The following is a 119,106-nucleotide window of genomic DNA, read 5'->3' on the forward strand; positions in this document are numbered from 1 at the left end:
ATACACAGCTGGTGGGAATGCAAATTGGTGCAGCCTCTATGGAAAACGGTATGGAGATTCCTCAAAGAATTAAAAATAGAGATGCCCTATGATCCAGCCATCCCACTACTGGGAATCTATCCAACGAACCTGAAATCAACAATCCAAAGAGACTTATGCACCCCTATGTTCATTGCAGCATTATTCACCATAGCCAAGAAGTGGAAGCAACCTAAGTGTCCCTCGAGTGACAACTGGATTAAGAAAATGTGGTATATATATACAATGGAATACTACTCAGCCATAAAAAAAGACAAAATCGTCCCATTTGCAACAACACGGATGGGGCTGGAGCGTATTATGTTAAGTGAAATAAGCCAGAAAGAGAAAGACAAACACTGTATGATCTCACTCATATGTGGAATATAAACCAACACATGGACAGAGAAAACTGGACTGTGGTTACCAGGGGCAGTGGGGGTGGGGGGGTGGGGGGTGGGCACAGGGGTGAAGGGAGTCATATATATGGTGATGGACAAACAAAAATGTACAACCCCAAATTTCACAATGTTAGAAACCATTAAAACATCAATTAAAACATCAATTAAAAAAAAAAAGTTTACCCATTTAAGGTTGTTTCTCAAAACTCAGGGTAGTAAAGAAGGAAGCAAGATAGAAGATTTTTATTGAAAGTAGCTTAAATACTTTTCATTTTTTATCTTTTCATAATTTTAAAAATTATAACTAAAGATAAGTCAAATGCAAAAATATATAATACATCTATAGGTAAACAACCCTTTCCCAATGAAGGCAAAATTACTGAGAAATGTTTATTTTCCCTCTTGAAATGGCAAATCCAGGTAATAATATGGCTGCAGGCGGTAAATCCACATCACTTCCTTCATTGCTTCTCTCCCTTAAACCCACAAATCTTTCAGAAATACATCAATGAGATGTTGGCCTTTTCTTGGAAACAAAATGATATTCGGGTCTTACAGGTCCAGGGCCCAGTGGACAGACAGGCTCTTGTCCTCCACACTGGCCACCATGTCTTCAATGGCATTCCAGTCAAGCTTGCTGAGGATGCTGCCAGTGCTCTCAGACATGCTGTCCATGCCACCCACCTCAAAAGGAGGCTCTGGCTCTTCTTTGGTTTGTGACAAGTCCTATCAAATTGAGAAAGACAGTAAGTTGTGGTTTCAAGCCTGAGAAAAAATAAATGGAACATGCACTAAGCTTTCCAAAGATTCTAGATTTGCTCATCTACCAAATGGTTAAGGAAATAGCCCAGTTCATCTGGATTGGCAATGGGCTGAACATCATCTGACAACTAGATGCTGGCACCAGATCTGAAGAGTGGACTGAATGGTTTTTTTTTTCTTTGGTGAGGAAGATCAGCCCTGAGCTAACACCCATGCCAATCCTCCTCATTTTGCTGAGGAAGACCGGCCCTGAGCTAACATCTATTGCCAATCCTCTTTTTTTTTTTTTCCCCCTTTTTCTCCCCAAAGCCCCAGTAGATAGTTGTATGTCATAGTTGCACATTCTTCTAGTTGCTGTATGTGGGACACCGCCTCAGCATGGCCGGACCAGTGATGTGTCAGTGCATGCCGAGGATCCGAACCCGGGCCACCAGTAGCGGAGCACATGCACTTAACCGCTAAGCCATGGGGCTGGCCCCCTGAATGCATTTTTATACCTGCAGTACAATTATCTGTACTTACATTTCTGTTATTTTTTTCGTTAAAAAAGAAAATACAAAGTTGAGGAAAATTCTGAAAGATAAATGCTGGAGTACTAAGCCAAAAGTGTAGATGCTTTAAATCACTACTTCAAAATGACCTAACAATTTTTCAGTATCTCTACATCCCACAAAAAAATAAACAAAAAACCCTGAAGAACACAGAGGAATCACTAGGCAAATTGAAATCTGGAACAATGCTTACTTGTAGAAGAGAACTGTGACTCTCATGAAGAATCTTATGGATGTCTGAAGGTAATATCCAGGGACTCACCACAGTCTCCTCTCTCTCATACTCTATACACACCCGCTTGGTTTGAGGTGCAAGCCCAGAACTTCCATGATTTTTTGTATGCTGCAGACTATGACATGGAGCATGAGAGCCTTTAAAGGGAAAAGAACAAAGCATACATTGGGACTGACTCATAAGTTTATTCATTTACTGTGACTTTTATCACCAAATCCAAGGCAGTAACATTTTACCTAATATTTGAATCATAAGGTCTGGATACGGTTCGCTTTAGAGTTCTAAAAATTCCTGTCCTGTCAGTGTGAGAGAAGGAAATTGAATTCGGGCCACCTCTTTTGACTTGAAAAGTAATGGTAACCTCTAGGACAAGAGAGTCCACGGAGGAGAAGCCACAGATATAACAGAACTGTGGAGAAGTTCCAACTTCAAAGTTGGGTGAATTTGAAGAGCTGGGCCTTTCTTGCCTCTTATGGAAAGTCTTGTGGAAGCTTCCTAGGTGTGATGTTTTAGGTATCTTCACTCAAGCTTCATGCCTACAATCTGCCTTTGGGCACAGGCATCAAGGTAAGTACAGTGGCAACACATTATTGCCCTCTTCCTCCTTACTGAGTATCAGCATTTGTTGAAAAGAAACTTTCATCCCAGCTGGTGCCCAGAGGCAGCTTAGCAAATTCATCAACCAACAGTGCTTCTCTGCACAAGGCCCTAGAGGAGCATGCCCCACCTAACACTCTCAATGTTGCAAAACCAATGTTACAGCACGTTCTGCCCCTCACCAAGGTGACCTAAAGAAAGACCCAAGACATGAGGTATGGTGGGAAATAAACACAGGTCCTGACAAGCAGTCACGTGGCTCCCTGAGGAGGGGAAGAAGAGGTAACAGAGTGGTAAAGTTAGGGCACCTGGCCTTTTATAGCTCTACCAACCTCATATGCTTAAAGCTGAGGATACCTCCAAGAAATAAGCCCCCCAAAAACAATAACAGCACACATTTTGGCATTTACAATGGGCTAAGCCCTTTACCTACATTCAGTCCTTTGAACTTACCAGAGTGCCCCAGGGCCTGGTCCTTGGTTCTCTTACACATCTACACTCTCCCTAGCTGACCTCATCTAGTTCGATAGCTATAAATATCATCTACATGCTGACAACTCTCAAACCTGTACCTCTAGCTTCACAGAGCAAACCGTCTTCTTGACATCTTTACTTAAATATGCAGTAAACATCTTAACCTTAACATGTCCAAAACCAAACTGTTAATTTCTACCCCTAAACCCATTCCTCCAATAGTCTTCCCCATCCCAGGAAATGCTCAGGTTAAAATCCAATTTTCCTTTATCGTTCTCTTTCTTACGCATCCTATAACCAATCCATCAGCAAGTCTTAATTTGGTCTATCTTCAAAATATATTCCAAATCTAATGACTTCTCCCCATTTCTATTGTTATAATCCTAGTCCAAGCAATATCTCTGAGCTTGTCTGCCTTCTGTTCTTTTTCTCCTACATGTTCTAAAACATAAATTTTATTATCTCCCTGCTTAATTTCCTCCAATGGAGTCCCACTGGATCCAGAGTAAAATCCAAACTCTTTGCCTTAGCCTATATAGTATCCAGCCTATCTCTACAACCATAACTCTGGCCACTTTTCCATACTGATCTTTTCTGTCATACCAAGTTGGTTTCTGTATCAGGGCTTTGAACTTGCTCTTCTCTCTGCCTGGAACTGTTCTGTCTTATCTTTACATGACAACCCCTTTTTCATCATTCAGGATCTTGACTCCAATGACACTTTCTTAAAGAGACCATATCTTATTTTTGTGCTACTGTCTGTGTTGTTCATGGCTAACAGTGCCTGGTATGTAGTAGTAGATTAATGGATGGTTGCTAAATGAATACTCTTCATGAAAATCCTACAGGGAAAGTGTTGTCATCCCCATTTTGCAAATGAGGAAAGTGAGGCTTAGAGAGGTTATGTAATTTGCCCAAGATGATGAAGATGATCTATGCCCAGCACCTGAGCTAATATATTAACTTTCTCTTTGGGGTGAAGGGAGAATAGTACTCAGAGGCCCCTTTAGGATAATCTTCATATCTGTAAATGAGAAATGGGTCTATTTAACTGGACCCCCAAGGCAGCAGCTTTCCAATAACTTGCTTCCTGGATTAGTGCCAAAGGGATGCCAGAGGGTGGTGGTACAGGGGGCTTAGGGGTTGTTCTTTCGACTAGCCCCAAGGGTCTGAAAAGAAACAAGTCGCCACTTGAGCATCCAACGTGAGAGCTGTGCTCTAGTTGAAACAGGTTTGACTTTTTTTTCTGCTATTTAAAGACATCACTGAGTATTTTGGGATGTGACTGCAAGTTCCATGTTAAAATAATTATTTCAGCAAATATTACTAAGGAACTAATTTTGAAAAACTCTATGAAAAAAAATTATCTATGAATGGACAATAGGAATGCACACATGAACAAACACTAGTAAAAAAGAAAACAGCCGGTAGAACACAGAAAAAGCTGAGATTAAAGGATTAAAAAAAGAGAAACCAACAGGTGGTCAAGCAGTATTATAACCACAAGGGTAAGCTGTCTTTCCAAAGTAAATGGAAACAAACGGAGGCAGGATGCTGAAGTTGTTCCTTCCAGTATTCAGGATATAAGAGATTAGCAAAGGCTGTAACCACCAACGAATTCAACCACCATCTCTGCTACAATTAATTTGACATCTAGACTTTGATACTCTTGTCAAATGAATGTAATTATTGCCATCTAGAAGGTGACAAAATCATCACCAAGTCTGCTGAAATTAAGGTTAACAATCCTGCATTTGGGGATAAGCCTTTACCTATGGGGGATAGCCTTGAGAGGCTATCACTGGCTTTTTCTCACACTGCTTTACCCAGGAATGGCTTTGTAATTTCCTTCTCTTCAGATCAGTGTGCATTTCTCTAAGATTTATTTGGGATAGCAAATCTTGAGAAAAAAATACAATATGAAAAAAATTTTGTCAAATTGAGCATGTGCAAAGCTTTTCAAGGTAGGGTGTGTATTCCTGCCCCAGTGTGGGCAGTGAAAGCTTTCTAAGGAGAAAAGTAAGTGATATATCAAGAAGAAACCCCATAGTGGAAACTAGGGCGGCAAGTGCACCAGCTTCCCTCAAAGAAGCACTCTTTCTCTGTAGGATGGTGAACAATGCCACTCAGTTTCTTTATAACATATTGCCAAACAATGTCTTAAGAGTCCAGTCATGGGCCGGCCCTGTGGCTTGGTGGTTAAGTGCGCGCGCTGCGATGCTGGTGGCCCGGGTTCGGATCCCGGGTGCGCATCGAGGCACCACTTCTCCGTTCATCCTGAGGCCGAGTCCCACATACAACAACTAGAAGGATGTGCAGCTATGACATACAACTATCCACTGGGGCTTTGGGAAAAATAAAATAAATAAAATCTTTAAAAAAAAAAAAAAAAAAAAAAAAAAAAAAGAGTCCAGTCTGAGGAATCTGAAGCTGTAAACAGTAAAACTGAATCCATTCCCTCCGCCACCCACAAAAGAAAACCCTGCTCCTCCTCTTGTCCTACCTACAGTCTAGACAAAGACCTAAGCTAGAAACTTGGAGTCATACTCAATTTCTTCCTTTCAGAGGCAGGGCTACCATTGGACAATGGAAGAAATACTTCTGTTTGCCTTTCTATGGACAAGGCCTCATGCTAGATCATAACTCACTTCAAGAACACAAAACCCTGGATCTCTGGAGCTTTCATACACAATACGATACAAATGTACATATAATTTCAGCTATTTTTAGGGGCAACATTGCATTTTGGGGTATTTTATATGTCAAACTAAACATTGCTAAACATTTGCTTAGAAAAGAATAAAAAGCTATGGGGTACTCTAAACTAGAAAACATTTTACAAAATATCAAAATGAGAGACTTTGAAAGAAAACTAGACTGGGTTTATAAAATTAAAAGCACAGGAAATGATGCTTCCAGGACTCAAATTGATCCTAATAACTAGAGGCTTGGGTTTTAATGCATACAATGGGGAAGAGTATGGAAAAAGAACCAAGTAGAATTTCTAGAAAATACAGCCATAGACATTAAAACCTGACAGATGAGTTAAATAGCAGATTAGACACAGCTGAAGAGAGATATAGTGAACTGAAAGATGAATCTGCAAAGAAAGGAGACAGCAGTGGAGAGAAAGGCATAATGGCAGGATTAGACTAACTCATATTTCTCATAATTTTTGTAGTACATATAAATCAGTGTTTTCACCATTATCCCTACCAAATTTAGCTCTTTTCTGTAAACTGGGATAATGCCACAGACCTCACTGGATTAACATGAGGATTAAGTCAGATCATGCACACAGGTATTAATACAGTGTGGCATCAAGTAAGTTCTCTATAACTGTTAGCTATTATTTTTGTTGTTCTAAGGGGATCCGAGCAGGCCATTTAACTTCTCTAAGCCTCAGTTTCCTCAGCTGTAAGATGGGGATAATAGTTGCCCTGACTATCTACCAGGGTTGTTATAGAGAGCTAATAGGAGAATGAATGTGAAAGTACTTTTTAAATTATGAACAGTAACATGGGATGAGGGATGGGCTATGGGGAGACATTGGGAATTAAGATCATTAGGTGTAATTTCCCTCTCTCTAGTTGATCAGAGCACAGCTAATTTGAGCAAGTATCCAAATATGGGGGCAAAACTGGGCCTAAAATCCCCAAACTTATAGGTCTGTGTATTCCATGACTATGTGATCACAGCAACTTCCTGAGCACTTGTTTTTATGCTCAGCACTGTGCTCAGCCCATTACATACATTCTCACTATTATAATCTATATTTTGCAGGTGAGAAAATTGAGGCTTACACAAATGGGTTAGGAATTGGCCCAAGGCTACAGAGTTAGTGGTGAACTAGGATTCCAAACAAGCTAATTCCACAGTCCCTTCTCTGAACCACTGTACCACACAGCCACACTCTTCATTCTGAAATCTTTATTTGAAATTTCTAAGAGTTATTTATGATTTTTAAAAATTTAGTACTGCAACTAGACTTTTGGTGTGAACACGATGCAGTCTATACAGAAGTCGAAATATAATGAGGTACACCTGAAATTTATATAATGTTATAATCCGACATGACCTCAATAAAAAAAAAAAAAATTAGTACTAAGTCCAAGAACTCTCTATTCTTTATTTACCCCTTACCTTTTCGGAAGGTAACAGGAGACTGCGCAGCCTTTCTTACTGCCATTTTGGCTCCACCAGCTTTTTTCTGTATGGTAAAAGTGGCAGTTCCTATAAAGACAGGCAAACTTCTTTAACCCTCCATATGTATGCATAATTTTTCACATTCTTTGAGGACAGAAATCTTCTGATTAGTAGGGGCCCAATAAATGACAGTTGATTTGAACCAAGAAAGCAAAACAAAGAGTTCAGGTGAAGGAGGGAAAACTCTGCTTAGGGACTTGGTATCCTTATGGCATGACCATGGTCCTTTTTCAAATGGTAAATGTGCCTTGACAACATCTCTGGCAAATGGAAATGCAGGCACATAAGCCTATTAGTAGTACACACCTAGACAAAATGCCAAGTTAAATTTTATCAAGAGAAATGATTAAGCTTTCTTAAATTCCAGGATTAGTAGCAACTATTTACTGTTTCAGTTATGCAAAATGTTTTACTATAATCCTCAACAACTCTATGAGATAGGTTGTAAATAATATATCTGAGTGCACAAAGTAAGCAGCAGAGCTGGGATATGAACACAGGCCTGGATGATCCTAGAAGCTAGACATATTTTTATGCCTATGATGCCTCTCAGTTACAAGTGTATAACCTTTATATTGTTCTTGATAGAGTCCTCTTTTTTGCTTGTTTTGTATTTAGTTCTAAGTATAACAGTTTGCAAGGAGGGCTGAAGAAATTAGAAACTGCATACTGAGGGGCCGGCCCCATGGCTTAGCGGTTAAGTGCGTGCACTCCAGTACTGGCGGCCCGGGTTCGGATCCCGGGCGCGCACCGATGCACCGCTTCTCCGGCCATGCTGAGGCCGCGTCCCACATACAGCAACTAGAAGGATGTGCAACTATGACATACACTATCTACTGGGGCTTTGGGGAGAAAAAGGGGAAAAAAAGGAGGCGGATTGGCAATAGATGTTAGCTCAGAGCCGGTCTTCCTCAGCAAAAAAAAGAGGAGGATTAGCATGGATGTTAGCTCAGGGCTGATCTTCCTCACACACACACAAAAAAAGATATAAGGCAGAATTTCAACTAAGGAATAGGAGCACAAAAGCACAGCATGTGGTTGGAAAACAAGCTGGCATGCAGCACAGATAATACAGATTATACGGGGAAAGGAGCCTAAGGAGGCAGAAGGAGAGGACAAGGCCAGAGAGAGGGTCTGGACCTCATCAAGCATAGTCCACCAAGGGCAAGTGAGGCGACCAAGGGAGGGCGAAGGCCCTGGCCCAGTCAAGTGCAAGGTAACAACACCAGCCTAACACTGAACAGGTCAAAGAGAAAGACATATTTCCACATAATCCAAGACTTTTCCATCTTATATTCAGGTTTAAAATCTTTGCCAATTTTGGATATTTCTTTAATTTTGGCAAATGTATCAGGTGTAAAATAAAATTTAAAAAAGGAAAACATGGGCCGGCCCCGTGGCTTAGCGGTTAAGTGCGCGCGCTCCGCTGTTGGCAGCCCGGGTTCGGATCCCGGGTACGCACTGATGCACCACTTCTCCGGCCATGCTGAGGCTGCATCCCACATACACCAACTAGAAGGATGTGCGACTATCACATACAACTATCTACTGGGGCTTTGGCAGAAAAATTAAAAAAAAAAAAAAACAACTCCATTAAAAAAAATAAAAAAGGAAAACATGGTTACTATTCTGCAATTTTAGTTCAAAAAGAGCAGTATTTTCTTATTGTAATTTGTCAATCAAAAGCAAGAGGTAACCAAACTATGAAGTTTTATCAAAAGGATTAGAATTTATGGAAATTTTAATTTTCTAAATTGAGGCAGCAAACCAAAGTGTAGGTTCTAAGTGTGTAGGCTGTAGACCCAGACTGGGTTTAGATCCTGATTCTACCACTTCCTAGCTGTCTGATCTTAGCAGTTATTCCACCTTTCTCTGCCTTGGTTTTCTCAACTTCAAAATGAGAAGATGATAGTACCTGTCTCACAGGGTCGTAATTAAAGAGCTTACACAGAATCTGGCACATTAATTGTTATACTACATGTTAGCTATGATTATACATTTTTAATTCATAATCATTTTACAAATAAGTACATTTTACTTTAGTAATCAAAACCCAAATATGGCAAAATTAACTAAAGGAAAGCTACCAATAAATAAGATATTATAACTTCAAATGCAGAAAAGGATGTTCAAAGGGTAAAAACATAATATTATTTCAATCTGAGCCTCTTAGTATTCCTCTTCTGTGATGTATTCATCCTGAAATCCATCAGAACTTGATTTGTAAAAATGCCTACACCTTTAGCCAGACACACAAAAGAAACATATTCCAAATAAGTCATATCTAATTTACTGACTGTTCAAATTCTATTACAAAAAGGCAAACAGTTTAAAAAGATTCCAAGGGTCTTCTTATTTCAAAGCAATAGAACAAAATCCCAGGACAGCTAAGTCTTTTATCAATCCCTTGCATTCTGTTGAAATGAGAATTGCTTTTCACTATGATTTACAGCTTTTACTAATGAAAACACAACTTGGGAGACAAGAAGGAATAGGTCCAAATTACACAAGAAAAAAAGCTCTAAGTCTTACCACGTGGCCAAGGTGAGCCTTGAGCTTGCCCCAAAGGTTTCCCTTTTTGGGTATAACTTGGTTTGGATGTATTTCTGACTTTTCCAGGTCGATTTATTGGAAAATTGTGACCATGTCGATTCTCTCTGAAGTAGAAATTACATAATTACATTCCTAGAATCTCATATCAGTGACAAACTATAATATTTCAAAAAGACCAAATTCTAGCTCATATTAATACATTCACTTGACATTTCTTATTCTGTACCTCAGTGATACATTTAGTGCATAATAACTCTCAACAAATAATTCTTCATATCTCATACTTCAAACTTCACTTTTTTCAAAGAAATTGTTTTTGGTTATCTCTCTATCCATTTTAAATTCTCTATGTATTGGCAAGTTATTAATGTATTTAATACCCTGCTTTGGTCTCTAGTATTTTGAGTACACCCCACATTACACACACACGTGATCTGATTACATCTGGGTTTGTGTTGGGTAGCATTTCCTATAGGCTCTTTTTTTTTTTTTTTTTTCTGTAAGGAGGATCAGTCCTGAGCTAACATCCATGCCAATCCTCCTCTTTTTGCTGAGGAAGACCGACCCTGAGCTAACATCTATTGCCAATCCTCCTCCTTTTTTTCCCCTTTTTCTCCCCAAAGCCCCAGTAGATAGTTGTATGTCATAGTTGCACATCCTTCTAGTTGCTGTATGTGGGACACCGCCTCTGCATGGCTTGACAAGCGGTGCGTCGGTGCGCACCCGGGATCCGAACCCAGGCCGCCAGTAGCAGAGCTCGCGCACTTAACCACTAAGCCACAGGGCCGGCCTCCCTACAGGCTCTTAAATTATGTGCTTATGTTTATAATCCTAATCATTCATTTTGTCAAAGGTGGTAATTTTTAACAACATTGTACTGCCAATTCATGTTCAGCTTATGAATCACCAACAAATATAATTTTCTGTTTCTTTGCCACATATAAGAAACTTTACAGTTGGGTACTTTTCTTTAGCATTCTATGTTTAATTAATTTCTGCCTAATGAACTCATATCCAAACATATTGCAGGTCACTGTTTCAAGAAGAAATATATAACAGTATCTACAACTGAGTCAGCAATAACTGGGCAGGGTGGGAAGAGACAGCAGAGGAAGAAGGGGTAAGCTGGTGGGGACTGTCTGTTTCTGCAAGAGTGGAGCCAAGGGGAGAAATGGGAGAGCAGTTAGGAGGCAAATTACAGAAGGAAATATTAACAAAGACTACAGAAAAGAAGCAAACAGGATTGAACGGATATCAGAATTGTATTAGGTATAGTGAAGTGTTTTGTTAAGAGAGAACACCATTTTTGTCTTTTTCCTTGGTGATTCTATAAACTTATAAAGACCTCATAATTATGGGGACATTTTTTTCTTCACTTTATTGTCATAATTCTGAGCAGGGTAGACGCAAATACACTGAACTTGGGTCACAAAAACACTACCTTTCTTCTTATCAAGCCTAATATTATCTTGCCAGATGACATGCCAAATCTTGTCTTACCCTCTTGGAGAAAGGGAGCGTTGCCATCTGGAAATTTCAGCAGTTCTGGGTTTGGTAGGCAATGGTTTCTGTGCAGTTGCTGGTAGTTGTACTGATTCAAATAACAGTTCATTCATCAGACTGTATGCTTGTGAGATTCGACGACTATAGTGGTCAGAGAGTAGCAATCTGTAGACAAAGAATTAAACAAGATTTAATAAAAGAGTCACTTTCAGTTCATATTTCTAGAGGGAACATGGTGTTTGAAGACCACCTAGCATTTGTCCTTTTCAATGCTATTCAAACACAAATAAAAATTTCGGATTCCTGAAGACCATTAGGCAGTAGTGTTAAGATACTTGTAGTTATGGCCTTTGGGGTATTTTCAAAATGCACATACATAACTGAATGGGGATAGGGAGGAGAACAGCAGAAATACAAGTCATAAAAATTGAATGGAATGAATATTATTTGAAAGCAAATTCCTAAAAAGGCTAGTAGAGTCTATTTTCCTTGCAGTTATCTCTCATAATTTTCTGTGTATCGACCAAAACCGGACTACTGTGAAAACTAGAATTCCTAAGGCATTATCTATGTCTGGGATGAGCAAGCCAGAGAAAATATTCAGGGTACACTGTACCCTGAATATACAGCCACCAAACTCACCTGTCTTTTTCGTGCTTCATCTTTTGTCTCAGCCTGATTTCCCTTGAAGTCATATAAAACTGCACAAGAAAAATCCAGTTAGTTCATTATTGTTCAGTTCAAATAATTAAACCATTATGATGCATGGAAAACATGAAATTCCACTAATCAATTTTAACAGGATGTTAAATTTTGCTTTTTAGGAAACAGCACAAAACACTGTCATATTTGATAATGCTTCCTACCCCGGCACAAAACATGAAAATGTTAAATTAAAGCATCATGTAATTAAAATAAAATCCAGTTTAATAAATGGAATGCAAAGTATACTTTAGTAGCTAAATTAATATATTTTCTCAAAAGGAGAGAATATTATCAGCCACATTTAAAACAGAAAATACGAACATTTTAATGATGGAGACACCTATACTTTGTACTGAATCTTGTGATTAATCTCATCAAGAGCTTGGTTCATAGAGCAAAAGTGAGTCAGACATTTAAAACCATCATTTTGACGTTCTAAAATGTTTACCAGAAACCTACTGCAGTGAATTCACTGTGACTCGTAAACTCTTCAAAATTTACAAACCATGAGCCAAACTGGAAAAGGTCGGCTATTTACATCTTATTCCAGAACATTAAGAGTTACTGTTACTACTGAGGTTAAATCCTTTCACACACAATTGTGTACAGAAAAACATGCATGCAGAAGGGGATTCACTTTCTCAAGATCCTATATGGAAGTAGTCACTAACAAATTAAAGGTCTTATTGATTTCTGATAGAAATTCAAATGAAATTTTTAATTACATTAACCCCTCACAAATCCCATACCTCTACCCAAATAGAAGCTAAAAATAAAGAAACAAGTGTCTGCGATCTTGAAGGAGATGTCACAACGTCTATGAACCAAACAATCCCAATGCTCTCAGAGTTAATGTATTCTAAATTTGGACACAATTCTAACCATCTTGGGTATTTGCTTGGCTGACAGGGAGGGTGATATCAGAACCTACCTCTATGGGGTGGAGGAACACACACATATACACATGCACTTTCAGATTCTGGTCATGTACCTCAGTAGCCCTGAAAGTCACTACCATGTCCCCAGAGCTATCGACAAATGTTATATTAACACCAACATGCTCTTTCCAGACACAGGTAAGTAAGTTACACACTTTAAATAATAGTTCACCTACTTTTCCACCATTTGGTGCTTAAATGTGACTGCCTTATCTGGAAAATTCACTTACAGAATGTATTCCCCTAAGGATGCTGAAAAAAATGAAGTGCTATTATATTTTATTTTATTTCAGATTACAAAGCAAAAGATAAACTGTAATCTAAGTGTAATCTAAATGTGATTTTCATGGTAATGTGATAAAGTAACACTGCTTTGTTTCACCTTCTGAAGAAAAATACTTCTGACCTAGCCCTGGTGATGTCCATAAGTCAGGACTCAGTAAACAAATGTTGACAGTTTAAAGGACAGTTGAAACACACACACAGAGGTACCCTTGTTCTGTTGGTACATGACTGGACCATACTTTTAAAAAATTTCTTGTAGATAACTTATGGATACAAAATTGATTTTTAAAATTGCTTTACTACACACAGTCAGTTGTTCAACTGCCACTGACTCTCACAGAAAATTAAGGAAACAACTCCATTTGGTCACTCAATCATTCAACCTCTTCATTTGGTTAAAATGCTAGAGCCATAATCAGCCTGGGAGAGAAAAAAATATTTAAGATAGTTCAATAGAACATGATTTGTAGAATACTTTGCTACATTTTGTTAAGGTGATTTCTTAATTTTTCGTGACTTAAGTAAAATGCTGACTTTTCGGTCAAATACAAAATGCATCCAAATTATGTTAAATCCTTTTCTTGAATATTTGCCAGGAAAAAACTACACATATTCTGTGATAATTCCATTACCCTTGATCGTGCAGACTTACTGGATTGCTCCTGGAGCAGAAAGGATTATGTTCTTGCCCTCTCTTTTCTGCCAGCTGATTTAAGTACTCTGCCATTCTTTCTTTTCGTTTTCTTTTCATCCAGATTTGAATCTCTCTTCTCTCCTTCTCAGTTCTTTGTGGACATCTGCCAGAAGAATGCTGGGTCCTGAGAAATTGAATAGGCAGAGCATCACTTGATTTTAAATTTGTTATGGAGGGCCAGCCCCGTGGCTTGGTGGTTAAGTGAGCGCGCTCCACTGCTGGCGACCCGGGTTCGGATCCCGGGCTCGCACCATCGCGCTGCTTCTCTGGCCATGCTGAGGCCGCGTCCCACATACAGCAACTAGAAGGATGTGCAGCTATGACATACAACTATCTACTGGGGCTTTGGGGGGAAAAAATAAATAAATAAAATCTTTAAATTTGTTATGGAAAGAAGAAATATCACAACTAAATATTACTGCTTATTTGGAAAGATTTTGCCCCATCTTGAAAAGTTGCATACACTTATGACAACTTGCTCCAACCTGTCCCCTGAAATCACTGAAAATGATCTCAGAAAGGTCACCAATGACCTCTTCTGTCTTCACCCTACTGGACTTCTCTATAACACTTGATAAAATTGACTTTTCCTTTCTGCTTTAAACGCTGTCTTACCTGGGCCTTTTTCTACCTCTCAAAACACTATGCAGCCTCCTACATTGGCTCCTTTCTTCTCTGCTCACCACTTCAATATTAATGTCTTTACAGGTTCTGTTTGGCCTGTTCTGTTTCTGGACTATCTGAATCACTTCCAAAACTTGTAACACAGAGATGACTTCTAAACTGCTGCTCTTCTGGATCTAGCCTCACTTGCATGCCCATGCCATACTTCCCGTGGGCTGGCCCAAGCTAATGACTGAGCACGGCAGGGATGCTGTGGCCGGCACATTCCTGCAAGACACAGGATTCCTCTGATGAGTTACTTTGGCTTGGCGTCTCACCATTGACCCAGATGAAACTTTCTTAGAACTACACTGTACTCTGAGATTCTACTTACTCAACTCTCTGCCTTCCCTCTGTCCATCACAGGGAGGGGTGAGACCTGCATTGTGGTCTGATGCCTCTCCTCAATTCTGTTTTTTTCGGCCTTTTCCCCTCACAGGCATTTCTCCCAATAAGTCTCTTGTACATCTAATCCCATCTTGGCTTCTGCTTCTCAGATGACATGAACTAACACAAGCAGTCCTGAGAGTGGTCCAAGAAAACAGGCAGTGTGAGATGGGGATTTGGGGCCGACTCATCACCCAGTCTGCAAAGAGGACACAATCCTAAATGGCAGATGGGTCACGGATACAAACAATGTGGTTTATACTGAACACCTGCTTTCCTCCTGGGAGTCTGGACTCTTGGTGTGTGCCAGGCAGAGGGTGCCTACCTGATCAGCCCCCATAAAAACCCTGGGCACTGAGTTTCCAGAAGCTTCCCTGATAGACAACATTCCACATGTGTTGTCATAATGTGTTGCTGGAGGAATTAAGCATGTCCTGCGTGACTCCCTGGGACAGGATTCTTGGAAACTTGTGCTTGGTTTCCCCTGGAATTTACCCCATATACGTTTTCCCTTTGCTGATTTTGCTTTGCCTTTTGCTATAATAAATTATAGTCGTGAGTATGACTATATGAGTTCTGTGAATCCTCCTGGTGAATCACTGAACCTGGGGTGATCCTGGGGACCCCTAACCCAGGGTCAGAGCCACACCGGCATTGCAGTCTGACAGCTGTCCCCACCTCCTCTGGCTCCTCCTTTCTTTCCCCTCACAGGTGTTTCTCCACATAAATCTCTTACTCATCTAAATCTCATTTTGGCATTTGCTTCTGGGAGGACCTGAAACTAATGTACCAATGAATATTACCAACTGACTGTTCTCCTGGCTACTTACATCTAAAACTATATTCTCTCTCTTGCTAAAGAAATCACCATCAACTCAGTCATCCAAGTAGAAAATCATTCTCACTTCCTCCTGACAACCTTCAGGTATACTCACATTTGTTACCCTACACTCTCCATTCTGAACCACCTCATCTTTAGACTACTGAAGTAAGACCTCTGACTGGCTCCCATTTCTAGTTTAAGAAATGGCTTCCCCACTACTGCTTGCAGAGAAGGTAAACTCAGAGTGCCTCTGGTCCCCAGTCAACAGCCAGCACACCCAGCCAGACCTTCTCTCTCCTTCCAATGCATAAACTCCAGTCACATCTAACTCCCTGCCCTCCACTGACCATTACACCTTTGCATATTATATTCCTGCTGCCTAGAATATCCTTTCTTCCAGTTATAACCCACATGAATCTCTACTCATCCTTTGAAATACAGATCAAATCCTTAACTGATGAAGCTGCATTCTTTCATTGATTCTCTTCCCCTGAGCTCCCTTAGCACACTGATACAATTTGGTTTTATGTCATACTCTGTTTATAGTTCTATCTCCATTCAAGAGTAGAAACCATACTTTATTTTTATTTCAATTCTTAACATTTATTACATTATTGAAATATTCATAATATGATCATTAACTTAAAAAAAAGAACTAAAATCCCTATATCTGTGATTAAAGGTAACTAAATGTGTTTGACGAGAAAGTTAGGGTTACATGTTCTTGATATGAGGTCATAATAGAGCAGATAATTCCACTAATTAAATAGAAATTGAGGGGGTTTTGTACACTATTTTCTGGTAACAGTCTTTTAAGTTCAATTATAATACACTGCATTTCCATTGAGGTAGTTAGTGGAATTGCACTAGGAAATGAAGTATAGTTGCTATTCATAAGGTTGACAATCTTAGATAAACAAGCAAAGAGGTGTATGTATTTCAAGGAAGCATTAGTAGGAGAGCCAGCCTTTATTCTATCAGGAACCAGTTCTAGGCCCAGGAAAGGTTGTAAGGAAAAACATTTTAACCTAATGTTCCGAGGAAAGGCTATTTAAAATGTATTCTAAGGGTTAATATTTAGGATAAAGTACTCTGAACTAAAACGTTAATTACTTCTAAGACAAAATAGGATAAAATTTATGTTGTAATTAAAGTGATGAGACCTTGGGAAAATTCACAGGATACAGATGTGCTGTATTAGTTAAATAAACCAGTCTATACACTGTTGGGGAGGGGTGGAATGACACATGAACATCACAAAATGTATTTATGAAGAAAAACATCTATTCTAAGTTTTGAATTTGTTTCATAAAAATCACATTAAAATATGGCCAATTTTGAATATTCTTGAACCATAAACATTTTATTTTATTTTTATTTATTTTTTTTTGTGAGGAAGATCAGCCCTGAGCTAACATCCATGCCAATCCTCCTCTTTTTGCTGAGGAAGACTGGCCTGGAGCTAACATCCGTGACAATCTTCCTCCACTTTATGTGGGACGCTGCCACAGCATGGCCTGACAAGGGGTGCATCCATGCAAGCCCGGGGTCCAAACCCGGGCTGCGAGCAGCAGAGCGCGTGCTTAACCGCTATGCCATGGGGCTGGCCCCATAAACATTTTAAATAGGCTAAAAATGAATTACTCAATAATTACCTGGAGATATTCCTAGCTTGTTGTTCTGTTAAGCCGAGCTCTTCACTGGAAACTCCATCTTTTGTAATAAGGTCATCAATAACGTCTGCAATATCAGTCAATCCAGTCATCTGGAGTGGACCTACTGAAACACTTCATTTGCAAATGTAATTTGAGATATATGTCAGTATCTATAACTTAATTACATTAAGCAAAAATTAACATGTATAACTATGCCCTCCAAGAGCATAAATGAACATGAAAATGATAAACATATAACTCCTGTCCCTTCTCTTTCTTTAATTCCAGTAATCATCAGTGGAAAAGCCTAATCATCAATAATTGATGACTTTGTATGTGCTCTTAAAAAAGCAAACATAAGGCCCAGGAGACAATCTCTACCTCTTCTGCCTGCTGAAATTTAATACATACGTAGTGAAAGAAAGTGTAGCAAATGTAGTCTATTGTATTCTAATTACCTATGCTAAAACAGTAAGGGATATAATATAATAATCCTCAGTTTCTTACAACACCCCATTCCCAATGGGAATTAATTATATTCCTTTAATCCACAAAAAAAATGTAGTGTAGAAGTTCACGTACATATGAACAACAAAATTTCCAGAACACATAATTTATACCCAACTTTAAGTAAAACTGTGCATTAATTCTTAAGATATTTACCTTTCAAATAACTCATCACTGTTATTCACACCTTAAAAAAAAAGATACATTATTATTAATAAAAATTTCAGGTCAGTTATTTTTTTGACTTTCAATTATTAACCTGATTCAGAAATCATGTAACCAGAAATTGAAATATTTTTAAACCTCCCAATTGGTGTAAAGATATGTAGAGCATATTTATCCTCCTCTTGAATATGCTATTTGGTAGTGAATATTGTCCACATTTTAAGATTATTACTTTTCTATCCAGAGTACTCTGAACAATACAGTTTAAGAGGTATAATCTTTCTTTGCTTAGTACACAGTTGAGAATGCTGGAATGCAATTTACTAAAAAAAACAAAAAAACTTCTGATTATCTACAAGTAATACATTTGGGAAAATATCCAATTTAAATCCAAGAAGCCTTTACTTGGAAGAATAACCCAAAAAATAATTTTTAAAACTTGTCCAATGTTAACTACAGGTCTTTAAAGCAAAACACTTAATTTACTCAATTTTTTATATGTTTAACCCTCAAAGAGAATTGAGTTAATATAGGAAGAAGTGTTCTGACATCTCTTCTCAAAAACATTTCCTTGTTAAGATTTTCTTATACTAAGATAAATCCACTCTGCCCCCAAGACTTATACATCCACATGTTTTTTATATTAAATAATTGTGTCTTCTTAAGCACAGATTGTTTTGTTTAATTTATTAATCCTCAAATCAAGGATTTTATATTATCTTTGTTCTCAGAGTCTGGGCATTTGTGAGTTCTTAATTGTAATTAATCAAATTTAATTCTTTTTTTTTTTTTTTTTTTTAAAGATTTTATTTATTTTATTTTTTCCCCCCAAAGCCCCAGCGGATAGTTGTATGTCGTAGCTGCACATCCCTCTAGCTGCTGCATGTGGGACTCGGCCCCAGGATGAACGGAGAAGTGGTGCCTCGATGCGCACCCGGGATCCGAACCCGGGCCACCAGCATCGCAGCGCGCGCACCCAACCACCAAGCCACAGGGCCGGCCCTCAAATCTAATTCTTAAGAAAAGCCTCAACTACTGAAAGAAAAAATGATAATGGTGTTAAGTATAGGTGAATCATATAAAAGGTCCGGGGCCGGCCCCATGGCTTAGCGGTTAAGTGCTCGCGCTCCACTGCTGGCGGCCCAGGTTCGGATCCTGGGCGCGCCCCGACGCACCACTTCTCTGGCCATGCTCAGGCTGCGTCCCACATACAGCAACTAGAAGGATGTGCAACTATGACATACAACTATCTACTGGGGCTTTGGGGAAAAAAAAAAGGAGGAGGACTGGCAATAGATGTTAGCTCAGAGCCAGTCTTCCTCAGCAAAAAGAGGAGGATTAGCATGGATGTTAGCTGAGGGCTGATCTTCCTCACAAAAAAAAAAAAAAAAAAAGGTCCGACTATTAAATGAAACTGATTCTTTTTATCAAAGGGTAGAAAGTTGCTATATCCAAATAAATACCTTTACAAGTAGTCACATAGGCAGATTCTATCTTGACTTCATTTCAAACCAGTTTTGGAAGTCTTCCTTTGGGAGGCCTTCACAATTTACTAAACACAATAGATCAGCTTCATTCCCTGATAATCACAATTCCTTTTTTCTTAATTCCAAACAGTGACACACAGCCTGATCATCTACTTCGTTTATCAGAAATGCCTCTGAATAACTTATGGCTGTTGCCAAAAATTAAATCTATCCTCAGTGAATAAATTATTTGCTACTATTAAGAGCGCTCAGAAGAATGTGCTAAGAAATGGAAGTCAATTTCAAAAGAGGAAATCCGAGCTATTTCTGAGCACTAGAATTAAAGGAATGACTGTACATCTTTCCAAGACACCAACTATAGAGAAGAAAACACCCATTAGGGCATCTAAATTCTGCACTTTTGAAAAAATGATAACTTGGATTCTTTTTTAAATTTGCAACCAAACATTGAATACTAGAGAAAAACATTTTAATTTATCCATCTTTATAAGTATTATGCCACTTATTGACATTTCCCCCTTTTTTTCTCTTGCATCCTAATTTAAGAAGCTATTACAGCCTTGAATGAATCACCTCCTTAACCTGATACTTTCAATTTCTCTTTTCCCACTCCTTTCTTTTCTTCTGCCTTTAAACATTAAAGAGTTTGTATTTATCCCCATCTTAAAATGATCTTTGACTTCACTTCCCTTATCTCATTTTCTACTTCCTTTTACTCTCAGAATTCTTAAGTAGTCTATATTATAGCTTCTTGAGCCTGTCTTTGCCCCCAACCTGCCTTCTTCTACTCTTGATATTACACTGCAAGTCCCCAAAGTCCTTAAAAAACTCAGCCTTTATTCTTGACTTTCTGGTGGCGTGTGAAACTGTTAGCCATGCGCTTTTTCTTGGAAATCCCTTCACCAGAGTCTGCTCATCCATTTCCCTCACTGAGGAGGCTCCCCTTGCTGTCTAACGGGTGACATTTCACAGGCTGGTCCTTGGCATTTTCCCTTTTTCCATCTTTCTTGCAAAGAACAGATGCACTCTCTAAGTCCTAACTATATAATTAGGTAAAAGGCTCTTACATCTGTTTTTTAAGCCTAAACCTCTCATCAAGCTCCACTTCTTTGTCAAAAACTGGGTCCTAAATATGGCCACTTATATGCCCCAGCATCACCTCAAACTGCTACATTTGGTTGTAAGGTACTCTCGAGTATGACATCAGACCTAGTCATATCCTTGCTCCTACAGTCTCACAACTCTAAATAGCCATTCGTTTTCTCCTTCTCTTTCTCTTTTATTCACGTAGTCAGTGAATATCACCAGTTACCAGCTCCAAGTGAAATGGAATGAAAAGTGGCACTAAACTGTTCCAAGTCTCAATATTCTCAACTGCAAAATGGGGATAATAATGGATCTACCTCACAGGTTAGGCTTACACCAGGGTTGATGCATGTAAAACAGCAATGTCTGGCACATGGCAGAGGCTCAATAAATTATAGCCATTATTTTGTTACCAAATTGAAACTCTAGGTTCTCATAATTGGCAGAGTTTGAATTTCTCAGTTTTTATAAAAATCAAATATCATAGTAATTCCAGTTGCTATATATCTAACATTAATAAGTTACACAAAGATGTGATACATGCTTACAGTATATCTTATGAAGGTGACAAGATGACATAGTTCTTCATGTGAATGACACAATTTTTAATTTCCCTTCCCCTAAAATTTATAAATATTGCAAAATGGCTTCTCAAATCCTTCAGAACTATATTCCCAGTAATTACTCTTCAGTCACAGTATACTGGAAAATAAGAGTATAAATGAAAATGAAAAAAGTGAAGAACAATACCAGGACAAGTTGTATTCTGATCACTGGAAAGGCTGACAGCTGAATCAGCAGAAGGAAACACAGGGGTCTTCTGACTAGAATGAGTTTCCGTTACTGAAAATTCAGCTTCTGAAGTCTCTTCTTTGTCACTTTGATCTTCCTTATTCATATGAGTCAGGAAATGCACTAATTCAGAGTAAATATTACAATTAAAACAAATAACAGAGAAAAAAATCACATGGAAAGGATATAACACTTAGCTGACACTTCCACATAGCAATAGATATATTAGAAGCTTGCAACATATTATTCTGACAGCTTTCTACTGTATGATGAAATAATTTAATACGATATTCAAAGTTTAAACTCTCTGGGGGCTAGCCTCGTGGCATACTGGTTAAGTTCCCCTGCTTCAGCAGCCCAAGTTCGCAGATTCAGATGCCAGACGGTGACCTACACCACTCATCAGCCACGCTGTGGTGGCGACCCATATGTAAAGTAGAGGAAGACTGGCAACAGACATTAGCTCAGGGCTAATCTTCCTCAGAAAAAAGAAAAACTTTAAACACCCCCACAGTAAAAGACTATTAAATTTATCAACATCAGAAAACATGGCGGATTAAACTAAAGTTGACAGGCCCATGTCCTGTTTTAAAAACACACAAGAAATACTAAATTAAAAAAAAAAAGCAGATTAATACAGAACCAAGCCTTGTAAATAAAGAAATCTCCTGGTGCCAGAAAAGAAAACAGAATTCAAAGCTGGGCAATAAGTGGGCAATGACACTGCGACAGTCCACAGAGGAACTGGTTTCTATAGACTGTAGTGAGGGGAACTGAGCTACCTTCATACGGCCTAGAGCACTGAAGGACAGCTCTGTCCATAAAATGGGGATAAGAAAAACCCTGTCCTGGAGAAGCAGCAAAGAAGTTTTCTATCAGCCTGGATAGTGGATGGGAGAAAAATTAAAGTCAGCTCTGAGAAATCAAAACCCTTATCTTGCCACAAGCAGGTGTGGGATCTGAATTTATACTATCTATGTACTACAGTAACTCCAAGCCAAGAAATGTTTATAAAAACTTGTCCCCCAATTTTTTTCTACTTCAGTAACAGCAAGAAGCAAATACAAAACCACTCCATAGACAAACATACACAACCCAGCAGAACTCCCATGAAAGATATGCTCATGATAAAAAGTACAAATCACACAAAGAAACAACCAACCATGAAAGAGAGTCAGTATGCAGATTCAACAATGGAGAATAGGCACACTGAAATAAAATAATCTGAAAGGGCATAAAATATTACTAAAATCTCTAAATAGACAAAAGAAGGCACAGAAACCACAAGAGGAGAACAGGACAGTTCATCCAAAGAGCAGACAGATTTGAAAAAGAAATAAACAGAACTTCTAGACATTAGAATGTAGTCACCAAAGTTAAAACCCTACAGCAAAGAAGACACAGCAGGAAAATCAGTAAACTAAGCTAGATCTGAGGAAATCACCCTCAGTACATCAGTGAGAGATAAAAAGGTGGAAATTAAGAAGCAATTAAGAGACAGGGAAGACAGTGAGGGAAGACAGACAGGGAATACAGACCTCCAACAGGTGTTTTAGAAAAGAGAAGAAGGAGAGGAAAACAGAAAGGAGAGGAAGCAATACTCCAAAATAAAATGGATGAAAAATTCCAAATGTGAAATCCGCAAGTTAAAGAATCATTCCTACTCCCATACAGAATAAATAAAAAGAAATATACACCTAGATGCACTGTAGCAAAAATGCAAAATAAACCAAAAATAAAGAGAATAATTTAAAAGCAATCAGAGATAAAAGAACAGCAATTAGACAGCACATAGGTAGTGTAAACGCGGCAATTAGAGATGTCAGTAGATGATGGAATAATATCCTAAAATGCTGAGGGAAACTAAGCATCAACCTAGAATTCTGTACTTAGCTATAAGCCACCACTCATGAATTGTAGTAAAATTAAAGCTATTTTCAAAGACTGGGAGAATTTACCACTCATAGACTCTAGATGAAGGAACTAATAAAGGAAGAAGAAGGAAACAACCCTCAAGAAATGGATGCAAGAAGCAATGGGGGGGGCCGGCCCCGTGGCTTGGTGGTTAAGTGCGCGCGCTCTGATGCTGGTGGCCCGGGTTCGGATCCCGGGTGCGCACCAAGGCACCACTTCTCTGTCCATCCTGAGGCCGAGTCCCACATACAGCAACTAGAAGGATGTGTAGCTATGACATACAACTATCTACTGGGGCTTTGCGGGGGAAAATAAATAAAATAAAATCTTAAAAAAAATAAAAATAAAAAAATAAATAAATAAAAAAAAAAAGAAGCAATGGGGGGGCAGCAACAGCAGAGAATGGGAAATGCCAGAGTGCATCTCAGGCAGCAAGAATAAGTATATTTCATGAAACTTGTGTTTTGGTTTTATATATTTATTGTTTACATACTTAAATTACAAATTAAAAAAAAAAAGCAATTGAGGGCAAAGAAACTGGCAAACATGCTAATAAATCCAAATAAGTATAGACTTAAAAAAATAAAAGACAAGGGAGACTAAATAGGAGGGCTAAAAATAAAGGCAGAACTAAAATATTAGAAAACAATATCAGAGAAGACGGGAGGGAGTAGATCAGTGTTAAAAGCTCTAAAGTCGTCTTATTGTTTGCAAGGTAACTAAATTCGCCTTAAATTTTAACTCAACTATGAATGTTGAAAATTCAAGAACAATCACTAAGAGATTAAAAATAGAATAACCAATAAAAGGAGAAAGAGAGAATATAGAAAACTCAATCCAATAGAAGGAAAGAAAGAAGGGACAAAAAGTAAAGGAAAAAATACAAAGAAAATAGGAAGCACAAAATAAGATTATAGAAATAAGCACAAATATATCAGTTATCACAATAAATGGAAACTGATTATACTTGATGATTAAAACACAAACTGTATAATTATTTAAAAGAATGGAATCTAGTTATATGCTGGACAAAACTACAACATAACCACTCAGCTTGAAAGTAAAGGGATGTCTAATTTAAAAGGAAGTATAGGGGACAGAGGAACATGTTAAATGACACCATAGAGACTCAATTAGCAAAATCCAGACTCTGAAAAATACTTCAGGACAAACATGCAGGCTTCTTCAACAAATAAATTGCGGGCCGGCCCCGTGGCTTGGTGGTTAAGTGCACGCGCTCTGATGCTGGTGGCCCGGGTTCGGATCCCGGGCGCGCACCGAGGCACCACCTCTCCGTCCATCCTGAGGCCGAGTCCCACATACAGCAACTAGAAGGATGTGCAGCTATGACATACAACTATCTACTGGGGCTTTGGGGGGAAAAAATAAATAAATAAAATCTTTAAAAAAAAAAAAACAAAAAGACAAAAAAAAAAAACAAATAAATTGCAAAGGGAAAAAGAGAGAGGAGGAACCCAGAAGTTAACAGAGACTTACAAGCCACCAACCAACTGCCATATATAGACCTAACCTGGATTCCAACTAGAACAAACACACTATTTTTAAAATGAGACAGCTGGCAACATTTGAACACTGATTAGATATATGACAATATTAAGATTTTTTTAAAAAGGAGTGACAATATTATTATGCCTATGTTTTAAAAAAAAGAGACCTTATCTTTTAGAAATACATATAAAATATTCATGGATAAAATAATGTGCTGTTTGGGATTTGCTTCAAAATAATCCAGGAAATTGTAGGAAGAGTGGGTGGGTGTATACATAAACAGGATTGGCCATGAGTTGATAACTATTAAAGCTGGTTGTTGGGGACATGAAAGTTAATTATATTATTCTGTCTTCTACTGAAATATGTTTTAAATTTTCCATAATAAATTTTTTAAAAATAAGAAGTATCAGGGGTTGGCCCCGTGGCTTAGTGGTTGGGTGCACGTGCTCCGCTACTGGCGGCCCGGGTTCAGATCCTGGGCGCACACCAACGCACCACTTCTCCGGCCATGCTGAGGCCGCGTCCCACATACAGCAACTAGAAGGATGTGCAACTATGACATACAACTATCTACTGTGACTTTGGGGAAAAAAAAAAGGAGGAGGATTGGCAACAGATGTTAGCTCAGAGCTGGTCTTCCTCAGCAAAAAAAAAAAAGAGGAGGATTGGCACGGATGTTAGCTCAGGGCTGATCTTCCTCACAAAAAAAAAAAAAAGAAGTATCAAAAAAGATATACCAGGCAAAAGAAAGCAAGAATGGAAATATTAATATTAGATGAAATTGACTTTGAGTCTAAAAGCATTATTGGAGATAACGAGGGTCACTACTTAATGATAAAAGGGACAAAATTCAACAAAACAATACAACAATTATGAACTATATTTTATAATATAGCCTCAACTATATAAAGCAACATTTAACAGAATTATAAAGAGAAATAAACAATTCCGCAATCATTGTGGGCAATTTTTAATGCACCCTTCTGAGAAATAAATAGATCAAGCAGACTAAAAAATCAGCAAGACTATAGAAAATCTGGACAACACAATTTAGAAGCTTGACTAAATATATGTATCTATATATAGATAGATGGATATATCTATACATCTCCTACATAAACCAACAGAAAATGCTTGTTCTTTTCAAATAAATATAGAACAATTACTGGAGAGGATGTGGAGAGGAACTCTCATACAGTGCTGGTGGGAGTGCAAACTGGTGCAGCCACTATGGAAAACAGTATGGAGATTCCTCAAAAAATCAAGGATACTGGGCCGGCCCCGTGGCTTAGCGGTTAAGTGCGCGAGCTCTGCTGCTGGCAGCCTGGGTTCGGATCCCAGGCGCGCACCAATGCACCGCTTCTCCCGCCATGCTGAGGCCTCGTCCCACAAACAGCAACTAGGAGGCTGTGCAACTATGACATACAACTATCTACTGGGGCTTTGGGGGAAAAAAATAAATAAATAAAAATTAAAAAAAAAAAATCAAGAACTACCATATGATCCAGCTATTCCACTGCTGGGTATTTATCCAAAGAACTTGAAAACCCCAATGCATAAAGATACATGCACCCCTGTGTTCATTGCAGTGTTATTCACAATAGCCAAGACTTGGAAGCAACCTAAGTGCCCATCAAGGGACGAATGGATAAAGAAGATGTGGTATATATACACAACGGAATACTACTCAGCATAAGAAACGATGAAATCCAGCCATTTGTGACAACATAGATGGACATTGAGGGTATTATGCAAAGTGAAATAAGTCAGAGGAAGGTCAAATACCGTATGATTTCCTTCATTAAGTAGTAGATAATAACAACAATAAACAAACACATAGAGACAGAGATTGGATTGGTGGTTACCAGAGGGGAAGGGGGGAGGAAGGAGGGCGAAAGGAATAATTCGGCACATGTGTGTGGTGATGGGTTGTAATTAGTATTTGGGTGGTGAACATGATGTAATCTATGCAGAAATAGAAGTATAATGATGTACACCTGAAATTTATATAATGTTATAAACCAATGTTACTGTAATAAAAAATTTAAAAAATAAATAAATAAATATAGAACAATTACAAAAACTGACTATATACACTAGTCCACAAAGGAAATTTTAACAAATACATAAGAATTGATATTATAGTACACTCATCTAATCACAATACTATGAAAATAGAAGTGAATTACAAAAATATAGCCCAAACCTCATAATATTTGGAAGCTAAAAACCCCTTTTACGAGCTAAAGAAGAAATCTTCATATGAATAACAAACTATTTATCTGAACACCACCAAAAGATGGTACATATCAACACTCATGTCTGGGTCTTTGCAGGAACATGTTCAACCTCATATTTTACATATATTAGGGGAAAAAAAGAATAAAGTTAGGAAAAAACAAGTTAATCCCCCCAGAGTAGAAGAAATAATAAAGCTAAGAGTAAAAATTTATGAAAAAGAAAATTAAGAAACAACAGAATCAACAAACCAAAGCCTGGTTTTTCAAAAATTAAATTGTCAACAAGACTGAATGAGAGAATGTAGATATAAATGACAACCATAGATAAACTAGAAAATTCTTAAATAACTACCCTAATTTCATTCTTTCAATAAGAAATGCAAAACCTTAACATTTCTCCATCGCCCGGCCTTTTAACCAGAACCTCAAATCCTAGCTCAGCTCATGACCACGGACAACAGCAACCTGAGCACAGAGCCCTGTGCAAGACTCGGTGGTGCAGAGTCACAGAAACAAAGATCCAGCCCACGCTGCCCACTGGTATAAAGGCCAGAGGAGCTTATAGCACTGGCTTCTCAGGAAAAAAATGGCCTGAGGTGACAGCCAATCACATTATCACAAAAATAATCCTAATCTAAAAATTGGCAGGCTGATGGCTTCAGCTCACATATGAACACTATTCCTAGTTCTGGCACTCTCACAAGACAATGCTTCTTCTTTCAAAGCAAGGCTTCAGTCCCACCCTTTAACCCCCTACAAACCTTCTTCAGAAATGCTAATGGTTTTTGAAGCCAGTTTTTTTCCAGGTTCAGGGCCAGAAGACAATTCAATGTGATCCAAAGGTTCAACCTGTAGAAAAAGACACACAACAAAAAACTGTTATGAATGTTATAGTTTGATAATTTCAAAATATCATAAACACTTTTATGTAGGTTTTAAACATTTGCATTAATGCAACAAATGAAAGAAATGGGATTAAATCCAATATGAGCTAAATGATGGGGATCGATCAAGAGGAGAAAATATTTACCTATTGTAGCTTAACTGATTTAACATTTCAAGAAGCTCAGAAAAATAGTATCATGTAATTTTAGAATGAGGAGGAACATTAACTATCATCTAGACAAAACCTTTCATTTTAAAAATGAGGGAACAAGGCCCAGAGAAATTCAGTGACTTTCTTAGTGGCAGAACATGGATTGGAACTCAGGTCTTCAAGGCTCCTAGTCAGTGCTTCTCCACAGTATCCCTCTGCCTCTTCCAGGCCTACAAGCTGTTTTCTTAACTAAAATGGGCAAATCAAAATCTTTGTATTGATATGTTCATTACAATAGGATGAGAATATTTTAAACCAATATGCCAAACCTTTCATTTAAATTAATGCTATTTCCTTCAAAGTAGTCACCTTGGAAGACTAAATACGTATGTAGTTTGATCAACCATTTTTAGAACTCTTCCTTTGAAACTGTCTCCCAAGTTTGAGCTACAATTATTAATAACCATTCTGGTGGTAAATCTTTATTATATAAATGTGATTTTATTACTGTCAGAATCTAAAAACAAGAGAGCAAAAATAGCCATTAAATAAACATTTATCAATTACCTGCCATGTACCAAGAAAGACATAGTCCCTACCCTCCAGTCTTAAAAGGCTTGGGCCAAGACGGGAACTGAATCAGAATTTTGAGGAACTTTTCAAAATACACGTGTGTGACCTATACCCTCCCCACCTTGCCAAGTCACTCCCCCCTCCTCTATCCACCCCCCCAATTCAGGAGGGCTAGCATGTATATTGTGAAAAAGCAGCAGCTATGACATACAACTATCTACTGGGGCTTTGGGGGGGAAAATAAATAAAATAAAATCTTTAAAAAAAAAAAAAAAAGAAAAAGCATCCCAAGCGATCTTGACATGCACAGCTGTCCTTTTAACGACCACATCTGTGGAAATCCCTTCTTGAAACTCCTCCTTTGGCTTGCTCTCTCCTCAGTCTCTTACTACCTCAGACTGTTCCTTCTTAAGCTTTGTTGTTGGATCCTCATCCTTAAAAGTCAGTGTACCCACAGAATTCTGTCCTTTACCCTTGTTTTTTTCCTCACTTGATGTGCCCTCTCTTGGTGAGGGCCCTCACTATTATGATTTGAACTTCCTCCTAACCAGTGACTCTAAAATCTGGACTATCAACCTAGATCTAGCCCCTGAGCTCCAGAAGCATATATCCAACTGCCTACTAATCTCACGGCACCTCAAACTTTACATGCCCCTGATAGAAATCACTGTGCCTCCCTCCCCCCAACACACACACACATACTCCCTCTTCCCTAGTTTGGAAAATGGCTCCACCATTCACCACAGCTGGAAGTCTGGACACCACTGTGAAACTCTGTATTGTTACCTTCCCATAGCCGACAAACCTCTGAATCCTGCTACATCCTTCCCTCCATCCCCAATTCTAAAGTTCGGGTTATTATTATTTCTTGGTTTGGTATTCAGTGGATCCCAAACACCAATTGGTAGACCTGGTATAGAGCTGGCTGCGTAAGAATCATTTATGAAGCTGGTTAATAATACAGATTCCTGGCCTCCACCCCAGACCCACCTAAAATCAGAATCTCAGGGATATGGGGCCCATGAGTTTGCATTTCTGATAAGTTCCCAAGATGATTCTAATGAGGAGCTAGTTTGGAACCACTGTGACCCAACTGATCTCCTTGTTCCCAGTCTTATCCTCTCCAATCTACCCTCCACATGGTTGCTAGAGTGTCTGATCATATCATTCACTGCTTAAAATTCTTCCATGGTTCCCCACTGTCTGCTTATAGGATAAAATCCTAATCGCTGGCATTGTGAACAATACTTTCCATCCTCCCTTATCTGCCCCTACCTACCTCTATTGCCACGTCTTAAAGCCCAGTCCCATCAAGCTCTACCTTCAGCTAATGTTGACACAGTTCCCCAAATACTCGATGCCAATTGACACCTGCTTTTGCTTACAATGTTTCATCAGCCCTTCCTTATCTAACTGATGAATATTAATTCATTAGCAGCTCAAGAGTCACCTCTACAAAGCCTTCTCTGATGCCACTGCTTCACTTACCTGTCCAGTCAAAACAGGCCAAGTGTACCTGTGTGTACTCACCCCACTCTGTTCATTATGTATTTATTGGTGTACATATGTGTCTACCTTCTTTTATTAGATTCTAAGCTCCTTGAGAGTAGGAACTATCCCTTATCTATCTTCCTATTCCCAGAACTTAGCACAGGGCCTAGCATGCAGTAGAAACCCAACAAATGTTTGCTGAAGTAAGGAATCATTCATGGACGCTGGCGAGAATGAGCAAGCCTAGATTCAGGTTTAAGTAACATATATGGCTTTAGATATGCTTAATATACTAGATCAGAAGGCAATTTCAAAAGAGATTCCTTGGAACTCTTTATTCCAACTTTGACACTCAACGTTCACTTGGAAGTGATAGATCTAAGTCTGAGTTAAAAAACAAAAAGGAAAATAACCAAATAAACATCACAGTATCATTACTTAATAGTATTTTTTATTATAGAAAATATTTTTTCAGTGTAATCTCACATATGTTTAATCTTAACTTTTTAATATGTGTTAAATGTTTGGATTAAAGAAATACTATAAACCTAATAAAGACATCTTTCAAAATGTCAACATGCTAGCACCCTTGAATATTTGTTAGGTAAGTCAATGATGGAATTCTTATCCAGCAGACTAATTTGCATTTCCCAATATTAGGCTTTAACACATTCAAAATATTTTTACTATTTGTTCCTTAATCTTTATTATATAAATTTTACTTCCTAAAAAAAAAGGACAGAATGTTTGTACAAAATAATTAATTAATTTTTGAGACTTCCTTATATTTTATCGACTTACCATGATATACCACTACATATAAACATTAATCTCTTTATTAAGAATTCTTTTTAAAGATACAGAAAATTTCTAAGGACTATGAGTCCCATTATATAAAATATTTAAAAGAAACTGAGAATTCCAAATACAGGGACAACAATATTTGTAAAGTTATAAAAATCGTTCCAAAGAAAATGATACTCAATTACAAGCAGGGTTTGTTTAAAACCACATTCTGGTTTTGTAATTCATGTATTTCTTTTCCCGGTAGGAAGCATGAGTTCACTTCCTAAAAGCTTAAGGTAGTGGTTGTCAAGTGGGAGCAATTCTGCCCCCCAGGGGATATTTGTCCACATCTGGAGACATTTTTGATTATTACAGCTGGAGGAGTGCTACCAACAGCTGGTGGGTCAAGACCAGGGATGCTACCAAACTCTCCACCATGCATAGACATCCTCCCACAACAAAGAATTATCTGGCCTAAATGTCAGTAATGCTGAGATTAAGAAACGCTAGCTTAAAGAAACCAAATTTCCCATTATCTTGAAAATCAAGTGTCTAAAATTATATCACACTACAAATGTAATAACTCAGTTACAAACAGAAAAACTAAAATAAAGACAGTCTACCTTATGGCAATGTCGGTCTAGCATTTCATGTCTGGGGAAATCCTGCTCTATGTTTTCAGCAATGTTCTGTATTGCTAACAGCTGTTCATCAATTTTTTGAAGCTTAGAGGTGAGATGCTCTAGTCGGCAAGCTGCAGTACTTGGCGCAGGACAAGCAACAGAGACGTCATGCAGGACTTCCCACAGCAGATAATCTTCTGTGGCATCTGACTTGGAGCTCTGTTCTTTGAATTGAAAATATGGCTTTGGCATATCTAAATATTAATAAAGGTAGCATCAGAACCGATTATAATAAAGAAAGAAGTAGATGCTGATGATCTACATTTTTTAACACCTCATTTTAAGCCAACATAGCATTCTCTTCCAAATCAGTTTCAATTTAATATACTTAGAAAGTCCATTTCAGCTTCTTGGCTTCTGATATTTGTCCTTATTGAGAGATAAGAATACACACTATTACCACAAAGCCCCATATACAAGACAGTTTGAATGTTACTTTTATCCTCTACTACAAAAATATACTTCATCAAAAAGCAACTTTAATATTTTTATGGCCTTTTAAAACTCTACTTGAAAACCAACATCACACCATAAAAGCTAGGCCCAATGCTGGCCATTACTGACTCTATGTGGGACCACAGGCAAACGTTAAACCTCCCCAAACCGATATTAAAGCCAATGACTCTCTCTACTCTTAAACTCAGTTGATTCTTGTCCCAAATTTGAAACACTTCTTTTTTAAACGCATTCTTCTTCTGGCTTCTGGATCTCCTCCTCCCTGTATTGCTCTTCCTGCTTCATCGTCTTTTTGGTCTTCTCTTCTGCCACCCACTCCTTTTACCCATCAATATTTCCTTGGGTGCCAGGCTCAGCTCACTTCTCATTCTACTCACCCTCTGAGTGATGTCACTGATGCACAGGTGACTCAAATTCACACAGCACTTGTCTGAGGGCCAGCCCCTTAAATCCATCAGTGTCCTGGACATCTCATTTAGGTTGTCCCAAAAGCATAATCGAACTCATCACTTCTGCCCCTCCAGCTTGCTCCCTCTTCCTTATTCCCTAGCTCAGTGAATAGCACTATCATTCACCTAGTTTCCCAAACCAGAGGCCTGAGAGTCATTCAAGGTTCCTCTCTTTCTTTCAGATCCAAAGTGACACCAAATATTGATGATCTACCTACCAAACATCCCCTCCATTCCTACCACCACTGTTTAGCAGAAGCTTTCACAACAGATGGACCCCAAATAGTATCCCTATCTCTAACTTATTTCATCCTATCTAGTCCATCTTCCACTCAGGCCCTAGAGAGATCTTTCAAGACACAAATCTGATATTGCTCCTTTGCCACCTGAAATCCTTCAGCAGTTCTCTAATGTCTTCATTTTAAAAGTTCAAATGCCTCAGTATGACAGACAACGTTGTTCACAGTCTTTCCTTTGCCTACCTCTCAAGCTTATCTCTTGCTATTTCTTAAAGGAAAAAAATACCACTCCATTGACTCCAAGCATAATGAACTTTTTCTTAAACTCAGCAAGCTCCATCAAACCTCTGAGTCGTTGCACAATCTATTCTCTCAGTCTGTATGCCCTTTCTCTTGCTAAATCCTACTTTCCTGCAAGATTCCATTCAGGTGTCTCTCCCCTAAACAGCCCCAAACCTCCCCACAGATGGATCAGATGCTGTATTTCCCAAGAATCTCATCCATACCACTGTCATAGCACTTACCATGCTATACCTTCCTTCCCCCTACAGATGGAACCATAGGCAAAGAGCCTGGAATTGCTCTCTTGTTTAGCCCTGACATCTGGTCCCCAACTTAGTGTTTATTGAGTGAAGAGTCAGTCAAATGAGGATCATGATGCCTATCCTACCTAACTCATAGGGGTTTTGTGAAGATCAAATTATGCAACACAATACTCTGAAAAATGTGAGTTACTAAACAAATGTAATTAGTGCCTATTACATTTCAGTCCCAGTCTAAGGGGAACCTTCTGATGAGAAGATAATGATAAATTCCACTGCTGGCAATGGGAGTTATACAATCTTTCCCTACCTGTTCTGGCCCTACCTTTTTTAGCTTGACTCGCACAGTACTTTACCACCTATCCTTCCTGTTTCTCAGCAGCCTGAAGTGTCTCCCTTAATCACTCTCAGGAAAGAATCTGGTGTACAAACTTCAAGGAGAAAATACAGCAAAAGAGACAGACGTGCTCAAAATCCAGAATGGCCTACACAAATAATGAAACTAGCTTCCCTTTCTCTAGTGAACCTGCTCCACTCACACTAACAGAAAAAATCACCTACGAGGATTAAATATTGGGTTCCATTGGCCCTGCAATGCTCTCCCTCTGCCCAAACAAAGCTCTGCTTGCCATTACTGATGCTATTCCTATTAGGAGCTGGTTTCTAAAATAGGAAGCTACTGTCAGTCAAAATAGTGAGCAAGTCTCCACTAAAACAGAAATTTATTGTTTGTTTTGCTTTTGTGTTTTGTTAAATACCTAGGAACCCCGTCCCTCCCTTCTTCCAGCCTTTTCCTATAATGCAAATCCCACTCAACTCTACTGTGGTCCCCACTCAACTATATTCTGAGTCTTTAAAGTATATTATGTAAATGCCATGATGGAATTTAATTCCAAAATATAAAACTCTTCCTTTAAATTGGCATTTTTAAGTTGTTGTGTTTAATAAGAGTAGAAGGGTCCACTGACATATTTTCATAACCAGGCAGTCTCCCCAGTGAAGAATCCTCCAAAAAGTTGATTATAGACTTGATCTCACTGAAAGAGGAAATTAACCTGTAGCTATGGTCATTTGAAATGCTGGGCTAAGATATTCAGTGGTCACAGGGAGATGGGTCTGGTTCCAGTTTGTCAGAATTTCAAAAGTTGAAGGGAAACTAATGGGGTAGTTAAGTAGCCACAGGCATTTGGCTAGATGCAACCCTCATGGCAACCCTATGAGTTTGTGGCCCACAGAGATACAAGTGAGAATCAGATCACGTTAATTTACTTGCAAAAAGTCTCCAAGCTATTATGTAACACAGGTGGGATTGAAATCAGATCTGTTCAGGCCGGCCCCGTGGCTTAGCGGTTAAGTGTGCGTGCTCTGCTGCTGGCGGCCCGGGTTCGGATCCCGGGTATGCACCGACGCACCACTTGTCCAGCCATGCTGAGGCTGCGTCCCACATACAACAACTAGAAGGATGCGCAACTATGACATACAACTATCTACTGGGGCTTTGGGGGAAAAATAAATAAATAAAATTATTAAAAAACAAAAAAAAAAAGAAATCAGGTCTGTTCTATTTGAATCTAAAAGCCATGCTCTTTTCACTTCCTCAAACACCTCCCCAGCCTGAAAGACTGGTAGCTTCATACATCCTCCCTCCACTACTGGTGCACCTAGCAGCCCTATGACAGGAAAGAGAGAGGGGGCAAAGGCTACAAAATCTGAAATACTGGCAGTAACTTGTATACGCAGCTATAACACACATGCATGCCCCAACACATTGTAAGGTAAACTCTCCCTGCCACCCATCACTTCCTTGCTCCTCATATCTCCTGAGTGCCCAGCGTAGATACACAATGAACAGGCAGTGCTGGATTCTGCTCCCAAGAATCTGACAACCACAAGGCTGGGTCCACTCCTCCCAACAACTGCGGAATTCCGAAGAGACATTGGGTCTCTGTTGCAGGAAGTCTGAGTGTATATGAGATTAATCTAATCATTCACAGGATATAATAACTAGCTTTTGAAGAAACAGTCTTCTAAATCTTGCAAATATTTTACAATAATGCAACCTGATTTATGACTATAAAACTGAATATTTTACTAATAAAGTACTGTTGGCTACTATGCCATGTATTTACTATGTGCTATTCTAGAATTTCCCATCTTTTTAAATACAAGAATTCCTTTTAACAGCAAAACATTCATGAAATCCCACAGGATATTTATTCTTAGCCTCATTAATCGAGAAAAGACATATGCACAAATAGATCTGTAGTCTCTCCTTGCAAAATGTCCATGGGTCCCAGCTTTGGAACCATGACTTTATCTTACTTACCTAGCTGCCCCCACTCTCCTTAGCAAAGGAAAAGCCTTTTTTCGGTTTCTTTTGCAATTACCAAGTTTTAGTGCTTATTTCGAATATAACAGTAATTGAGGGAAGGGGGAGTGTCATGCTATACACTGGGGCATTCACCTTTGTCCTGCTGTATGTCTGATGGTGTAGGTGAGGGGACACCAGGCTCCTTCACTTCTGTAATGCCTGCTCTCCAGCTTCTTCCATCCAAACAGGATGGAGACACTTTTGCAGGTTTAAAAAATTTTAAGTCCACAGTGGAACTGGTAGATTCTAATAAGAATATGAAAGGTATACAAAGATTGATTCTAAACTTCTAAACGAGGTATTTCAAAGATTAATAGAACATTTCTAAATGTGAATATAAACAGCCAAGAGTGGTGGGGTTTGCAGGAGGAGAGCTAAGAGACCTAAATAGGGTAACAAAGCTGTATTAAAGAATTTTTCAAAATGTTTTTAATTTATTTGAAAAGTAGGAAAAAATTATTACCTTCACTCTTAAAATTGTGCAGGGGAACAGCATTAGTAACTGAAGCTGCCATATAATGTAACTCTGCAGAAGATGGGACTTCTAGATGATCACCTTGTTGTTTGACATTATCATCTGAATGCTCTTCTCTGACAGGTAATTCCTTTAAATCATCAGCTTCAATGTCAATCACATTTATGTAAGTGTATCCAACCTAGGCCAAAACAACATAAAATCATAGAGGATTACATTCTTTCTACTCTATATGGCCACTCTGCCCACCCCTCCCCCCAAAAGAGGCAAAAAGAGCTTTTATGAGCCTAATTTAGGGAAAGCTGCAAGAAGTATGTGTTAGTGTCTTAGTTGACAATATTTTGGGGGCATAATACTTAAACCTTAAATTACTTTTTTGACCTTTCCAACAAAGCTACATAGATGAGATTTTTAGTGTCATTTCACCTATACAGTTGAATAATGCCGATGGCCATAATAAATTTTAGCACAAAGCTGTCATTAAAACTTTTGAATAAAACACAAACCAAATTTAGTACCGTATCAGACACTGAGGGTGACAAAGGTTTCTCTGATATTTCAGTGGAAAGTTTGAGATTTAGATACACATCTGGAGCCAATAACTGAGGAACATTCAAAGGTTCATGTTCTGAAAATTAAAAAAAGAAAAATATTAAAAAAATCTGTAAATAGCTCTAAGTCATTAACTTTGTAAGAACAAGTTAACAACAAGCAACATAAAATGTATTTGTTGAAAATCTAAGTAGAAGTTTCACAGGTATAATTAAATTAAAGCAAATTCTATTCTAAGGGCAGTTTACTCCCGAGTAATTCATACTTGAATGCAGGCTGACTATTGCTTTTCTCATATGAATGATTCACAAGAACAATAAAGTATCTAAATCATGTCAAGAAAATGCTATAATTCCCTATTTCCATTTCTGATACATTAAGTCATGTTTGTTTATTTAGAACTTCAATAAAACCAGATTTTAGGAAATTAACCCGTAACTAATTTATTTTTTTACTTTCAACACTGTTTTTTGTTATTTTTTTTTAAAGATTTTATTTATTTATTTTTTCCCCCCCTAGCCCCAGTAGATAGTTGTATGTCATAGTTGCACATCCTTCTAGTTGCTGTATGTGGGACGCAGCCTCAGCATGGCCGGAGAAACGGTGCATCGGTGCACGCCCGGGATCTGAACCCGAGCCGCCAGCAGCGGAGCGTGCACATTTAACCGCTAAGCCACGGGGCCGGCGCTGTTTCTTGTTATTTATTAGTTTATACTAACAGCTTTATTGAGACATAATCCACATCCTTTAAAAGGGTACAATTCAGTGGTTTTTAGTATATTCACAGAGCCCATAGCTAAATTTTACCACTTAAAATGTTTAACATCTAAATTTTACAAAAGTCATTAACTTCTTATTCAAAAGTAAAATGAAGAGGCCTCTCAGAACAGGTCAGCAGACAGTCTAACTCTGTGCCTTTTGGTCTAGGACTCTAATCTTATTTCCTAGCATTTTATTTTTAATAGAACATTATTTTCAAATTTCATATGCAAAATATAACTCATTGTCATACTGAGTACTGGAAACTTGGTACCAAGGCTTAAATTTAAACCATATGTCAACCAAAAAACTAGAAAAAAAAGGAAAGTGAAAATATTTAAATTATCATTCTTCCTCTATTAAATCAATTGACTGATTTAACTGCTTTTTTATGGGGGGGTGTCTGCATCATACAGACAATCTTTAATTAGTCATGTTATTATTAGAAAAAAAAGAAAGAATTCACACCTGATGTGGAAGAAATGATTTGTTGATTTTTATGACATTCAGAAACAACTTCTTGAGAAATAGCTTCTTTATCTTGTAGTCAGGCGATTTGAGGCAAAAAGAGAAAACAGAAAAAGAAAAAGGATTTCACAAACAGAAAAAATTAAATATATGAATACAGAATTTTAGATACTGTATACAAAAGGTAGTAGAAAAGCAGATTGACAGTTTAAGAATTTAATTTTTAAAAATCAATATGATAGAGTCAGATTTTATTATTCTTTATATCCTGGGCCTGATTACCTGGATAACAGACTCCTAGCAAATGGCTGCCAACTTTAGAAGACTATCCAGCAGCAAAGTACCTCCAAAGCCTTTCTCAAAGATACATTTAAGAATGTTTCTCAAATGTACACTAATCATTTGCATCAAAAAACATCTAATACATGCCCAACCTCATCCAAAAAGAAACAAATATTAAAATAACAGTGAGATGATTTCTTTGGATCTATCAGATTGATAAAGATAAAAAAATTAGCTAAATCATAGTGATGACAAAAACAGGCTCTTATGCAAGAAAATACTTTGAAGCACTGAAGCAATATTTATAGGAGACAAATACTGGAAACCACTTAGTGCATTCAACAATAAGGAATAAGTTAAATATTTTATGGCACAGCTGGAAGAAGGAAAATGTTTACAACATACTTTTTTGATGACACAGGAAAATGTCTGGCATAAGTAGAAATCAAAGTGAAAAGCAAAGGATACAAAATACAGGTAACCCCAGTTGTCCAAATCTAATCCATTCCTGAAAATGTGCTGAATAGACAGGTACCAGGAGACTCACTGCATTATTTTAAATGGGGAAAAAAAAGGTGTCCCAGCCCATCCAATATTCCCAAACATCATTAAACAATTCTTAAACACCTAAATAACAATCCATCAAGGATTACCAAATAATATAAAGCATTTTAAACATCACTTATTAACATTCATTTAATCCATTAGGTTATGTGCAATATGCAATAACACTGAACATATCAGACACAAATTATTGGCAACACTGCAGCAAACATGTACTATAATGTAAATAAATATGAAATATGTTAAAGATACACTTTAATTGGAGAGTGTCCCAGGTACCTGGGAAAAAACAAACACTGAGACCCACGAAGGGTTAAACTCTCAGGGAAGACAGCAATAATATCTGGACTATGAGTGTTCAGACAGGGAGGACACCTGTACTACACGTTGCATCTAACTGTAAAATGTACAAAAGAAGACTGAAAGAAAAAACATCAAAATGTTACTTCTAATCAGTGTGATTCTAGTTAATTTCATCTTCTTCATAGCTTGCTATATTACCCAAATATTCTACAATGATCATATATTATTTTGGTTTTTTTGTTTTTTTTGTGAGGAAGATCAGCCCTGAGCTAACATCCATGCTAATCCTCCTCTTTTTGCTGAGGAAGACCAGCTCTGAGATAACATCTATCGCCAATCCTCCCCCATTTTTTTTTCCCCCCCAAAGCCCCAGTAGATAGTTGTACGTCATAGCTGCACGTCCTTCTAGTTGCTGTATGTGGGACACAGCCTCAGCATGGCCAGAGAAGCGGTGCCTCGCTGCGCGCCCGGGATCCGAACCCAGGCCACCAGTAGCGGAGCGCGCGCACTTAACCGCTAAGCCACAGGGCCAGCCCTGATCATATATCATTTTGAAACCATACCAATAAATATTATTTTACAATAATATAAAATTAGAGGTTTAAAAAGATACCTACAAGGTTCCATACACAATTAAGAGAAACTGTTTTCCAAATATCATATAAAAGAATTACTACAACACAAAAGGCAGAGCATTTACATTAATGAGGAAGTTTCTCAGGCAAAATTCCAAATAATAACTCCTCCAAAACTTATTTCCTCTATTCTTGGTCACAGTTACACTAAACTCAATCTAGTTCTCTTCCTAACTCAACTGTACTAGCCACAGCTCCAAGCCTCTCGATGTTAGGCATGACATTCCAGTGAAGGCAATTAATGGAACAGAGAATCCAAATTCAAAACATTATTTCTACTGATTTAGGATGTAGCCCATGACATTTTTGAACAAAAATCTCTATTATGTTTTAAGGTATAAATTCAGTTTAAAATTCCTTAAGCATATACCAGGACAAGAACCTAGGATGAGTAACTAGTATCACATAATTTAAAATTCCCTTTAAATCAGTGTTTTGAAGAAAAAGTCTAGATACATTAAATATTGCAAAATATATTAATTTTTTAAATTAAAAGTAAAACAGCGTTTTACCTGGGTCTGTATTTGTACTTGCATCATGACATTCTATAGCTGTCTTTCTTACAGAGGCCATGAAGTGCAATCCAGCTGAAGTATTAACATCATCTTGTAGCATTTCTTAAATATAACAACAAAACATTGGAAGCAATCAGTGAGAAGCCAACATATTGCCAGGAGCCCAGAGGCAGAGTACCTAACGCAAGGGAGGTGAGGTACTGGGGGTCAAGATATTATCAAAATGCACTTTCTGAATGAGCTAGTGTCTAAGTTGACTCTCAAAGGCAGCTCAGCAAAATCAAAACCAAAATTATGGAGGTCTCTGTATGCCCAGCCTAGAAACCTAGATATGCTGCTGGTTGATGAAGATCCCGTAGACATTGTTAAGCAGGAAAGTGATATGGTTCTAGAAAAACCACCCCACCCCAGCCAGTGTGTGGAAAAGAGATTTGAGTGGATAAAATTAAAGTAAGGCAATCAGATAGATGAGGCTGCAGCAGCAGTTCAATAAGTACCTAGTAACGGTGAGGGATGGAGGAGAGGATAAATTTAAGAATCACAAAGGAGGTAAAATAGGCAAGAACTGGTTATTGACTGGATTAGAGGGGGAGAAGGAAAGCAGAATTTAGAATAACCTATGATTTGGGGTTAAGTTGGTAGTGACACAAAGGGAGATAGAGAATACAGGAGCACAAACTAGTTGGTGGGGGAGGGATAATGAATTCAGACTGCACATGCTGTACTTGAGGTAATTTCCACCCAAGTGGAAAAGTTCAGCAGGAAGTGGAATCAAAGTTCGAAGTCTATTACGGGAGTTTGGGTTTAGATGTAGATTTTCCTGGGAGATCACCCAGGGAGACTAAGTAGATAAGACAGTATCAATCATGGCACACTGTGGTATAATAAAAAATATGTTTGGTCTTTGTCCTTGGTTCCAGGCACAGAGTTCCTTAAACCCTTGGAATTTCCTGAGTGATAGAAGTGTCTTTCGTTATTCAATGAGCCCCTTTTGATCACATCTGAGTCTATGCTAATGAAGTGACTGTAGGCAGGACCCTAGATAGCTTCAGAATGTGTGCTGGTCTCCAGAGGAACCTATCACATGATCAGAGGGTTAGGACTAGCAGCCCACCCCTCCTCTGGGGAGGTGAGAGCGGTTGGAGATGGAGTTCAATCATCAATGCCCAATGACGTAATCAATCATGCCTACGTAATGAAACTGCAATAAAAACCCTGAAACAACAAGGCTAAGGGAGCTTCTGGGTTGATGAGCAAATGGACGTACTGGGAGGATGGTGCCAGAGATGGTGTGGGGGCTCTGTGTCCCCAACCATACACCTTCCCTATGCATCTCTTCCATTTGGCCATTCCTGAGTTGCATCCTTTATAATAAAACTATATTCATAAGTAAAGCGCCTTCCTGAGTTCTATGAGTTGTTCTAGCAAACTAGAGAACCTGGGGAAGGTGGGGGGTGTCATAGGAACTCCTGAATTTGTAGTCAAGCAGGCAGAAACACAGATGTCTGGGGACCCCATTTACAGCTGGCATCTGAAGTGGGGAGTCTTGTGGGACTGGGCCCTTAGTGGGGTCTGTGCTAACGTTAGGAAATTAGTGTTAGAAATTAACAGATATATGGGCCAGCCTGGTGGTGCAGCGGTTAAGTGCGCACGCTCTGCTTTGGTAGCCTAAGGGTTCGTAGGTTCGGATCTCGGGTGCACACTGATGTACCACTTGCCAAGCCATACTGTGGCAGCGTCCCATATAGAGTAGAGGAAGATGGGCACAGATGTTAGCCCAGGACCAATCTTCCTCAGCAAAAAGAGGACGATTGGCATCGGATGTTAGCTCGAGGCTGATCTTCCTCACAAAAAAAAAAAATTAACGGATTTATACAACACCCAGTTGGTGTCAGAGAACTGGAGAATTAGTGTTTGGAACGACATAGCACACACCCAGTGTGTGTGTGTGTGTATATGTATATGCAGCTACATATGAGTAGGGATATTCAGAAAATAAACCCTGGAAGAATACTAACACTGGTTATCTCAAGGCAGAAGGATTATGGGAGATTTTAATATTCTTCTCATTCCCTATTTGTATTTTCTAAATTTTCTCTAGTGAACATGTATTATCTTTACGAAACAACACATACATTATTAAGAATGCAAAAGAAAGTGGTTTTAAGCCAAGTGAATGGGAAAGAAGTACACTAGATGGATTAGGAAGCTGTGAGATGAAAGCTAAGCAGGTCAGTTGAGAGACGACTGCTTGGGTGAGGCATGCAGAGGCCTGATGCAGGGCAGTGCCACTGACAAAGGGAGGGAGGACCAGGTCAAGAGCTAAGTGAAGGAACAGGGTAACAGAGGGGAGGGATAACAAGGGTGACTTTCAAGGTAAAAATCTTGGCTAATCAAGAGAATGGTGATATTGGGGCCGGCCCCGTGGCTTAGCAGTTAAGTGCGCACGCTCCGCTACTGGCGGCCCGGGTTTGGATCCCAGGCGCGCACCAACGCACTGTTTCTCCGGCCATGCTGAGGCCGCATCCCACATACAGCAACTAGAAGGATGTGCAACTATGACATACAACTATCTACTGGGGCTTTGGGGGAAAAAAGGAGGAGGATTGGCAATGGATGTTAGCTCAGAGCTGGTCTTCCTCAGCAAAAAAAAGAGGAGGATTGGCATGGATGTTAGCTCAGGGCTGATCTTTCTCATAAAAAAATAAAATTAAAAAAAAAAAAGAGAGAGAGAGAATGGTGATATCACTAACAGGAAGATGCCAATTTACAATTTGGACACGTTGAATTTAAGGTGAAAGTAGAAAAGAAAGATGAGAGAGGGTAGATGCATATTTGAGTGTCATCAAAAAAACTTAAGAGTTGAAGTCATGAGAGTGAAGGGTGCTACAGGCACAAGAAAGTTTGTGTGTATGTTTATGAAAATTACTGAGGAGAAAGCCTTGGGGAATACCTATATTCAGAGGCAAGAAATAAACTGACCAATTCAAGAAAGAAAATAATTTACTATCTATAAACAAGTTCTCTTTTTCTGAACTGGTTTCTTTACTTTAAGGAGCATGTATATTCTATGATAAATTCAGGCATGTTCTTCCATAATTCCCTTTTAGACCTTATATAACAGTATCTTATTTGATACTTTAATTAATTTCATTGTTCTACTGCAGGGGTGGGCAAATTTTTTCTGAAAAGGGCCAGAGTAAATATTTCAGGCTTTGTGGACCATACGTCCCTTTTGCAACAACCGAACCCTGCTGCAGTGTGAAAGCTGCCATAGACAATAAGTAAATGGTCATGGCTGTGTTTCAATAAAACTTACTAAAAAAACAGGCATGATCTGGATCTGGCCTGTGGACCACAGTTTGTCAACCACTGCTCTATTGGATAACACATCAAAACAAAACACACACACACCCCCTCTATCTTGTCAAAGATAACATGAAAATAATTTGGTCTCATTTTTATGTATATATTTCTAGAAAGCTAATTTTAACTCTGAACTTAGACATTCCATTAATCATGCATATACATACCAAACGGAATGTCAAAGTCATCCAAAGGCTGGGGACGATGAGGTTCTTGTTGCTCCTAAATGAATTCCAAAATGATCGATCTATGATTAACTCAAAGACATTTATTATTTTGAAAAAAATATTCAATAGCTATGAAGATTGTTGAATTCTTAGGTATAGGTTCAAATCTTATAATTCTAGAAATATTTATTGACTCTATCAAAATAGCTCTACAAAGTAGTTCCCAAAATTCACAAGCCAAACAATAAAAAAGAGCATTACCAATTTAACGCAGTTACTAAGGTATGATGCACAATCCGCTCCTGCAGAGTAGCTTTGATACTCAAATAGCACACCCATTCTATCAAAATTGTTCATGGACTCAACATTTTTACCACGTAAAGTTTCTAGACATGCTCTTGAGGACTTACTAAAAAAGTGTGCCTTTGAAAAATCCATGTAAATAAAACTATATTTCTGTTTATTTAATCTGTTGTTGCAAAAATAGGGAAATGGTCACCAAATTTAGAAGCAATGTTTGAAAAGATCTGATTTAAAATATAGTTTACATAACAAACCTATGTTTGGTCAATCCTAGAGGCACCTAAAAGAGACAGGTGAAACTAGGAGACACCCAACTAACATACCACATGCATTCAAATGCCATAGAAAAAAGCAAGAGTGATTTCAAATATCAAAAAGTCACACAGGCAGATGCTCTAAACTACAGTTTTTCATTTACCATCAAGTTGCTTTTCACATTCACTACTGTATGTTACCGTTCCACGGAGGGATGCAGCAGGGACTTAGTATTTAACGATGTAAAGTTTCTCCTAGTCACAACCAGAAGCTTCCAGCAATCAGAAGACTAGATAAACCACAAAGACATTCTAAACTCTGTGTACATGCAGACCAGGGAAGAATGAATAGTAGTTTTTTTATACCTTGGGTTTCATTACTGTTTCTGAATCATTATCATTAATGATGGAATCCTCTGGTTGGAAAGTCACACTTGGTTTTCTCCTTAGTTTCTCTGATCCTATTTCTTGCAGCTCTTTTTCAGCTCGTCGTCTTTGTCTGTTAAAAACAATAGTGTAACATATATTTTTACTATTATAGTAACATCAGTTTTTCACTTGTATCATGCTATATAGGGAAACAGTTATCAAAATTATGTTAATAAATTATATTCAATGGCACTTAATTAAATTTGCAAGATACCAGGCCAGAATACAAGCAAATATAAGCAAAATCCAGGGACACATGAAAGTTATTTCTAGTTCCTCTACTACTGAACTGACGATTGTGTGTTAGTCACTGGACTCTCAGGTCAGGATTACACCTTTTAGGTAATTTTCAAACTCTCTTTTTTGCAGATTCTAAGCTGGCCCCAGAAACCCTATCGGATACCTCCATTTGCCTATTTGAAGAAGTTTTGAGCACACTAGTCACCTCAGCAAAATCCCAGCAAGAAGGAAAGAGGGCCCAGAAAGTTAAAGGGAAGACTTATTTTGAAGAGGGAATATCTGGAAAAGATGGAAGGAAAAAAACATTTCTGGAAAGAGAGCACTGGTATCAGATTTTTGGGTCTGATAAATATGAAATTGTTATTTTCTAGACTCAGTAATAATCTACCACTCAGTACATGTATTGAACATTCATCATGAGTAAAACACTATAAATGCTCTTCATCAGAAGTCAGAGCCCTGCTTTTCAGTGCCCTGTACATTTTCAGTGCCTTGCACACTTCTTAGAGCCCTAAAACAATTCACATCACTTACTCTCCTGCTTCCTATATGAGAGTCTGGAGGATATATTACAACAAATATTAGCTCAGTGTATCGGATAGTAAATGGAATATTGCAGGAGATACCAAATATTTGTGCTGCAAAAGATGACTGCTCACCCTGTTACAGAAAAATGTAAAAGAATCCAGCCTATGAAAACCAGGAAAGAACTCCTTAATAAAATGGAAAAAAATAATAATATTTGTCTCCCACAATATGGGAATTTTCCTCATCAGAGGATGTGTCCAAATGCACGACATTTGACAAGGAAATTGAACATGCAATTGTGTATAGACTGGGAGGCTGAACCAGATAACTTCCATCTTTATAACTTTATTATTGTAACTAATTATAAACTTGCAGGTATGTGATATTCTCAAATAAAATGTCACTTAAAACTTGCCTTTTTTTACTGTCCTTCCCTTGTCTCACTTCAGATGGTTCTATTTTGACCTTCAGAAGCTGTAGGTGCCCAGGATCGCCTTGTTCAAATAAATTACCCGTTAGTTTCTGCTGGCTTTGTTTAAACGCAATGAGGTTTTCAAGTGGGATAAGTTGTGGTTTTTTGTGCTATAAGGCAGACACAAAGCATAATAATTTAAAATTACAAACCTCAATTATGCAATATGTTAATAACAAATTGAGAAAAACGTTTGTTTAAATTAAACTAAGATGTGCAAGAGATACAACATACCACAGATAATAAATTGATTTGGACTGGTAAGATGAGTATCTAGATCTTAAAAAGTAAATGATTTTAGAGTGCTGAAAATATTCAACTGGGTCATCCGATTGCAGAAATTAAGTTAGAAGTCTTCATCTTCCTAATTTCTTTTCCATATTAAAAATCTTCCTTCTTATAATTATAAATGAAATTATATAATGTCTAGCATTTGATTTAAAATTCTCTAGAACAGGGAGAATGCACAAGGGTGGAGACTATGGATGGAACAGATTAGCAATATGCTGATAACCACCACACTGAGTGATGGAAATTTGGAAGTTCATTATACTATTCTAATAAAAAAATTTCTTCAAATCCTTTTCAAAATGTCTACTTTCCACTCCTTTAATGCTTTTTTTGTTCATAATATGTTCAGAAGAAAAGAAGGCATGGTAAGTACTTTTTCTAAAGAAATGACCATTTCTTTTCCCAGTACCATCTTCAAATCTTTTAAGGGCCCCAGAGAACCAATTACTCAATTATCATCTTACAATGGTACTACTCACTTACAAAATTAGAACCTAAATAATTTGAATTTCATAAATCAAAGGTCACAACTTTAAAGAGGATTTGGTGGGCTGATAAAGATTCAATCTTTGTGTTTTAAGTAGTTTAAAAAGATAACATTTTTCCACATGCACAACTACTTACAGACCTAGGTCTATTTAACAATTTTAGCCTGTAACAGATTTAAAGGCAATAAGATTACAACTGCTAGGAACCTCAAACAATGCTCTCTCTCTCTCTCTCTCTCTAGACACACAGACACACACACCAACACACACGGACAAGAATATCTGATCATTTTATTTTACTTATTTCTTCTCTGAGCAGAAGAAATAGCTCTGAAAGAGTCCAGGAAATTCTGGTATTGAAACGAAAGACCCGATAAAAGAAAGACCTAAAACCTTTAATATACCCAATTATTATTTTAAAGCTGATTTTTATATGTTGTTCAATAACAGAAGCATTATTTTTTAAAAAGAAATGTGTAGGAGCTTTTCATTGAACATACAGTAGTACTTATGGTATGAAAAATGCAGGACTGTGCTTCTGCACCACCCTGCAAAAATCATTACCGTATTTTCTGGAGGCAGACATGAATGAAGTAATGATAGTCTTGGGTATTTTCTTTCTTCTGCTACAGTTCTGATAGGTATTGAGGGAACTGTAACTGATGCTCTTGAGACAGAGGAATATATATAAGGAGGTTTAAGTTGCAGGTGCAATAATGGAAGTCCAAAGGAATTCTGAGGAGATATCACAAAGGGCCTTGGCTTAACATCAAACAGTTTTTCTGGCTTTATAAATGCTGAAGAGTCCTTTTGAGGTGTCAAGTTTTCTTGTCCAACATACTGATCCAAGTTCACGTGCTTCGGGATTTCTGTAATCACAGCTTCTGCCCATTTCTTCTGCTCAGCTGCTTTTTCTGTGGCTTCAGTATTATACTGGCTCAAGTTCAAATGGGACACCGAAGCAGTGTGCACTGCTCTCTGTGGCAAAGGAAGCTGGAAGGAATCAGATAATCCCCAAGCCTCTCTTGGCTGTGGCAGAGGCCTGAAGGGAACTTGTGGAACTCTTCCTGTATGGAAGGAAAGGGGCTTAAATTCATGCTTAGGCTGAAATTGAAGCAAAGGAAAACCATCACCAGGTCTTAAAGTTTTTGCAGTTGGAATAAGTCTAGGTGTCTTTGGAACGACAGAAGATGTGGACAAAAGGTGGAGGTGAGTATTTCCAGTAGTGGCTGGAGACAACGAAGTGGCTGGTAAGCTTTGAGATGTTTGAGTTAGTCCTCTATTCTGGGGTTGGCCTTCTAAGTGACATAAAGAAATACTCCCATGTGGAACATTCTGGAAAAGAAAAAAATATTACATAAGTTTAGACTATATTACAAACTCCTTATTTTGTAAATAATGTTCAATATGGCTTGGAGAGGGAGGAATATAATAACTGCTAAAAAAGTTATTTACTCAAATAAAAAACCAAGAATTGAACTACTAGGACAACTTTAATGGTATATTTAAATGCATTACCTGTAAATTTTCATTATTATTTTGATCAGATTGCAAAATTCCTTTATGGCAGTGTGGGCTGTTCTTGCCAGGCTCTATGGGTTGCTCTCCCATGGACTGTGGTTTAATGAAAAACCTCTCCTTCAGATTTCTACTGGTGTCTTCAACATCACCACTCCCTCCTGGGGGGTTCAATACTTGGCTTCCCACCAAATGCACAGACTGAGACTGCTGTAAAAGTTGACTGATATCTGGGAGGTTAGCAAAGGATGATCCCACTATTTGCATTAGGCTCATGAAGTTGATCTGTTGCAGCTGGAATAAAATAAAAATTAAAGAAATATCTTAAAATATAATGAAAAGAATCTAAGGAATCAACAACAATCATCTGAGTATTCCACAAGAGTTGTACCTTTGTCTCAATATCTGTCAGACCCATGAATGCTAAGCAGGAAGCACAAGTGGGAGGGATGAGGAAAAAAAGAATAGCTTCCTGTCTTCAAGGAGCTGTCAACTGGGAATATGAATGCATGAATGAAACCTGTGACTATTAGTAAAGCAGTTTACATAAACATCTCAGGGATCAAAAAAGAGTGATCTGATAGAGTAGGGTGAGGATAATTAAAGAAGAATTCCTAGAATGGGTGTGTTGTGAACAGGTTTTCAGGAAAGATAAGAACAGAGATTAGCAAACAAGTGAAGAGTAAGGAATTCCTTTGGAAGAGCTGAGCGGGTGAAAGGTAAAGACAGGCACCAGTGGTTGACAAATGTCGCTGCACATTAGAATCACCTAAGGAGCATTTAAAAATCTTGATGGCCAGGTCATACCCCATACCAATAAAACCAGATGTCTGGGGATGGGAGCCAGGGTTAATATTGTTTAAGATAACCAAGTGATTTCAGTGTGCAGAAAAGCTTGGGAACCACTAGCATACTGGCTTAGCTGCAACAGGACATTTATAGCAGCTATAATGAGAAGACAGGTTAGTGCAATAGTTCTCGAACTTCAGCATGCATCAGAATCACCTGGAAGACTTGTTAAAGCACTCTTTGCTGAGTCCCAGGCCCAGAGTTTTTGATTTCAGTAGGTTGGGATGGGGGCCTGAGAATTTGTATTTCCAACACCTAAGTGATGCTGATGCTACTGGTCCAGGGACTACAGTTTGAGAACCACTGGACTTGTGAGAGTGTGGTGAGAAAAGAGGGAAGGTAAAGGCTGGTTGTGGGGTCCTTGAAGCCCAACAGAAGAATCCGCACTTGATAAAAGAAACCAACAGGGACACACTGCAGGTTAAAAAAATGTAGGTTCCCTTAACTTATAAAAGAAATACATGATTATTACAGGAAAAAAAAAAAACAGAGAAGCATAAAAAAGAAAATAAAAGTCATTCATAATCCTACCCCCAAAGACAACCAGTATTGACATTTTTAGTGTACTTCCTTTCACTCTTTGTATTTTTAAAACAAGATTGATATCACATAGCATACAAATTTGTACCTGAAATTTACTGATTTTTTTTTTTTTTTAATTTTTTTTAATTTATTTATTTTTTCCCCTCCAAAGCCCCAGTAGATAGTTGTATGTCATAGCTGCACATCCTTCTAGTTGCTGTATGTGGGATGCGGCCTCAACATGGCTGGAGAAGCAGTGCGTCGGTGAGCACCCGGAATCCGAACCCGGGCCGCCAGCAGCGGAGCGCGCACACTTAACCACTAAGCCACGGGGCCAGCCCAACTGAAGATTTTAAAACAGGAAAATAACAGTATTAAAACACTATCTGAAGAAGAATGTTCTAGAAAATGCATATATAAGACAATGGAAGTATGAGTTCTAATAATCTAAGGTTGGCTACGCCTATAGAAAAAGCAAGTGGCTGTGCTGACATACAGTGTGGCCAAAAGAATCAAGAGGGCAGAGTAAAACACTAACTATGGGGAGTGAAAGAAGGCAAAGATGATGGTCTAAGACAGTGATTCTTCATCTTTTGTGTGCATCAGGATCATTTAGAGAACTTGTTAAATACATAGGCAGTGACCAGCAAAGTCCCTACGTATTCCAAAAAACACAATTTGAGAAATGCGTCTAAAACTTTAAGCTGGTAGAACAGGTTATGCTACTAAATGGAAAAGGAAAAGAAGGGACTGGGAAGAATAAGAATAAAGTCAGTTTCAGTAAGTTTTATGGGACAGTGGGACATGCTGAAAAAGTATTCTCATCAGGGCCCATAAATTCAAAGAGAAAATTAGTGCCGAGAATCATCAATATAAAAATGGTATATTTCATCACATACAAGGATATGGAAGTGAATGTAAAACAAACAAGTACAGGACTAGATTTGAGGGAAATTAATGCTTAAAGAATAAAATAGAAAAGGGAAATAATTAAAAATTGTTGGTAGACAGAGAAAAGGATAACCAGGCGAGAAAAAAATGATGGAAGTCAGGGCCGGCTCCGTGGCTTAGCGGTTAAGTGCGCGCGCTCTGATGCTGGCGGCCCGGGTTCGGATCCCGGGCGCGCCCCGAGGCACCACATCTCTGTCCAACCCGGGGCCGGGTCCCGCGTACAGCAACTAGAAGGATGTGAACCTACGACATACAACTGTCTACTGGGGCTTTGGGGGGAAAAAATGAATAAATAAAATCTTTAAAAAAAAAAAAAAAAAAAAAAAAAAAAAAATGATGGAAGTCAAAGTGAACGGTACTCTAAAATGCAGCCGACAATTTCAAACCAAGCCAAAATTTGGTTTGAGGATAAGAAATATGATGCGACAGGCTATACTGGAAAATAAACGTTGGATACTTTTGAGCAGGAGTCTGCTGGTCTAGTTTGATTAGCCCCCACCTCACTTTTGTGAGCAGCCCTGCATCCCCAAGAGCTCAGTAAAAAGCCGTCATTGTAAGAAGGAGGTAGCTCAGCCAAGACTCCAGGCCCTAGAGTTAAGAACTTCTGAATAACAAATAAAGAGTGCCCAAACCAGAGAAACCCTGCAATTTAATTTTAACTTGTCTATTTCTGGACGTTTGTTCATATTTTAAAAATTTACATACATATTATGTGTACATTTACTTATTTATTTGGAGATGTGCTTACCTGAACTAATTTAAACATTTCATCTTGGAGCATCTGCCTAACAGAATCTGTAGAATCTGGTACTTGAGCCCTGGGTTGACTTCTCTGGGTCTGCCAAGGTGTTTGCACAGGTGTTTGTGAAGAAACATTGACTCCATTTGATACCAAAGGCGGAACTGAGGAAAATTTATCTTTAAATGCAGAGATCTGTGCACTACGTGGAAGCATATAAATAAAAAATACATTTTAATCAAGAAAAAAACAAATTAGATGTTTATGATCTGAATATTTTGGTCCCACTTTTTTCTTCTACTTTAAAGGCTTTCTGGAAGTTTTCAGGAAATTTAACCCCTAAAGCCTATCTCTCTGTATCCCTTGGCCACCAGACACACTTGTCATCAGCAGTTATTCATCTGAATGCCTTTATTAAAGGACACGTACTGTCTACTCAGCCACAGCCCCCTCCCTATGGTGTTACAACACAGAACAGTTCACACATCTATGTTATGTGTCTGGTCCCCGTAGGCATCTGAGTCGGACACCTGTGCAATCATTCTGACTAGCTGTACAGACTACGCAATTTGGCTTAGGAATATATTCTTTTGACTAAAATTAATGATCCAGAATGGAATTAAGAAAAATTGGGTTAAAAAAATGTTTAATTCTAATATGGGTCCAGCAAACTACTGCTGATCATCATTAAATGTGAAACAACAGTATTTTGAACATTCATTTCCCAACACATCACACAGTATATATTTATAATAAACCCTAACCAAAAAGTGCTTATTTAGAAATCAAAATTAAGGATCAAAATAAGCTTTTTATTTTTTTTAAACAAAATGATTGCTTTGGGATGATTCCTTAAACACAGCAGGTACTCAATGTTTTCTAAGCAAATCAATTTTATAAACTAAATAAGGGAGCAGGCATTGTCATACTCAAACTGATCACTGTCTCTAAAAAGAAAAGAACATATTAAACTGCATTTAGATTTATTTGGGTTTACACTCATTCCTTTTCAGCAATAATATTTGCCTTTTATCAAGCATCTAATGTGCTCAGTAACAAAACTTTATTTGGCAAATCCATGAAAGACAGGCATCACAACTGACCACTATTTTAAGACAACTTTATTGGCCTTTCTTTCAACAAGTAGCAAGGAGATAGATTCTAATTATGGAGGATTTTTCTAAAGTAAAGCTATTCTATATTATCCTCCTATTTCAGCAAGATTTCTAAACACTAAACACTCTTTTCAACCTCCATAAAAGAAATTCAAAAGACAGAAACTAGATGAATCTGTTCTATGAGAGAATTAAAATCATTTCATACGTTATTAGAAATCTGTTAAAGGCTGAAAATGAGCAGCCACTACATCTTTCAATAATATATCCACTACTACTTTTCAGAAAAGACTATTCTCAAGTAGTTTCTGTATATCTTTAAAACACGACTGTTAGAGGAAAATCTTTCAAAAATAAACTTAAAGGTGTTAGAAAAGCGTATCTATGTTGCTCTTTCAATTCTTCATGTTGCTTTCATTTTACTCTCTTAGTTTCCAGTCAAAACATTTAGTAATTATTTCAAAAGGGTACAGTACGGATCACTTCATCCTCTTATCTATCTGTAAAACATGATTATATCAAAATGGTACAATATGCAAAAATTCTTACCTAGAAATTTCTGAACTTGTATCTACACAAAATGAATGAGGAATGGTGTGTTCAGGATTTGAAAATTCTTCAATCATACTACAATTAAAGATTAATAATTGATTAGGAAGCAAGATATTCTTCACATTATCTAAGTTACAGGTGATCTAATGCTCAGCCATCTAAGAATCTAAACATCCTCTACTCCTCTGTAATGCTTAGCTAATAATTACTATCTGTTTACATTAGTCTCCATAGCAATTAGTAACAGATTCAAACAAATGCAAAGAATATTTCTGGATGGCTTAACATACTACTTCAACACTGTTGACTGCTCAGCAACAGAAATAACAGAATTTAAAATGAGGGGATTACTGCAATAAACAAAAAATTTAAAAAATATCAACAACAACAACAACAAAAAATAAAAATAAAAAAAATAAAATGAGGGGAAGCGACGTTAGATGGGACCTCAAATTTTACCCATGGAAAGGCAGACACTTTGCTCAGGAACACTACAGAGCCCATTATCACTTTGAAACTATAAAGATTAGTTTTTTATTAACAGAAATATCTATATTACTTGTAAAGACACATGATGTTAAATATATTCTTTTTGTTAATTATTCACAGAAGAACTGAACAAAATACTGAGAAGAGAAAGAAAATCTAATTATGTTGCTGCTCTTATCCAAGGTAATTCTAAGATTTTAAAACTTCAAACATTCTAAAAATTAAGAAATCATGTCCAAGTGTTGCAACAAAAACTGCCTTGAGCTCTCCTTGAAGCAATAATAAGCTAGCCAGCAGAGCATGTGTACAGCACAGCCCTATGGACAGTATGCAGTAATCATACCACGACAGTGAAAGATCATACATATATATTATGATTCATAATGGTTCTTTATTTGACACAATAAAAACAGAGTCAGATGGAAAGGTGGTTCCCTAATTAGTAGCTAAATAAACTCCGGTCTATTTACAGCTATATTTTACTTCGATAAAGCTGGTAGTGATGGGAGAACAAAAGGTATTTCAGATATCATTATTTATTTCACTCTACCAAGATTTAAAGGCATAACATTTACTAAAAATCACCATTTACCATTGCTATAAATTGAAGTTACAATTTCACTGGAACACAATATCACCATAAAATATATATTGTAAATTATGAGAAAAACAAATCTCTTCATCAAGGGAATCCCAGGTGAGCCTCAAGAGCCTTGAGCCTTTTTCACTGAGGTAAACAAGGCAGTTATAATCACTTCCATACTTCCCCTTACCCTTTCTGTTCAGTTGATTTTTTCTCCCTATATGTCTCCAATGGTTCTTCCCTCGGACACTGAACCTCTCCTGTGGAATGCTGTTAAAATTCATAGTACCCAAAAGGAAAAGAGGTGAAAAAAATAGGTATTACTGTTTGGGGTACCTTGAGTTTCACATTAGCCACTCACCCAGAGGAACAACAGTCCAAAAGCAAGTGAGAAACCGAACATTAAAATGTACTCCCAGGCCTGCTCTGACCAGATCTTTATACTGAGTGAATTGCCTTTGGCCTATCACCCTCAGCCACCAAACATATTAAAGTACAAAGACAAAATTATGTCAGTAGAAATCATTTACAGTGTATTTACAAATACACTGTAAATTACACATACCCTTCACCACATGATAAGTACATTGTGAAAACAACTATAAAATCAAGAAAAACGAATCCTTTTAAAGGAATTGTTTCAATAATTCAAAATGTCTGTGTTCCATCTGAAAAATCCAGTATATAGAGTTTTGAGAAAACAAATTATACATAAAAATGCATATATGTACAAAAATTGTATACTAAAGCTGAATTATACATTTTGAATATAGACTACTTTCATCACACTTGATTAAATTAATTTACTACAGCATTTTATGAAATGAAAATTTCATTGCCTGAAATTATTAGACATCTTACTAATAACAGAATTTCAGTGAAAGAAAAATGCTGCATGGTATGGCTATACTCTACAATCCACAGTGCACTTTTAAGAGATAACAGCATTGGTTGGATGTATTGAATAAAAATACTTAAGTATAATTTAAATACTCAACAAAATAGAAGTTGAATAACTTTATCCACTATTTATTGACTTACTTCTAAATGCCGCGGTAAAGTCTGCATGTAAACGGCAATATTGGGACTTTTGAGACTTCTCACAGGTTCTTTGGTGTCTTCTACAGGGAAACAACGACAAAGAGAAAACTGACCATTTGAAAAATAATCAATTTATTTTTTAGAAGGTTCAGGAATATTACAAGAAACAAATACAATGGCAGAAACATTTTCTATCACCCTTACAAAAATATTTTTTAAAAACACCCACAGACTATCTCTCTTCATCAAGTGAATCCCAGATGAGCCTGAGAGGTCTCATATTGGTGTATATAACTCCTTGTAAAGCTCCGAGAGCTTCTGTTTTAAGGAAGACTGCCAAGGAAAGGTTCATAGAACTGGTTCACAGAAATGAAGAGGCCCATAATAATTACATAAGCAGGGCAAAAGGCTCACTAATTGTAAATTCAGTTTATGAGTTAACGTGTTCAATATTTCATAAATATTACACTCTCTTTTAATTTTTGGTTTTAGGCTATTATAAACATACCAATTTAGATATAAGACTAAATAAGTTATTTCAGGGGGCCAGCCCGGTGGTATAGCAGTTAAGTTTGCGCGTTCTGCTTCGGTGGCCCAGGGTTCGCCAGTTTGGATCCTGGGCGCAGACCTACTCACTGCTCATCAAGCCACGCTGAGGTGGCGTCCCACATAGAAGAGCTACAACTCTAAAACTATGACACACAACTATGTACTGGGGCTTTGGGGAGAAAAAAGAAAAAGAGAGAGATCAGCAACAGATGTTAGCGCAGGGTCAATCTTCCTCAAAAAAGAAAAAAAAACAATGCAGCAATGAAAACTTGAAAAAAAAATGTTATCTCAGATAATCATTCACCAATTTCAAATTGATGAAGTCAAACAAAACATTAGCCAAATGAACTGACCTTCATAGTCTGATAGATATACATCCACTTCCTCCTGTGTAAATGTTTCTACTTCTAAAAGATCCTCATCAATATCTATAAATTCTTTTTCAGTATCATCAGTGACAGAAATAATCTCATCATTGGTTGTTTTTATTTCAGGACTTTTTGTTTCAGGTGGCATTCTATTGATAAAAATGAAGCAGCTAAAATTATAACTCATTCTTGGAAACAAAGAGCTTGCTTTCAATTGATTGAGTTTGTTGAAAAGGAACAAACTTAGTTTTCATGTTTATAAAGTCTTTTGTTTTTTAACTATGTCTGGTACATAGTAGGAGCTCAATGAAAGGTTGTATAATGACGGACTGAACATCTTCATTTTTATTTACTCAAAAGACTGAAATAATTCCAACTTATCTAAAATTGCCATTCTCACAAAGGAATCTTCCTCCTATAAGGCTTCAGCGTTGGTATTCAAGATATATTACTCATAGCATTGCTTCATATGTAAAAGTAGATGAAACCATTAGTTCAACCTCCTCTGAAATAGGAAATCAATTAGTATAGGGATCTCTCAGGATGAATTAGCTCCTCTCTCAGAAGATACAACCAACAGAGAAGAGACATAATTTGCAATGAATCGTTAAAACACTGCAGACAGTGCTCACTTCCAACTTCTCTAGTTCAAAGAAATGCTCATTCCTTTAAGTTTCAAGGGTTCAGTTCTTCCCTGTAAGCCCAAACTCCATCAAACAAGGTATCATCCCCTAAAAAGGAGGGCATAATCAGCAACTTACTTCAAGATATTTTGACAAGCTTCACTTGGATCATTTCTTTCCTCAGTTCCAAGTTGAGTGGATACTGCAACAGAACAGCCAGCAACTGTTTTGCAATCACTCTCAATATGGGGTCCACTCCGAGAACCAGCTGAATGATTCTCTACCACCTAAAACCAATCACTTACAATATTTAGTACTCATTATAGAATCCCTTACTTTTTATTATATCTTTAGATTACTAATACTTTCTACAGAACTTCTCATGATTAAGTCTCTTATGCATTATCAACCATTTACTACATTTCTACAACTCAATATTTGATGCTGAAGCAATGATCAAATCTTTATTCCACCTGAGAAAAACAAACCTGACTACCTAAATAGTATTCAAAAGAAATCAGCCTTAAAATTTCTAAGTTATATCATCATTATTTTCAGGCCACAAAACAATGGCAATAAAAATGTAAGGTTGCTTTCATTTAATTCTCTTTGCTGTTATAAAGACATTTAATAATTATTTTAAAATGACAATAGTGGGCAAAAATATATACTGCTAAAAATACAAGGGATGTATCTCTTGTCTCTTAGAAATTTAGGTATACATCACCTAGAAACACAAATTTCAATGACAACAAATACAGTATCTTATAAACCACCTTAGAATAACAGAAACTGATCTCAAAAAAAGAAAAAAACCCACAAAAGCAAAACTTAAAACACACACACACACTCATACCCTTCAATCTAGAATAAACTATTTTAGAATTAAGGCACTTTAAATTAGAACAAATTTAGAATTAGAAGGTGTCGAGGGGGGTCGACAAAGATGGTGACATAGGAGGCTCCTGAACTCCCCTCCTCCCACAGACACACTGAATGTACAACTACACTCAGAGCAATTACTTCCGAAACAAATCCAGACACTAGCTGACTGACTCCTACACATCAGGTGAATGAGAAAATACTCACATCAAAACAGGTAGGAAAGGCTAAGACACACTCTCAGAATAAACCCCACCCCTAACACAGTACTCTATAAGCAGGAGGGAACTCCCAACTCCCATCTTCCTGAAGAGAGAAGGGTTTGGACCCCACAATTAACATACCAACTTTTAAGACTCCCACTCAAGGGACAGGGTCCCAAAACACCTAGCTCTGAAAGCCAACAAGGCTTGTATCCACAAGACCCACAAGACCATAGCAAACAAAGAAGCAGTTACCAACAGGTGCATGAGCACTTGCTGCACCTATCCCCCCAGGGCTCAGCACAGAGGGGCAGTGAAAACATCCATCTCCCAGTCTTGCCCTGGAAGGGATCCATCTGAATACTTTGCAAGCTGCTGCCTGAGCATCAGGCTTCTAATTTAGCACACATCTAGGGGCTGGCTATGATCTTCTCCAGAGACCAGGGAAGCCAAAGGACATCTCCCCTGCCTTCTCCCTCTAGCTCACTCACTCCAAGTTGCCAGTATCTCCCTGGAAGGAGCTTGTACATGCATCTGGCACTCCACTTTTTGCAGCTGCTGACAGACAGATGGGTCCCCAGGTCACCTATCTCTGATAGCCAGTGGGGCTTGCATTCAACAAGTCCCACAGGACTGTAGCAGGCAAAGAAGCAGTTCTTAATGGGCGCAGGAGTACCCCCCTATGCTAAACAACTGGGTCCAGCTCACAGCGGGCAGGCAAAAACACCAATCTCTCAGTTTCTCCCCAGAAAGGGCTTAACTATGTACTTTCTTTTTTTTTTTTTTTTTAAAGATTTTATTTATTTTATTTTTTCCCCCCAAAGCCCCAGTGGATAGTTGCGTGTTGTAGCTGCACATCCTTCTAGTTGCTGTATGTGGGACTCGGCCTCAGGATGAATGGAGAAGTGGTGCCTTGATGCGCACCCGGGATCCGAACCCGGGCCACCAGCATCGCAGCGCGCGCACTTAACCACCAAGCCACAGGGCCGGCCCTTAACTATGTACTTTCCTTCATACTGCCTGAGGGTCCAGCTTCCAATCAGCCTGCATCTAGGTGCTAAATGTGATCCATTCCTTTGGGACTCTAACAGGTCTCGATATACCCTCAACTACTGGGAGCCACTAAGAACAAAGAAAGGGGCTTAGACAATCACAAAGGTTTCAGAGAAAACCAAAAGCTCAGGTCAGGCTAATTGACGAGGTCCATCTCTTACACAAGACCACTCTGTCCATAATTGGAGACATGGCTGTTTTATCTAATGTGCAAAAGCCAACACAGAGAGTCAAGGAAAATGAAGAAACAGACGAATATGTTCCAAACAAATGAACAAGATAAATCTCGAGAAACAGATCTTAATGAAATGAAGATAAGTAATTTACCTGATAGAGATTTAAAAAAACGGTCAAAAATATGTTCACTGAAGTCAGGGGAGTAATGTGTGAACAAAGTAAGAATTTCAACAAAGAGACAGAAAATACAAAAAGTAGCAGACAGAAATTACAGAGCTAAAGAACACAATAACTAAACTGAAAAATTCAATGGAGGGGTTCAACAACAGACTAGATCAAGTGAAAGAAAAGATCAGAAGATTTGAAGACAGGGTAGTGGAATTCATCCAATAAGAGGAGCAGAAAGAAAAAAGAAGGAAAAAGAGGAAAGACAGCTCAAAGGACTTACAGGACACCATCAAGTGGAGCAATAAACACACTACAGAGGTCCCAAAAGGAGAAGAGAAAGAGAAAGGGGCAGAAAGCTTATTCAAAGAAATAATAGCTGAAAACTTTCCTAACCTGAAGAAAGAAACAGACATCTAGGCTAAGGAAGCCCAGAAGATTTTCAAAAAAGATAAATTCAAAGAGACCCACACCAAGACACATTATAATTATTTTTTTTTTAAAGACACATTATAATTAAACTGTAAAAAGTTAAAGACAAGGAGAGAATATTAAAAGAACAATTAAAAAAAAAAACAAAAAACTTGTTACATACAAGGGAACCCCCATACAGCTATCAGCAGATTTTTCAGCAGAAACTTCACAGGCCACAAAGGAGTGGCATGATATATTCAAAGTGCTGAAAGAAAAATACTGCAAACCAAGAATACTCTACCCAGTGCGGCTGTCTTTCAGAACTGAAGGAAAAATAAAGAGTTTTCCAGACAAGCAAAAGCTGAAGAGTTTGTGACTACTAGACCAGCCTGTCAAGAAACATTCAAGGCAGTTCTTCAAGCTGAAACCAAAAGGTGCTAATTAGTAGCAGGAAAACATATGAAAGTATAAAAGTCATTGGTTAAAGGCAAATACATAGTTAAATTCAGAATATTCTAATGTTGTAATGGTGGTGGGTAAAACACTTACAACTCTAGTACGAAGATTAAAAGACAAAAGTATTAAAGGGGCCAGCCTGGTGGCATAGAGGTTAAGTTCGCACACTCCACTTTGGCAGCCTGGGGTTCATAGGTTTGGATCCTGGGCGTAGACCTACGCACCTCTTATCAAGCCATGCTGTGGCAGATGTGCCACATACAAAGTAGAGGAAAATGGGCACAGATGTTAGCCCAGGGCCAATCTTCCTCAGCAAAAAGAGGAGGATTGGCAACAGATGTTAGCTCAGGGCTAATCTTCCTCACAAAAAAAAAAAATACAAAAGTATTAAAAATAACTACAACTACAATAATTTGCATATGGACACACAATGTGAAAAGATGTAAATTGGGACATCAAAAAACATAAAATTGGAGCAGGGCCAGCCCCATGGCCTATTGATTAAGTTCAGCACACTACGCTTTGGTGGCCCAGGTTCGGTTCCCAGGCGCAGACCTACACCACTCATTGGTGGCCATGTTGTGGCAGTGACCTACATAAAAAATAGAGGAAGACTGGAACAGATGTTGTCTCAGGGCAAAACTTCCATAAGCAAGCAAAAAAAGGAAGACTGGCAACAGATGTCAGCTCAGGGCGAATCTCCCTCAGCAAATAAATAAATAAATAAATAAATAAATAAATAAATAAATAAATAAATAAATAAAATTGGGGGGAGATAGTGTAAAAATGTAGAGCTTCTCCATGCGTTCAAAGTTAAGCTGTTATCAGCCTGAAACAGACTATTATAAATATAACATGTTTTATGTAAACCTCATGGTAACTACAAAGCAAAAACCTACAGTAAATACACAAAAGATAAAGAGAAAGGAATCTAAACATACCACTACAGAAAATATCACCTCCCACCCAACAGAATGGCTACTATTAAAAAGACAGGAGGGCCGGCCCCGTGGCTTAGTGGGTAAGTGTGCGCGCTCCGCTGCTGGCAGCCCGGGTTCGGATCCCGGGCGTGCACCGACGCACCACTTCTCCGGCCATGCTGAGGCCACGTCCCACAGACAGCAACTAGAAGGATGTGCAGCTATGACATACAACTATCTACTGGGGCTTTGGGGGGAAAATAAATAAATAAATAAAATTTAAAAAAATAAAAAGACAGGAAATAACAAAGGAATTACAAAACAGCCAGAAAACAACAAAACGGCAATATTAAGTCCATACCTATCAATAATTAATTTAAAGATAAATGGACTAAATTCTCCAATCAAAAGACATGGAGTAGTTGAATAGAAAAAAAAAACAAGACCCAACTATATGCTGCCTACAAGAGACTCACTTCAGCTTTAAGGACACACACAGACTGAAAGTGAAGAGATGGAAAAATATTCTATGCAAATAAAAATCGAAGGAAAACAGGGTAGCTATACTTATGCCAGACAAAACAGACTTTAAGCCAAGACTGTAACAAGAGACAGAGAAGGTCATTATATAATGATAAAGGGGTCAATTCATCAAGAATTTATAAGATTAGTAAATATTTATGCAGCCAACAGAGAAGCACCTAAATGTTTAAAGAAAATATTAACAGATACGAAGAGAGAAACAGACAGCAATATAACAATAGTAGAGGACTTCAATACCACACTTTCACAATGGAAAGATCATCCAGACAGAAAATCAACAAGGAAACATTGGACTTAAATTACATGTTAGATCAGATGGACCTAACACACATTTACAGAACATTTTATCCAACAGCAGCAGAATACGCATTATCCTCAAGCACATATGAAACACTCCCCAGGATAGATTATATGTTAGGTCACAAAACAAGTCTTAATAAATTTAAGAAGATTAAAATCATATACAGCATCTTTCCTGACAACAATGGTATAAAAATAAAAATTGCAACAATAAAAATGGAAATATCCCAAATATGTGGAGATTAAACAACATATTCCTGAACAACCAATAAGTCAAAGATGAAATCAAACGGGAAACCAAAAAATATCTTGAGACAAATGAAAACGAAAACACAACATACCAAAACTTATGGGATACAGCAAAAGCAGTTCTAAAAGGGAAGTTCATAGCAACAAACACCTACATTAAGATCAAAGAAATAATATTTGCAAATTATATATCTGATAAGGAGTTAATATCCAGAATATATAAAGAACTCATACAACTAAGTAACAAAAAAACAAACAACGCAATTAAAAAATGTGCAGACAATCTGCACATTTTTCCCAAGAAGATATACAGATGGCCAACAGGCACATGAAAAGATGTTCAATATCATTAATTATTAGGGAAATGCAAATCAAAACCACAGTAAAATATCACCTCACACCTGTCAGAATGACTATTATTTAAAAGACAAGAGGGGCCAGCCCGGTGGCGTAGCAGTTAAGTTCACATGTTCTGCTTCAGCAGCCTGCGGTTTGCTGGTTCAGATCCTGGGCACGGACCTACTCACCGCTCATCAAGCCATGCTGAGGCAGTATCCCACACAGAAGAACAAGAAGGACCTACAACTAGGATATACAACTATGTATGGGGGCTTTGGGGAGAAAAAAAATAAAAATAGAGGAAGATTGGCAACAGATGTTAGCTCAGGGCCAATCTTCCTCAAAAAAAAGAAATATATATATCTATATATATGATATATATATATAGAGAGAGAGAGATACATAAATAAATAAGAAATAACAAGTATTGGAGAGGATGTGGAGAAAAGGGAACCTCATACACTGCTGGTGGGGATGTAAATTGGTACAGCCACTATGGAAAACAGTATGGAGATTTCTCAAAAAATTAAGAATAGAACTACCACATGATTTAGCTATTCCCTTCTGGGTATTTATCCAAAGAACACGAAAACACTAATTCGAAAAAATATATGCACTCCTATGCTCATTGCAGCATTATTCACAATAGCTAAGACTTGGAAACAACCTCAGTGCCCATCAACGGATGAATGGATAAAGATGTGGTACATATATACAATGGAATACTACTCAGCCACAAAAAAAAGATGAAATCCTGCCATTTGTGACAATATGGATGGACTTTGAGGGCATTATGCTAAGCAAAGTAAGTCAAACAGAGAAAGCCAAACTGTATGATTTCCCTCATGTGTGGAAGATAAAAAAATAAACAAACACATAGACACAGAGAATAGACTGGGGGGACAGAGAACAGACAGAGGGGAAGACGAGAGGGAACAGGATAAAAAGGGTAAAAGGGCACATATGTACAGTGATGGATGGCAATTAGACTTTGGGTGGTGAACAGAAATCTAAATATAATGATGTACATCTGAAATTTATATAATGTTACAAATCAATGTTACCTCAATAAAATAAATAAATAAATAAGAAAATAACCTAATAGAAAGGAGCGGGGGATATAAATGAAAGAAAAAAAAAAGAAAGAAAGATCTCAAACAAACAACCTAAGTTTACACCTAAAGGAACTAGAAAAAGAACTAAGTCCAAAATTAGTAGAAGGAAGAACAAAGATCAGAGCAGAAATAAATGAAATAGAGACTAAAATAGACAAGAGAAAAGATCAAGAAACTAAGAGCTGGTGTTTCAAAAAGATAAACAAAACAGGTAATCCTTTAGCCACACTCATCAAGAAAAAGAGGACTCAAAATTAGAAACAAAAGAAGAGACATTACAACTGATACTACACAAATACAAAGAATCATAAAAGACTACTATGAACAATTATAAGCCAACAAACTGGACAACCTAGAAGAAATGAATAAATTCCTAGAAACATACAAGGTACCAAGACTGAATCATGAATAAACAGAAAATCTGAAGAGACCACTAATGAGTAAGGAGATTGAATTAGTAATCAAAAACCTCCCAAGTGAAAAATCCCAGGACCAGATGGCTTCACTGGTAAATTCTACCAAACATTTAAAGAAGAATTAACGCCAATCATTCTTAAACTCTTCCAATAAACTGAAGAGCGGGAACTCTCCCAAACCCATTTTACAAGGCCAGCATCACCATTATACCAAAGCCAGACAAAGACACTACAAGAAAAGAAAATTATATGCCAGTATCTCTGATGAACATAGATGCAAAAATCCTCAACAAAATATCAGCAAACTGAATTCAATGGTACATTAAAAAGATCATACCCCATGATCAAGTGGGATTTATTCCAGGGATACAAGGATAGTTCAGCATCCAGAAATCAATGTGAGGCACCACATTAACAAAATGAAGGATAAAAATCATATGATCATCTCAATAGATGCAGAAAAAACATTTGACAAAATTCAATGTCCATTCATGATGAAAACTAGCAACAAATTGGGTATAGAGGGAACATAACTCAACATACTAAAGGCCATATATGACAAGCCCACAGCTAACATTCTCCTCAATGGTGAAAAGCTAAAAGTTTTTCCTCTAAGACAAGAACAAGACAAGAATGTCCAATCTCACCACTTTTATTCAACATAGTACTGGAAGTCCTAGCCAGAGCAACTAGACAAGAAAAAAAAATAAAGGCATCCAAATCAGAAAGGAAGTAAAACTGTCTCTATTTGCAGATGACATACATTTTATATAGAAAACCCTAAAGACTCCACCAAAAATGGTTAGCAAAAATGAATTAAGTAAGGGGCCGGCCCAGTGGCGCAAGTGGTTAAGTGCACGCGCTCTGCTGCGGCGGCCCGGGGTTCGCCAGTTCAGATCCCGGGTGCGCACCGATGTACCACTTGGCAAGCCATGCTGTGGCGGCATCCCACATGAAGTGGAGGAAGATGGGCACGGATGTTAGCCCAGGGCCAGTCTTCCTCAGCAAAAAAAGAGGAGGACTGGCAGATGCTGGCATAGGGCTGATCTTCCTCACAAAAAAAAAAAAATGAATTAAGTAAAGTTGCAGGGGCTGGCCCCGTGGCATAGTGGTTAAGTTAGCGCACTCCACTTCGGCAGCCCGGGTTCACAGGTTTGGATCCCGGGCACAGACCTACACCACTTGTCAGTCATGCTGTGGTGGTGACCCACATACAAAATAGAGGAAGACTGGCACAGATGGTAGCTCAGGGTTGATCTTCCTCAAGGAAAAAAAGAAGACTGGAAAAAGATGTTAGCTCAGGGCAAATCTTTCTCAGTACAGACACACAAAAAAAGTAAAGTTGCAGGATACAAAATCAATATACAAAAATCAGTTGCATTTCTATACACTCACAATGAATTATCAGAAAGAGAAATTAAGAAAACAATCCCATTTACAACTGCATCGAAAAGAATAAAATATCTAGGAATAAAGTGAACCAAGGAGGTGAAAGATTTGTACACTGAAAACTGTAAGACACTGATGAAAGAAACTGAAGAAGACACAAATAAATGCAAAGATATTCTGTGCTCAGGATTGGAAGAATTAATATTGTTAAAATATCCACACTACCCAAAGAAATCTACAGATTCAATGCAATCCCTATCAAAATTCCAATGGCACTTTTCACAGAAATAGAACAAACAATCCTAAAATCTGTATAGAACCACAAAAGACTCTGAGTAGCCAAGCAATCTTGAGAAAGAAGAATAAAGCTGGAGGCATCACACTTCCTGATTTCAAACTATATTACAAAGCTAGAGTTATCAAAACAATATGGTATTGGCATAAAAACACACATATAGATCAATGAAATAGAAAATGCAGAAACAAATGCATGCATATATGGTCAATTAACTTTTGACAAAGGAGCCAAGAATATTCAATGGAGAAAGGGAAGTCTCTTCAATAAATGATGCTGGGAAAGCTTGAGAGCCACATGCAAAAGAATGAAACTAGACCACTATCTTACAACATACACAAAAATTAACTCAAAATGGATTAAAGACTTGAACGTAAGACCTGAAACCATAAAACTGCTAGAAGAAAACATAGGCAGTAAGCTCCTTGACTGCAGTATTGGTGATGATTTATTGGATTTGACACCAAAAGCAAAGGTAACAAAAGCAAAAATAAACAAGTGGGACTACATCAAACTAAAAAGCTTCTGCACAGCAAAGGAACTATCAACAAAATGAAAAGGCAACTTACAGAATGGGAGAAAATATCTGCAAATCACATACCTGATAAAAGGTAAATATCCAAAACATATAAAGAACTCAAACAACTCAATAGCAAAAAAACAAACAACCCAATTAAAAAATGGGCAGAGGATCTGAATAGACATTTTTCCAAAGAAGACCTACAGATGGCCAACAGGTACATGCAAAGGTGCTCAACATCACTAATCATCAGAGAAATGCAAATCAAAACCACAATGAGATTATCACCACACACCTGTTAGAATGGCTATTATCAAAAAGAGAAGAAATAACAAATGCTGGAGAGGACAAGGAGAAAAGGGAACCCTTGAACACCACTGGTGGGTACATAAACCGGTATAGCCACTATGGAAAACAGTATGGAGGTTCCTCAAGAAATTAAAAATAGAACTACCATATGATCCTGCAATCCAACTTTTAGGTATACAGCCAAAAGAAATGAACCCATTATCTTGAAGAGGTATCTATACTCCCATGTTCATTGCAGCATCAGTCAACATAGCCAAGGTATGGAAATGTCAATGGACAAATGGATCAAGAAAATGTGCTATATATAAATACACAATGAAATACTAGCCTTAAAAAAGAGGAAAATCCTGTCATTTGCAACAACATTGATAAACCTGGAGGGTATTATACTAAGTGAAATAAGCCAGATAGAGAAAGACAAATACTGCTTGGTATCACTTATACATGGACTCTAAAAAAAGAAAAAAGAAAAGTCGAACTCATAAAAACAGAGAGTAGAAAAGTGGTTGCCAGGGGCTAAGGGGTGGGAGAAATAGTGAAAAGTTGGTAAAAGGGTACAAACTTTCAGTTATAAGGTGAATAAGGTCTGAGGAGCTAATGTTTAGCATGGTAACTATAGTTGATAACACCATATTGTATAATTGAAATTTGCTGAGACAGTAGAACTTAAATGCTCTCACCAAAAAAAAAAAAAGTAAATAGGTGAGGTGTTAGATATAGTAACTCCATGGGGGGAAAACGTTCACTATGTACATGTATATCAAATAATCACACTGTATACTTTAAATATCTTACAATTTTATTCATCAATTATACCTCAATAAAGCTGAGGAAAAAAACAGAACAAATTTAGATATTATTGGAATTCTCCAAATATTTTTAAAAAGTCCATGTCCCAACTACTTTACCGTACATATTAAGAAAATAAATTTGTTTTCCAAGATTAATTTCTTGGAAATTAATTTCTTTTTTATTTTTTGAGTGCAATAGCAATCACTCAATCAAAAGATACTTACGTAAAAAAACACTTGCAATTGCAAACAGGTTAAAAGAGCAGGCTACTACTTGCCATTGGCTATGGAAAAGAAAAAATAGCTAATAAGCACTAACTCCTCTACTGATACCCATCTGCCTTTCTAGGTTTGCTTCTCCAACCTCATCTGGCCAGAGAATATAAGAAAGATGACTCCCTAATGCATATGATGAGACACCAGTAATAAATACTGGATAGCTGCCTAGTCCTTCATCTGAATCACAACTGGAAACTTAAAAGAGAAATTATACAAATGTAATACCACTTGCAATATCACTTAAAATTATCTCCTCTTTCTTCTTCCTTCTTTTTCTTTTTTATAAACACACATAAAACCTCAAAACCTACAGCCTCTATGAAAGCACTTTTACCCTAACTTTTTTCCTAATTAATTATTTTTAAGAATAAAAGGAACCACTGGAAGAAAAAAAATTAGGTGATACAGATTATAATCAACATTGTCATTAATTTTGTTACTTTAGTGATTCTTTAATAGATGGGGAAATATAGTTTGAACCTAAAATGAGAATTCTCATTTGTATGTAAATAACAGTTCAAGTACTTACCTTAATAATGGCATTTTTTGCCTTACATGTAGCAAAATAGGGTTGTTCCAAAAGCCACAATGATGTAAGAATGGCAGCTGCAGAGGTCTTTACACGAATGATGGGACTGTACTCACAGGACGACTCAGTGAGACCAGGGTCACAGAGCAGTCTTCTATCAGACCATCTTATCATCCATTCCAGCAACCTTCTTATACTGCCAAATATGTTCTTTAGCGCTAGAGGAAGATCTTCTTGAGGGTTAACATCATTGCACTGAATTGCTTTGAAACTACATCTTCTAGTTTTAATGGATTTGGGAGTCCAAAAAGTATGGTTTGACAATCTGTGGATTAAAGGTTTCTCTGGACTGTCATCTTGTATTCTGTAAATTGACTTTTGTTTTAAACCAAACAATCCACTCTTCCCTTCATTTTTATTGACTTCATTCAAAGGGTTATCTAAAAAAGGTTTCATCCCTTGATTAACCAGTACTGAAGCTGAAAGTGCCTGGTTTTCTGATTTTTCAGACTCATATGACTCAGGAGCAACAAGAAAGCAAGAGCCAGCTCTAAACACATTCTGGCTTTTGGTTTTGCCCTGACGTCGTTTTAACGTTGTATGTACATCAAAAAGTAAAGAATTAAGTTCATGTTCTCTAAGATGTCCAGAAAAACTGGTTAGAAATGGAATGCCAGGATCCTTGGAACCAAGTAGGTCTCTTTCAAGAACATAACTCAAAAAGAGATCAAGGAATTTAATATATTCATCATCATCACGTTCAAATTCCCAAACACCTATTACAGGAAGTGCATTTGGTAATAACTTTTCATGATCTTCTTTTCTTTTAGGGTTTTCTTTCTGATTACATATTTTCTTTTTTTCACTGGGCTTACCAATTGATGTTAATTCCATGTGATTCGGGGCATTTCTAAAGCAAACAAAATTGAAAAAGACAAAATTAAAGATCATTTAATCACCAAAACTGATCTTAAGATTGACAACAAAAATTCTCTCTACTGAATAAGTCATGTATCTTTTTTTGTTTGTTTTTTTTTTTGGTGAGGAAGATCTGCCCTGAGCTAACATCCATGCCAATCCTCCTCTTTTTGCTGAGGAAGACCAGCCCTGACCTAACATCTATTGCCAATCCTCCCCCTTTTTGCCCTTTGTCTCCCCAAAGCCCCAGTAGATAGTTGTATGTCATAGTCGCACATCCTTCTAGTTGCTGTATGTGGGACACCGCCTCAGCAGGGCTGGACAAGCGGTGCGTCAGTGCAAGCCTGGGATCCAAATCTGGGCCGCCAGTAGCAGAGGGCGCGCACTTAACCACTAAGCCACGGGGCCAGCCCCTCATGTATCTTTTTTTTAATGCCTCGATAACCTGTCTTTCAAATGAGTGTTGGACTGAATGATCTTTAAATGTTTACTAGAGCTGAACATTCAGAGTGCAAAAAATGCAACACACTCATATCAAAAGGGAAAATTTATGCTAAAAGAGATTAAAATGTGTTCACAGAAATTTGAGTATAAAAAAATGAATGTTTTTCTGGGAAAAATAAAAGATCCTCTAAAAGGTCAGAACTTAGGAATACGAAATCAATAAAAATCACAAGCTACCAATACACATCTTAGTTTACAGCTTCTTGGTTCCCTCTTGCATCTGCCCCTTTCAGCTCCACCTGTACGACGTGCAGTAAGCAGGACTGCCCTCAGGACTCTTTACCACACAAAAGTTGGGAACTTTCTCTCAACACTTTCTGCTGCTGTTAAACCTGTTAGGCAGGCACCTTAACTGCCAACCATAATTACTTTTAAATCTGTTTCCTTTCAACATAGTCCCTAGGGCAGGACACAGATTGCTAGTTCTCGCAATAAGAAAAATACAAGGTTCGTTTTAAGCACCTGGGCTGAAGTCACCACGTCTCTTCTTATTAAAGCAGCCTCCAGGGCATTCCTGTGCTAAGACTGAAGCTGTCTGGTGTAACAAGCATATCATTTATAACATTATGAGATACGGTTTAAGCAGATGTTTAGAGTAGATGGGATTATTTCACTTAAGCAAGATTATGGTTGATTATATAGTCTTTCAGTCATGAGAAGGATAAATTGCACTGCAGATACTGGAATTATAAAAAATCAGTTTAAAATAACAGAAGTTTAAAAGATAAGCAAGAATTTCTCAACAATTTATGGACAAGTTTCAAAGATGAATGTGCAAGTTCCTTCCCTGGAAAGCCTTAAAAATAATACAGCTAACCCAATAATCCTAGAGTATTTAAGTCTAATGATTACTAAAAAAAAACCTAAAAGTCCTCCAGTGAACTCTAGAATTTTATCTACTCATTTGATTTTATACTTTCAGGTGGCAAAATTACTTCATATTTTGGGCCGGCCCCAGTGGCCTAGTGGTTAAGTTCAGTGCGCTCCACTTTGGCAGCCTGGGTTCGGTTCCTGGGCACACATCTACACCACTTGTCTATCTGTGGCCATGCTGTGACGGCAGCTCACATACAAAGTAGAGGAAGATTGGCAACAGATGTTAGTTCAGGGTGAATCTTCCTCAGCAAAAAGAGGAAGATTGGCAACAGATGTCAGCTCAGGGAAAATCTTCAAAAAAAACATTACTTCATATTTCACTAATATTTAAAATGGATTTGCAAACGTACAGTCTCATTTTATACTCCTAACATCTTCGTGAGTAGGGAGGGTAGACTAATCATCCATATTGTTAATTGCACAATCAGCGAGGTTGCTGGGACTAGAAATCAGCTCATCAGTTGCACGAAAACTACTTTTTTCCAAAGGAAGCGAATGCTTGCTATTAAGAGATCTCAATTGTACCTTTGATAGAAATGTATCCTGCTTTTTTCTTCAACTGATATAGCTTCAGAGAAGGTATCTGCTATATCTGCATCACTGTGGACCAGAGAATTCCCCAGTTCTGTGAGTGTGCTCCTGCTCAAACTAGTCCCCAGGGAAAACCTGTCAAAACCTGAAACCTCAGCTGGTTTTTCTTCTTCAGTTGGTTCCCATATATTCATCTCAAAAGAACCTATATTTCTCTGCACACGTTTTAGGGCTTTCACCCTCACTTTATGGATAGAATGCATGATAACAGACATCATTTCCTCAGTTTGAGGACCTAGAAAGAAAAGAACAAAAGGTCTTACAGTTCATTAGAATGTTTCAACTCAAGACACAGGGAACCCAATTCTGGTCCCTCCTGGGAACATGAAATCTAACTGACGACTAAGGCTTATTTCCACATTTTTACAGATCATGCTTTCTTCAGTATTCGTTAAAAAGCTATGGTCCATGTTTTAAGGTAGAACTGCAGAAGCTAGAGAAGGTCTATTAAAGAACAATAAAAGGGATAGAACTCACACTCCATAAAAAAGTATACACGGGAAAACAAAAAATTAAGACGTCATTTAACTACTTAATAAATCAGAAGGATAATTATAAAAAGAATGACTAACATTTTTTTTTCCATTCCCACAGACTGGTGAATAACAAAACATGAGTAAAATATTAGCCAAAGAAACTTTAAGGACACCTTTCTGATTTCAAGTAATGGCAAACAACAGCATTGCAAGTTTTTCAAAGCTGGCTTTAAAAAAATTTTAAACATTATTAATACATAAACAGGACATTTTAGAGGATGTCAAAAAGTCTTAAGAAAGATAGAAATCCCAATGTAAGTACATATAAATATACAATATAAGTATATTAATATATATAATATATATAAGTATATAAATGCAATAATGTGAAACCATAGGACACAACTAGACTTAAATACCAGATTACAGTTCTAAAAAAGAGGGTAATTTGAAGTCTTTAAAAATTTCTACAACATTGTGAATGTAATTAATAACATTAAATTGTACACTTAAAAATGATCAATTTTATTTTATGTGTATTTTAACGTAATAAAAAGAAAACTTCCACAAGGTCATCGTGAACGTAGAGAATAAAATTAGAAGCATAAATAACCATAAAGAGAGAGGAAGAAAACTAGTTTTCAATAAAATATCTGCATTATTCAAGGCACTATGTGTTCATTTTATATATTTTATCTTATTTAATCCTCTTTCAATACACATTCATAAAGCAGATATTAATATACTCATTTTACAAATAAGGAAATGAGGCTCAGAGACTGAGCAACTTGCCTGTGGTCATACAGTTACTAACTGAGAAAGCCATGACACGAAGTCAGCTCTGTCTGATTCCAAAGCAACAGAATTAGTGCTTCTATAATGAGGAACTGCTTCTGCCTTCTCAGACCGCTATCTCCAAGGAAAGACAGAACTGCATAGAATCATAAGCACTAGAAAATAAATGCTTTCAAAACAAAAAGAGAATCTTCAGTAATTTATCTATCAGACATCTAAGAAATGACAAATAATACCTTTCACAACACAGTGTCTGAGTCTCTGTTGAAGAGAGTGATATTTTTCTCTTAAGGGAACTCTTACATCCTCAGGATTCGGAAAGGCTTTCACAAAAATTTCTGCTACCTTCAGAAAAATTTAAAAATTAGTTTTATGAGCAACATCATTCTTAAATTAAAATGAAATAAAAATCCTTTAAAGTCTCTGATTCTGATTAAGTTTATTTTCACCTACAATCACATTACCTTTCTGATTGGTGGCAGTTCTCCAATGAGGCTCAAAATTAGATCCTGAATAAGTTCTTCAATATTAGAAAACCGAGAGAAGGGCAGCATTCTATAAGCCCATTCCACCGCACTGAGACAGTGCTCAACCATACAAGAATCAAACTCCACATCAAGGTCCTAAAAGGATTATTGAAAAAATTCATTTCCTTTTCATTTCAGATGGACAGACCAGAATAAGTGCAAAAGAAAGTTCTACTACAAACAGTAAAATCTTCTATCAAGCAATGATTTCCCAAGTAATATTTGCTCATTTTTCTTTTTCCTGTGCAGGTAAATACCTTTTTTCCCTCCACATTTTCTCTTGCTTTCTGATATTGTCTGCAACTATTGGATAACTTATCACGAATATGCAGCATCCAACACAAAGCACAAAGTTCTCTAAAGCAACCTAAATCAGGAATAAAAACAAAAGAAAACTGTATGAGTATGTATAGAGATATTATAACAACTTCACCACTGTTGTTTTTTTCCCAAATGAATGTCTTTATTTTGTTGATTATAAAAGAAACATATGCTCATTGTAAACACCTTATATAAAAGTCATAGATATCTTTCCAGAATTATTTTTTTTTTGTGAGGAAGATCAGCCCTGAGCTAACATCCAATGCCAATCCTCCTCTTTTTCTTTTCTTTTCTTTTTTTTCTTTGCTGAGGAAGATTGGCCCTGAGGTAACACCAGTGCCCATCTTCCCCTACTTTATATGGGATGCGGACACAGCATGGCTTGACAAGTGGTGCGTCAGTGTGCGCCCAGATCCAAACCTGCGAACCCCAGGCCACCAAAGCAGAGCATGCGCACTCAACCGCTTGCGCCACAGGGCCGGTCACCTTCCAGAATTTTTATGTATATTATTCTACAATATTTCATGCATGTCAGTTTCACCAAAATATTGAAAAAAATTTTATAGAGTAAATACTCTCTTTACTAGTAGTTTACTTGCTTTAAACTTTTTAGTATATTATGTATATTTTTCAAAGTCAACACACATAGCTCTACTTAATATTGTATAGTTAATTTATTTGGAAAATCATTTATTGATGAGCATTTCAGTTTAAAAATTCTCAATACTAAAAACATAATTTCCAACATTAAACAATTTTTTTATTAAAAGCAACACAACTACACAAAGATATATAAAATCACACTAAATATACTGTTTTGCAACCAGCTTTTTTTTTGCCTAATGTATCTTGGATATCTTTCCTTGGTGGTAACATAAACATACTAGGTATTTTTATTGCCAGTATAGTATTCCGTTGTATGGAGCATCATGATTTAACTATACACAATGCAAGAGCTCACAATCCAGCTAACAAAACATGCTTCCACTGTTCTGCTAATCTTAAATGTAATTTCTCTTATTAGAACTAAAGTGTGACCAATCAAGTAAGACCCATCTTCTCTACTGTTCTGAGGTTAATAGCATCTTTTCCTGTGGAAAACTTAATAGTCATTCCTTTAAGCCTTAAATTTTTTTTAATCAGCCTTATTTTTATAGCAAACTGACTTTAATATTAGTGGCCAGTATTTTCATTTTTCTTAGAAAGGTACTTAATATATTTTTTAAACAACTATTACAAAGCCAGAAAGCACAGTTTGACATTACAGAAACTGTGCAGAAAGCAGGTCTTCTACAAATCCTACCCATGGAGGATGAGGGTTGGGGGGTAGAGGAATGGGGAGAGTGGTGGTGGTGGGTATATGCCCCCAGGGGGGATATCAAGATCACCTACTGGCATTTTCAAACTACACTAGGGGAGCATGGTCCAATCTTTCCTTTTCAGAAAGGCACCATTACTGCTAGGTATGTTTCATTGTTTCATATTTTACAGGTGTGCTGGGATAGAACTAAGTCCAAGAATCAGCAAGATATAGTGCAGCAACATACTAGGCAGCTATTCATCTTCTAAAAGCATCACTTATCAGTGTTTTTCAAACTGTGGATTACAATCTATTACTAATCACTAGGCTATATAATCAATTCAGTGGGTCTCAACTATTTTAAAAAATAAAATACAATAGAAAATATCAAGAGTGCATTGCACATAGAAAGAGTAAGGATAGTTCATTAAATTTTCATTCCAATTTTATACAGGGGTATGTCTGTACTGTCTTGATGTAAAATCAGCATCTTACTATAAGTCATGGTCAAAAATGTTTGAATATTGGGCCCGCCCGGTGGCGCAAGCGGTTAAGTGCGCGCGCTCCGCTGTGGCGGCCCGGGGTTCGCTGGTTCGGATCCCGGGCGCGCACCGACGGCACTGCTTGGCAAGCCATGCTGTGGCGGCGTCCCATATAAAGTGGAGGAAGATGGGCACAGATGTTAGCCCAGGGCTGTCTTCCTCAGCAAAAGAAGAGGAGGATTGGCGGATGTTAGCACAGGGCTGATCTCCTCACAAAAAAATAAAAAAATAAAAAAAAAATGTTCGAATACCCAAAAGATGTAATCAACTGAAACCAGAATGGAAGAGGTTCTACTGGACAAATGTTTTTGTTTCCTCAATAAATAAATGGCATAGAAAAAAATGGGGGGAAGAAAAGTTTTATAGATTTAAAGAGACTCGGGCCGGCCCCGTGGCTTAGCGGTTAAGTGCTCGCGCTCTGCTGCTGGCGGCCCGGGTTCGGATCCCGGGCGCGCACCGACACGCCACTTCTCCGGCTATGCTTAGGCCGCGTCCCACATACAGCAACTAGAAGGATGTGCAGCTGTGACATACAACTATCTACTGGGGCTTTGGGGGGAAAAAAATAAATAAATAAAATCTTTAAAAAAAAAGAGACTTACATTTTGACCAAAATGCAATGTATAGAGGACGCTGTTTGGATCTACATTTGAAAAAACTGTAAAAAAACGTATCTGAGATAATGAAAGAAATTTAAACACAGAATAGATAATATATAATATTAATGAATTTTGACTGTGTCAGGCATGATAATAGAACTCCAGTCATAAAAAATTTCTGATTTGTCAAGTACATATACTGAAGTAGTTACAAGTGAAATCATGATTTCAAATTTGCTTTCATGTGATGAAACTGTTGCAGGTGAGTGACAGGTACTTGAGAGCTCATTATATTGTCTCTACTTTTGTTTAAATTTTCTATAATAAAAAGCTTCAAAAAAAGTCTGCAAGTCACTATTTTAGATAACAAACTAGGAAGGGAAACTTTTTAATCTAGCCAAATCACTTCTCAACAATGGAAAGACCAAATCAAGCAAAGGAGTAATTAAATAGTAGACCAATTAAACAGTAGACCTCAGCTAGAGTCAAAATGAAAATACTAAGAATACGTGTTCATTTAAGTCACTTCATTTAAATCACTTCAAAGGACTATGTTCTACTTACGAGCAAAAATATTTTAACTGGGATTGTTGTAAATTTAACTCATTGCTCACAAATCCAGATTTTCAAGACATAAACTAAGATTGTACATACATTTCCAGGTGACACCTGCCTGGCTCTTTCTTTTGTTAGGTGAATGAAAAGTTTATGAAACTAGGCTCATGACAGCTGAGAGAAACAATTGAAAAGCATTTTAATATCAATACAGTTTGAAAAACAGTCTGAAGTGAAAGACACACATTACTTAATATTAGTACTAAGGGTGACTGAGTTACAAAGGAACTTGAATCAAACTTCAGAGATAAGATCAGGGCTGAATATAAATGTAACTGATAAGAATTAAGGATTAAAGGGGCCGGCCCAGCGACACAAGCAGTTAAGTACTCGCGATCCCGCTACAGCAGCCCAGCGGGCCCAGGGTTCCCCAGTTCGGATCCCGGGGGTGCACCGACGCACTGCTTGGGAAGCCATGCTGTGGCAGCATCCCATATAAAGTGGAGGAAAACTGGCACGGATGTTAGCCCAGGGCCAGTCTTCCTCAGCAAAAAAAGAGGAGGATTGGCAGATGTTAGCACAGGGTTGATCTCCTCATAAAAAAAAAAAAAAAAACAATTAAGGATTAAGGAAAAAAGAATGAAATGATAGCTAAAGTTTTTGTTCTCTCTAAACTTGTTATGCAGATAACTGGACATAGACCCTGAACATGCAATTAATTTCTAAGAGAAAATACAAATTGCGAGCTAAATATTCAATATAACTAGTCAAAATAAAGACATGTTAATATAAAACTATCATTTTTTTACCCATTAAATTAATCTGAGGGAATTATAAAATTTGGCATACTATTTCAAGAAATATAAAACAGACATATCCATTAACTCAGCAATTCCACTTCTGAGGATCTATCCTAAGGAAATATTTCAAAATAGAAAAAAGAAACTGATATGCCAGAGGCAACTTAAATGTATAACTGAAGTAAATTATAATATGTACATTAATAAAAGCCATTAAAATTAATAGATATGAAAGTTTATAAAATTGAAAACAGCTTAAGTGGGTATGTTAAGTTAGAAAAGCAGGAAACAAAATTAGTAAGTCAATATTGAAAGGTTCAAGGCCTGTCCACTTACAGTAGGTTGGCAGCATATCCTAAGAGCAGGAAAATTACCAGAGAAAGTCATTCTTGAGTGCTAAAATTCCAAATTTAAACGATGAAACAATGACAATAATGTTATAATTGTCACAATTTGTTTTATATAATAAATTCCTAATTTAATACCATGCACGTAGTCTACATATATACATGGCTGTTAAAATACAGTATATACTTGTAAACACAAATTAAAATGTCATATAACATACTATACTTTGAAGAGTAACAATAGTTTAGAAACTTTCCCAAATCAAATGTAAAATACATCATTATTCATATTTAAGCCTAATTTTTAAACAAGCAGTTCATTTTGGACAAACCTATTGCTTTAATGGAAACTTCATCAAGCTTGTAGTCTCCAGTTGCTCCAGGTCGAAAGAATTCTACACCTCCTTTACAGTAATTAAGTAACGACTGAGGGAAAGGACTCAATGAAGGAAGGGACGCTTTCATTCGAATCTGAAAGTAAAGAATGACAGAATATGTTATCAGTCATATAACTCCATTTTTAAGGAAACTATAAAGCAACATACAATGCAAGTAAGATAAACCATACACAATAGAAAACACAACATGGTTCCTAACATAGGTAAGTAAAATACCCTGAAATCAGCTGTACTTTCAGAAACTTAGTTCACAAATTTAATTCAAGAAATTCACTAGGTCAGATCTCAAAAGAGACAAAGGAGGTTCTAAACAAATGGCCCAGTCTTGTTACTCAGTTTTGCCTGTATAAAAAAATTTAATGCTATTTGTCCCTGGCTTTTCCCACAGACATAACAAAGAAATTTAAGTATCCAAGTCCCATACAAAATAAAACTATGTGCAGTATCTAAAAAACAAATATAAAAAACATATCTACATACATAACTTTTTAAAAACTATGTAACCTATAAATGACAGAATTAGAAAGTCACCATTTGGCAACTCCTAATAAAATAATGATTCTAGCAAGGATTATCAATAAATGCTAAATTAGGGCCGGCCCCGTGGCTTGGCGGTTAAGTGTGCGCAGCTCAGCTGCTGGCGGCCGGGGCTCGGATCCCGGGGCGTGCACCGACGCACCGCTTCTCTGGCCATGCTGAGGCCGCGTCCCACATAAAGCAACTAGAAGGATGTGCAACTGTGACATACAACTGTCTACTATGGCTTTGGGGGAAAATAAATAAATAAATAAAATCTTAAAAAAAATAAAAAATAAATAAATGCTAAATTAAGTAAAACGTTCATATGTTGATGGAGAATGTGACAGTGGGTAGGACACGACCCAAACTCATTGATTCATTTCATCACTAAAGTGAGATAAACAGACATATGTGCCACATAATATGATACAACAGAGAAGTATACAACTCCACTTACAAAAGATTCATTTCTAAGAAAATGTGAACCTTAATCGAATCAAACCTCTCTATCTCGATGAGTATAGATTAATTACCAGTTTACAGGAAATAAAAGGAAAGAGGACCAAGTTAAATGATACTAAATGAAAAAACAAATCCAGAACAAATCAGACAAATGCAGAATATGTTACAGGACAAATTACCCAGTTTCTCTAACAAATCGAGACCAGAAAAAAAAATTAACGGGGACTGTTAGAGAATAAAAGAAAAGCGATCTAAGAGACATAATAAATCTGGGAAGGAAAGGATTAGCAGCAGTCTTGAAATCTATTTTCTTCCTCCACTATTCACTTCCAGAAAGAAAGGCATGATCTAGTCCAATCCCCTTGGAAGCATGCTAATGACAGACTTCTCGTCAAACACATTAATGGTATTTACTAGATGTACAGAGTCTGTCTAGGTTGGTTATTATAAATAAATCTAGAATGTATGGATTTACGGAGTATGGATCCCTAAAAAATGACACATAAGCTATGTAATTAAAGGGATATATAAAAAGGAGATGTTCAATAATTGAAATAGCTCCCTTTTGTGACATGATGTTAAACAGAGGCCAGGACACATTCTTATGCATCCAGAAAACACTTGGGAGCAGTGTATGCAATTCCATATTTCTGTTTCACCTGTGTCTTTTGGTTACCTATATCCTTGAAATTATTGGTAATGTTTGATCCTGGGTAAAATTGTTGATTCCTATGAACTTGACGATAATATAGCCCTTCCTGTTATCTTACAACCAAACATGAGCAAACTTCAACTGGACTTTGAATCAAAAAACCAACTATAAAAAAGACATTCTCAAAATAATCAGGGAAATTTGATCATAGACCAGGTATTAGATAATATTAAGGAATTATTGTTAACTTTCGTATAACAGTATGGTGTTTTTAAAATATGTCCACAAATTTTTTGACACTCATTCCTTCAAAGGTAGAGCCTAACTTCCCTCACCTTGAGTGTAGACCAGACTAAGTAATTAGTCTCTAATGAAGAGACTATAGAAGTGGTTATACGTGATTTCTGGGATTAGATCGTAAAAGCCATTGTAGCTTCCATCTTGCTGTCTTTTGGATCACTTGCTCTGGGGGAAGCCTCCTGCCAACAACCAGCACCAACTTCTTAGCCATGTGCATGAGTCATTTTGTAATCTCATCTCCAGCCCCAGTTAAATCTTCAGATTCCTGGAGCTGCAGTCCACATTTTGGTACGAAACCTCATGAGACCCTGAGCCAAAATCACCCCGTAAAGCCACTCCTATATTCCTAACCTACAAAAATTGTGTGAGATAATAAATGTTTATTGTTGCTTTAAGATATTAAGTTGGGTAATTTGTTATGTGGCAACAGAAAACTAATACAAATAGCATAGTCGAAGGTTTTAAAAAAGTATTTATTAGTAAGAAATGCATGACTGCCTATAAGCAAGATGCCAGGATGGTCTCCAGGATCTGATTTAAAATACTGAAAACACACACACACAAAACCCGTGGAGAAAGACAGATTAAACAATATTCAAGAAATGCTAACAATTGTTAAAATTTGGTGACAGATAAATGAAAGTTCATTATACTATTCTTTCTACTTTTATATTTTAAAATTTCCGATAAAAAGTTTTAAAAAACAACTGACCCATATTTTCCTAACTTAACTTTTTATGCTACTAGAAAAGCATAGTAGTAGTTGTTCTATACAGTTTTTTTAAATAAACATTGTTTTTTTAGAACAGTTTTAAATTTATAAAAGAGTTTCCATATACCCCACATCCCGTTCTCCCTATTATCAACAACTTACATTAGTATGGTGCACTTGTTATAATTAATGAACCAATATTGATACATTATTATTAACTAAGGACCATACTTTATTCAGATATCCACAGTTTTTACCCAATGTCTTTTTTTTGTTGTTCTATAATCCCATCCAGGATACCACATTACATTTAGACATCATGTCTCCTTAGGGTCCTCTCGACTATGACAGTTTTTCAGATTTTCCTTGGTTTTTACTATAAATTAGTTTTTACTTCTAAGTCTACATCCTAAATAAATTTAGCCAGTTATTTTTTGTCAATAAAAACTTTTAAGAAAAACATAAATAGATCATTATATATTTTTCCTGCTAACGTTTTATCAAAGAGCATCTTCTCTATAACTCTGGGGTGAATGGTGAAATTATTTATATGCATAAAATATTTCTGGAAGGATACATAAGTTATAGTGGTTACCTCTGTAGATTGAGGGTCTAGGATGAGCGAGAAACTCACTTTTCACTAACTCTTTTAATTATGACTGGCCTCCATGGTTTCTGATGAGAACTCAGCTGTTAATCTTATTAAGGAGCCCTTATACGTGATGAATTGCTTCTCTCTTGCTGCTTTCAAGATTCTCTCTCGGTCTTTGGCTTTTGACAGTTTGACTATGATATGTCTAGGGATGGATCTCTTTTGAGTCTAACCTACTTGAAGTTGGTTGAGCCTCTTGGATGTGCAGATTAAAGTTTTTCATCAAATTTGGGACAGTTTTGGCCATTATTTCTCTGAACTTTCTTTCTGCCCGTTTCTCTCTCTTTTCTCCTTCTGGGACTCCCATTCGAATATTTTGATATGCTTGAAGGTGTCCGGCAGGTCACTGAGGCACTGTTCACTTCTCTCTTTTTTTTCCTTTCTGTTCCTCATATTGCATAATCTCAATTGACTTATCTTCAAGTTTGCTGATTTTCCTGTCTGTTCATATCTGCTGTTGAGCCCCTTTAGTGACCTTTTCATTTCAGTTATTGTAATTTTCAACTCCAGAATTTCTGTTTGGTTCTTTTTTTATCATTTCTATCTCTTTATTAATATTCTCTATTTAGTGAGACATTATTCTCATATGTTCCTTTTGTTCTTTACAAATGGTTTCCTTTAGTTCTTTAAATATATTTAAAATAGATGGTTACAAGTCTTTGTCTAGTAGAGTCAACATTTGGGCTTCCTCATAGACCGTTTCTATTGATTGCTTTTTTACCCTGTGTATGGGCCATACCTTCTTGTTTCTTGAATAAATACTCTCTGGATTGCTGCAAGCTTTTGGTTAATTTCCGGAGTTCTGAAAAACTTGATTCTGACAATTTTTGCCAATATTCTCATTGTTTTTCAGGAGAAGTGATATTTAGAGGTCCTTACTCTGCCACTTTCACTGACATCTTCAATAACACATTTGAATTGTTAACATGCACATGTACTGTTAATTTTTTAAACTAGATGAAAAAACAGATAAATTAGGCATATCTAAAAATTATCGTAACCTACATGCAATACATTTCTAATGGTGCTATCAAGGGGTAAATGTGAGGTTAAGAAGGAATTTCCCCCTGATTGGCAGTCATTTTATATTTAGACAGAGAATAAACAAGGAAATAAAAGACTCTTTTTTGCTTTCATGGATAAAGATCTTACAATTTTGGTAACAAGAAAAGAAGTATTCCACAATTCCATCAAATTAAAAAACATTAATTTGCTATAATCAAATTTATAATTAAATTACATGCCACATAAAGTCCCAGTGAAAGAGGTAAAGAATACAGCAACATAAGGAATCACATATATATTGCATATATTTCCATAAGAATAAACTTCCACACCTTTGGCACCTGTCCCAAGATCAAGAAATTTATGGGCTGACAATGAAACTGTCAGATAAATTTGAGGAAAACTAAATTAGAAGGAATTTATGAGCCACTTCCGTAAGTGTAGCCCAGGCATTGACAATAAGCCCTGAAGATAAGCCCTGGGTCAAACAGAGCACTGGATGGTGAGAGTGGCAATGACTACACAGAGGAAGGCTCTAGTTTACGACCTGTTAGTCCTAGAGTCTAATGAGCCCCAGGGGTTTAAGAAATATGGACTTTTCTCAGCCTCAAAAATGGTGTAGATGCTTTGGAAAACTGTTGGGTAGTTCTCCAAAAAAGTTAAACAGGGGGCTGGCCCGGTGGCTTAGCGGTTAAGTGCGCACGCTCTGCTACTGGCGGCCCCGGTTTGGAACCCCGGGCGCGCACTGACGCACCGCTTCTCCGGCCATGCTGAGGCCACGTGCCACATACAGCAACTAGAAGGATGTGCAGCTATGACATACAACTATCCACTGGGGCTTTGGGGAAGAAAAAAAGGAGAGAGATTGGCAATAGATGTTAGCTCAGAGCCGGTCTTCCTCAGCAAAAAGAGGAGGATTAGCATGGATGTTAGATCAGGGCTGATCTCCCTCACAAAAAAAACCCCAGTTAAACAGGGTTACCATATGGCCCAGCAATTCCACTCCTAGGTGGAATGAAGGGAATGAAAAACATATGTTCACAAAACATATGTTTTGTGTTGCAGCATTATTCATAACAGCCAAATAGTGGAAACAATCCAAACGTCCATCAATGGATGAATGGATAAAATGTTGTATACCCATACAATGGAATATTATTCAGCCATAAAAATGAATAAAGTACTGATTCATATTACAGTATGAATGAACCTTAAAAACACTGTGCTAGGGACCAGCCTGGTGGCACAGTGGTTAAGTTCATCCACTCCGCTTCAGCAGCCCGGGGTTCACAGGTTCGGATCCCGGGCACAGACCTAAGCACCATTCATCAAACCATGCTGTAGTGGCATCCCTTATACAAAACAGAGGAAGATGGGCACAGATGTTAACTCAGGGCTAATCTTCCTCAGCAAAAAGAGGAAGATGTGCAACAAATGTTAGCTCAGGGCCGATCTTCTGCACAAAAAAAAAAACATCGTGCTAAATGAAAGAAGTCAGCCAAAAAGCCCACATATTGTATGATTTATATAAAATGTCCACAAAAGGGAAATCCATAGAGACAAAAAGTAGATTAACAGTTGTCAAGGGCTGGGGAGAAAAGAAAATGGGACATGACTGCCAATGTGTTTCTTTTTGGGGTGATGAAAATGTTCTGGAATTAAACAGTGGTGATGATTGCACAAGTTTGTGAATATACAAAAATCAATGAATTGTAAAGCTTAAAAAGGTGAATTTTTATGGTATGTGAATTACACATCAATAAAAAAATTGGTGAAGTTAGGTGAAATAAAGATTCTGCACTATATTAGTTTCCTATTGCCACCCTAACAAATTACCACAAATTTAGCAGCTTAAAACACCACACATTTAATATCACACAGCTTCTGTGGATCAGAAGTCGAGGCACAGTGTGGCTCAGCTGGTTCTCTACTTTCAGTCTCACCAGGCCAATCAAGGTAACAGCAAGGCTGCCTCCCTCTTTTTAGAGGATCCAGGGGAAATCTATTTCCAGACTCATTTAGGTTGTTAGCAAAATTCTGTTCCATGTGGTTATAGGACTGAGGTCCCCCCATTTCATTACTGGCTATAGGGTGGGGAACATTCTCAGTTTCTAGAAGCTGCTTTCATCTCTCCCAGATCATGGCCTTCTTCAAAGCCAGCAAGGGTGAGTTGAGTCCTTCACACTCTTCTGATCTCCCCTTCCATCTCATTTCTCTTATCTTCCTTTCCAATTGCATCTCACTGTCTGACTCTTCTGCCTCTTTTTCTGCTTTCAAGGGTTTGTGTGATTATACTGGGGCCACCAAAATAAACTAGGATAATCTCCCTATTTTAAGGTCAGCTAATTAGTAATCTTAATTCCCTTCAGGACAAATTAAAGCGGTATCTAAATTACTGTTTGAATAGCCAGGAGATAGGAATCTTGCAAGCATCTTTAGAATTCTGCCTACCACTTGCAGTATGCTTTAATCTTTTTTGTTTTTTTTTAATTTATTTTTCCTCCAAAGCCCCAGTAGATAGTTGTATGTCATAGTTGCACATCCTTCTAGTTGCTGTATGTGGGACGTGGCCTCAGCATGGCCGGAGAAGCGGTGCGTTGGTGCGGGCCCAGGATCCGAACCCGGGCCACCAGTAGCGGAGCACGCACACTTAACCACTAAGCCACGGGGCCGGCCCAGTATGCTTTAATCTTATACAGTTAATTTATTACTTGTAAACAATTTTCACAAGGAGGACTGTCTTTAGCTGTGTTGCTAATTTTAAGAGAATCCACAGTTTTCACATGCTAGTTGAGTTAACTAAAACAAGACTGAGTAAGATTATAGTCAGGAGTTGGTGAGATCAACCATCAATGCAACTATAATTTACAGCTTTAAGAAAACAGTTTTCTACAATAAACAATTTTTAAAATGAAGTTTCCTATAAAAAACATTCAAGCTCAAGGTTACAAGTCATTAAATCATTTAACTATTAAAACCAATCTTTCTTTTTTTTTAAATAATTTTATTTATTTATTTATTTTCCCCCAAAGCCCCAGTAAATAGCTGTATGTCATAGCTGCACATCCGTCTAGTTCCTGCGGGACACGGCCTCAGCATGGCCGGAGAAGCGGTGCGTTGGTGCGCGCCCAGGACCCAAACCCGGGCCGCCAGCAGCGGAGCGCGTGCACTCAACAGCTAAGCCACAGGGCCGGCCCAAAACCAATCTTTCAATAATACAGGAAAACTATTTGCCCTTCTTAGTAAACACACTTAAAAACAACATTAAGATGACAAGATATAGAATGAACATAGTTTTAACTTATATTTTTATGGTAGCTGGATCACCAATCTTTCTCTCTAAAAAAGGACTAATTTTCAAAAACAACTTGATAACTTCTCAAATTCTCTCTAAAAGTTCTTACCAAAAAAAGTTGTAGATTCTTGTTTTAAACATAATTTTTAAAAGGGGCCAAGTTAAAGATATTAACAGAGTCAGACAACAGGCTAGAAAGGACTCGCAGCTGGATAAGGGACACCCTGGTGGATGTCCGATCTGGCTGCATATCAGATTAAGAATGCAGCTACACGGGGCCGGCCCCGTGGCTTAGCGGTTGGGTGCGCGCGCTCCGCTGCTGGCGGCCCGGGTTCAGATCCCGGGCGCGGACGGACGCACCACTTCTCCGGCCATGCTGAGGCGGCGTCCCACATACAGCAACTAGAAGGATGTGCAGCTATGACATACAACTATCTACTGGGGCTTTGGGGGAAAAAAATAAATAAATAAAATTATAAACAACAAAAAAAAAGAATGCAGCTACAGCTCAGCTAAAGTCAGTGTAATGGGTCTGACAGCCCCAGAATCAAATCGAATTGTCCATCTCAGAAGATAGCCAAGGAGAAACTCTGACTGATACAGACTACTGAAAGGAAACACATAGCCAAGAACTAACTCTAACTTTCCATCATTTGACTCCATATAAGCTTCCACAGAATACAGATAACACCTCAGGGAGAAGTGGGGGAAAGCCCTGAACTGAGTTTAAATCTTCAATGATTGTGGGGAAAAAAAAATAACTGAAATTATCTAGAATTAACTGACTAGATTACACTAGTTATTGCTAGGCAGGATGGGACTAACATATAGACCCTATTCAGAGTCTTCATCTTTCAGTAGGAAGAACTTGGTCTGTGTAGGTTGCTTATTGCAAATAAACCTGAAATTTATGGATTTATAGGACAGGACTCCTTGGGAAAATCTAACAATTATAAATATTAGTATATTTAAGTTGTTTAACATAGCACATAAACGACTAAGACATTTCCATACCTTCTGCATGATTTTTCTTGCCCACCTCAACTGCAAGATGTACCACTGCGCTACAGGAAAAGAACACCGAGCTGCCCGGAAAAGCAAGAGAACACGTTGTAGGATTCCAGACACCTTTTGGCGATTATCTTTTTCAGCTTTTAAAAGAAGATCATCACCATCTTCCTGAAGAAGATAAAACAATTTTAGTAGCTAGTAACACAGAAATTTAAAATATTAAAACGAAAATAAAAATAGTGCTTCTCAAACTAGAATGTTCCTGGAGATCTAAAAAGGAAATTTTGAGGCATGGCCTCAGAGATTTCAACTATAGCTATTTCTAGTGTCAATCAAACATTTCTCTCCCTTCAAACAATGTAAAGGGCTAAATTGACCCTAATCTCAAGTCTTCCCCTACAACAGTTAAAGTCCATCTCTCCTGACTCCCTTGGTGGAATGTTCCAGAGAGAGCTTCTTTCAAGGACAATGCTTTTTCCCTTCCTCTGCCTGGAAAAATCTTACTTATATTTCAGTATCACCTCCTCTGTGAAGCTCTCCCACTCTGTGCTAGTATGGCACTTTGCTCAGACTTCCATTAAGCTTTCACCAATTTATTCTGTACTGATTTATGTATCTGTTTCCCACCATACTGAGAATTTCCTGAGAGCAAAGGCCTTTGTATTATCATAGTGCATAAAGTCCAACATGTGGTAGGACTCAATAAATGTTTGCTGAATAAACACTATTCAAGTCAGTGGCTAAAGATTAATTTCCCAGAGAATGAGATAATGTGTGTACTGTAAACATTTGCTTCCGCAACATCCTCCTATCAATGCCAATTCTTAATAATACTCAATTTTTAATTGGGTACCTGTCCCTCCCCTACATAGCCTATATGATTCAGGGAGAGCTGATCTCACATCCCCAGCTTCCAGGGTAGGCCCTAATCAATTGCCAAGCAGTACCTTGCATTAGCCCTAGCCAAGGGGACTGATTCAAGACAGGCAAGTGACCCAAGTCAGTCTCATAAGAGTGAATCTCAATACCCTTGCTTGGAATGCTGGGAGATAAATATTTCTGCTGTTTTTCTTTCTCCCCTTCCCTCTCCCTCTGGACACAGGCAAGGTATCCTCAGAAGTTACTGGCAGTCATCCTGCTCCCACAAAGGAAGCCAGCGTTAAGCTGAAGCTGACACCTTAGAAAACAAACTAGAGCGAAAGAGCCCAAGGCTTTGGTAACATAACTGGGTCAGAAGGCTGCCCTACCACTGGGATTCTCAATTATGCTAGTCAATTTTGACCAAGTTTTCATCCAACCCAGGGATTCTAGCTGACATAGAGTGACATTTAGGAGAAATCCTACCATTGAGGACTATTTTAAAAAATAATAACAAAATGAAGCACTACCATTCAAAGTAATATCAGCATAGGATATCCAAAAATATCTTAAATGCTACTTTTCATTTCTAAACCAAAATATTGAAGACTCAGATGTGAGAGGAAAAAGGAATTACTGAGAAATACCATAGACTATTTATCACTCCCATTTGTAATATATTACATCTGAAATATCAGCAAGTGAAATATTTTTAACCTAGTGAAACATAATTCTAAAGGTAACAAATGAGAATGTAACAAATTATTCTAAATAAAACAAAAGAAAAACTAGATATAGATAGAAGTTGCTAATATTGAAAAAGTAGTAATGAAACAATACCAGCATCACCTCAAAATATTAATCAAATATTAAAGTAATTTAAAGGTAAATAATTTACATTAACACTTTAAATCTTAAAACCAACTAATTGTAATGTTATGATTTTCAATAACAGCAGAGGAAAAGTTCCTGAGAGGAATATAGTATTGGTATTTACAAGACAGAACTGTCAATTGAACAGTGCAAGAGATAAAAAATGACCTTTCAAATCAAAGCAAAATCAAAATAAGTCTTTCAAAAGAGTTAAGAAAATGACGTGAATAACTGATTGAGGGCCGGCCCGCGGCTTAGTGGTTAAGTGCGCGCACTCCACTGCTGGCGGCCCGGGTTCAGATCTCGGGAGCGCATCAACGCACCGCTTCTCCAGCCACGCTGAGGCCGCATCCCACATACAGCAACTAGGAGGATGTGCAGCTATGACATACAACTATCTACTGGGGCTTCAGGGGAAAAATAAATAAATAAATAAATAAAATTAAAAAAAAAAAAAATTGACTGAAATGATGTATGGTTTCTAAATTCCAACATTCATTATTTCGTTACCCTAAACAAATGTCTATTTTTTTAAAAATCTGGATATAGAGAGATACCTCTTAATTTTATTACCACAATAATTTTACCATTTATTGAATGCTTACTATGTGAGCTAGGCCCAAAGGTAAAGCCTTTACAGGATATCTCATTTAATCCTCACAATAATGCTATGAGAGGTACTATCATCGTCTGCATTTTACAGATAAGGAAACTAAACAGCAGTTTGATACAATGCCCAGGATTATACAATCAATAAACAGCAAAGTGGGATCCAGAAGTCTGTCTTCAGAACTTGCATTTTTAAATTGACTATTACCAAATTGATTATTTTAAAAACTGGGAAAAATCAACTTTAAATTAATTAAAAGACTAATAAGCACAAAGCTTACTTCACTAAGAACAGCTGGCTGAGGACAATATAATGGAGGAGCTGGGAGATACAAGCCGAGGGGCACTAAACCCCACAGTCTCTTGCTGAAGTCCTTGGCAGAGTTTATCAGAAGCTGAAACGTCTCTGAAAGAATATCTGCATCAGCCATAACTGCTGCTTTCAGTATTTCTTGCACTGAACCAAACAGCAGATTTGCATCTTCCTCTTCAATGGGATCTAACAAATTCAAAATTAGGTAAAATAGTTAAAATTTACATTATACATATTCTATTTTGTAGGATAAAATTTCATATCTGAAAAAGCTGATCATCAAAAATGAACATATTGGTTGACATGCAAAACATCCAAACTTCTAAAAATAAATTTATTAACTATTCTGTTAAGATTACAGGCAATCGGAACATGAGACTTTTTCCAGAATTATACAAGATATTCTAAAAACAACTATATAATAAAAATATCCTTAGACTATAGTCCTGAGTCAAAAATAATAATAATAAAATAGTAAGGGAAAAAAGAATGTCAAGAAAGACACCAAAAACATATACAACATATGTGAAGGTAGTGGGAGAATAATTTTTTTCTTTTTCTTAATAGTTCAGCACAGTAGTTTTATAATAAAAGTTAATAAAAAATGACATGATATAAAGCTAAAAAAACAGAAAAATACAAAATAGTCATACAGTATGGCTTCAGTTAAATAAATATCTGTGTATATGTGGACATGTACCAGAAGGCAAAATGCAAGAAGATGCAGGTGGTAGAACTGGAGACTGAGGGGTTTTTATATTAGGAAATATTTTAAGCATTAAGGTATAGAAGATAACACGAAAACACTCATGTACCGACTTTTCACCCTTGTCTGATAGTAACATTTTTGCTATATACAATTTAGATTTTTAAAAAATAAAATGTTACAGAAAGAGCTGAGAATTCCATATGTGCCCATCATATTTCACTCCCTCTCTCTAAAGGCAGCCATTATCCAAAATTTGGTGTGGATATTTTGGAACTCCATTAGATATATGTTGTGTCTTCCTATTCTATACTCTACAAAGCTTAACTTCTCTTTCATATTTTCCAACTCTCTTCTTTATATCTATTTTGTATATATTTATCTCTCTATATATTGTGTGTGTGTGTATATAGAGTTCAAATTCATTTTCTAGTTCACTAACTAGCTGCTGAGTTTGTTTTTAAATCGATTTATTAAGGTATAATTTACATGCAATAAAACTGATCCTAGGTGCCGGCCTGGTGGCACAAGCAGTTAAGTGCGCATGCTCTGCTGTGGTGGCCCGGGGTTCGCCGGTTCGGGTCCCAGGCGTGCACCAACGCACCGCCTGGCAAACAATGCTGTGGCGGCGTCCCATATAAAGTGGAGGAAGATGGGCACAGATGTTAGCCCAGGGCCAGTCTTCCTCAGCAAAGAGAGGAGGATTGGCAGATGTTAGCTCAGGGCTGATCTTCCTCAAAAAAAAACTGATCCTTTTTAAGTATACAGTTCAATGAGTTTTAACAAATCTATACAACCCTGTAAGACCATTTCCATCGCCCCAAAAAAGTTCCCTTATACTCATTTGTTGTCAATTCCCCCCTTACTCCCAGGCAATCACTGATCTGTTTCCTGTCCCTATAGTGTTGCTTTTTAGAGAATGTCACGCCAATAGAATCATACAGTATGTAGACTTTGTTTCTGACTTCTTTCATCCAGCATAATGGTTCTACAATTCATCCATGTTGTTGCATGTTATCAGTAGTTTGCTCCTCTTTATTATTCCATTGTACAGATATATTGCAATATGTTTATCCATTCACAAGTTGATGAGTATTTCGGTTGTTTTAAGTTTTTGGCTGTTATGAAAAAGCTGGTCTTTGGGTGGTCCTATGTTTTTATTTTTCTTGGGTAAATACCTAGGAGTGGAATCCACTGGAGTTTTTACTTCCTCTTTGTTTCTAACCCCTGTAAATTTCCTTTACTTTAAGTGTATATTTTAATATACACTATTTAAATGTATATTTTAATATTTTATCTAGAAACACATCTTATCTATGTATTTATTGTGGGAGAGTCTTCAGATCATGTAAAACAACATATTTCCAGAACTGAAAGTTCAGACTGGGAATTTTTCTTTTTTTTTGTGAGGAAGATCGGCCCTGAGCTAACATTTGCCAATCTTCCTCTTTTTGCTGAGGAAGACTGGCCGTGGGCTAACATCCATGCCCATCTTCCTCCACTTTATATGGGATGCTGCCACAACATGGCTTGCCAACCAGCGCGTCTGTGCGCACCCGGGATCCGAACCGGCGAACCCCGGGCCGTTGCAGCAGAATGCGTGCACTTAACCACTTGTGCCACCGGGCCGGCCCACAGACTGGGAATTTTTTAGTCCTTTGTTTCAAAACCAACTTTCATGTAATTACATAATCTTTTCATTTGTTAAAAAAAAAAAAAAGAACTGGACAGAAAATTATCAAAGAAAATTTTATAGTCATATGTCCAAGTACTGTGAATTCATTCTAGTAAGAGAAATTATAATTAATAAGTTCTAGGAATCTAGAGTTAGAAGTCTCATTCCTTAATGGAGACAAGCACTAATAAAACCACAAGGGTCCCACAGGAGTGCTGGTTTTATCATTAAATATCTGACTTTAAATAACTGACCTCATTGTTTTCTGTCTAAACTTCTCCATCTATAAACAGACAAATTTTATAGGGCTCCTGGGTAAATCTATGTAATGCTTGTAATATATTATTTTTAATTTCATAATACCACTTTGAACTTTTCAAATTAAAAACAAAACTGATTTTATGATTTATACACAAGGCAAGAGTTGAACTAAATACTTCTAAGTGCCCTTCCAAGCCTGAGATTCTATGATTCTCTGACTGCAAAAGAAAATAGTCCAAAAGCAGCAAAATACAACTATTATAAAAGTATATATGGAAAACTGGAATATCATTCAGTTATTGACCATCATGTTTTGAGCTGGCATCCGTTTTGAATGCTTCCAAGCTTAAGAATAAATAGCATACTCTTTTTTTGGGGGGGGGAGATATTAATTATATTAATTTATATTAATTAACCTGATACATGTGTCAGACCATATATAGGTAACACACCTGTAAATTGCTTGTATTTTGAGCCCATTTCACTTTTTGCTTCCAAAGAGGCTGGCTGACCTAAAAAACACTGGAGTTTTTCCTGGAAAATCTGTGCTGGAGTCATATTTAGTGGTAGAGTCAGACCCTTTTTCTTTGACCTGAAATCACATCAAATTAAGGGAAACGAATCCGAATTTTGAAAAAAGGAAATATTCACACATCAAAAATTAAATATGAAATTTTAAGAAATAATGAAATTCATTTTCTTTATTCATACTACATTTAGAAAAGAAATATTCAAGGAAATATTATATTAAGGAGAATATGAAGGCTCTCCATGATTACAGTACTAATATATCTCCCCATCCTTATTCCCACTCCTGCCTATGTAATACATACTCTATTCAAACTGACCCACAGTTGTTTTTTGCCATATGCCTTTGGTTGTGTTTGGAATGTTCTCTCCTCCTACAGCTCCTCAATTTGTGAAGATCCTATCTTCCCTTCAATGCCCATCTCAAATGATATCTCCTTCATAAAGTATTTCTGGTCCTTCCCCCACTTGATATTACTGCTCTCCCCACTGTACCACCGGCACTTTTCTTACCAACTATGTAAATTATAATAATGTTTTGTCCTATTTTCTCTATCAAAGTATAAATGCCTTAAGCATAGAAACTGTGTGCCATTTAAGTTAATATCCACTAAAATACTTGGCATAGAGCTTGGTACAGAGTGGTTACTTAATTATTAAATATATGCTGAAATAAAAAATATAAAAGACAGCAATACTGTAATATTAAGAAAAGTTAAAATACAAAGATTAGTTTGATTAGCTTAAAACTCAAATCCTATTTAGGAACAAACTTTCTCATTGACTATAAGACTTTTGAGGGCAATTCTAACAAATAAATGTGCTAACTAAACGTTTTATCACAAATAAGTAAGCCACTGAGCTATCCAACACAGTAGCCACTGCTGCATGTAGCTATTTAAATTTAAACTAACTAAAATTAGATTGAAAATTAGGTTCCTTGGGCTTACTAGCCACATTTCAAGTGCTCAATAGCTACACATGGCTAGTAGCTATCATAGGAGACAGCACATACAGAACATTTCTGTCACCAAAGGAAGTTCTATTGGATAATGCTGAACTAAGGATTCCACAAAATGTATAAATACCAGCTATGAGAGAAACAAATGATACTTTAGATGATACTATTATACTATTTCTTAACTTAAGTTTGCCTAAAAATACAAACCTCATGAAACTGTTATCATGTTTACAGAACAGCTGGAAGGCCACACCAATCGAAACAGATGTCTTCCAGTCTCCAAGTTTATGTGCCAACCACACAGCCTCTGGAACCAGGCCACCAATAAATAATAATTCAAGGGCATATTCAACTGTCCACACATTAGAAAGATTCTGATCTCTAACAGCACTGGCCACCTTAGAGTGTTGCAGAGGAATAAGTCGAAGGGAGTGCTCTGTGAGTAAATTAAAGAAAATGGATATTACAATTACATATATCAGAACTCATGCCTCCTTACATGGGTACATTTATCTCTTCAGTCAGTATTTTCTACACAAAACCACAACAAGGAAGATACATACAAATGGGTTAAAATAATACTTAACATATCTAGAATTTTTTTTTTAACACTGAAGAATGTGCCTCAGTGGGTCATGAAGCAAATGTCAGCATTCTTAAAAAAGTGACACAGAACAGAGTAGAAAGAGAAACAGAAAAGACAGTATCCGAGTGCATTACACAAAATAAAGGTAAATATAGTTTAATAAAACTTTTATGTCAGATAATATAAACATACATATACACACTCATATGTACTGTATCAGAGCGTACAATTTATTAGTGTGGGCTGCTCTAAAATACATGTCTATTTCTCCTACTAGATTATGAAATTTGGAGGGCAGAGACTGCATTTTACCTGACTTTGCACTCCTCATAGTGTCATGCGATAAAAAACTAATTCGAGGTAATACTCAAGTGTATTAAGTGTTCAACATATTAGTGTTTATAAGAAAGTAGAAAAGTGTGATTTTCAATAATCCTGACTAAATGATAAGAGTTCAGTCTAGCCTGGGATTAAAAACAAAGGGTAATAACCTTCTCCCCAATCTTCTGTACCTTTTCCTAATTAAAGTAACTTAAATAAGCAACTTGAAAATACAATGACAGAACTGTTCTTGTTTTAAAAACACATATTGCTAAGATTTTCACTCACTCCTTCAAAATAAAACTAGTAAATGGTATACATGGTTTTGTTATGGTTTCTGCATAGGTAAAAAGCCAGGATATTGACTAAATTTTCCCTATTTTTTTATTCACTATGAGCAAGGCACTGTACTATTAAAAGAATTTGAATGATTTAATTTTCTGAAAATTTTGCTGCTTTCACACAGCAAACATCACACCAAATAAACAACTCAAATCCCCAATACATTCTGGCACTAGTTCTGACTAAAAAAATAAACATGAAATGTATCCTAAGTCAAGTTGCTGATACCATGTTTCAAGATACTGGAGATTAAAGAAATTAAAGGATATACACAAAGTTTCAGATATTTAAATTTTCAATAATCACAGTCTAGAGCATAGAAAGAGAATACAAAACCTTTCCTCCTACCCTCTCCTCTCACTGGGAAGATATTTACATAGGGAATAATAAGTGTGTGTCTCTGAGCTTTTACGAATGTTTACGAATCTGTCCAGAAACAATTCGATAATTCTATCACCTTTCTTCCTAGAGTGTGATAAAGATCAGTCTTCCTTAGGTATGTAAAGTGATCTGTAAAGATAAAGATCATGAACAAACAGCAAAAGTCCTATAAATATTGTAGGACAGGAAAGACAAGAAATTGAGACAATTTTCCAAGTACCAGGATTTCACCTTTTTTTTTTAAGATTTTTCTAAAAGCCACATGGAGTACTACCTGTCTTCTCTAGTAAAATAATGTGGATTAAGGATACAGCTTGTTGTTAGAAACATTACTACCAAAAATACAGAACACAAGTGATAAATACCTAGGTTGTGACAAAAAAGAGAGCTTAAATATAAAACCACTTTAATAATAACGTCATATGTACAAGGAAATAATAATACATATCTGAGAGTCTTAGCTGGAGGAAAGCATAAAGGTGAGAGAAAGGAGCAGAGGCTGTTCCCAGGGAGAAAAGGCAGAGAGCACCGGCTGAATCTGAGTTAGGAGACGGTGGAGGGGGATAGGGGAGCCGGCAGATCCTAGAAGAAATTGAGCACCTGTTTCTCTGCTCACCCCAGCCTCCTAAAAGAAGCCATAATCAAGTCAAAACCAACTCTTCTTCCCCTGGGAAGCAGAGACCTACTAGAAAAAGAACCACCAGATAATTTCCCTTCTGATCCTACCTCACACACATGACTTTCTAGGGACCAGAACCTCCTCAAGAACCCCAGGTGAGACTAGAGACTAATAGTGCTTTTGAAGCATCCAAGTGAGTGAGGACAGTCCTCCCCTCCTACCCACTTCCAGAGACAATTAAAGTCTGAACACCTAGTTCAAAAATGCATGGTTGATTAAATTTGCTGACTACTTGTTGCTACCTCTATTAAACTTCTAATTACATTATATCTTGTAGTACTCTAACCTATCTCTGCCTTGTATATATTTATCAGTTCATATTATTTCCTGCTTAAAGCCCTCCAATAATTTCCCATCGCACTTAAAATAAAATTCAGATTCCTCACCCTGGCTTATATCATCTGGCCCCTGTCTATGTCTGACTTCATCTCACACCACTCTCCACCTCATCCTCCATGCTCCGGCCACACCAGTCTTTCAGTTTATCAAACACATCAAGTTTGTTCTTGCTCTAGGACTTTTGCACAAGCTCAGGTTAGAATGCTCTAAGTCCTGATGTGTCCAGTGCTGGCTCTTTCTTGTCATTAAAAGTTCAGCTTAAACGTCACCCCCTCAGAGAACTCCTTCCTAATTCCCAATGTGAAATAGCCACTCAGTCAAAATGCATTATTCTATTTCAATTCTCTGCATAAGAATTATCACCGTTTGATATATCTTGTTTATGTATTCATTCATTTAATTTTCTGTCTCAACATATTAGATGTACACTCTATAAAAAAACAGGTACTTTATCTATTTTCTTCATGGCAGTTAGGATAAGTCTGTATTTCATAAGTCAAAAGAAAACAAAACAAAAAACCACAAATATTTTCATATTATTAGTTTCATATGGAGCAAGCTAATATATTTCCAGCACCTAGAACACTGCTTGGCACATAGCAGGCACTTAATAAAAATTAGTAGAATGAATGAATATCATAGAAATCTGTATACATGTTTATCTCCATAAGGGCAGGGCAGTTATCTAGCACAGATGAAGTACATTTTGACCCTATTAATGAAATGATTAAATAGAGCAAAGTAAATGATCCAAATAAAAGTATAAAAGTAAATCACCCAAATAATATTAAATTCTAATTTCACACAAAAATTTGTTAATTCCCACATTTTTATATAAATGAAGGTGGCAGCCCTTTAATTTTAAAAATGGAAACTTTATAAATACCAATTTGTCCAAAATTTGTGATTAAAAACCCATACTCAGAGTCCGGCCCCATGGTGTAGTGGTTAAGTTTGACGCACTCTGCTTTGGCAGCTTGAGTTTGCGGGTTTGGATCCCAGGCACGGACCTACACCACTTATCAGCCATGTTGTGGTGGTGACCCACATACAAAATAGAGGAAGATTGGCACAGACGTCAGCTCAGGATGAATCTTCCTCAGGGAAAAAAAAATCGATACTCAATAAAAACAAATCCAAGCAATTACCCTTCTCAGATTTTATTCATTCACGAATAGTCACTGAGCATCTCCTGTGTATTAGGCACTAAACTAGAACAGTATTATTTCCATAGAATAACGATCACTGTATAATACGGTTTTAAATATTATGTGTAAAAACAAAGGTGAGCAAATTATTTGCTTACTATATTACCTGTTTTAATATGAAGAGGAGGAAGAACGTTCACATTGTGAGGTGGCAAAATGCAAAGCAGCTGATTGGTGAAATAGGCGGCCATGAAACGAGCCATGGACTGGATAACCCTCACTGCCGCCTCAGGACGAACATTTCCAGTCACTCCCAACTCACAATGAGACTTCTCAGGAACTAAGGGATACAGCAAATGACCAAAGGAGATTCTGATCAAACTACCAACAAGTAATGGTATTTAAGTTCCCAATATTATACAAGAAAAAAATTATAATTAAATTTTTTTTCTGAGATGAGCACCCATGGCCTGTATAAGCTAATTTATAATAGGTAGCTATACTGCTTGAAGACGATAAAAAATAATTAGCTCATTAAGTATGAGCACCTACACTTAGGAACTGTTTATGACTTTAAGTTACCAGATTTTTCAAAAATCATAGAGGAATCTATACAAAACAATCCAGTCATGATGGACTTGCAAGCTTAGCATTTCGTTATTTATTTTTGCTTCTTGCTTTCCTTTCCAATATCTTTTCTTTGATAAAAGGAGGCAGGGTGTACTACAAGAAAAGCACCAGAACAGTGATTCTTAACACTTTTTTATGTACCATTAGATCTGGGAATACTCCCATTAGTAAGAGTGGCTCACTACTATAAATTCTTTTGGGAGGTAGGGACAAAAGGAATGTGTAGGGTGAAGGCATAAGGCTGGCGGGGGAAATTACATCAGGATTTCTGGGGTGATTCTGATAGAAACTAGCAGGAGTAAACGTGTCACCCCTATTGGAGAATCAAAACTCATAATATAAACTGGCATTCAGAAATTTGAAAATAAATAGTTAAAAACTATTAAATATAGATAAATACTAAGTTAATGTTAATTTTTATGAAATTTATGGCCCCAACAATAGCAAAATTTCTTTCTTTCCCAGAAGTCACCTGGTACACATTCACAAGAATATTAAGTTCTATATGTGTGTGGACCATTTCTATCTTTCACTGTACACTCCAGCACCTACCATTCCTCCTTTCATATCATAGGCAATCAAGAGTATTGTTAATAAACATGTTTTTTTACATATATAAAGGGGATCTTGAGAAAGTATTACTAGCCTTCAAGCAATATTCTTCATTTGGTCACCGTAAGTTTGAAAATATCATACTAGCTCTTCACATTCAAGTTAATAATACATGGGTAAGAATCTTTTCTCCTGGGTAAAACTTACAGTAGGAATTATACAAAGGCAAGATTTCTGGTAATCTTAATTAGGGAAAACTCATTATAAAAAACTCAGGAATAGCCTCTTAAACAGGGAGCAACTTGATTCTAAGAGATATGGTCACAGAGTAAAACTGTATCAATTCAGAAATAAAATAATTTGAAAGGGTAATTCTGTATATGGCACAGTGATGATAATAATGGCAATGTTATGCAATAAAATAAAATTATAAGTACATAGAATGATTTAATAAGGTAAGTATACAGGAAATAGAAAATATAGCAGGCCTGACTACTTGAAAGTCCTGCTTATAAGGTTGACCCTTGGCTGGCATCTGGGAACTTGCATTCGGAGAGGATCCCCACCATCTTAATTGATGCAAGTGGCTCACTGGACCTAATTCTTTGTGCAAACAATGTGGTTTATGCTAAACATCTGCTTTCCTTCTGAGAGTGTAGAATTTTGGTATGGCTTAGGCAAAGGGGGCCTATGTGATCAGTCCCCAGTTAAAAACCCTGGGCACTGATTCTCTAATGAGCTTCCCTGGTGGACAACATCTCACATATGTTGTCACAACCTGTTGCTGGAGGAATGAAGGGTGTCCTGTGTGACTCCACTGGGAAAGGATTCTTGGAAGCTTATGCCTGGTTTCCTGAAGACTTCACCCCATGCACTTTTTTCCTTTGCTGATTTTGCTTTGTATTCTTTCATTGTAATAAATCATAGCCCTGAGTACAACTACATGCTGAGTCATGCGAGTTCTCCCTGTGGATCACTGAACTTGGGGGGAAGTCTTGGGGACCTCTGACCCAGTAGGAATATGCTTAATATATTCTAAACAATCGTCATTAAAAATAAATCAAGTATATTACTATAGGTTCAACTTATCTTGAAAGTTAAATCATGTAATGACAATACTGCTGGAAAAAAAAGAAGACTATCCAATCAGTTAAAAGTCACAAGTAAAAGTCTTTTCACTCATACACAGCTAGCAGACCTTTCTGGAGGGCAATTTGACAACAGCCATCAAAAGTCTTAAAATCATGGATTCCCGGGACGGCCCTGTGGCTTAGCGGTTAAGTGCTCCCGCTCCGCTACTGGCGGCCCAGGTTCGGATCTCTGGTGCACACGGACGCACCACTTCTCCGGCCATGCTGAGGCCGCGTCCCATATACAGCAACTAGAAGGATGTGCAACTATGACGTACAACTATCTACTGGGGCTTTGGGGGAAAAAAAAAAGGAGGAGGATTGGCAATAGATGTTAGCTCAGAGCCGGTCTTCCTCAGCAAAAAGAGGAGGATTAGCATGGATGTTAGCTCACAAAAAAAAAAAAATCATGGATTCTCTTTGATCCAGTAAGCTCATCTCTAGAAATTTATCCTAAAGAAATTATTAGCAACGCTCACAAAAATCTACGTACACTGCAGCAATATTTAAAACAGTAAACGTGTGGCAACAACCTAAAATGTGCAATAATGGGGAAAAGGTTTAATAGGTTTTTAAAAAAGAGTATTATTTACATTGAGAAATATTCATCATAATACTAAACTTTAAAAGACTACAGAACAGAATATATAGCTCTGATAACATACATATATAAATGTATATAGAGGGCCGGCCCGGTGGCTTAGCGGTTAAGTGTGCGTGCTCCGCTACTGGCGGCCCGGGTTCAGATCCCGGGAGCACACCAACGCACCGCTTCTCCGGCCATGCTGAGGCCACATACCACATACAGCAACTAGAAGGATGTGCGACTCTGACACACAACTATCTACTGGGGCTTTGGGGGGAAAAAAAAAGGAGGAGGACTGGCAATGGATGTTAGCTCAGAGCTGGTCTTCCTCAGCAAAAAGAGGAGAATTAGCATGGATGTTAGCTCAGGGCTGATCTCCCTCGCAAAAAAAAAAAAAAAAAAATGTATGTAGATAAAAGTGTTAGAATTATAAGTGATTTTTTTCTTCTTGATACGTTTTCATATCTTCAAAACTGCCTAAAATGAACGTGTACTACTTCCATAATGAACACAAAAAGTCAAAAAGATAAAAATCACAAAGAGTAAGAAATCTATAAACAGTAGCTGAAACCATAAAAAATTAAGTTGGCATGGACTCCATTTAGAAAGTTCTGATACATTGGGCCTTTCAGACACATTTATATGCATAATATACATCGAATACCATCATGAATACTACTCTATAACCATTATAAATATATTATGTGTTGGTTCACATATATCTTTCACTCTGGTTATTGCTTAATTTAAATATACCTCTTTTAAAAAGGGCAATCCAGGGGCTGGTCCTGTGGCTTGGCGGTTAAGTGCACGCGCTCCACTACTGGTGGCCCAGGTTCGGATCCCAGGCGCGCACAAATGCACCGCTTCTCCGGCCATGCTGAGGCGGCATCCCACATATAGCAACTAGCAGGATGTACAGCTATGACATACAACTATCTACTGGGGCTTTGGGGAGAAAAAGGGGAAAAAAAAAAAAAGAGGAGGATTGGCAATGGATGTTAGCTCACAGCCGGTCTTCCTCAGCAAAAAGAGGAGGATTAGCATGGATATTAGCTCAGGGCTGATCTTCCTCAAAAAAAAAAAAAAAAAAGGGCAATCCAGACATTCTGCAGCCTCTTAAACAAAAACACTCAGAATACCTCAGAAAGTGATGTTCATCACTTCACTAAACCATCTTAAGCAACAGTTAAAGAAAATATAAATATATTAAGGAAAAATACTTGGGTATGTGATATTATGTCTAACAAATATGACTGTGAGAAAACAATTGTATCAGTTCAGCAGGCAATTACTGCTAAGCTCTGGGGATCCAAAGATTAAAAAAACCCGAAAAACTAGGTACTTGCTATTGAGAAGCTAACAGTCCAAAATTCACCATAACATAACTTAGCCATCACAGAGGCACAGCAACCAACTTTTAAGTATAAGCAATTTCATAACTAAACCTATAAATACAAATTAATAAGATTACACAAACTGATTTTTTAAAAGCATACCTGAACCATCTTCATTTTCTTCTACAGGTAGGTGCGACCATCTCAGTATTTCTCTTACTAGCTGATCACACAATCCTTGAGCATCATTTAAATTATAGCTATAGAGGTGGCAGTATAAAAGAGAAAGATAATAGCGTGTCTGAAGAAAACATGCTCTTCTTCCTCCTTAAACAGGAAAGAATTAAGCTTACATTAAAACATGTTAGCAAGGTAATGTTCTTGATCTGGGTTGGCAGGTAGACAGGAGTGTTCAGTTTATGAAAACTCATCAAGCTGTACACTCATGTTATGTGAACTTTTCAGTATCTGTTTTATACTTCAATAAAAGATTCTTTTAAAAATACGTCAGCAATACTTTGTGTTTTCATTTTTAAGTTCTGAACAATTTTATTTTCTTTCATCAGCCCTAGGATGACTAAGAGTTTATCCAAAGAGAGCTGCAAATCCTCATCATCTCAGCACTAAGGTTCACTAACATTTCTTTCAAGTACACATGGTATGAAACAGAAGGGAATCTGCTAAAAAAAAAAAAAAAAAAACCCAAGAAACCATACATATATCAAACACAGTCAAAACGACTTCCCAAAGGAGAAGAAACACTATCCAATAAGAAAGGAGCCCCTGGGCCGGCCCCGTGGCTTAGCGGTTAAGTGCGCGCGCTCCACTACTGGCGGCCCGGGTTCGGATCCCGGGCGCACACCAACGCACCGCTTGTCCGGCCATGCTGAGGCCGCATCCCACAGACAGCAACTAGAAGGATGTGCAGCTATGACATAGAACTATCTACTGGGGCTTTGGGGGAAAAATAAATAAATAAAATTAAAAAAAAAAAAAGAAAGAAAGGAGCCCCTGACCACTGCCTTCAAATATCTGAAGGGTGTTTAGGACTGTGACTGCTGGTTGCCTGCCCCTTATCCATTCTTCCTGAGTAGAAGAATTCCAATTTTATATGGAGGTACAGTGCACCCAGATTACAACTTCTCATTAGATGTGGCCGTGTGAAAATGTGACTAAGTTCTCAACCAAGAGATAATATTGTGTAGAACTTCCAGAGAAGCTGCTTAAGGAGAGGTAACCCAGCTAGGAGGTGTACCCTTTCTTGCCCTTCCTGCCTTCCTCCTTTCTGCTGCCTAAAATATGGACGTTATGGCTGGAGCTTCAGCACCCATACTCATACACGAAGGATGAAGGAGTAGGAAAACTACAGGAGAGTGGATTCTTGATGAGAAACATCAAATCAGCCCCAGACTGTCAACTTCTGGCCTCCTTTCATAAGAAAAAATAAACTTTCTTGTTGAAGTCACTGTTACTTTCAGACTCCACTACTAGAAATCATTCCTAATGGATACAGTTGGAAATGAAATTAAATCAAAAGGTCCACAATGGAACTCATTATGAAAACTTTTCTTCATCAGAACTTCTCATCTCCTTGAATGCCAGTCTTCTTCATCGAGTTGGACTATCCTTAAATCTGATAACTATTTCTTTCTCCAAATCTATTCAGTCACAAGTCAAATTGATCAAATCTATTAAATATCTGGCAAATGTGACCTCTGGTCTCCAGTACTCTTGACATTGCTTTGGTTCAGAACCTCCTCAACTGACTAATAATTTTCTTCCTTCTAAGTAAAACCCACATCTCTACACCACACTCCTAAAAGTGACCCTCCACACTGTACCAAGCAACCTTTCCAAATGGCCTACATTTATTTCAAAAGTTCTCTTTCCTACATAAAGTATCTTAACTGATCCCACTGTCTTCAGCATAAAATCTTAATCCTTTGGCACTGCATACAGTATGGTCCTTTATCTTTATCATCTGTTCTCTATCTACCTTTCACCTTAGCTCTCAACATCCTACCCCCAATATTACAATACATATATCATATAATCTAGTCCTATTAAACTCCTTGCAGTTCTATTAATAGAATTATTAATAGAATAATTATATATCATATAACCTAGTCCTATTAAACTACCTGCAGAATTGTCATGTTTTCTCATGGCTTTTTGCTTTTGGAATGCTATATCCTCTGTTAAACCATTCTCACTACTTTAATTGGCCATTTTCTACTCAATTTAACTATCAACTCCTCCAAGTTTCCCCAGACTGATGCTTGCACTCCAGCCTCAGATTGTTGTGAAGTGCTCTTCTGTATTTCCAGCACCAACCACACAAAACAAAAAAAGTACTAGTTGTTTATGTAGTCTATCCTCTAGATTGTGGGAAACTTGAAGGTAAAGTTGTTTATTTCAGTTATTCCAAGTGCCTAATACAGTAGTAGGCACATAGAAGGCCCCCAATAAATAATGACTAAGAAGATTAAGGAATGAAACATACAAAGCCGTAGCAGTCAGAAAATAAATTTAACAACTGGCCAAACCTGACCATGTAGTAGCTGTAGTCAGGGCTATCTCCGAGGTCACCAGCTGAGAACATCTGTCAGTTTAACCACATCCTCACTCCCTTTATCATAAAAGCTATCCCCAGTTTCTAGAATCCACACCCCTATATTCTCATCAAAAACTCCATGTAGCCCATACTTAACAGTAAGTCTAGCTCACAGAAAATTCTTCAAGTTGAATTACTTAAGGGTAGAGAGCCTTGTTGCTCTAAGAGCTCCACGTTTCTCTACATCTGCGAGAAGGCGGTAAAATATTTGCTCCATAGTTTCTCATTTAGATACTTATAGTCCCTCAAAACAACAACAAAAAAAACCCAAAACATTATTTTATTTAGGCTCTAAATCTCATTTTTCCCCCATCAACAATCAATCTAGGTTCCATCACTAATCAAAAAAAGGACAGAAGGAGCTTTATTTATAGATAACAGAAAAATTCTTGGTGCTACAAATTCCAAGACTAAGAATATTATTAAATATTTCTGACAATCAAGGTGCGTAATGACAGTCAAGGTGCTCAAATATGTATTCTATTAGAGCGTTAAGAAATTGTGAGCATTAAGAAATCTGAATTTTTTTTAAGCTCTACAGCATGTTAAAATATGTTCCTACCAATATTACGGCAAATACTTTTTAACACTCCCTTACCTTTCTCTTGGGTTTCTTGTAGAGCTTTCTTCCACAGTTGAACAGACTTTTCATATGATCCTAATAGGAAACACTCTTCACCTACAAAGTTTTTAACCAATGATTAGTCATGATTAATTACATTACTTCATAAAAATTTACATTGTTTTAAAATTCAGTGAATATAACTCAGCCAGAAATTATTTTGAAAATAAATAATCGCAACCAATTAATAAAATCGAAGCCCAGTTAACTATATTCCTTTTTCATGGAATTAGAAATTGTTTATAAGATACTCACCATTGATAGACTTAAGTTCTAAGGTCTGGTTCAAGCGAACTCCGGCCGTCTGTAAGTTAGCCTGTATATGACATAACAGGGACTTGACAGTAGATGCTTCATGTGTCATCTTTTCATTTAACTGTCTGCCGCCTTCAGGAACTCTTCGACTTAACTGCGTTTGATACCACAAAGTTTTTTTGTACAATACTCTCCAGAGAGCAATCAATCTGCACACAAAATTAGGTAATCGTCAAAACCAAATTTCAGACTAGGGATAAAAATGAGTATAGCGTCCCATTTAGCCGTTTTTTCGTCCTGTATTCTTCACTGATGTAATAACATATATACAAACTGATCAGATTTAAACATAGTACAATGTCCACTGATCAAAAAAACGCATAATATATTTTAAATATCTTCATAAATGCTTTATGTACCTATGGTCCTTTTTCTATAGTGCTTACCTAAACCCAAATCTTTCAACAGTATTACAGTTGCCCAAGACTAATAAAACATGTGTATTGAATAACATTGGCATAAATCCTAAAATATTTTTAAATAACATAAAAAAATGCTGAGTGCTAATGGATACAGGGTTTCTTTTTGGGGTGATAAAAATATTCTGGAATTAGTGCTAATAGTTCTATAACCTTGTGACTATACTAAAAATCACTGAATTGTTCACTTTAAAATGGTGAATTTTACAGTATGGGAATTACATCTCAGTTTTTCAAAAAGGAAAAAAATCTATAATGCTGATGGTATCATAATATTAAAGTAATTATACCTGTGTCCTGGCTGTTGAACAAGATTTACTACTTGAGGATGAATCTCGAAAGACGAGTTCCAAGACCAGTTTCCCTGAGAACCACTATCTCGAAACATTTGAAAAATGGGTACCACCAATGAGTCTTGATTTGCTGTTCTACTTCCATCAGTTGATGCTGAAGTAACTTCAGGTTGAAGATTGTATATGTGATTTAGATTATCAGCTACCATTTTGAGTAAATGAAAACAGGCTAGAAGCTTCTCTGAGAATAACTGACGCTGTTGTTGCTTAGTCAGCAAAAGCTTTATAGTATTTGAGGTCAGCTTTACCAAATGTCCCACATCTTGTTTGTATCTCATATCCCAACACTGGATTGATAAACACTGATGAAAAAGTTGAAAGATACAAAGTACCCATGCATCATGTCTCAGGCTCTTGCCTAAAGAAAGATCAAGTTTGGGGAAAGGACACTTTATATATTGAAGAATGTAGAAAAAATGAGTGAGACAAACTACTGTGTAATTTAACATTGAATTTTTTTCTGTCACATTTTTTGAAATTCCTATAGCCCATGCTGCAAGGAGATTTTTCTGGACAGAACGCAGTTCTGTAATGGTTCTATCTGTCTCCTCAGTATCATCCTTTGCATGTATCGTATCAAACATAGATGCAAACTCCAATCTTCCCTCCTTGGCACTACTAAACAATGGATCATTTTTTTGGTTCCAAAAAGAGAATAAGTTGTTTGGAAAGTGTTTGCCTTCATTAGGTTCTTCTGCTTCAAAACCCTAAAACACGAGTAAAAAAAAAATTATACTTAATACCATTTAATATCTTACAAGTAGAATCACTTTGGTGTTCTCAAATTTCTCTTCCCTTACAATATTTTTTTTTTAATTTTTATTTATTTTTTTTCCCCCAAAGCCCCAGTAGATAGTTGTATGTCATAGCTGCACATCCTTCTAGTTGCTGTATGTGGGACGCGGCCTCAGCATGGCCAGAGAAGCAATGCGTCAGTGCGCGCCCGGGATCGAACCCGGGCCGCCAGCAGCGGAGCACGCGCACTTAACCGCTAAGCCACAGGGCCGGCCTCTCTTCCCTTAAACAAGGGAAAAACAAAATCTGTTTCTTGGAATAAAGTCAATACGTAACTGTTCAAAGTAAATAAAACACTGCTACTAAGTACCTGCAAATCTGCTGTTTTTTCATTTAACTTCATCGTTTCTTCTGCCTGCAAGAATCTGGGGACAGTAGAATCAGCTGAACTTTCATTTCCTTGGTGTTTTAACAGGCTAGATCTTAGAGACTCCAGTGATCGCAAGTTCAGTCCTTTGCCTTTTGGCTGTAGAAGAAAGCATAAAAGATTTCCAAGAGCAAAATTTTATCCATAATTCTATTATGAGCAGCTAAAAATCCTATAGACAACTATATACAATCCAAGGTCAGTATAGTTTTAAATCTGAAAAGACTAAGAAGCCGACTTTTACTAATAATACCAAAAAGCACTATACCTTAGACAATATCACACTTTGGTATGTTTTTTCAAGCTTCTCGGTTGAATCAAGTAGAAGGGATCTCATGAGCACTGATGGAGACAGGTTATCGAGAAATCGAAGGGTTGTGACCATGTATCCATCAGAAATAATGAGGTAGGGTAACCGTGAGTGTGCTTTTACAGAAAATCTCTGTCTCATAGGGTCACTATCAGAAGCTGATGAATCTATAGAATTATTTGAATCTTGAAAAGCCAACTGCTGTGGTCTAGCAAACAAACATCAAAATTCAAGAATTACTAAGACAAAAATCTTAAAGGAAACAATCACATTATTCCAAAGAAAAAGCAAAACACCAATTAAATTACAGAATGATGAAAAAAGCAAGGAAATTAAACACAAAAATATTAAATGTACATATATCTGTAAGGAAAATATAAGTGATCAAATAATGTATACGTTAATTTAAATTTCCCCTGAATTGTGGCATTTACTCTATTTTGCTTTTTAATCTGGTTTTATACAAATTATTTTAGAAAATAATTAAGGCAGTTCATTTTTACTATTAAAGAGAGTTAAATAGTTAACTTTCCTTCATACCATATATTTAAATATACTTACAAGAATATAATTATGAGCTCTGAGTATACTTGTTATTGAGGAGAAAGAAAAGAAACTGAGAAGGACATTTGGAGAGGATAAGTAGTGAGTAAAATTTTATCAGCTTAAGATTAAATTTGACTGAGTTTCCAGATAAATGTATTTATTTATTGTTATGGTGGTATACCTCACTCTGATGACTTTATATCACTGCTTATTAACTGTGGGGCTGTATAAGTATAAACAGGACAAATAATCAAAATATATTACAATTTTTTTCTGCTTAGGAAACTATTCAAATGTAGGTTTTATTAGCCCAATGGTCAACAATAGAAGATTGGTTAATTATAGAATGTACATACCATAGAAATCTATAGAACCATTAAAAAATGACTTAATGGAAAGATGTGTTAGAAACACTGTTAAATCAAAAAAGCTAAATAGTAAACAGCATATATCATAGAATTTGTTTTAAACAATAAATTAATATTATTATTATAAACATTATATAAATTTTTTTTAATTTGGAGGACAACATGCTAAAATGTTAATAATTGTTATCTCTGAGGAATAGGACTACAAGTCTTTCACTTTCTACATTATTTAGTTTTGTAACATTTGATTTTTCAGCCTATTTTTTTAAATAATAAATATGTATTATTTTTGTAATCAGAAAAAGCAACTCATTTTGAAAAGCCCCCAAATATTTAAAGGAGAATGTGAGGGAATTCAAGTCAATTATGAATCAGACCTTAAGAAATAAGGAAAAAATACTTTCACTACTGCAGGAAATGACAAATCTTTCCATTAGAATTTTCTATCGCTAAACATTGAGCATCAGGTTTTTGCTAAATATTATTAAAGACACACCTCTCCTCAGTTTCCTTTCTGTAAAGCAAGGGGAATGGATTAATTTCAAAGGCCTTTTCCAATTTTTGTTTTGTAAATAGCTGTGTATATGTGTCTAGCCATATATAATATCAACACCAATAATAACAAATTTTTATTGAGCATTTACTTTATGCCATAACTGTGCTAAGCAATTTATAATTATTTATTATCTTACTTTATTCCCTAAACCCCAGGAGACAATTATTGTCACCTTCATTTCACAGTAAAAGAAATAGATGCTTAAAGAATAACTTAGCCCAAGTCATACAACTAATAAGTAGATTTGAATCTTGATCTGCCTGACTCCAAAGCTAAACTGCTACTCCATCTCACAATTAAAAATTAAAATACAGCTAAATTCTAAAGTCTTATATCCATTTCCAACAACTTGAATTTTCTATTTTCCCCAAAGGGAAAAAAGTAGATAAATCCATGTGCCAAGTTAATTTTGAGTTATTAATTTATCCAAGTGCTCTTCTTTTAAAACAATAAGACATATCATACTTTTATTAACTTTTATATCACAGAAGATAAATTTTTAATTCTATAGAATATTTAAATAACTTATACTTACATAGTCACAATGTCAAATTTTCACCAGGATTAAGCCACAAAAAGAAATAGAAGAAAACTATAAATAAGAAACAGATATTGAGATGATAGACTCAAAGAAAGAATAAGACAATGTGAAAGATGAAATTATCAAAAAAAATACACAATGAAGTAATACCAAAAGAGAAAAACTTCTATAAACAAATTAAAACAATTCAAATGTCTCACCTATATGTTATTAGTGGATGAAGAGGAATAAATTCTGCTGGCCCAAATTCTATAGAGCAACCAAATGTAATTAATGTTAGCAATTCACCCTGGCAGGTCAATAAAACCAGGGAGCCACGTTTTAACATACAAGCCAGAAAAAGACTATCATGAGTCCAGCTGATATCACCTACCCAGTAGGACCTAAAAAAAGTAAGACAATATGTTTAGAAAGGACTCTCTACAATGTCTTTGATAATTTATAATGGCTAAGCAGTGGAGAGACACTTCCAAAAATAAGGGCAAAAGAATGAATAGTAGGCAAACTGACACATACATTTTGTGTATTTTACTTCCCAGAACAAAGAAAAAAGGAGTTTGCCCATAAACATCTACTCCATATGATATACCAATTAGAATTTACTGAGATTCATAAGCAAAGCATAAAATTAAAATAACCCCTAAAAGAGTTAAGCTTTTTAGTCACTCACATTTTAATTAGAACAACTTTTAATCCTATTGGTGTCCATAACTAAGATCTACCGACAGATGTAAAGATCAATACCACGCCTGTCCTCCCTGCAGCCCGCTACAGTTCCACTCAACAGCAGACTCCCTCTTCCCAAAGCCTTCCTTACTACTCCTTAACTATCTGGTAATATTAATGTTTCATGGGGACAAAAAGTAGCTCCTCCTCATGTAAATGAGACCCCCTAAGTCAAACAGGCCACTGCACTGAGATCAGTAATACTTTTAGAAAGGAACTTTTGGGGAGGGAAAGAAAATTAAGAGGCAAGGCAGGATGGACCTGAAAACTTCAGAAATTCAGAGAACAGCAGGGAAAAGTGTTCAGAAAAGGAAATTAGGGGGTCCAAGAAATCTTCCTACTCTGTAATCCCATATAGGTCCCGGTGGTAGCTCACATGCCACCCCAAATCACCACTTATGTTGCTATTGACCCATATGCAGAAAATGCCAACTTGTTTAAAGGGCTATGAACACCTCAGGCTCCCTGAGTATATAATGGTCTTCTCAATCTAGGTGTTTTCATTTCAGCCTCTCCAATTAAGTCCAATGATTCCACTCCTTCTGAGACAACACAGAAAGAAATAAAAGAAAATATATACATGTTCATGTACCTTCCACCCTACCAGACCCTTCCTTAAAGTATTTAAGGCTTTCCATATATACATCAAACACAAATGCTGAAAGTAAGTTGCATTATCTATCTAAATACCTATTTAGATACCTACTGAATTATCAGAGCCTTGAACTTAAGAAAATAACTTACTGGAAAAGAAAATAAAAACACTATTTAGAACTATAAGAGTTCTTACCTGACAAGTGTAGCTGGAACCACAGGATTCTTATTACTACATCCTTTAAGGCTACCATAGAGAGCAACAAAATTCAGTGTGTTTATAAATAATACCTGAGTTGCCTTGAACGAAAAAAAAGACAACAAAATCATTAAAATTATTTTACTTTAATCATTGCTTATAATTCTGGAACCTAGAGATCTATTATTATATCAACAAACTATCTAGGGAGTCTTTCCCAACTCACAAGGCAATACTGACCACTTACAACTCTTCTCTTCATTTATTTATTTATTTATTTATTTATTTATTTATTTTTTTTTTAAAGATTTTATTTATTTATTTTTTCCCCCCAAAGCCCCAGTAGATAGTTGTGTGTCATAGCTGCACGTCCTTCTAGTTGCTGTATGTGGGACGCGGCCTCAGCATGGCCAGAGAAGCAGCGCGTCGGTGCGAGCCCGGGATCCGAACCCGGGTCGCCAGCAGTGGAGCGCGCTCACTTAACCACCAAGCCACCGGGCCGGCCCTCTTCTCTTCATTTATACTACATTTTAAGAACATCAGTTACTACTCTGCCCTTCTTTCTTCCTTCTCCCTTATCCTCTGCTCGCTTCTGCAGGTCAAGTTTTGAAAATTATGGCAGCTAACTTAAATAACTTTACCACTCCACAATATTAAGCTGGATCAGAAAACACCAATTTAAAGAACATAAAGTAGTATTAAGGAAAAAAGAAAAACTATCTTCAGGGGGGAAAATATCTCAAAATTGGAATAAACTCTCTCTTTTATAGGTTACTTCCAAGACAGATTACATTTACTGACCTTTGGGTCTTTCTGATTAAGAGTTACTGCCAGGGTAAGGCCATCTCTTGAAAAGGCAGAAATCAGAGCTCCTCTCGATTTTACTGATTCACATTTAGGAATTAGACTGCTCAGAAGGCAATCTTGTTGCGCCCAATGAAGACGGAACGGCAATGATCTAAGGAAGTAATGAAATATTTGAAAACAGCAAGTATAGTAACTTCTAAATTAATTTAAGTTCATTACAAAAAATTAAAGAGTCCCACTAAATTCTTACATGTGCACATATATTAGGGGGCTCCTTAGCAACCATTTAGAAGTTTCATCCAGGGCACAAAAGAACAGTCAGCAGTTAAAAAGCTCAATATCAGAGTTTTGTTAGTAATGGCATGTTCCATAGCCGACCCCAAATACATCTGATTCCACTAAAGGTTCAGATATACATATTTCTACATTATTGCAAACATTTTTACAGGCATTAAACAGGTAGAGAAGAGGGGATTTTTAGGATAGTGGCAATGATCTATATTTGATATAAAGATGGTTTGCACATACATGTATATTTGTGAAAGTCCATCTAGTTGTATACTTAAGATTTGTTCATTTTACTTTATATAAATTACACCTTAATAAGTACTGTTAGCACAAAAAAAAAAACAGAAAAAAAACAAAAAAACACACCATTTTACTAAATCTTACTTAGGCATTACATGCTTTTAATACATTCTATTTTATTGGGCTTTTTAGAATAAATGAAACTATTTTTAATAAAAAAACACTTGAGCATTTAAAAGGTACAGTAGCAAATTCAAGTAAGTTATGTCATTTTTAAAATTCAATTGAATTACTTCCCAAAATAGTTTTTTTGTGTGTGTGTGTGAGCACATCAGCCCTGTGCTAACATCTGCCAATCCTCCTCTCTTTTTGCTGAGGAAGAGTGGCCCTGGGCGAACATCCATGCCTCATCTTCCTCCACTTTATATGGGATGCCGCCACAGCATGGCTTGCCAAGCGGTGCATCAGTACACGCCCAGGATCCGAACCGGCGAACCCCAGGCCGCCACAGCAGAACGCGCGCACTTAACCACTTGCGCCACCAGGCCGCCCCCAAAATAGTCATTTTTATAGTCTTAAGTAAGACCATAGCCTGCCTTACCTTTTACGTGTTCTCAGTTCCAAGAAGGGAAACAAAACAAAAACAAGAAAAACTTTCTAGAGTAAACATTTAAAAATGAAAACTAAAGAAACAAAGCAATACTTACGGGAAGAAAGGATTTATAAGGTCTCAGAAGTGGAAATTCACACTTCCTTTACTAATCTTACTATGTATTTATGGGCCAAAAGACAATGTTTTAAAAGAGAAAGAAAATAAGGAAGAAGGAAACATTTACCTCACCTCATAGGTGTAAATACATTCTCACACCACCGAATTGCTAGAAATGTTAACTTCAGGCATTCCCCAGAATAAAAAGTAAATGAACACAAGCAGCAGTCTCCAAATAACTGTAGATAAATTTAATATACTTTAGTATATAATTAATCTGAAAATAAATCAAGATATACAAAACATATCTTTCTCATCATAAATAAAATAAATGAAACATATCAAAATCTTGCTTGCATTTTTATTCTTAATCTTAAGCTGAAGACTAAGTAATTTATTTCTGAGCCAGAGGCATGTCCCAAATGGGAAATCAAGGTACAGTTTATTCCCTTAAGAAAACTGCCATTTACTGTAGCTATAACTGGAAAGATTCTTATATATTTCTTTTTCTCTTATTTTATAGTTATATATTATTTAAATTATAACACTATCCCTGAAGGTGGGGGAAGGTAGAGGAAAACAATAAAACTTCAAAATGCAATTTCTAACAATAGAGGATTGGGTAATAAAATGGTCCCTACATACAAAGAGTATCATACAGCTATTTAAAACGTTTTTTAGGGCCGGCCCCATGGCTTAGCGGTTAAGCGCTCGTGCTCCGCTGCTGGCGGCCCGGGGTTCGGATCCCGGGTGCGCACCAACGCACCGCTTCTCCGGCCATGCTGAGGCCGCGTCCCATGTACAGCAACTAGAATGCTGTGCAACTATGACATACAACTATCTACTGGGGCTTTGGGGGAAAAAAAATAAATAAATAAAATGTTTTTTAATTAACGAATGTGTTATTTCCTAAGAATTAAATGGCTTACTTAATATCATCAATTGTAGCTTTTTAAATTATAAAACTAACTATATTTTATTTTTTATTATTATTTTTTTTTTTATAATTTTATTTATTTATTTTTCCCCCCAAAGCCCCAGTAGATAGTTGTACGTCACAGCTGCACATCCTTCTAGTTGCTGTACGTGGGACACGACCTCAGCATGACCAGAGAAGCGGTGCGTCGGTGCACGCCCGGGATCCGAACCCGGGCCGCCAGCAGCAGAGCGCGTGCACTTAACCGCTAAGCCACTGGGCCGGCCCTAAAACTAACTATATTTTAAAATCAGGGAAAAGTAAAACTAGGAAAAGAGAAAGGAAGCTCTAAGTTCAAACCACTTTTAATAAACATTTTTAAAAAATGTAACCAGGAAATATAAAAATATATCTTTTCCATAATAATTTCACAATTACTATGACAATTAATGATGACTAGAGATATATAGCTATGCCATTACACACTCCACTCAATAGCTTCACAGGTAGCATCTATTCTTAGTCTGAGATGTCAGCTTCTATAACACCCTGTCTGATTTGGATTTTACCTCATTTTTTATAAAAACAGCATGCACTACAGCTTCTTTATCTTCAGTAGAAGGCAAATGAACTGCTTCTTCAGGTGTGATCTGGAACCACTGGCCCACCAATGAAGGGCTTTTAGAAGATAAGATATTCTTGAATTCTAAATATTCCCAAAGAAATATGCATCCAGAAGAAGTTATAAGCAGAACTCTTTTCCCATTTCCAGATACATACAAGTACAGTCTCAAAGCACTTGCTTTAAAAAAAAAAAAAAAAAAAGGCAATTAAACCTCTGAAATCTGAATTCCCTCCAGAAAGTACATAATTTATCTATTCTGACAACCTAAATGATGTTTCCATTCAGGAGGTAAAACTAAGGCACTAATAATAAATTAAAAGTACAGATAATAGTAACATTTATCACATACTTATTATGTGATATTAGAAACCCACTGCTACCACAGATACGTTAGGAATCCCAGACTTTTCCTCTTCAACATGAATCAAAGTATCACAAATAAATACTATCAAAAAAATACATACATATACAAGGAAATATAAATATACAGATATATATATATATACACACACATTCAGAGATATATTTTTAAAATAGTAATAGGAAAATGTTTCATCCTCTTTCCCTCCTATCTATCAAGTTAAACCAATTTTAAACAAATAAAAAATTCCCACCTACTGCAGCTTTAATCATTTCCTTAGGCTTTTCGGTTGCTTGTATGGTTTTCAAACAATCTTGATCTTTGTTCCAAAGAAAAAGCTCCCCTGTAGTGAGTACTCCAGCCAGCCAGGCACCTGTTTCCAAAAAGGAAATGTGATACTTATAATCTAATTTCCCTTAATATTACCCCAAATTATTAAAAAATACAGTTAATCTAGTCTTTTGAAAATACCAGTACTACTTAACCATTACTGGACGTTGTTAGGACAATAACATCCTTCAACAAAGGCTGCAGACTAGGAATTTTCTTCTTTGTCCTTCCTGATAGCAAATTAATTTCATTTATGAATTTATCATCCAAAAGAAAAACAGCTTCACTTTCCTAAGAGAAGAAACATGTGAGAGACTTAAGAGGTGCCAGAAATGAATTCAACCTCTTATCTAAATAAATTATCCCAGAAAGGAAAACAAACTGACATCTAAGAACAATTTGTACCACAAATCATGAAATGAAAAATAAGGTTGATGAGGTAACCTGAAGATTTTTCATTCTATCTTAAAATACCTCTTACTAGAATTCCTAGGTAAGATGACCTAATGGTTGCATTTAGATTTCTTTGAAGTTTAAAATTTAGGAGCATCTTCCAATTCTGCTAGTGAAAATTGGGTTATCTGCCATTTAATCTCATCAATTTGAACAGGAGTATGGGCAAGTTTTTAAATTATTTACTTAGATTAAAAAAGATATGGCTTCTGAAGCCCCTGGCTCTGATCATGTTTTATTATCTAGAAAAAGTATGCTATTTTAAATTAACTCTGTTTTCATATATTCTAGGGCAGTGGTTTTTAAAGTACCACTTAACCAGCAGCATCAGCAACACCTGCGACCCTGTTAGAAACAGAAATTCTCCAACCTCACCCCAGACCTACTGAATCAGAAACTCTGGAAGCAGGGCCCAGCACTTGTTTTAACAAGATCTCCAGATGATTCTAAACTGACATCAAGATCCAGAGACACTGTTCTAAAAGAAGTTAATTAATGGTATAATTTCTCATAGGAAATGATACTAAACACCAAATTTTTTAATTTTAACAATTATTATAAATTCTAATAGGATTTTATAGGTTTGCCCACTTTCTCTAAGGTAAGGAATCTATTCCATACATTGTGAATGGTGTTCCTGGATTGTTAGTGTATTGTGGCCTATCTTCATTCTAGTTCTAAGGGGCACTTTATTGCACACTCATGAAAACCACAATGGGAACTGACTGTTCTGGTAAAGAAAGGTTCAGAAGATTAAATATTCCCTTTTGATATATGCCATTTCAACCTTCTTAAACATAACATGGAAAAAATTTTTTTGAAAGTAAAATATTTCTTCTAGACAGACCATTTAACTTTCTGGAAAAGCTAACTTGCTCACTATAACAAAAACAAAACACAAACACACAAACCCCCTGTTCAGTGTGCATGTGATCCTTCTAAAGATGTTTAATTTTTTTAAAGGCCATAGAACATTCCTTAATCTTAGAGGCAAAGCACACATTTAACACATACTAAAACTGATATTGTACAAATAAAGGAAAACCTACCTGTCCCAACCAGGAGACTCGTGGCCAGGGTTTTTTCTGCTTGATACTTGTTGATGTCAAAACTTCTAATCTTATCTCCATGCTTGTTAAGATATCAATGACCAATTAAGTAAAAACAGTCACAAGATGCTGTAAAAAATAAAAATAATAATAAATAGCCCATAATATTTAGTGAGAATTGTAATTCAGAATTTTCATAAAGTTTTGGTAAATTACTTTTTATTAGCCCAACTCTGTTTTTAAGGTAAGATATTGACAGTGCATTCAGTATCTCATCTTATATCTTGAAAAAGATATAAGGCAAAATGTATTTGCTTTTTTGACAAGTTATTTCTCAGACTATGAAGATAAACATGAACTAGGAAAAGATCTTGACAATAAAGTTTCTATGATTTGCTTTTCTTGGTGTGGCAGGTTGTATTTTCCAAAAATGGCCACAACAATATCTCCCACCCCACATGCTCTTCTTACACTGTGACTTTGACACTTCTCTCACTGAGAGCTCTGGTCTATGCCTCATCCCTTGAAACTGGGTGGGATTTTGACTGTTTTTACCAAAAATAAAACAGAAGTGACACTATGCATTTCCCAAGGCTAGATCACAAAAGATAACACAGCTTCTACCTTACTCCCTGGAATAACCACTCTTTAAGCCTTCCATCACCACATAAGCGGTCAAACTGCCCTGAGCCACTGAGCTGTAAGAAAGTCCAAACTACCCACATAAAAATGAAGCCCTGAGATAACATGAAGTGAAGATGCCAAGCAAGTCCCCATGCTGGGTGTGGGGATCGTTGCAGAGCAGGCCAAGAACAATCTGTCAGAGCCCAAGCAGAATGAGGAGAGCATAATCTTGGGCCAATGGTCCATTCTTCAGAGAATCTTGGGAGGATGTTCATGCAGTGGGTCAGCCTGGCACAGTGTGTTGGAGCCCAGGTGGAGGGAGGACACAGAAGCCATACTGAAAGGGATCCCAGTGACCAAACTGAGGACAATTTGAACATCAAAACAAATTACAGTAATGGATTTAAAATACATGGAATAAGATAGGAAACTATGAACTTATATGAGTCAATGAATAAACTGAACATTTGATGAAAAATTGTATATTTACATTATTTCAAAGTATCTCCCTATAAAACACTCATTAATTACAAAGGAGACAAGAGTAACTTTACAATGAAGAAGCCAGACAGACTCCATTTAATCCAGTGATCAAAATTATCAGAAATGGAGGGCCAGCCCCATGGCTTAGCGGTTAAGTTCGCGTGCTCCGCTGCTGGCGGCCAGGTTTGGAACCCCAGACGCCTACTGACTCACTGCTTCTCCGGCCATGCTGAGGCCGCGTCCCACATACAGCAACTAGAAGGACATGCAGCTATGACATACAACTATCTACTGGGGCTTTCGGGTAAAAATAAATAAATAAATAAAATTATAAAAAAAAAATTATCAGAAATGGGACTATGGAAATCACATGCCACCTGATAAGAAAAATGAGAAAAACATCTCTATGACACATGTGCTAAAGATACATAACCTGAATCTAACCACAAGGAAACATGAGGCGAACCCAAATTGAGCAACATTCTACAAAATAACAGGGATTTGCTTTAAAATACTCCAGATGCACACTTATGTATAAGTTTTGCAATTAAAACGTAAAGGATAAAAAGATAGCTAACCATTTCAAGATGTGAGGATTGAGCCCTACAAGATTTGATGATGGGAGATCTATTTCTTAGAACTCTAAAAATCACCTCCTGTTATGTCGCAAAGATTATTTCTTTCACATACTGAAATAGCACTCAAAACACTAATGTTGCGGATCAATACTAATAAATATCACAAAACAAGTAAAATCAGCTAACGGAAGAAAGAGAAATAAAAATCACACTCAAAAAAATCTTAGGACAAAAAAGTTAAGTCTATCCAAAAAAGTACCTTTATTTAAAACACACTGGCGAATGCAATTTCAAGAGAAATCTAAGTTCTTCTGTGGTTTCCACCATAGACGAGTCTAAGAAATCATGTCCACCCCTAGGCTCAATTTATCACCAACTGAGGTCAAACACAGGAGTTTCCCCACGACCACCTCGCACAAGTCATCCCCAGGGACTCCTCTGAGGTTTTCTACCCGGCCTTGCGGGGGAGGCTTACTAGGGAGGGACGCCTTCTACCCCGTGAGGAGCCACAGGGGACAGGACAGGAGCTGGAGGAGCCGGGTTCGGGGCCGAGGCCTGGTCCCGACCGGACATCGTCCCACGGCGGCCGGAGGGCGACCCGGGCCCTCAGGGTCCCCGCGCCTCCGTTGGTCTGAGGATGCTGCGGCGGGAGGACGACGCCGGGGAGCCTGGGGAAGGCCTGGAGCGAGGGAAGGGCCAGGACCCAGCGGTGGGAACGGGCCAAGGGGCTGGGGGAGGCCGCGGACATGCAAGATAGGAGGGGGTATGTGGGCACGGAGGAGGCCGAAGACGCCGAGGCCCGGACGGCGTGAGGAGGGGGCTGGGGCTGTGAGCGGCAGGAATCTGCGGGCAGTTACCTGCGCCAGGGCTGCTCGTCCGCGGCGGGGAAGGCGCGGCGAGGCCGACGGCGAAGCGGGCAGCGCGGCGGAGACGCGGGAGAGCGACGGCCACGGGCCCAGCTGGGCCTGACGCGAGCCTGCGCCCTGGCGACGGCGGAGGGCGGGGAGTGGGGCGCGGGCACCGCCAGGGCGCCTGCTCGGAGCCGACCGGGAGCGCGAGCGGGAAGCTCCTAGAGCTCCTCCCTCCCTCCTCCTCTCCGTCCCGTCCCCCCAGGTTCCGGTCCTAGTCTTCCACGCCGTCCTGCGGCTCCGCGCCGCCGTGCCGCCTCCATCCCCCTCCTCCCTCCCCCTCCTGCCACTCCCCGTCTCCTCCATCCCCCTCCTGCCACTCCCC

General features: G+C 37.3%; 1 protein-coding gene across 4 annotated transcripts; it reads right to left on the minus strand.

Annotated features, from left to right (window-relative positions):
• Positions 1-643: 643 nt before the first annotated feature.
• On the minus strand, positions 644-118,883 carry CPLANE1 (ciliogenesis and planar polarity effector complex subunit 1). 4 transcript variants are annotated; one of them, XM_087443209.1, is made up of 55 exons: positions 118,731-118,883; positions 116,189-116,317; positions 114,842-114,977; positions 114,610-114,729; positions 113,940-114,172; positions 112,587-112,693; positions 111,212-111,368; positions 110,408-110,511; positions 109,092-109,274; positions 106,839-107,088; positions 106,514-106,669; positions 105,346-106,115; positions 104,577-104,785; positions 104,298-104,378; positions 101,248-101,412; positions 97,017-97,190; positions 93,262-93,490; positions 92,018-92,157; positions 88,892-89,109; positions 86,274-86,438; positions 77,597-77,735; positions 73,058-73,167; positions 72,738-72,896; positions 72,510-72,618; positions 70,937-71,237; positions 68,114-69,023; positions 56,908-57,056; positions 56,132-56,295; positions 55,230-55,309; positions 54,379-54,458; positions 53,114-53,191; positions 51,459-51,651; positions 48,389-48,682; positions 47,435-48,205; positions 46,035-46,201; positions 44,789-44,921; positions 43,866-43,920; positions 40,330-40,434; positions 38,034-38,105; positions 36,773-36,882; positions 36,243-36,435; positions 35,873-36,025; positions 31,663-31,916; positions 27,915-28,002; positions 21,446-21,610; positions 18,114-18,144; positions 17,451-17,582; positions 13,881-14,046; positions 11,943-12,001; positions 11,298-11,465; positions 9,777-9,901; positions 7,182-7,271; positions 4,855-4,938; positions 1,926-2,104; positions 644-1,145 (listed from the first exon to the last, which is right to left on the minus strand). In XM_087443209.1, exons 2-55 carry the CDS (start codon positions 116,267-116,269, stop codon positions 972-974), a joined length of 9,918 nt encoding a protein of 3,305 aa, XP_087299335.1. In that variant the 5' UTR covers positions 116,270-116,317; positions 118,731-118,883; the 3' UTR covers positions 644-971. The 4 variants fall into 4 exon arrangements, with proteins under 4 accessions (XP_087299335.1, XP_087299332.1, XP_087299333.1 ...); XM_087443206.1 differs by lacking the exon at positions 4,855-4,938; XM_087443207.1 differs by lacking the exons at positions 4,855-4,938; positions 118,731-118,883 and adding an exon at positions 118,349-118,576.
• Between the last annotated feature and the right edge of the window lie 223 nt (positions 118,884-119,106).

Source organism: Ceratotherium simum, chromosome 18 (genome assembly GCF_057802395.1).
Source record: "Ceratotherium simum simum isolate JZ-2026a chromosome 18, ASM5780239v1, whole genome shotgun sequence".
Classification (NCBI taxonomy): domain Eukaryota; kingdom Metazoa; phylum Chordata; class Mammalia; order Perissodactyla; family Rhinocerotidae; genus Ceratotherium; species Ceratotherium simum.

What these genes read in the sequence shown, in the direction of transcription:
- CPLANE1 (XM_087443209.1), bottom strand. Translation starts at nt 116,269, where the DNA reads ATGGAGATAAGATTAGAAGTTTTGACATCAACAAGTATCAAGCAGAAA. An exon ending in AAAAAACAGCAGATTTGCAG is followed by an intron (nt 106,116 to 106,513) that starts GTACTTAGTAGC and finishes CTCGTGTTTTAG; the next exon opens with GGTTTTGAAGCAGAAGAACC. An exon ending in AGGCTCACCTTGGCCACGTG is followed by an intron (nt 7,272 to 9,776) that starts GTAAGACTTAGA and finishes CTGTCTTTATAG; the next exon opens with GAACTGCCACTTTTACCATA.